This window comes from Salvelinus namaycush, chromosome 2 (genome assembly GCF_016432855.1).
Source record: "Salvelinus namaycush isolate Seneca chromosome 2, SaNama_1.0, whole genome shotgun sequence".
NCBI lineage: Eukaryota > Metazoa > Chordata > Actinopteri > Salmoniformes > Salmonidae > Salvelinus > Salvelinus namaycush.
Window position 1 is genome coordinate 9,305,368 of NC_052308.1, and position 144,179 is coordinate 9,449,546.

The window sequence follows — 144,179 nt, forward strand, 5'->3', positions numbered from 1 at the left end:
CTCTCTCTCTCTCTCTAGCATAATACCATATTAACAACAGTGATCTCTCTCTCTCTAGCATAATACCATATTAACAACGGTGATCTCTCTCTCTCTCTAGCATAATACCATATTAACAACGGTGATCTCTCTCTCTAGCATAATACCATAGTAACAACGGTTCTCTCTCTCTCTCTCTCTCTCTCTCTCTCTCTCTCTCTCTCTCTCTCTCTCTCTCTCTCTCTCTCTCTCTAGCATAATACCATAATAACAACGGTGATCTCTCTTTCTCTCTCTAGCATAATACCATAGTAACAACGGTGATCGCTCTCTCTCTCTCTCTCTCTCTCTCTCTATCTCTCTCTCTCTCTAGCATAATACCATATTAACAACGGTGATCTCTCTCTCTCTCTCTCTAGCATAATACCATAGTAACAACGGTGATCTCTCTCTCTCTCTCTCTCTAGCATAATACCATAGTAACAACGGTGATCTCTCTCTCTCTCTCTAGCATAATACCATAATAACAACGGTGATCTCTCTCTCTCTCTCTAGCATAATACCATATTAACAACGGTGATCTCTCTCTCTAGCATAATACCATATTAACAACGGTGATCTCTCTCTCTAGCATAATACCATATTAACAACGGTGATCTCTCTCTCTAGCATAATACCATATTAACAACGGTGATCTCTCTCTCTAGCATAATACCATATTAACAACGGTGATCTCTCTCTCTAGCATAATACCATAATAACAACGGTGATCTCTATCTCTCTCTCTAGCATAATACCATATTAACAACGGTGATCTCTCTCTCTCTCTCTCTAGCATAATACCATATTAACAACGGTGATCTCTCTCTCTCTCTAGCATAATACCATAGTAACAACGGTGATCTCTCTCTCTCTCTCTAGCATAATACCATAATAACAACGGTGATCTCTCTCTTTCTCTCTCTAGCATAATACCATATTAACAATGGTGATCTCTCTCTCTCTCTCTCTCTCTAGCATAATACCATATTAACAATGGTGATCTCTCTCTCTCTCTCTCTCTCTAGCATAATACCATAATAACAACGGTGATCTCTCTCTCTCTCTCTCTCTCTAGCATAATACCATAATAACAACTGTGATCTCTCTAACATAATAACAATGGTGATTTCTCTTTATTATAATACCATAATAACAATGGTGTGAAATCAAGCTGGCTAATAAAAGGAGACAGCGGGTTGAAGGCAGCAGCCTCTCTCTTTCTCCCTAAAGTACACTGATGTTTTAGGAGACAGCGGGTTGAAGGCAGAAACCTGTCTCTCCCTAAAGTACACTGATGTTTTAGGAGACAGCGGGTTGAAGGCAGAAACCTCTCTCTCCCTAAAGTACACTGATGTTTTAGGAGACAGCGGGTTGAAGGCAGAAACCTCTCTCTCCCTAAAGTACACTGATGTTTTAGGAGACAGCGGGTTGAAGGCAGAAACCTCTCTCTCCCTAAAGTACACTGATGTTTTAGGAGACAGCGGGTTGAAGGCAGAAACCTCTCTCTCCCTAAAGTACACTGATGTTTTAGGAGACAGCGGGTTGAAGGCAGAAACCTCTCTCTCCCTAAAGTACACTGATGTTTTAGGAGACAGTGGGTTGAAGGCAGAAACCACTCTTTCCCTAAAGTACACTGATGTTTCAGATAATTAATTCATACATCCTGCCCATTTCCTTGCTTTTGGAGTTGGAGTCGGAGCTACTTCCTTCTCTCACATCCACCTGGGAAAGCCCAGCGAGGCAGATACAAAAACCAAGATGATAATAGTATTTAGATGGAATCAGGTCCTACAGCAGAAGCTCTGGAGCTCCCTCTCCCAGTTCCATTTCTGAATTCTGGTCCAAGTGTCTCTGTCTGCAATACAAGAGGCATGTCACTTGTGCACGAGCGGAAGACTTATGAATGGAGTGCAGATCAGGTTCAACCCCTTCCTTCCTCCACTGTTAGTATTGTATCCGGGTCAGGGATCACACAACAAAGGACTGTCACTCAGGTGCTTCCTTGCTGTGAGGGTGACAATGTTCTGCCCTCCTGAGATAACCTATGCACTGCTCCTATTAGCAGTCTGCTCCTCAACACTTCCTCTGAGTAAAACCTTTTTGCAGATGTTTATAGTCTATGTCAGGGATGGGCAACTTTGATGGGGGTGGCGGCCACAAAAAATGAGGGGCCGCAGTGTCTCATGGGTCTGCTTAGCCACATGTGGAACTGATCATGTGAATTATGCTTGTAGCACCAATGTCATGCATAACACAACTCACTTTCAACCAATTATCATCTGTGTGTCAAACACGGGGCCTTACATTCCATTTCAATTACATTTAAATCATTTCAAATGAACAGGTTGTCTTCACACCAGTGAAATTGCTACTGTAGTTCATTCAAATGTGTATTTTATCTAGTCTAAAACCCTGTCAACATATAGACCTACCATATTTTTTCAACTAAATGTAGATTGATTGATTTCAATACCACAAGGACATAACGCATAACCTGACCTCTATTGCAAATACTTGCCTTTTTAATTACGGCTCCAACAGCGTCAGCACTGTGCGATAGAAAAAATCCCGACCTCTTTTGATGATCAACCGAAGCGCTTCTCATGAATGAGAACAAATATAGGTTGCACACTGTAAGCAAGGCATGGGATGACACGTCAGAGATATCGACAGGCAGCTGTGCAAACCTAAACCATGCTTTGGATTTAACAATAATTTTTGGAGTAGGCTTAAATATACACAGAGTGACAGATTTTAGAGTTCATGCCTGTGGAAGCCACATGACAAGACGCGCGCATTCCAGAACAAGATCAGCGTCTTTGCAGCGTTCCATCGTCAGGACGATAGTCGTCTCTTTATCAAAGTTATTTTTTTTTCTGTGCACAATTTAATGGCCTATACTACGTGAGTGGCATTTGTTAGAGACATGCTTGAAAGAACGAGCAAGTATTTTAATTTAAAAAGCTTACATCTCCAAAAATAGAAGGACAGCTTCCCAAGTCAGAGCAAAAAAATATGGATACTTGCTTAAGACGTCTGAAGCAGGAGCTGGTATGTTGTCTTATTTGAGTTTTCTGCATGTTATATAGTATACAATGTACGTTTTTTTGTTTTTTACTGTAAATACGGTTCTGATATACAATTTAAGTATATACATTCAGATTTTGCATTCAGATTTTTGCAAGTTAAAATGCAACTGGGTCACAAAAGAGTAAACAGCAGCTAAGATATACATTATAATATTTCGTTATTGTTATACAGCTAACCCACTAGGCACAGACATTTCAACGTTTCGTTTTTTGGTTGAATTGTCAACTAACGTGAAATCAACAACAAATGTCACTATGTCATTGGATTTAGGTTAAAAGTTGTGTCAAAAAAAAATGACTGACGTTGATGACTTTTTGCAAATCCAATCACTTTTCCACGTTAATTCAACGTCATCACATTTAATTATTTTGTTGAAATGACGTGGAAATAACGTTGTTTCAACCAGATTTTGCACGGTGGGGAGATTGCATAATAAGGCACGGTGCAATTGACTCCGTTTATAAATGATTTAGTCAAGCAAATCAAAAAGCTCAGTGCGAACATCATATCATGTACTTTTTGCAGACCGTTGTGCATGCGTCTGGGCGCCATGAACGGGAAGAAATGGTACAGTATAATGAATGGTCAAGCTTCCTGCTGTCTTTTCTTTTCATATTCAACTGCTGCTTCTTTTCATATTCTTATATTCATATTCCTAACCACTGAGGCATGTATAGGCTATACACTCTCTTCAAACTCTTTTTAAACTGTGAAGGATGTTCATTTAAACTTAACCCACATGGCCAGGATAAGGCATGCAAGGTCTGCAACATTACTCTTCTGTGTCTTCTGGGTTGTCTGCACTGAATTCGCTTGTGTTGCCCATGCCAATGTTGACACATGTCTGTCTGTGTCTGCCCATTCCTGGTTCCCCTGAACACCCATGGCACAGAGTTACGCTCTACCATTATGCCAGTGAAGGGAAAAAGCAAGGGTGTGTATAAGGGCAACAAAATAGAGTGGAAGAGAATAGAATAAGGGCAGTAGATTAGCCTTATGATCCAAGTCTACAGTCATCTTATTGTACATGTGGATGTTATGTCTCATGTTATGGACTGTTTTATTATCTGGGGTCTCTGTAATGTCAAGAAAAAAAATGACCAACATCTGCAACAGACCTTGACTTGACCCTCTGATCCACCCGCCATAGCTGGTAGGTAGTGCAGCACTATGTGTGGGAAAGTGTGGTGTCAAGAGGTCAAGCTGAACAGTGGACTTTGAAAAGGGACAAGGATCTGCCACGCTGATCCTTAACACTGGGGCTCCTCAGGGGTGTGTACTTAGTCCCCTACTGTATTCCCTGTTCACCCATGACTGCGTGGCCAAACACGACTCCAACACCATCATTAAGTTTGCTGATGACACAACAGTAGTAGGCCTGATCACCGACAACGATGAGACGGCCTATAGGGAGGAGGTCAGAGAACTGTCAGTGTGGTGCCAGGACAACAACCTCTCCCTCAATGTGAGCAAGACAAAGGAGCTGATTGTGGACTACAGGAAAAGGCGGGCCGAACAGGCCCCCATTAACATCGACGGGGCTGTAGTGGAGCAGATCGAGAGTTTCAAGTTCCTTGGTGTCACCAACGGTGTCCTTGGTGTCACATCACCAACGAACTATCATGGTCCTAACATACCAAGACAGTCGTGGAGAGGGCACGACAAAACCTTTTCCCCCTTAGGAGACTGAAAAGATTTAGCATGGGTCCCCAAATCCTCAAAAGGTTCTACAGCTGCACCATCGAGAACATCCTGACTGGTTGCATCACCGCCTGGTATGGCAACTGCTCTGCATCTGACCGTGAGGTGCTACAGAGGGTAGTGCGTGTGGCCCAGTACATCCCTGGGACCAAGCTTCCTGCCATCCAGGACCTATATAATAGGCGGTGTCAGAGGAAAGCCCATAAAATTTTCAGAGACCCCAGTCACCCAAGTTATAGACTTTTTTCTCTGCTACCGCACAGCAAGCGGTACCAGAGCACCAAGTCTAGGACCAAAAGGCTCCTCAACAGCTTCTACCCCCAAGCCATTAGACTGCTGAACAATTCATAAAAATCACCACCGGACAATTTACATTGACCCTCCCCCCTCTTGTACACTGCTGCTACTCGCTGTTTGTTTGTTACTTATGCATAGTTACTTCGCCCCCACCTACATGTACAGAGTACCTCAACTAGCCTGTACCCCTGCACACTGACTCAGTACCGGTGCCCCCTGTATATAGCCTCCTTATTGTTATTCTTATTGTGTTACTTTTTATTATTACTTTTTATTTTAGTCTACTTGGTAAATATTTGATCTTCTTCTTGAGCTGCGCTGTTGGTTAAGGGCTTGTAAGTAAGAATTTCACGGTAAAGTCTACACTTGTTGTATTCGGCGCATGTGACAAACAAAGTTTGATTTAATTTGATACCTAGTCAATTGCACAACTGAATGCATTTAACCCAACCCCTCTGAATCAGAGAGGTGCAGGGGGATGCCTTCATCGACATCATTGGCGCAGTTGTTGAGAGGGTTAACTGCCTTGCTCAAGGGCAGAACAGCAGATTCTTCCAACCTGCCAGCTCAGGGTTGCTGTCCCAACGCTCTAACAGCCTAGCTTCCAGCCGCCCGTATATCTGGGACTATTTAAACCTGTGCTGACTACTGGAAACATACCAGAGCCCGATAGATATCCTAACCTTGACTCTTTACTTACATTTCCTTTCATATGGAAGTCCTACATGGCAAAACAAATTCTTCAGTTCATAACAATACAATGTTGCTAAGTGACGATGATTCATCAGGAGTCACACAAAGACTCAGTCCTTTTCCATGTTCCCCTGAGTATCTTCTAAATGGCAGTTGAACACTTGCATGGTGCTGTTATCGCTGAGACTAAAGGATATCAAAGCTTTTGATATCGATACTAACACACATTTTTTATTTCATGATTCTTCTATAGCTGTTATTCGCTTCACAACATTTAAACTAACTGGCTGTCATTTTGGAATTCTATTCAAAGGAGGGTGTGAGTGAGCCGTAAAGGTCATGGAACTTCTGAGAGAAAAACTCTGCCAATGTGGTTATGTCCTGAGGTGGTTAGCCAAGCTACTGTGCTCACGGAGTTTGTTTATTCTTTGTTACCTCGAGGGCGTTGGGCTGGTAGTGGTATGGCTCTGAGTCGGAGTAGTGGTCTCTTGTTCGTTTGTTTGGAGCCTCTCCTGTGGTTCCATTCTCCAGCCAGCCCTTCCTTCCCCTCTGCTAAAATTGGCCGAGGTCACATTGGCAGCTGCATGATGTGATCATTGTGTTTCAGAGATCGCTGATAACCTCCCACAAGGACTAATGTATTTATGCCACTCCAATCTGCACAGAGATCTGATGAACGTGATTCACAGTGAAAGTAAATTCTTCAACAGAAAACATAAGCAAGTTGCTCAAGACCTAATTAATTTCATGGTTATTGGGGCAGCAGGTAGCCTAGTGGTTAGAGCGTTGGGCCAGTACCCGAAAGGTTGCTAGATTGAATCCCCGAGCTGACAAGTTAAAAATGTGTCGTTCTGCCCCTGAATAAGGCAGTTAACCCACTGTTCCCGGTCGGCCGTCATTGGAAATAAAATAGAAATCTTAACTGACTTGCCTAGTTAAATAAAGGTTAAACAAAATAGATAAAGTAATTACAATTATCTCGAGCGTTTGCAGTACAATGATGCAGTAACATTTGATATTGTTATTGTTATGCATTTTGTTTGGATAGTAAACTAATGCTCACTTGAACAGCACACAGCATGTACAGACTTTCTGTTCTGCTGTTGGTCATTGTGAGCCAAGGCTCCAGATTGGATCACCAACCGTCTCCAAAACGGTTCTTCCAAAGAAGTAGCTTGGTAATCTCTGCAGCTTCACTCAGGCCAGGAAACTGCCCATTAGACCACCTCCCAGTGGTAGATGCCCCAGGAGGCCTGGTCTGGCTCACCCCACCTCTGGTCCCTGCTCTATGGTCAGCGCAGTGCAGCGGCTCACCCCACAACAGGGCTCTGCTCTATAACACGGCTACAACAATCAAACTAGTAGTAGTTTAAAGGGTAATAAAAAAAACTGTGATGCACGTTCATGTTATAAACTATTTATCGTTATTGCGTCAATTGTATTTTTGTCCATATTGACCATCTCTAGTACAGAGGCATGGCCTATATGCCCCCAACACAGATCCTATTACTGCTCCTGACCAACACAGCCTACCATTCATACTCAATGAGAGGTGTGTGGGGGGTTGTGGGGATGTTTGTGTGTGTGCATGTGCGTGTGCGTGTGTGTATGGGATAATGCCCTCTCAAATAGCCCAGGGTTTGATAAGCTGGCATTGGCCTCCCATTTCCCCTGCCTCTGGTCTCTCTTTACGTTCATGACATTAAATAAGGGTGTTTAGTTGACTGTCCCTTATTACAATGAACTGCCACTTAAAGACGTGTTTTTGTGTGTGGGTTTGTTTCACTGAATCCAGTTTAACCGTGTCAATGAGGGTTCTGCGAACAACCACACATACAGGGAGCCGGATTTAACCATTCCAAATGTGTCAGGTTTGCTCCCATTTATTTTCCCCTTAACTGAATGAGAAAACACATAAGAGCACAGACCCTAATCTCAACTGAGCGCAATATAGTGTTTGTTTATTTATGCTGGGTTGGATTTAATTCACATTCATGCATATTCAATGACTAGTGTGTCTTAACTGAACACTCCTTTCCTGCTTTTAGCGAACAGTTTATATGAATTTGAAGAAAGAAGCACTGACATCATCACCTTCTTAACTTTTAAAGGCCCAATGCAGCAGTTTTATATCAATATCAAATCATTTCTGGGTAACAATTAAGTACCTTACTGTAATCGATTTGGGCAAAATTGTCACACCCTAACCTTAGTTATCTATGTTTTTTTTATTATTTTGGTTAGGTCAGGGTGTGACGAGGGTGGGTATGCTTGTGTTGTATTGTCTAGGGGGTTTTGTATGTCTAGGGGTTTTGGTAAGTCTAGGTCTATGTTGGCCTGAATTGGTTCCCAATCAGAGGCAGCTGTTTATCGTTGTCTCTGATTGGGGATCATATTTAGGTTGCCATTTTCCCTTTTGGTTTTGTGGGTTCTTGATCTATGTTTAGTTGCCTGTCTGCACTATCCATATTAGCTTCACGGTTCGTTTTGTTATTTTGTTCGTTTCGTTCAGTGTTCGTTCTTTAAATAAAGAAGAATGTACGCTTACGACGCTGCGCCTTGGTCCCCTCCTTACGACGGCCGTGACAAAAATAGGTTTTTGGAAAAAAAACTATTTCTCAAGCAAAAATTTCGTTCGGACTGTCTGGGAGTGGTCTGAGTGGGATGGGAAAACTGAAAACCAGCTATTATTGGCAGAGAGGTTTGGAACTCTCTTTGTTATTGGTCTATTAACCAATTTACCGAAACTCCCACACATGCAAACCTGCTGAGTAGAAGGTCCTGTGTAGATTGTATTTTCAACCAGCCAGGCTGGTCTCACTAGACGTAACATAGTAAACAAAAATCCAGGACACTTAAATAAATATTATTATGTTACGTTTGGTTACATAAGACAGAAGGTTACTGAAGGCAAAAACGAAAGGAAAAAACACGAACGTATAGCAATCCAAAGTTTGCGTGTTTGAATCTCATCACTGACAAATGTAGCTAATTAGCAACTTTGCAACTACTTACTGCTTTTTAGCCACTTTGCAACTACTTAGCATGTTAGCTAGACCTAACACTAACCCTTAACCATTTAACCTAACTCCTAACCTTAACCCCTAGCTCACCTAGCTAACATTAGCCACAATAAATTGGAATTTGTAACATATCATCCGTATTTCAAATTCTTAACATATTGTATTATACGATTTGTAATTTGTAAAATATAATACGAATTGTAATTCGTAACATATCATACGAAGTGGATGATGGACATCCACAAATTGATACATACCATACCAAACCTAACATATCATACCCATTTGAGTGTTCATTATGTGACGTCTACCCCTGAGTCCAGGTTGAACCAGCAACTATCAGCAAATAACAGTGATAGAATTTTTTCACACATTTACAGTGTTAGTTTCATAAGCTGTTATATGATATAAAACACAGGAAAAACATAAATTGTACTGCACTGGGCCTTTAATGGCTAATCATCCAACATTAATTCAAGACCGGCAGCGATTACTCCCAGAGTTTGAGAGCATTGAGTTCTTCATTGACAATTAGCTTTAATTTGTGTGTGAGGATGGCTGGATTGCCTTTAACCTGCACTCTTACTTCTCAATACATTCTCAGTCATTCCCCAAACCCTTACAGCTGACAGTTACAGGTAGACAGTAACATATCACACTGCTGAAGTAATGCTAACACACTAACGTTACTGAAAGCTGCTGACTTAGCTTCAGTATTTGAGACATTGCTTAAGTTAATGGTACCACACAGTGTTCCATGCCCAGAAGCTCCTGATTCACAGTTTTCCTCCCCATTTGCTGAGATTTAGACCTGGAGGATGTGGAGCAGCGCCTGTCTGTTCCAGTTATTATGAGAGGGAGGCGAATAGCAGCAGTATTCTATGAGCCACTGACTCAAGCCATCTCCGCAACACATTACAGTAAACATCTGGGGTGGTACAGTACACTGCCCTGGGGGGCAGGGGGGGGTGAGCAGTCACTCAGTCAGTCTCATCCAGCAAAAATCTGATGCCAGCTATAGGATATGATTTGGGGTGGCAAGTAGCCTAGTGGTTAGAGTGTTGGACTAGTAACCGAAAGGTTGCAAGATCGAATCCCTGAGCTGACAAGGTAAAAATCTGTCATTCTGCCCCTGAACAAGGCAGTTAACCCACTGTTCCAAGGCCGTCATTGAAATTAAGAATTTGTTCTTAACTTCTTGAGCCTATGGGGGCGCCATTTCGACTTTGTAAAAATGAGTTCCCAAATTAAACTGCCTCGTACTCAATTCTTGCTCGTACAATATGCATATTATTATTACTATTGGATAGAAAACACTCTCTAGTTTCTAAAACCGTTTGAATTATTTCTCTGAGTGAAACAGAACTCATTCTGCAGCACATTTCCTGTCAGGGAGTGAGATTTCAGAAATCGAGGTCCCTGTTCTGAGGTCAGTTTATAAGTCCCCATGTAAGCTATCGGGCTACATGCACTGCATACGTCTTCCTCTAGATGTCAGTAAGCGGGGAGAATTTGAATGGAGTGGATTGCGCAATCTGGGACCCTATATAAGACCGTGGAACGGAAGTACCGTCCTTTTCAACGGTGCGCCTGGCGCAAGAAGACATCACAATGGCGTCCTGCAAACGCTTTCGTTTTAGTAGTTCTATATCTCCGGTCATGTTTTTATTCGTTATAGGTGTTAAAGACATCATAAGGTAGTTAATTTAAACCGACTTATAGCAGTTTATAGCAGTTTATTGCGATTTTCTGGGATTTCTTTGTCATGCGCTTTCACGAGGTGGACACCTCTCCAGTGGGTGGCTATCGTTAGCTGCTATTTCGACAAGAGAAGAGGACATCTTTCAACCCAAAGACGATTGTTCTGGAGAAAGGACACCTTGCCCAAGATTCTGATGGAAGCTCAGCTAATAGTAAGCAGTCTTTATGCTGTTAATTCGTACTTATGTTGACAAATGTCAAATAATAATTCCGCCATGAATTTCGGTGCGTCTCGCTTTAGCGCACGCTGTATGCTTGAAGTAACGTTAATTTTAAAAATGTAACCCAGCGATTGCATTAAGAACTAATTTGTCTTTCAATTGCTGTCCAACCTGTATTTTTTTAGTCAAGTTTATGAATAGTTTTCGATTAGAATAGGTGCCTCTCCAAGATGGCGCCGGACAGATTGCTTGACGTTTTGGCCACTATTCTCATTGTATAAGCACGATTTGTGCCGCTAAATATGCACATTTTCGAACAAACTCTATATGCATTGTGTAATATGATGTTATAGGACTGTCATCTGAAGAATTCTGAGAAGGTTAGTGAAGAAATTAATATATTTTGGTGGTTTATACGTTATCGCTATTTTTGCCTTGAATCAATGCTGTTGTGATGTTTGCTATTGTGGTAAGCTAATATAACGCTATATTGTGTTTTCGCTGTAAAACACTTAGAAAATCTGAAATATTGGCTGGATTCACAAGATCTGTGTCTTTCATCTGCTGTACGCTGTGTATTTTTAAGAAATGTTTTATGATGAGTAATTAGGTAATACACGATGGTCTCTGTAGTTATTCTAGTCGCTTTGGTGAGAGTTGTGATGGTGGCTGCAATGGTAAACTATGATTTATACCTGAAATATGCACATTTTTCTAACAAAACATATGCTATACAATAAATATGTTATCAGACTGTCATCTGATGAAGTTGTTTCTTGGTTAGTGGCTATTTATATCTTTATTTGGTCGAATTTGTGATAGCTACTGATGGAGTAAAAAAATGGTGGAGTAAAAAAGTGGTGTCTTTTGCTAACGTGGTTAGCTAATAGATTTACATATTGTGTCTTCCCTGTAAAACATTTTAAAAATCAGAAATGATGGCTGGATTCACAAGATGTGTATCTTTCATTTGGTGTCTTGGACTTGTGATTTCATGAACATTTTATTATATGATATCCCTGTGGCTTTAAGCTAGGCTATGCTAGTCAGCTTTTTTGATGGGGGGATCCTGGATCCGGGTTTGGGAGGTGTTAGAGGTTTTAACTGACTTGCCAAGTTAAAAATCTGGAAATGTTTGACATATTTGGGTTAAAAGTTTTGTGTTGGCAGAGCAAGTGCCTTAGATGGCACAGTGAGGCCAACAATAGGACTGCTCCACAGGGCACATTATGAATCATTTAACAGAGCCAGAGAGACAAGATGGAGTAAACCACGTGTGCTTTTTGAGAACTGGAGGGAATGCGTGTATTTGGGGACACGGAGAAGGGTTGCATGTGAGCAGCAAGCAAGGCATTAAAACATGGCATGCATGAACAAGTTAGCAGCTAGATTCCATGAGAACAGGATGAATAGTAGCATCTCCAAACAGGGGTTGTAGTGAAGCTGTAGAAGGCTAACTTCTATACCTTGTGACGTAGTCTTTTGAATCATTCTGGTGTAATGTTTTTGAAAAAGCCACGTTGTTTAATGGAGATGTCAGTAATTGGGAAAGTGTGCATCATGTGGTAATGCTGGTTGAACTTTGATGTGGTTTGAAGTAAACCGTAATTATATACAGTCTGTTCCCCAGCTTCTAAAGACTCCAGCTAATTATACCTAATGAAGTCAACCATAGGTGTTAGCGCCTAGAACCGCAGAGAACCGCAGGAGAACACAGAGATGACCTCATTGTTCCAATTACCTTCTCCTTCTATAATGGCTACTCAGGATCAAAGACTCCTTGGTCTCCAGCATATGCATAGATAGACATATTATATGACCTTTGCCAATGTTATACATACCCTAAATTATTCCACTATCTATCCATATGCTTCAGAGTAGGCCTACTGATGTTACTTTTCATTTTCGGTGGAAATGTCAGCTGAGCTGCGTATGGATTAAAATGACATCTTCTATGAGACCTTTTCAAGTGCTTCTTCATGCGTAATGATTTTTGTTTGAATATGCGGGACTGAAAGGCTAGTTTAGGGTTTGTCAGTGCAGTGGCTCTTGCCTCAGACAAATTACAAAATTCAACAGATTATTTTTCATGCAGATTATCTTGAGTTACTCTTTCAATATGAAAAAGTATTTTCAATATGATTCATGAGGGCTCTTTACATATGAAGCATTATAACATGTTATTAACATGTTGTTACATTTGACTCGCTGCTACATGTAACATGTGGTTACATAGTCGTTACATACAACAGTCATACATTCGGACAAACTTTCAGATGATTATATTCACCTCTCAATCACTGCTGGTGATACTCTCCTGTCTGTCATATGCTACTGTGTTAGTTACTGTTCCCACTAGGCACTAATGGTACCCAGATACAGTACCACTGACCTTGTGACTTATGACACCCACCCACGTCCCGTTCTTCAATCATTTAGACCGCTGCACCACGTCTAGATGGAATAAGGCACTGCATCTCAGTGCTAGAGGCATCAATACAGACCCTGGTTCGATCCCGGGCTGAATCACAACCGGCCGTGATCGGGAGTGCCATAGGGCGGCGCACAATTGGCCCAGCGTCGTCCGGGTTAGGGGAGGGTTTGGCCAAGGTAAATAAGAATTTGTTTTCAACTGACTTGCCTAGTTAAATAAAGGTAAAAAAAAAAAAAACATATGGCAAGGCCCCCATAACGACCCTCACACCCGAACTTACCCTGCTGTTACCCCAAAAACCACTTCCACTGCTGCTGACTCTCACCCGGTCTTTGTCAATCAATGTGTGCTTGAGTGAACCCACCCCCACAGTTAGGGATTAACGTCTAGACACACAGCTGATTGGCTACCAGGACAGGCACTGGCCCTGATTGGCAGGGGCTTCATATAGGGGCTGACAGGAAGGGCTGTTTGAAAGGTGAGAGAGAGGGGAGCAGAGACGGACTGACAGAGCAGCCAACAGAGAGGAGAAAAGAGAAAGGGAAAGACTTCTGGGAAAGTTATAACAAAGTAAGTTGATTTATTAGGATCTTAGACTCATGGATAGATTGATGATCTAGGACGTATGGAGGGAGATATGCTGGGCAATGTAAACATATGTTTTCCATGCCAGTAAAGCCCCTTAAATTGAAATATTTCATTGATATAAAGTTGAATGTTGATGTGTCTGCCCTGTAAAAGTTTCAAGAACATTGACAGACCAGAGGTTTTCTATATGTCATTGTATTGAACAGCACTTTATCTAGCTTGTTTCGATGTTTGCATTCTAATGTGAGTTGGAGCAATCTCGTAAGTGCACACATATAATGTTACATTGTTGGTATGGTGGACAAATTGTATTACCCAAATGGAGGAGTTGTAGGGTGAAAGCTGTCTATATTCAGAGAGATCTGTGTTCAGTGAAAACCCATAGTTGATTAGACTACTGAAATGTTATCCATTATTTTATCCATTATACCAATGCGTTATTCAAATGTTCGAATACAACATGGTATTCTCAAAAGGATATCCGCAAATCTTTTTATATTTCTGTAAAGCTACATTTGACAGCTTTGCTTTTAATAGGTTGCATTCGTCTCTGTGTATTCTTAATTCCAAAGACATAACAGTCATATCAAAGTGAGTCAGGGTGCATGGCTTCATTTTTAACAAGTCAAGACATGAGGTCAGGTTGTTGCCTCAGGGATTAGTTGGTTGCAGGGGAAACAGTTACAACATGGTCACATGACGTAAGCTCAGTCCCACAGGATGCTGGCACAGAGATAGAGAGAGAGAGAGAGAGAGAGAGAGAGAGAGAGAGAGAGAGAGCTGCAGCCAGTGCTACTCCTCCCTACAGCTGCCGGGCGACAGGGTCCTCTCACATATTCAGGGCAGATGGGGGCCCTATCATTCAAAACGGGTCACGTGACTGAACAAACCATGTGTGGCCTCAAAACACAAAAGGGCAACAGTGCAGAGAGCGATTAACTGTAGCAACACTAAAGGAAGAATTAATTCATATGTTAGTACCATGTGTACATTTTGGTTTGTCCTTGAGTGCATTTATTTGTCCTAAGAGGTGCTGTGATCTAACATAAATTCAACCGTACAAGGGCAATGAAAACAATGGTCGATGTTTGACAGAGGGTTATGGGTCAAGTGCTTGAATGGATGAGTTTTGCGGGTCCTTTTGTGAAGCTAACTAGCCATTTCCCTGTTGTGCTTTCTCCCTCTCCCTCCCTACAGGTGTCTATGAAGGAGGCAGGAGATGGCCTCCATGCTCAGATGAACTCCATGATGGGGGCTCTTCAGGAACTCAAGCTTCTACAGGTGCAGACAGCGCTAGAGCAGCTAGACATCTCAGGGAGGTCTGTCCAAAGGGCGGCCCCACCACCAGCAGAGGACACATGCCCTGGCCCTATCCCCAGCCCCAATGCTACCATTGGCTTTGGCCACAATGAGACCCTGAGGCCCCCCCTGGTCAGGACATCCAGCCAGGAGCAGCAGCAGAGCCGGGGGGGGCACCAGAGCAGCCTGGGCACCTCGCCCTCTTCCTCCAGCCTGGAGCCAGTAGAGACTGAGAGCCAGCCTCTCCCTCTCCCCCGCAGAGTGTCTGGATACACCGCCCCACAGGGGGAGTACTGCGGCCCACGTCTTAGCCAAGTGTTTCCAGAGCATCATAAGCCGGCTCACCCAGGCCAGGTAGTGGATCTCCCTGGCATTCTCTACAGCCTGTCCAGGGAAGGCCCCTCGCTGGACAGCGACTACTCCCAGGACAGCATGGACGACTCCAGAGACTGGACCTCCTCGCTCATGAGCCACAGCCGCAACCGGCAGCCGCTGGTGCTGGGGGACAACGTTTTCGCCGACCTGGTGGGCAACTGGCTGGACCTGCCTGAGCTGGAGAAGGAGGAGATGATTGGCTGGACCGACAGGCCCGACTCCCCGGCCCACCCTCTCCGTCTCAGCCGCTCCCAGGAGATCTGCAGGAAGGTCTCTCTGACCACCAATATCTTCAAGAAGTTCCTGCGCAGTGTGAGGCCCGACAGGGACAAGCTACTTAAGGAGAGGCCAGGCTGGATGGTCCCTGAGAACCAGAAGGCCGAGCTCTTTAAGAGGCCCAAGAAAGTGTCTAAGCAGCAGACCAAGGGGAGCTTGTACCTCCCATTCTGGGCAGGTGTAGGGCAGCAGGGTAAGGGACGGCAATGTCCCCAACTGGCTGAGGAGAGACATCCCACGAGCCAGGGCCAGTTCTCTGGGCTTTACATAAACAGGAGACAGGAGGCCAGAATGGAGAAAATGCTGCCCTTGTTTGACTACAACACGGCTGTGTGGGTCTAATGCTGACGCTGCTCTAGGATGCTGCGGTGGTGGCAGGTGTTGGGGATTTGGCTGGGAGCTCTTGGGTGGAAACAAGGAGGTTTGTGTGTCTGTCTGTCTCCTTCTCCCAGAGAACAGGCAGACTGAGGGATGAATATCCAGACTATTTCCCAATAGAGAGATTATCAGGGCAACTGTTTGTCTGACAATCCTAAGACCTTTTTGTCTGTGACTGTGAGAGCAAGCAGGACTTTCTCTCATAGATGGGTTCACCAAAGTAAATAAGATTCTAATGAGTGCATAAGTGCCCTGGACTATCCAATATACGGTACTTCAATATGGACATAATAATGCTCTGAATTTCTCTCCTTGTTACAGCGTCATCATGGTTTCAAACCTCAACCCTGTTTCATATGTTTGAATTTGACTGTATACCCAAGTGTATCCCCACCCTCATCTCGTACTTCTATCAGTTGTGACACATCCTGCATGGGCACTACTAAATGTTTCATCTATGACATTGTGAAACAGTCACTGAGCTGCCACTAAACACAACCACAGGTGCTTCTCTGCCTCGCTGCCCAGAGTCAGACGGCTGGATGAATACACACAGAGTGTAATATTGTTCCATTAGCCTCACTCAGGGATCGGGATGTGGACTGTGTGACCGACTGGGTTCAAACCTGGATCTCCTGTACACCACAAGACTGTTAGCCCGCTTAGGTAAAGCCTAGGTATTAGCTTGGGGAGCTAACACAGGTCTTCAGGTCTCAGGCAAGGTTACTCATCACATGGTTCCTTGGTTCCGAACCACCTCTGTTACATCTTCACCATCCACCTACACACACAGGATAGGGTTTAAGGCCCAGTGCAGTCAAAAACTAGATTTACCTGTGTTTTATATATATATCCACACTATGAGGTTGTGAAAATGATTATAATGCCCTTTTAGTGTAAGAGCTGTTTAAAAAGACATGCAGACATGATGGCACATCGTGACTCTTCAGCCAATCCTCCTGGATAGTGTATTATACATAGCAGAGAGAGGGAGAGAGAGAGAGAGAAAGAGCTGTGTACCATCTGGTTGCCTACAGTTACATAAGGACAAGCTAGCAGCACAGACAAGAGGTGCTGTCATTCAGCGTAGGCTGTCGAATGTTTTGAAACCAACCCTAAGCTGTGATGCTGAAGTTACATGTATATGTCCTATGTACGTCATGCCAGACAGGGCCTGGAGAGTTCATGTAGAAATCAGAGGACTGAGGAGGAGGAGAATGTTTACAGTGAATCATTCCATATGTACATGCAGTACTAAATGTCATGATGTCAACAAAGTCGATTAGCCGTTGTGTTCAGTTATTTTAAAAAGGGACTTAAAGAGATGGAGGTTGAACCCGGTAGATATGTGGTTAGACCAAGCACTCTTTATGAAACTGTATGAAGGAGGTGTTGTGAAGAGATTTGAGAGAGCAGCGTGAACATTAGAATGGATTAGCAACATTTGCCATAATTTCCCAGAGCTGAGCTCCACATATACAAAAAAGTACAAAAAAATGTATGTATGTACTTGTAAGTCGCTCTGGATAAGAGCGTCTGCTAAATGACTTAAAATGTAAATGTAAATATAATTTCCTCAGGGAAATCACTGTAATTACGAAAACTATTTATCTTCTTTAGAAAACACACGGTATGCAAGTACAATCCTCAGCCCTCACTAGTAATAAGAGTGGCCTGAGAAGTGAAACATCACCCCATCCATTAATTCAACAGACATGATTATGAATGTTCCAATGCAGCCATTTTTGTCTCAATATCAAATAATTTCTGGGAAATAATTAAGTAACTTACTGTAATTGTTTTCAATAAAATTGTCAAAAAGAAACAAAAATACCTTCTTAGCATGAGCAATTTCTCAAGCAAAAATGTTGCTAGGACTGAGTGTGTCCCACCAAAACAGGCTGACATCTCAGGCGGTCTATTCAAACAACTCTTACACTAAAAGGGCTTTATCATAATTTTCACAATTTCACAGCATTATTCCAACCTCATAGTGTGGAAATATATATAAAACACAGGCAAATCATGTTTTTGACTGTACTGGGCCTTTAAATATCTCTTCATATACTGAAAACACATGGTTTTTTTTCAATATTCAGGTCGAATTATATTCAGTAAATCACACTACAATCCCTCTACAAAAACTGTTATGCCATAAGAGCCTCTCTGAGCCTCTCTCTGCCTGTCGTCTTATTCATATTTACAGCTATAATTGTCATTTTAGCACTGTTGTTAAAACTGCGGTTCTGCGAACCTCAAAGTGTTACTGAGTGTAAATTTGCACTGTAAAACTTCCACTGGCTCTTTGTAAATTAAACTTTTTTCTGAAGAGACTGGTTTCTTGACTGAAAATTGAATTGATATATTCTGAACATAAATGTACTCTTTGACCGGTGACCAATTTTTATTGGGTGATTCTAATGTTGACCCAACATACTTCTAAACAATTAGTCTGTCTTGCTACGTTTAGATTTGAATTAGTTACTGTTTTTTGTGGGGATATGTTTTATATATCAACGATAATCAAGTTTTCTCTTTACTGAAAAATTCTGAGTAGGATTTGACTCTGCCCTGCTCGACTCTACTCTACTTTGACCTGCTCTACTCTGCCCTGCTCTGCTCTACTCTGACCTGCTCAACTCTGCCCTGCTCTACTCTGCCCTGCTCTGCTCTACTCTGCCCTGCTCTGCTCTACTCTGACCTGCTCAACTCTGCCCTGCTCTACTCTGCCCTGCTCTACTCTGCCCTGCTCTATGCCCTGCTCTGCTCTACTCTGACCTGCTCAACTCTGCCCTGCTCTACTCTGCCCTGCTCTACTCTGCCCTGCTCTACTCTGCCCTGCTCTATGCCCTGCTCTGCTCTACTCTGACCTGCTCTACTCTGCCCTGCTCTGCTCTACTCTGCTCTACTCTGACCTGCTCTACTCTGCCCTGCTCTATGCCCTGCTCTGCTCTACTCTGACCTGCTCTACTCTGCCCTGCTCTACTCTGACCTGCTCTACTCTGCCCTGCTCTGCTCTACTCTGACCTGCTCTACTCTGCCCTGCTCTACTCTACTCTGCCATACTCTGCTCTACTCTGCCCTGCTCTACTCTACTCTGCCCTGCTCTACTCTACTCTGCCCTGCTCTACTCTACTCTTCCCTGCTCTACTCTGCCCTGCTCTACTCTGCTCTGCTCTATGCCCTGCTCTGCTCTACTCTGCCCTGCTCTACTCTGCTCTGCTCTATGCCCTGCTCTGCTCTACTCTGCCCTGCTCTACTCTGCCCTGCTCTACTCTACTCTGCCCTGCTCTACTCTACTCTGCCATACTCTGCTCTACTCTGCCCTGCTCTACTCTACTCTGCCCTGCTCTACTCTACTCTGCCCTGCTCTACTCTACTCTATGCTTCCCTGCTCTACTCTTCCCTGCTCTACTCTGCCCTGCTCTACTCTGCCATGCTCTACTCTGGCGAGTTACGTCATCTTCTGTTGGGCGCACACCGAGACGGCCCCTCCGATGGTTCCTGTACGAATCGATGGCATTGACACCAGCGCTCTGCAGGACTCCGGCAGCATGGTGACCCTGGCCCACCCGCAGTGGCTCACACGAGAGGGGAAGGAGGAACCGGGGCACACTGTGTACACGGGGACACGAAGAGGTACCCAACGGTGCCGGTGAGGATAACCACCCAAAGGGGGGAGTGCCAGATGCGCGTGGGAGCTGTTCCTAACCTACCCGTGTCCATTCTCCTCGGTCGAGACTGCCCTCTCTTTCAGGCCCTGTGGAGGAGGAACCTGGGGAGGCGAGCACGGGAGGTAGGAAGAAAATTAAAAAGGACGGTGGCCGGTGAAACCCAACCCCTGCCACGAGAGGTGTCCACTGGGCCCGAGTCGGACCCGGAGGAGGGAGACGACCTCGCTCCGGCAAGCGAGCCACCGTGCGAGGAAGACCTCAGGCTCCCCTTTATGGAGGTGGAGGCCCTAAACGGACCTCCCGACACTGGAATCCTCACGGGTCAGTTCGGGATGGCCCAGTTAGAAGTCCCCAATCTCCAGAACGCTAGGGGCCAGGTGATTGCGGTGGATGGCGTACTGTTACCTGGGGTAAGTGATTGGCACTACCCCCACTTCGCAATCAAGCATCATTTATTGTATCAGGTAGTAAAGCATAATGGGGAGACAAAAGACTTGTTACTCATACCCAGCCAGTATGTTAGGACTGTGTTGCAGCTTGCCCACACCCACCTGCTTGGGGCACACCTGGGGATGGAGAAAACCAGGGAGCAGATCGGGAACTGGTTCCACTGGCCCGGAGTCAAGCGCGCCGTGGAGGACTACTGCCATAGTTGCCCGGAGTGCCAGATCACAGCTCCAAGGGTGAATTATCGAAACCCTTTGGTTCCCTTGCCCATTAGAGGAGTGCCATTCGAGCAGGTGGCAATGGATCTGGTGGGTCCGTTGGTGAAGACCGCAAGGGGACACCAATACATCCTGGTCATTGTGGATTACGCCACCTGGTATCCTGAGGCAATCCCGCTACGCACGGCGGCAGCAAAAGGTATCGCACGGGAGCTCTTCCATTTATTTAGCCGGGTGGGTATTCCGCAGGAAATCCTGACGGACCAGGGCACCGCGTTCATGTCTCAGGTGATGAAAGATGTCTGCAATCTGTTACGAATAAAACAGGTGGGGACCAGTGTGTACCATCCACAAACGGACGGGCTGGTGGAACGCTTCAACAAGACCCTAAAACAGATGCAGAAGAAGGTCATTGAGAGAGACGGGAGGAACTGGGACCAGCTGCTGCCCCACCTGATGTTTTCAGTGCGCGAGGTACCCCAAGCATCCACGGGGTTCTCCCCCTTTGAGCTCCTGTATGGCCGTCGGCCCCGCAGGCTGCTGGACCTAGCCAAGGAGGTCTGGGAAGAACAGCCAACCCCCCTTCGCAGCGTAGTAGAACATGCGGAGGAGATGAGGGAGAGGATGACAGCGATTTGGTCAGTGGTGAGGGAGCACATGGCCCAGGCGCAACGTGCCCAGGAGCGTGTCTACAACCGGGGGGCCCAACCACGAGAGCTCCAACCAGGTGAGAAGATCTTGGTGCTGATCCCTACAACAGAGAGTAAATTCCTGGCTACGTGGCATGGACCCTACGACATCGTTGAGCGGGTAGGCGACATCAACTATAAGGTCAGCCAACCGGGACGGAGAAAACCCCTCCAGCTTTACCATGTGAATTGACTGAAGAAATGGAACGCACGCGAGGCACTGTGCGTAACGTGGACCCGGCCACAGCAGGGCCCGCCCTCGGTCGAAGTTGCAATGGGGGAAGACCTCAGCCCGACCCACCGACAAGAGCTCAGAGAGTTGGTCCGAGGTGCCGGGGCGTACGGATCTCGTGGAACATCATATCCACACCTGTCCAGGAGAAAATGTGCGTAAACGGCCATATCGGATACCAGAAGCCCGGAGGGTGGCAGTCCAGCGGGAAGTGGCAACAATGATAGAAATGGGGGTACTGGAGGAGTCACACAGTGAGTGGTCTAGCCCCATAGTGCTGGTTCCGAAGCTGGACGGAACCATCCCCTTCTGTAATGACTTCCGGGGCCTGAACGAGGTCAGTAAGTTCGATGCCTACCCCATCCCCCAGGGGGACGAACTGATCGACCGCTTGGGGATGGCGAGATATGTCAGCACCTTGGACCTGATGAAGGGGTACTGGCAGGTGCCACTGGCAGCGGCCTCCCGGGAGAAGACTGCCTTCTCCACCCCGGGGGGGGGGGGGGGCTATACCACTACCGGGTTCTGCCTTTCGGGCTCCACGGGTCACCAGCGACCTTTCAGCGACTCATGGACCGCGTCCTGCGGCCAAACAGTGAGTACGCAGCTGCTTATCTGGACGACATAATTGTGCACAGTGACAGTTAGGAGTCACATCTTTGTAGGTTACAGGCCGTGGTGGATGCGCTAAGGCATGCAGGTCTGACCACGAACCCCCACAAATACAAACTGGGCTACGCCGAGATGGAGTACCTTGGCTATCAGATCGGGAGGGGAAATGTGAAACCCCAAGAAAAAAACGCTGCCATTAGGGGATGGCCAGTTCCCGAACCAAGAGGCAGGTGACCCAGCACGGCAATGCGGACGTCCTATCACGGAGGGATGCAAACCTAGCCCTTAGCATGCCTCCCTACCAGTCAGGGCTAAGGGGGGGTATCCCAGGAGGTCTACCCCGGGGGATGGTAATAGAGGGGAGGTACGTGAGGCGACGTTGGCTCCCTCTGCTGGGAATACGTGAGCTGGGCACCCCGACACAGACAGCTCTAAGTGGAGATAATTAGAGGAAAGTGCCAACCAGGCGTGGAGGCCAAATAAAAGAGCACGGTGGCCAACCGCAAGAGAGAACGTGGAGAGACCAACACCAAGCCACAGTAGAGAAGAAGGACCGAGCCAAACCTAAGTGATTTTCTTTGTTATGTTTATTTTCTGTTTTAGTAAAGTTGTTTTTGCAGACTAAAACCTCCCTGTCTCTGTGTCAATCTCTGCATGCTCAACCCAACACCCCACGGTTTACCACAAGATGATTAATATGAGTGTGGAAGGAGAGTTTACAGTCTAGTCAGACACCTAGGTATTTGTAGGTGTCCACATATTCTAAGTCAGAACCGTCCAGAGTAGTGATGCTAGTCGGGCGGGCGGGTGCGGGCAGCGATTGGTTGAAGACCATGCATTTAGTTTTACTAGCGTTTAAGAGCAGTTGGAGGCCACGGTAGGAGTGTTGTATGGCATTGAAGCTCGTTTGAAGGTTTGTTAACCAGATGTATACAGAATGGTGTCGTCTGCGTAGAATTGGATCAAGGAATCACCTGCAGCAAGAGCCACATCATTGATATATACAGAGAAAAGAGTCGGCCCGAGAATTTAACCCTGTGGTACCCCCATAGAGACTGCCAGAGGTCCGGACGATGGTTGACCGAGTCGAAAGCCTTGGCCAGGTCAATGAAGACGGCTGCACAGTACTGTCTTTTATCAATGGCGGTTATGATATCGTTTAGTACCTTGAGCGTGTCTGAGGTGCACCCATGATTAGCTCAGAAACCGGATTGAACAGCGAAGAAGGTATGGTGGGATTTGAAATGGTCAGTGATCTGTTTGTTAACTTGGCTTTCGAAGACTTTGGAAAGGCAGGGCAGGATGGATATAGGTCTGTAAGAGTTTGGGTCTTGAGTGTCACCCCCTTTGAAGAGGGGGATGACCGCGACAGCTTTCCAATCTTTAGGAATCTCAGACAATACGAAAGAGAGGTTGAACAGACTAGTAATAGGGGTTGCAACAATGGCGGCGGATAATTTTAGAAAGAGAGGGTCCAGATTGTCTAGCCCAGCTGATTTGTACGGGTCCAGGTTTTGCAGCTTTTTAAGAACATCAGCTATCTGGATTTGGGTGAATGAGAAGCTGGGGAGGCTTGGGCAAGTAGCTGCAGGGGGTGCGGAGCTGTTGGCCGAGGTTGGGGTAGCCAGGAGGAAAGCATGGCCAGCCGTAGAGAAATGCTTATTGAAATTCTCGATTATTGTGGATTTATCAGTGGTGACAGTGTTTCCTAGCCTCAGTGCAGTGGGCAGCTGGGAGGAGGTGCTCTTATTCTCCATGGACTTTACAGTGTCCCAGAACTTTTTGGAGTTAGAGTGGCAGGATGCAAATTTCTGTTTGAAAAAGCTAGCCTTTGCTTTCCTGACTGTGTGTATTGGTTCCTGACTTCCCTGAAAAGTTGCATATCGCGGGGACTATTCGATTTTAGTGCAGTACACCACAGGATGTTTTTGTGCTGGTTGAGGGCAGTCAGGTCTGGAGTGAACCAAGGGCTATATCTGTTCTTAGTTATACATTTTTTGAAAGGGGCATGCTTATTTAAGATGGTGAGGAAAGCACATTTAAAGAACAACCAGGCATCCTCTGCTGACGGGATGAGGTCAATATCCTTCCAGGATACCCGGGCCAGGTCGATTAGAAAGGCCTGTTCGCAGAAGTGTTTTAGGGAGCGTTTGACAGTGATGAGGGGTTGTCGTTTGACCGTGGACCCATAGCGGATGCAGACAATGAGGCAGTGATTGCTGAGATCCTGATTGAAAACAGGAGAAGTATACTTGGAGGGCAAGTTGGTCAGGATAATATCTGTGAGGGTGCCCATGTTTACGGATTTGGGGTTGTACCTGGTGGGTTCCTTGACAATTTATGTGAGATTGAGGGCATCTAGCTTAGATTGTAGGACGGCCGGGGTGTTAAGCATATCCCAGTTTAGGTCACCTAGCAGAACGAACTCTGAAGATAGATTAGGGACAATCAATTCACATATGGTGTCCAGGGCACAGCTGGGAGCTGAGTGGGGTCTATAACAGGCGGCAACAGTGAGAGACTTATTTCTGGAGAGATTAATTTTTAAAATTAGAAGTTTGAACTGTTTGGGTACAGACCGGGAAAGTATGACAGAACTTTGCAGGCTATCTCTGAGGTAGATTGCAACTCCTCCCCTATGGCAGTTCAATCTTGACGGAAAATGTTGTAGTTGGGGATGGAAATCTCAGAATTTTTGGTGGCCGTCCTAAGCCAGGATTCAGACACGGCAAGGACATCAGGGTGTGCTAAAGCAGTGTGTAAAACAAATTTAGGGAAGAGGCTTCTGATGTTAACATGCATGAAACCAAGGCTTTTACAGTTACAGAAGTCAACAAATGAGAGGCCCTGGGGACACACAGGGCCTGGGTTAACTTCTACCGACTCAGAAACCCGGATCCGGGAGCACCCCCCACCTCCCCCACCAGTAAAAAAGCTGAATAGCATTGCTAGCATAGCGTCACAAGTAAATACTAGCATCTAAATATCATTCAATCACAAGTCCAAGATACCAGATGAAAGATCCACTTCTTGTGAATCCAGCAATCATTTCTGATTTGTAAAATGTTTTACAGGGAAGACACAATATGTAAATCTATTAGCTAACCACGTTAGCAAAAGACACCATTTTTCTTTGTCCACCATTTTTTCTCTCCACCAGTAGCTATCACCAATTCGGCCAAATAAAGATATTGATAGCCACTAACCAAGAAAAAACCTCATCAGATGACAGTCTGATAACATATGTATTGTATAGGATAGGTTTTGTTCGAAAAATGTGCATATTTCAGGTAGAAATCATAGTTTACAATTGCACCCACCATCACAACTCGACTAGAATAAATACAGAGAGCAACGTGTATTACCTAATTACTAATCATAAAACATTTCTTAAAAATACACAGCGCACAGCAATGGAAAGACACAGATCTTGTGAATTCAGACAATATTTCAGATTTTCTAAGTGTTTTACAGCGAAAACACAATAAATCGTTATATTAGCATACCACATGTGCAAACGTTACCCGAGCATTGATTCAAGGCAAAAAGAGCGATAGCATTATCACCACCAAAATGTATTAATTTTTTCACTAACCTTCTCAGAATTCTTCCGATGACACTCCTGTAACATCATATTACAACATACATATAGAGTTTGTTCGAAAATGTGCATATTTAGCCAAAAAAAAAACGTGGTTATACAATGAGAATAGTAGCAAAACTGGCCTGAAAATGTCGGGCGCCATATTGGACAGTGATCTAGTCTAATGAATAAATATTCATAAACTTGACTAAAAAATACAGGGTGGACAGCAATTGAAAGACAAATTAGTTCTTAATGCAATCGCTGAATTACATTTTTTAAATTATCCTTACTGTGCAATACAGGGTGCGCCAAAGCGAAGCTACCCCAAAGAAAATGGCGGAATATGCGTTTAACATTTTTCTACAGAACAACGATTTATCATCATAAATAGTTCTTACTATTAGCTGAACTCCCATCAGAATCTTGGGCAATGTATCCTTTCTCCGGTCTAATCGTCTTTTGGTCGAAAGATGTCCTCTTGTCCCGTCGAAATGGCCACTAACGTTCGGCATGTACTAGAAAAGTGCCCAGCTCTTGGAAGTGCGTCACAAAGAAATGCCAGAAAATCGCACTAAACGGATATAAATTGCTATAAAACGGTTTAAATTAACTACCTTATGATGTTTTTAACACCTATAACGAGTAAAAACATGACCGGCGATATATTACTGGCTAAACCAAAGCTTGGAAAGAGGCCAGTCCGACGTCCATCGTGCGCCAAGCGCAGGGAAGAAAAGACATGTACTTCCGCTCTTTGGTCTTTTATACAGGCCCTGATTGCGCAATCGACTCCATTCAAATTGTCACCACTTACTGACATCTAGAGGAAGGCGTAGGCAGTGTTTGTATCCCCATAGCATTCACAGGGACATTAAAACTGACCTGGGACCAGAGGCCAAGATTTCTGAAATCTCACTCCCTGTCAGGAAAAGTGCTGTAGAATGAGTTCTGTTCCACTCAGAGACATAATTCCAACGGTTATAGAAACTAGAGAGTGTTTTCTATCCAATAATAATAATAATATGCATATTGTACGAGCAAGAATTGAGTACTAGGCAGTTTAATCTGGAGACCAATTTATGCTAAGTCGAAACAGCACCCCCTATATTCGCAAGAAGTTAACCTCCACATCACCTGAGGAACAGAGGAGGAGTAGAACGAGGGTACGGCTAACGGCTATTAAATCTGGTCGTCTAGTACGTTGGGGACAGAGAATAAATAAAAGGAGCAGATTTCTGTGCATGGTAGAATAGATTCAGGGCATAATGTACAGACAGGGGTATGGTAGGGTGCGAGTACAGCGGAGGTAAACCCAGGCATTGAGTGACGACTCTGCCCTGCTCTGCTATACTCTGCCCTGCTCTACTCTGACCTTCTCTGCTCTACTCTGCTCTACTCTGCCCTTCTCTATTCTACTCTGCCCTGCTCTACTCCCTGCCTTCTCTGTAGGCTTATTAAGAAGTGCTGGACCATGACTGACACTTTTAGTGGGAAGCAAGTCAGCTCCTGTGCATCAACTTAGGCAAAAGTAAGTCTAAATCTGTATCACAATTCCATCCGTGTGTTTAATTAATAAACATACTGGTTCCAGTTTCTCTTGGAACAAAAGCGATGTATGCTGGCTGACCACCCATCCCCTGAGCCCCCCCTTCCCATCCTTTCTCCAACCCTTAGCTAGGCTGCTGTCGCTCTCTCACAGCCCTGTCTAGCCCTGGCCACAGCACCGCCTGATAAAAAAATCTGGGACACAATGCTTAACAAATATGCATCCCTATACAACCCTGCAGCCCTGTAACTCCTTACAAGAGGCAGGCAGCCTCCCTCACAGCTTATAGTAGTTGAGCTTTGACTTCCACCCCAAATGTAATGACAGAAATTAAGAGATGATCATATTAAAATGATTACTTTATGGTGAGTGAGGGGATTATCATATAACTGCAGAGCAAAATCAATGGTGTAAATTTAACTGAAAGTGAAAAATCTGCACTATTTTTATTGAACATATGATTCCCACAGTACTGGTGTTAAAGTAACATTTTTTGAAAGTATTAAAGATTTGACTCTTGCACTGTTCCCCATTTTACTCTTAAGGTGTTCAAATGAACTTGATTGTGGTGTTTGCATAGCTTTACTGTAGAGTAATATGCAACACCTCAGTGTAAAACTTGATTCAGAGTAAACTGGACCCACTCTGCTTAGTGCTGACTCTGTTACACTTTCTCAGTGTAAGAAATTCACACCTGTGGTTTCACAGTAAATCATTTTGGGGTGTTGTTTTAACACTGTATGGTGTAAAGCCTAATTTGCATATGCATTTGCCCATGACTACATGTGGCTTTCACCAAGTGAATTCCTAGGCAAATGTTATCAATAAAAATTCAATGACAATACATATACAGTATCAAAAGGTCTTAGATATTGGCCTAGCTGATGGCCTAGTTTTACCCTAACACAGTGGTGTTAGGCAACTCCTGGTTTACAGGCCACATTAGGCCTGCAAGTTACATTATGTTGGCTTGCAAAGTGATGTGTAATTCAGCCAGAGTTAGAATATCCAACAATTGGAATTTTTATTCACCCGCAACCTGCATTCAGAATGACTGTCAGGGTTAGGAAATGTGATATAAGAACACTACCTAAACCATTTAAATAGGAACAACCATTTCAGTACCGGGTGCAATACATCGAACTAACTGATTGGATTAGTTTAGAAAAATGTATGTTATTTATCTTTGTGTTGCATATGATTAATCAATAAATCAATGTACATGCAAAAACAGATACTTAAAAACAATCAAAAAAATCGACCTGCAGTAGAGCATGCTGGGAAATAGGATAATGAGGGGCGTGGTTTTGATAGGACTGTTTTACTCTCCAGTGTTAAACAATAACTCTGGTTATTAACACCAACGCTGGTGGTCTTACAGAGTGAATTTAACTCCTGAATCAACACTATAAGTGTAACACTGAAAATCAACACTAACCAATTTGCTGTGTGGGAGGGAGGGAGGGAGGGAGGGAGGGAGGGAGGGAGGGAGGGAGGGAGGGAGGGAGGGAGGGAGGGAGGGAGGGAGGGAGGGATATGGTGGTAGGGTGGATGGGGGGAAGGGGGTAGCCATACTGCCTGGAATCCATGTTGGCACAGATTCCCACCTACCATCATTGGTCTTTCAATAGCCTCCTCAGCTGTTCAGTCCCACAGCTCTGTCAACTCTCCCTGGTATGTGCTCAAATTTCACTTTTTCTCTTTGTCAGCTCAGAAAAGCTCAGAATCTGTGCTTCCCACGATACACACCCATACAGTATACCAGGAAGGCAGGCAAGCACTAGCAAACCAAAGTTAATCTGCAACAGCATGTAAACAGCCATTCTGTACTGAAAGACTGCAGACGAAGGCCATACTGTTAGAGACAGATTTGAGGTGATAAAACCAAGAGTTATATCTGGGTCGATTCTTTTAGGATTTGCCGTCTGGCCTCTTGTAGTGCATGTTCATCTAACAAGATAATTCTTTGACTCTCGATCTAGCGATGCATGTAATAGAACAGGCACAATCTCATATTACTGAAATAAACATGTTCTCACAAATCAACATGATTTGGCTGCTGCCTCTGTTACTTGTGTTTGAATAGATTGGAAAACAGCAGACCAGTGTGTGCCATGGTTTAACGTTATCCATATGACAACTTAAGCGTCACATAATGATCACGGGTCTCCAGAAGGAGAAGGGTTGGGAGGACTGACCGATGGGTGCTCTGACAAGTGAAACTCAGGAATGATTAGATGATTTAATCTGGTTCTCAGTCACAGTGTTAACAATGTAAGGAATCCCATCTGTATGGCTAAATTAACTAATGTTGATTCCTCCAACACCAGAGTATGTTGATACAAGAGTGAGAATTTTTTTTTCCTGCAAGGTTTTGCTCCCAATTTTAAATGTATTGAAGTGCAAATGAGTCTACCAACAACGTCTTTGGTGGTAATTGTTGTTGACTCCTCTTTTACATGTTCAATCCCACATCAAAAAGAAAACCCATAGACCTACTGAGCATGTTGCAATGACAAATCTGTTACTGAGCAGCCTTCTCAATTTGAAGAGATCTGTACCATTTTGCAGGATGAGTAAATTTTTATTTTGTATTAAAAAAAATTACAGCCTTTCTGCTACATATAGATACATGTTCCGTACATGCTACTTTTATATACAGCAATTACATAACAATAATACATTACCGAACATACGCTCTTTAAACCCACCCCTCAGCCACTCTCAGCTCATCCCACCTATCACCATAGACCACCCTCGTTTGGTTTCCATGTGTCATATATATTTCAATTGTACTGTGATGTTTTACATGAACTTCTAACCTTTCTAATTATACAGTATCCACAGATTGTGAGCTAAAGATGAAAACCTTTCCTATGAGTATTATTATATTATTGATTTACTGACTATGGCTTTCCAAATCACCCAACACTGCTATTTGTAAGGTTAATCTTAAGTGAATGTTGTGATTTTTTAACCATTCCTGAACCTGTGACCAGAAACAAGCTACATAGGGGCAATACCAGAATAAATTATGTAGTGATTCTGTCTCTTCGCAGCAAAATCTACAGAGCTGAGATTGTTGTATGCCCCATATACAGTGCATTTGGAAAGTATTCAGACCTCTTGACTATTTCCACATTTTGTTACGTTACAGCCTTATTCTAAAATGGATTAAATTGTTTTTTTCCCTCATCAATCTACACACAATACCCCATAATGACAAAGCAAAAACAGGCTTTTAGATATTTTTGCACATTTATTAAAAATAAAAACAGAAATATCACATTTGGCATAGGCCAGAACCATGATTTTTATTTAACTAGGCAAGTCAGTTAAGAACAAATTCTTATTTACAATAACCCAGCAACAATTGTGCACCGCCCTATGGGACTCCCAATCACAGCCAGATGTGATGCAGCCTGAAATTGAACCAGGTATTGCAGTGACACCTCTTGCACTGAGATGCAGTGTCTTACACCACTGCGCCACTCGGGAGCCCCATAATTTAATACTGCCACCGTTCACTCACACATTCAAAACCTCATAGGTCTATTGCATATCTACGAGGGAGCTTTTTAAGAGAGAACTAAGCAAATAACATGGGAAACAGTCAGAAAAATACAATAATAACAATAACAATAATAATAGATAACATTGATAGAAATAATAACAGAACAATATTATAGATTCATGCACTTAAGAAAGTCCACGCAAAGGTTATAAGCATGTCAGCCCAGCCTACTCAGTTCATTGGATCCAAAAAATGAAGCGAAAAATACCTATAAATATGGCAAGACCAGTTCTGGGTACAACAGCTTTAAACCAAGACCCGTGTGTAGCGTGAACCAAAAGGTAACCTCAGTAGACAACACCAATTGATGAGGAGTGATAGCAATCAGTAAATAATAAACAGGAACTAGTTTGCTTTATGTGTGTCCTAGCAGTCCTCAGTCTGAACCAGGATGGTGGTGAGGGCCGCCAGGCAGGAAGAAGAAAAAGAGTCCTCTCTCTCCAACCTCTCCGAGGTGAGAATGAACTACACACACACTAAAAGTGACCTCTGTGGCTTCGGCTCAGTGTTCACCATTTAAAACTCACTCTGGCAACAAAGGCCTCAATTTCCCACAAGCTCCTCCAATTCTATTAAACCCGCTGAACGCTAAATAATTGAGCCTCGTATTTAGCCAGTCTTATCTCGGTGGGGTGTCTAGCTCCTTTAAAGCGTCTGTTTGCACTCACACGTCCCATCGTCCCCCTGAGACCTGTTTCCTCTCCGAAGCTGAAATGGCCCCGGCCCAACGATAGCTCCTCAGCACCCTTCATTAATCCAGATTAAAACAGACATCATCTCCTAAATTGACTCACACTCAGCATCATTGTGGACGGTTCTTCAACAGTACACTGTGTTATTGAACAGAGGACAATGACTCTGACTCACTTTGTTTGGATGTACTGGAGAGAGCGTTTAAAGGCCTCTGAACGCCACTTTATTGTTTATTGATGCATTTTCAGGTTTGGTTTTACTACACGCTCCACTTTGTTCATCCATTAGCTCTGCTTCTCGTGCTGTGTCGTTGATCAGTGCTTTCTGAGCAGAGCGGCTCCTCCAGATTGAGCAGACAGACTGCACTTGCTGTCTACACACATTTGTCTCTCCGCTTTGCTCTTAAGGGAGGAATGTAGTGAAGGAAAGGGAGATTATCAAGCTTGATGACGTTGGTGGTGCTTGGTGTGTTTCCAGATACACGCTTCAGTAAGTGCCACAGGATGGGAGAGGAAGCATAGTGCTTCCGATGTACGTGCAGAGTTCCTTGTCTATCGATAACGTACCAGTCAATTACTGTAAATTATGTGCATTTCTTTACTGGTTAAAGTGCCATTATCGGAGTTGCATGGAGATCCCATATCTGATATTGATCCTGCACTGAGGGCCAAGCTTCCACTTCCCAAATCAATGTCTCTGCTTGTGCCTTATCTTACAGTAATCTACTATCAGGCTTTCACATTTCCCCTTAACAAGAGCATGGTAGAGTAGCGAGGATGACAGGGACCTGGGTTTTCCCTGTGTGGACTCACTGTGCAGCCCAAGGACGTCCAGTACCCCTATCTGTTTCTGAACACACCGCCATCACACAGCCTGATAGATGGGTCCATCCACATCTACACAGTGAAGAACAGACAGTTAAGACAATCTTAAATCACAAACACGGCACACCTATTTCAGATTTCACACACAACTCTATACATAACTAAGTGTAGTATATATAGCTAAACACTGTACACCCATTCTAGAAACTGCATCTTTGTTGGTTGTCTCATTATATTTCCCTGCTTATAACTAGGCTATTAACTGTGTGCATTTGCCAATGGTGACATTTGGTTGTGTAGACATATGGGCAGCCTGGAGGAACCATCCCTCCACTGTGCCCTTTAAAAGACTCTGGTTGTTCTACTGCAACCTCAGCATCAGGCCTGGAGCCTGGAGGCCACCACCATTACTAATCACAGACCCAATTCTGTCTGGTGTCACAGAACCTCCTCAGGAGGGAGTATGCGTGCGCTGGCTACACGCACGCAGAATGCTTCATGCATGCCAGAACATTGTTTCTGCTCCAGTAGGTCCTCTTGGAGAGGGAGAGGACTGGAGGAGAACACACACAGAACTGGATCAGTCTCCTAGCTAGCCGATCCCCACGAAGCAAGCAGGAGCACGAGCAGGGCTGAGAATCATCACGCCTGGTTATACAACGCAGCGAGCAGAAGATGGTAGTCATCCACCCCACTATATAACCATCAATAGACCACAGTCATTAACAACAGAGAGTACTACTGTATATGTACTGAATGTCAAAGCAGAGCTACATCTAAGGAGAGTTCAGCCTGGCCATCATAGATCATGTCGAGAGACAGACAGCCCATAGACATTGGTACAGCCTTGTAGCACCTTTGTCTCAACATGGGGAATCCTGGTAAGCCATTTGCTCTCTGCCTTGTAACTCAACCTTTACCATCAATGTGACAAAGGGCTTAATCCATTCCCAACTCCCTTAGGATCAGAGGCAGTGGCCCAGATCCTGACCTTCTAAATCCATGTGTAGTGTGTGTGCAGTCATTTAACTAAATGGTTATTTGTTGAAACGTGTGTAAATGTGAAACAAGACTGCTTGAGGCTTATTGAACGGTCCTAGCTATGGCCCACCCCTCAACTCCTGTTTGTCTTTATGATCGGAATAGGGATTACAATCACAATTGTTCAAATCAAAATAAAAGCAACAGCCTCTACAGTATATAGTCATATTGTGATTGTAATTCCTCATCTGGTCACAGAGATGAAAAAAAAGTGGGGGAGAGGGGTCTTTAACTTCTCTGCGCTACGGATCCCTTTAGCGGGATCATTTTCCTAAACAACCGCTGAATTGCAGGGCGCAAAATATTATTAAAAATATTTATAATCATGCAATCACAAGTGAAATATACCAAAACACAGCTTAGTTTATTGTTAATCCACCTATTGTGTCAGATTTTGAAAATATGCTTTGCAGCGAAAGCAATCCAAGCTTTTGTGAGTGTATCAATCAACGCTACAACAGCTAGCCCCAAATTAGCATGGTCACGAAAGTCAGAAAAGCAATAAAATTAATCGCTTACCTTTGATAATCTTCGGATGTTTGCACTCACGAGACTCCCAGTTACACAATAAATGTTATTTTTGTTCGATAAATATTACTTTTATAACAAAAAAACGCCATTTGGATTGCGCGTTATGTTCAGAAAACTACAGCCTCGTTCCGGTCCTGAAAGGCAGAAGAAAATTCCCAAACGTATCAGATTCAAAAATATTACTAAAAATATTTATAATCATGCAATCACAAGTGAAATATACCAAAACACAGCGTAGCTTGTTGTTAATCCACCTATCGTGTCAGATTTTGAAAATATGCTTTGCAGCGAAAGCAATCCAAGCTTTTGTGAGTGTATCAATCAATGCTACAACAGCTAGCCCCAAATTAGCATGGTCACGAAAGTCAGAAAAGCAATAAAATTAATCGCTTACCTTTGATAATCTTCGGATGTTTGCACTCACGAGACTCCCAGTTACACAATAAATGTTCTTTTTGTTCGATAAATATTACTTTAATAACGAAAAACCGCCATTTGGGTTGCGTGTTATGTTCAGAAAACCAAAGCCTTGTTCCGTTCGACGAAAATTCCAAAAAGTGTCCATAATGTTCGTAGAAACATGTCAAATGTTTTTTATAATCAATCCTCAGGTTGTTTTTAACAAACGTAATCGATAATATTTCAACCGGACCGTAACCTATTCAATAAGAGAGAAAAAGAAAATGGAGAGCTACCACTCTCGCGCGCAGGAACTAATCAGAGGACACCTCACCTGATTTTTCAAAATATAAGCCTGAAACTATGTCTAAAGCCTGGTCACAGCCTGAGGAAGCCATTGGAAAAGGAATCTGGTTTATACCCCTTTAAATGGAAGAAAGACGGGCCAGGAAACACAGATTTGTTTTTTTTAAATCACTTCCGGGTTAGATTTTCTCAGGTTTTTGCCTGCAGAATCAGTTTTGTTATACTCACAGACAATATTTTGACAGTTTTGGAAACTTTGGAGTGTTTTCTATCCTAATCTGTAAATTATATGCATATTCTACAATCTGGACCTGAGAAATAGTCTGTTTACCTTGGGAACGTTATTTAAAAATTAAAAAAATCTGACCCCTAGCGTCTCAAAAATAGAGACACTCCCAACCAGCCATCATGTGGGCACTACAGCCAATGATGTACAGTTGAAGTCGGAAGTTTACATACACATTTACATTACATTTAAGTCATTTAGCAGACGCTCTTATCCAGAGCGACTTACAAATTGGTGCATTCACCTTATGATATCCATACACCTTAGCCAAATACATTTAAACTCAGTTTTTCACAATTCCTGATATTTAATCCTAGTTAAAATTCCTTGTTTTAGGTCAGTTAGTATCAACACTTTATTTTAAGAATGTGAAATGTCAGAATAATAGTAGAGAGAATGATTTATTTCAGCTTTTATTTCTTTCATCACATTCCCAGTGGGTCAGAAGTTTACACACACTCAATTAGTATTTGGTAGCATTGCCTTTAAATTGTTTAACTTGAGTCAAACGTTTCGGGTAGCCTTCCACAAGCTTCCCACAAAGAGTTTTGGCCCATTCCTCCTGACAGAGCTGGTGTAGGCCTCCTTGCTCGCACACGCTTTTTCAGTTCTGCCCACACATTTTCTATAGGATTGAGGTCAGGGCTTTGTGATGGCCACTCCAATACCTTGACTTTGTTGTCCTTAAGCCATTTTGCCACAACTTTGGAAGTATGCTTGGGGTCATTGTCCATTTGGAAGACCCATTTGCGACCAAGCTGTTACTTCCGGACAGATGTCTTGAGATGTTGCTTCAATATATCCACAGAACTTTCCTACCTCATGATGCCATCTATTTTGTGATGTGCACCAGTCCCTCCTGCAGCAAAGAAACCCCACAACATGATGCTGCCACCCATGTGCTGCACGGTTGGGATGGTGTTCTTCGGCTTGCAAGCATCCCACTTTTTCCTCCAAACATTGCAATGGTCATTATGGCCAAACAGTTCTATGTTTGTTTCATCAGACCAGAGGACATTTCTCCAAAAAGTACAATATTTGTCCCCATATGCAAACCGTAGTCTGGCTTTTTTATGGCGGTTTTGGAGCAGTGGCTTCTTCCTTGCTGAGTGGCCTTTCAGGTTATGTCAATATAGGACTCGTTTTACTGTGGATATAGATACTTTTGTACCTGTTTCCTCCAGCATCTTCACAAGGTCCTTTGCTGTTGTTCTGGCATTGATTTGCACTTTTTCGCACCAAAGTACATTCATCTCTAGGAGACAGAATGCGTCTCCTTCCTGAGCGGTATGATGGCTGTGTGGTCCCATGGTGTTTATACTTGCGTACTATTGTTTGTACAGATGAATGTGGTACCTTCAGGCATTTGGAAATTGCTCCCAAGGATGAACCAGACTTGTGGAGGTCAACAATTTTGTTTCTGAGATCTTGGCTGATTTCTTTTGATTTTCCCATGATGTCATGCAAAGAGGGACTGAGTTTGAAGGTAGGCCTTGGAATACATCTACAGGTACACCTCCAATTGACTCAAATTATGTCAATTAGCCTATCAGAAGCTTCTAAAGCCATAACATAATTTTCTGGAATTTTCCAAGCTGTTTAAAGGCACAGTCAACTTAGTGTATGTAAACGTCTGACCCACTGGAATTGTGATACAGTGAAATAATCTGTCTGTAAACAATTGTTGGAAAAATGATTTGTGTCATGCACAAAGTAGACGTCCTAACCAACTTGCCAAAACTATAGTTTGTTAACAAGAAATTTGTGGAGTGGTTGAAAAGCGAGTTTTAATGACTCCAACCTAAGTGTATGTAAACTTACGACTTCAACTGTATATAAACCCTGGATTGCTGATGCTATGTTTTGGCCATTGAGAGGCTTTGACGCCACCGGTCGGCCATATTGGTACTCCCCAGTAGGAGCAGGCCTCCATAGGAATGAATGGAATTCTACAGTATTTCAATTAAATGTTTCAAGGACAAAATTACATGTATTTAAGTATGTTTTGTTATAGTGGGAACAGTAACATTAGTAATCTCCCCAAAAATGTTTTTTTTTTCATGTTTAGCTCACATAATATGATTTTAAAGTATTCATTAATAAATGCATTTCTATAGCTTCCAAAATATGTTTTACGGCGTTGTAGGAGTGCCAAGATGGAGGTGCGGTGGCGTCAACACAGCTCCCCTATCAGTCATCTAGTGTATATATAAATCGTTGACTACAGCCCATCCGGAGTAATTCCCTCATCACAACCCACATCAATGAGATGTGAGAGATAGAACCCATCTGGACTCTGCTCTCTTCGCTCATATCATCCCTCTAGTAATCTATTCGTAGTGGGCAGACCAATGTCAGTGTCCATCCTGGCCTCTGGTTCTACCCTGTCTGGTGAGGAGGAGGAGATGGAGGAGGAGGTGGAAGAGGAGGTGTAGGATGAGGTGGAAGAGGAGGAGGAGAAAAAGGAGGAGGTGGAAGAGGAGGTGTAGGATGAGGTGGAGGAGGAGGAGAAGAAGGAGGAGGAGGTGGAAGAGGAGGTGTAGGATGAGGTGGAGGAGGAGGAGGAGAAGAAGAAGGAGGAGGAGGTGGAAGAGGAGGTGTAGGATGAGGTGGAGGAGGAGGAGAAGAAGAAGGAGGAGGAGGAAGTGGAAAAGGAGGTGTAGGATGAGGTGGAGGAGGAGGAGAAGAAGGAGGAGGAGGTGGAAGAGGAGGTGGAGGATGAGGTGGAGGAGGAGGAGAAGAAGAAGAAGGAGGAGGAGGTGGAAGAGGAGGTGTAGGATGAGGTGAAGGAGGAGGAGAAGAAGAAGAAGGAGCAGGAGGTGGAAGAGGAGGTGGAGGATGAGGTGGAGGAGGAGGAGAAGAAGAAGGAGGTGGAGGAGGAGGAGGAGAAGAAGGAGGAGGAGGAGGTGGAAGAGGAGGTGTAGGATGAGGTGGAAGAGGAGGTGTAGGATGAGGTGGAGGAGGAGGTGTAGGATGAGGTGGAGGAGGAGAAGGAGAAGGAGGAGGAGGAGGAGGAGGTGGAAGAGGAGGTGGAGGATGAGGTGGAGGAGGAGGAGAAGAAGAAGGAGGAGGAGGTGGAAGGGGAGGTGTAGGATGAGGTTGAGGAGGGGGAGGTGGAGGAGGAGGTGGAGGATGAGGTGGAGGAGGAGGAGAAGAATGAGGAGGAGGTGGAAGAGGAGGTGTAGGATGAGGTGGAGGAGAAGAAGAAGGTGGAGGTGGAAGAGGAGGTGGAGGATGAGGTGGATGAGGAGGAGAAGAAGAAGACGGAGGAGGAGGTGGGAGAGGAGGTGGAGGATGAGGTGGAGGAGGAGAAGAAGGAGGAGGAGGAGGTGGAAGAGGAGGTGTAGGATGAGGTGGAGGAGGTGGAGGAGAAGAAGAAGGAGGAGGAGGTGGAAGAGGAGGTGTAGGATGAGGTGGAGGAGGAGAAGGAGGAGGTGGAAGAGGAGGTGTAGGATGAGGTGGAGGAGGAGGAGAAGAAGAAGAAGGAGGAGGTGGAAGAGGAGGTGTATGATGAGGTGGAGGAGGAGGAGGAGGTGGAGGAGGAGGTGTAGGATGAGGTGGAGGAGGAGGTGAAGAAGGAGGAGGAGGAGAAGAAGGAGGAGGAGGTGGAAGAGGAGGTGGAGGATGAGGTGGAGGAGGAGGAGAAGATGGAGGAGAAGGAGGTGTAAGAGGAGGTGTAGGATGAGGTGGAGGAGGAGGAGAAGAAGAAGGAGGAGGAGGTGGAAGAGGAGGTGTAGGATGAGGTGGAGGAGGATGAGGTGTAAGAGGAGGTGTAGGATGAGGTGGAGGAGGAGGAGGAGAAGAAGGAGGAGCAGGTGGAAGAGGAGGTGTAGGATGAGGTGGAGGAGGAGGAGAAGAAGAAGGAGGGGGAGGAGGTGGAAGAGGAGGTGTAGGATGAGGTGGAGAAGAAGAAGAAGGAGAAGGAGGTGGAAGAGGAGGTGTAGGATGAGGTGGAGGATGAGGTGGAGGATGAGGTGGAGGAGGAGGAGAAGAAGAAGGAGGAGGAGGTGGAAGAGGAGGTGTAGGATGAGGAAAAGGAGGAGGAAAAGAAGAAGCAGGAGGAGGAGGTGGAAGAGGAGGTGGAGGAGGAGGTGGAGGACGAGGAGAAGGAGGAGGAGGTGGAAGAGGAGGTGGAGGACGAGGAGGTGGAAGAGGAGGTGTAGGATGAGGTGGAGGAGGAGGAGAAGAAGAAGAAGAAGGAGGAGGAGGTGGAAGAGGAGGTGGAGGATGAGGTGGAGGAGGTGGAGGAGGATTATTTTGATTGACTTTAATAATTTGTTTATGATGCCTGTGTTAGATGTTTGTGATGTTTTAATGTAATGTATTTGTTATTCTATCTTGTTATTCTATCTTGTTATTCTTGTATCTTGTAGTTTTATATTTTGTTTTATGTCCTCAGGGCACCATTGAAAATGAGACCCTGGTCTCAATTGGGCTCCCTTGATTAAATAAAAGTGAATAATAAATAACTAGGAGGAGGAGGTTGCAGAGGAGAAGGAGGAGAGAGGTGGAGGGTAATCTGTGATTGGATGAGATGAGTCATTCACCAGCACTGGCCCTGAGGAGGGCTGGGGGGTTGGTGGGCACAGGTTATAGGGTGGACAGTGGAGGGTGAAGGGCAGTGAACGGAGGGCTGTGTATGTAATGAATGGCCATCAGTGTGCATCAGTGTCAGACAGGCCTGTTATTAAGTCCCCCGGATATATCCCAAATTATAGATGTGGGTTACAACCTTAACCCCTGTGGCTCGGGCGCTGACTGTTTGAGCCAGCCCAGCTGCTGCTGCAGTGGCTGCATGTCAATTACAGGGCACTCCAGTCTCAATGCAGCATTGCTAAAGTGAGACTAGATAAATGTATGTGGCTAGAATCTCAATAAGTAAGACCATTTACTGTTCAGCCCCCTCAACAGATTGGAATGAAATGGGTGCTCAGACACACTTAAACAACACTGTACAAATCTACACTGATAAAGCATACACTGTTTTAGCGTTATGTTAGCAATGCATCATTGGCTGAGTTCCATTTGGTCTGAATACAGGCCATACTGTAATTCTACAGCAGCTCTGATCACTACGCTCCTCTGATCACTCCACTTCTCTCTTTCGTATCGTCCGAGATTCCTAAAGATTGGAAAGCTGCCGCGGTCATCCCCTCTTCAAAGTAGGTAACACTCTAGACCCAAACTGTTACAGACCTATATCCATCCTGTCCTGCCTTTCTAAAGTCTTCGAAAGCCAAGTTAACAAACAGATCACTGACCATTTCGAATCCCACCGTACCTTCTCCGCTGTGCAATTCGGTTTCCGAGCTGGTCACTGGTGAACCTCAGCCACGCTCAAGGTCTTAAACGATATCATAACCGCCATCGATAAAAGACAGTACTGTGCAGCTGTCTTCATCGACCTGGCCAAGGCTTTCGACTCTGTCAATCACCGTATTCTTATCGGCAGACTCAACAGCCTTGGTTTCTCAAATGACTGCCTTGCCTGGTTCACCAACTACTTCTCAGATAGAGTTCAGTGTGTCAAATCAGAGGGCCTGTTGTCTGGACCTCTGACAGTTTCTATGGGGGTACCACAGGGTTCAATTCTCGGGCCGACTCTTTTCTCTGTATATATAAATGATGTCGCTCTTGCTGCTGGTGATTCATTGATCCACCTCTACGCAGACAACACCATTCTGTATACATCTGGCCCTTCTTTGGACACTGTGTTAACAAACCTCCAAACAAGCTTCAATGACATACAACTCTCCTTCTGTGGCCTCCAACTGCTTTTAAATGCTAGTAAAACTAAATGCATGCTCTTCAACTGATCGCTATCCGCACCTGCCCGCCCGACTAGCATCACTACTCTGGACGGTTCTGACTTAGAATATGTGGACAACTACAAATACCTAGGTGTCTGGCTAGACTGGAAACTCTCCTTCCAGACTCATATTAAGCATCTCCAATCCAAAATTAAATCTAGAATCGGCTTCCTATTTCGCAACGAAGCCTCCTTCACTCATGCTGCCAAACATACCCTCGTAAAACTGACTATCCTACCGATCCTCAACTTCAGCGATGTCATTTACAAAATAGCCTCCAACACTCTACTCAGCAAACTGGATGCAGTCTATCACAGTGCCATCCATTTTGTCACCAAAGCCCCATATACCACCCACCACTAAGACCTGTATGCTCTCGTCGGCTGGCCCTCGCTACATATTCGTCGCCAGACCCACTGGCTCCAGGTCATCTATAAGTATTTGCTAGGTAAAGCTCCGCCTTATTTCAGCTCACTGGTCACCATAATAACACCCACCCGTAGCACGCACTCCAGCAGGTATATCTCACTGGTCATCTATCACTACAGTGTCAATTTGCTAAATTGTAATTACTTCGCTACTATGGCCTATTTATTGCCTTACCTCCTTACTTCATTTGCACACACTGTATATAGATTTTTCTATTGTGTTATTGACTGTACTTTTGTTTATCCCATGTGTAACTCTGTGTTGTTGTTTTTTGTCGCAATACTTTGCTTTATCTTGGCCAGGTCGCAGTTGTAAATGAGAACTTGTTCTCAACTGGCCTACCTAAAGGTGAAATTTAAAAAAATAAAAGGAGAACGTTACTCTCTGGTCTCAGCTCGCCTCGCATGCGTTCGGCCAAGGTGGCTCTCATCGTCCACTCCCTGGTTTATAAAAAAGGACTGAACATCTTTGTGTGATTCAGTGATGCACACATAAGCCCTGTTTATATTGGGGAGAGGAGGCAGGCCTGCATGGGTCGTGTCGTAGGAGACCCTGGAAACATACCATGCCTCCTCCTCCTCTCCTCCCTCCATTTGCTGACTGTTACATGCGGCCACAGCAAACAGCACAAACAGCACTCTCTTCCTACTTCACTCTTGTTTGTTCCTCTAACCCACATCCCCAAAGTTCTGCTCTGGAAGGGCCATTAAACATTTAACAGTTTAATTTTACTAGTTTTTCAGTGCAACCAATTCCTTTTCCCTCTGCACATGAATATGTCACAGCACAACATGCAGAGAGAGCCAGTGCTGGTTGAATGCTAGCTCTACCGTACATCACCTTAGGTGCAGAAACTATAACACCAACCTCCAACCCATTAGACTAGGCTACAGCTTCTGATTCTTTTTCCATGCAATGGCAACAGTGATTGAAACCACAATCTATTTAAAGATGGAGATGGTTTGTCATGACCTTCTAGTCAGGGTGGAGAGACATGACTGTTAAGAAGACAGATGGACTTTTCCCTGATGTTGAGATATCAATGATTTGTTAATAGGGAAAGGGAAAGAGGATACCTAGTCAGTTGTACAACTGAATACCATCAACTGAAATGTATCTTCCGCATTTAACCCAGAGAGGTGTGGGGGGCTGCCTTAATCGAGATCCACATCTAATAGAAAGTGACAGCTCAGCTCCACATATTGATCATATAGGTTTTCGAGAGTCTAAACCATTGTCCCTTTTCCTCGTTATCCCTGGTTAATAAATCTAATAGCAACTCAGTGTATTTTTCTTGGGTTCAGACTTTCAAAAGGTTCAAATCTCTCTTCTTTATGTCCTGACGCTAAACAGTCTTTCAACTACGTAAAGAACTATAGAATCTCACATTGTATCACCACTGTGACCCGATTCAGGAAACTAGGCGTATGTCGCAAGTCACGACTTAACAGGAGAGCCGTTTGAACGTAAAAAATATTTTTTTTATCAAAATGCGCTTTTTAGCAGAAATGCCTTCTGGAACATGTGAACTTTCATGTGCCTTAATAACAAACTCGTATGCCATCTGTAAATACGAATACAATTGTTAAATGACGAGCCTTGTTGGTTAAGCCACAGAAAAAGGTAGCAACCTTCCCACTGGCCATGATTGGCTGAGGTAATGAGTGGGCTGGACATGCCGAGAGACGAGTTCAGATTGGTCTGCAATAGAAGCTCGTCAGTCGGTGTTGGTAATTCTGCCAAACGCAGCTTTTTTTTTTAAATGATTGTGTAGTGGAGCTGCATAAGTGTTCCTCTCCACTTTCTGAAGGATCAAGTTTTGAAATCAGTGGAATTGGAGTATGATAGCTAAAGAGATGTCTGTCTCCAGATTTCATCTTCAAACTAACAGCAGCTGTGGCATGGCATACCTGACAGGGAGATGCGTCCATGCACGATGATGTATACAGGTAAGACAGTCTAGGGTTAGCTAGCTAACGTTACATTACGTTTTCTAATTTTGACAGAAAGTGGTTTCATTTCAAACTAACATCAGCTGGCTGGCTCCCTAGCTCTGTTTCCCAGAGCCGTTTGCTCTTCTAGTTAGAGCCTAATGTTAGCTAGCTAACATTGAACATGGTTGGTTAGCTTCCAGCACTGTGGCATTGTTGGCACTGTTTATTGTTTAACTAGCTAGCGTTGGCTGGCTGGCTCGTTAGCTAACGTTACGTGACGTGTGTACAACACCTGTTGATTATGGCCTGTGTCAGTAAACGTCTGCAAAAAAGCATAATGAAATTGTTTCCAGCAGAGCTGGTTAGGCTGTTTTCATGTTATCCAGAGGTAAACAAATCATCAGCCAGAGCATCAAGTGTGCGCTTCGAGAGCGAAACAAGATGGGTGGGGCTAAAGCTTAGGGTGAGAACAATGCTGAGTGGGTGTAAACGAAGAAGAGCTCTTCACTAGATTGCAAAACATTCAAAGGCGATTTTCTCAAAAGTGAGTTTACAAATTAATCAACTTTCAAAGGAGAATTGCTTTCCCATTATTCCTCAAAGGCAGTGTATGATATACAATTTTATAGCTCTGAGTCTCTACTTTTATATAATGTAAAAAACACAGTTTCAAATTTTGCGACATAAGACCGAATCCAGGTGGTGAGTCACCATTGGCTGTAGCCTTTGGGTTCAGAAATAATTTAGAAAATGGCGCTGGTGGGATAGCTACCATTTTATGGGCTCCTGACCAATTGTGCTATTTTGTGTGTTTTTTTAGATGATCTTATCTTAACATAATGTTTCCGGTATCGTTTCTTATGGCAAAAAGAGCATCTGGACATCAGAACAGCGAATACTAATCTCAATTTGGATGAGGATTTCTACTTCAATGAGTCGGTGGCGAAGGACATACTGCTCCTCCCTGACGAGGCCCAAATCCCCGACACCCAAAAAAGGAAGAGTCGGAGTTCGTTATACCTGATGAGACTACGTCGGCGAATGGATAAACCGCCTCTACCCTCCATTCTATTGGTGAGCTGCGTTTGAGACGATCCTATCAACGTGATATCTGAACAACTGTAATATCCTATGTTTCTCCCAGTAGTGGCCGGTGATTTTAATGCAGGAAAACTGAAATCTGTCTTACCTCATTTCTAACAGCATGTCACCTGGCAACTAGAGGCAAAAAAAACTATAGACCACCTTTACTCCACACACAAAGACGCATACAAAGCTCTCCCTCGGACTCCATTTGGCAAATCTGACCATAACTTTATCCTCCTTATTCCTGCTTACAAGCAAGTATTCAAACAGGAAGTACCAGTGATGTGCTCAATATGTAAGTGGTCCGATGAAGCGGATGCTAAGCTACAGAACTGTTTCGCTAGCACAGACTGGAATATGTTCTGGGATTCATCCAATGGCATTGAGGAGTTTATCACAACAGTCACCGGCTTCATTAATAAGTGCATCAACGATGTTGTCCCCACAGTGCATACATAACCCAACCAGAAGCCATGGATTGCAGGCAACATCCGCACTGAGCTAAAGGCTAGAGCTGCCGCTTTCAAGGAACGGGACACTAATCCGGATTATAAGAAATCCTGCAATTCCCTACGACAAACCATCAAACAGGCAATGCATCAATACAGGACTAAGATTGAATCCTACTACACAGGCTCTGACGTTCGTCGGATGTGGCAGAGTTTGTAAACTATCACGGATTACAAAGGTAAACCCAGCCGCGAGCTGCTCAGTGACGCAAGCCTACCAGATGAGCTAAATTCCTTCTATGCTCACTTCGAGGTAAGCAACACTGAATCATGCATGACAGCACCAGCTTTTCTGGACGAATGTATTATCACGCTCTCCGTAGCCATGTGAGTAACACCTTTAAACAGGTTAGCATTCAAAAGTCTGATTACCAGGACGCGTACTCAGAGAATGCACTGACCAGCTGGCAAGTGTCTTCACTGACATTTTCAACCTCTCCCTCTAATACCTACATGTTTCAAGCAGACTACATGTTTCAAATGCCCAAAAATGCCAAGTTAACCTGTTTAAATTATTTTTGCCAGGCCTCCCGAGTGGTGCAGCTGTCCAAGACACTGCATCACAGTGCTTGAGGCGTCACTACAGACCTGTGACCGGGAGACCCATGAGGCGGCGCACAATTGGCCCAGCATCGTCTGGGTTAGGGGAGGGTTTGGCCGGCTGGGATTTCCTTGTCCCATCATGCTCTAGCGACTCCAGGTGGTGGATCGGGTGCCTGCAAGCTGACTTCGGTCACTAGCTGGACGGTGTTTCCTCTGACACATTGGTGCGGCTGGCTTCCAGGTTAAGCGAGCATTGTGTCAAAAGGCAGTGCGGCTTGGCAGGATCGTTTTTCGGAGATCGCATGGCTCTCGACCTTCGCCGCTCCCGAGTCTGTAGAGGAGTTGCAGAGATGGGACAAGACTGTAACTGCCAATTGACTATCTCAAAATTGTGGAGAAAAAAGTACAAATTAACTATTGGCCCGTAGCACACATCTGTAGCCATGAAATTCTTTAAAAGACTGGTCATGACTCACATAAACACCATCATCTCAGACACCCTGGACCCACTCCGATTGGCATACCGCCCCAACAGATCCACTGATGACACAATCTCTTTGCACTCCACACTGCCCTTTCCCACCTGGACAAAAGGAACACCTACGTGAGAATGATATTCATTGACTACAGTTCAGCATTCAACACCATTGTGCCTTTCAAGCTCATTACTAAGCTAAGGACCCTGAACACCTCCCTCTGCAACTGGATCCTGGACTTCCTGATGGGACACCCCCAAGTGTTGAGGGTAGGCAACAACACATCTACCACGCTGACCCTCAACACTGGGCCCCTCAAGGGTGCATGCTTAGTCCACTCCTGTACTCCCTGTTCACCCACGACTGGGGCTGAGATGTACCCAGTTGGGAGGGGGTATTTATGAACCTGCTAGAGGGGGCCGAGATGTGCCCAGTATGGAGGGGGTGGTAGCACATGAGAGAGAGAGACTGAAAACCCTCCCCAGTAGACAGTCCCCAAGGACAGACCCTGTTAACTGTGGGTGTGCTATTTTAGGATGAATACACACTTTGTCTTTTCTCAGTTAGTCCCAAATTAACCCACATTATGGTCTGAATGGGCCATTGACGTTGTCAATACAGATGGACTGCACCTGTTTATTACCATGTAATATAAAATCTTCTTCAAATAAAACATGTAAAGTATGGCTGCCAAACAACCACGGACTCTAATGATGCTATTCTATCATATTTCACAATAAGTCTTACATTGACTGACAAACTGGATCTCACCTCGGTGTGTATTAAACATGGTGTCATCTGATTCTAACATCGTGTGAAACATATAACTGGACAGGAGGGGTGCTGGGGGGATGCACTATGTCTGGATGAGTGCCAGAGGAAAGAAGTGTTAGCATTCTGCTGGGGATATGCTAATGTCAGAAGAGTGCTCTCGACTCCTCACCCCACCCCCACACGGCTCCTTAAACATTGTCTCTTTCTCTCTCTCTTTTTCGTTCTCCCAACGTTCTTCCCATCCATCAAGGGATTAAAGAGACCAGTCTTCCTCCTCACAGCTGCAGCTGAACAGAACTGTAACTCCAGCACAGAGGACCAAGGTCTAACCCTTCTACCCCTACTGGTTAAACCTCAATCCCCCAGTCTCTCACTCTCTCTGCTGTATTCCCCTTAGTGGGGAGACCAGAGAGGGGAGAGGAGGTCGCAGTGGCTTGTTTGTTTACACAGCTCTAGAAGAGGTCATAACCTTTAACCCCGGGGCCACTGAGAGTTAACTGAGGAGGGGGCTGTGTTGTGTTGTGTTGTGTTGGGGCTTTGTTGTTTATGAGAGGCGCTTTCATGTGACTTTACATTTGTGTTGACGAAGCAAACACGACGAGATGAGCAGGTGGGCTTGGAAGACAGGCAGGGATTTGGGTTAACGGTGACTTTTTTAACAGTTGGGGAATAATGTGTGAGTTCAGAGGCTCAGAGTGAGGTTGGTTGGTTGGTTACCCCTTGGGCGTATTGACTGTGGGCTCTGATGGCTATGCCAGATGACTCAGTCAACCATCACTGCCTCTTCTCCTCATCCAATACATCTGAAAACAAAGCACTACAAATATACACCAATTGCTTTATGTGCCTCTGACCATCTGAGACAGAAACAGGATACTGTAGAATTATATTGTGTGATGTCATCAGAATAGGGTATACCAGGTTTATAGACATCAAAGCACAGAAGGTATTCAATAAGCAGAAACTTGAGAACTGTGACTGTCTCTGGGTAATCAATTGGGGGATGCACTTTGCAACTTTGACCCTGGTAAAAGGGAGACAGACAGGAATCAGAATTAAACCATCATGCTCAAATCAAAAGACCCTTAATCTGGAGCAAAGGCTTTATGCAACCCATAGTTGCCCCCCCCCCCCCCCCCCCCACCCCCACAAAAAAAAAACGAACTTCAAAATATAACAATGAGGAATAAAATCTCCATCAGAGCAATATCCTGACAACCAATTGCCTGTCTTCAGACAGAAAACCCAGATCAAGTTATCACACATCTCTTTGTTCTATTCTGGAGTTTATTGTGTCAAACATAGCCTTGCTGTAGGCTGCTGCAAATGAGGTAGAGAGCTTTGACTGAGGGGCCATTGAAGTCTCCCACTGAAATCTCAACCTGACTTGAACGCCTGATCTTGTTTTTACACACATCTGCCTGCTATTGGCACAGATATGTCTACTGTGGGGTACATGTGTTATGCTGAGGTGGTTAACCATGAGGTACTAGACCCGGAGCTCGGAGCTCTGTGTTCTGTGTTCTGAGCTCTGTGTTTTGAGCTCTGTGTTCTGTGGTCTGTGTTCTGAGCTATGTGTTCTGTGTTCTGTGTTCTGAGCTCTGTGATCACAGCTCTGTGGTCTGTTTTTTTTAGCTCTGTGTTCTGGGTTCTGAGCTCTGTGTTCTGTGTTCTGGGTTCTGAGCTCTGTGTTCTGTGGTCTGTGTTCTGAGCTATGTGTTCTGTGTTATGTGGTCTGTGTTCTGAGCTATGTGTTCTGTGTTATGTGGTCTGTGTTCTGAGCTCTGTGCTCTGTGTTCTTCAGTCTGTAAACATGCTCTAATAAGCTGTGTGGTGAACACACACAGATGTCTTTGACGCATGGCCACACACCGTCGCAGCAGCGCCACATGGGGACAGAGCATCTCTGTGATGCAGCTACAGCTGGGTACAGAAGAGAGGTGAGGGGAGGAGAGACTGTGATCATACGCCAAATCCTCACTTGCCTCCCCTCAGAGTGACTCTGAAACACACACGACTGCCTCTCAGACAGTAGTCATCCTGTTCTTTGCTGGTTACAATGTCCACTCTGATTTATCTTCCAGTGGTGTGTCCTTTTGAGTCCTCTTTCCCATTCACACCTGAGGCTACTGACAACGAGAGTGTTTTAGGGACAAAGCTTTTTTAGAATGACACCACAAACTATGAGGGCAGTATGTGCAAAACATGTGGCTATACATGTGTAACACTATGTTTAATGTACTATAGCAGTGTACATTAAACCTCTCCTCAGGGACCCCCAGCCGTTCCAGGTATTTGATCTATTCCAGAGAGAGCACATCTGATTAAACTTGTCAACTAATCATCAAGGCCTTGAATAGGTGAATCAGGTGAGTTAGTTCAGGGCTTTTATGACATTTCTGATGCTCCCCGAGGAGAGGTTCGAAAACCACTATAGCTATATTATTGGCCATACCAAAAACATATTCACTTCATAAACAGAGAATAGTAATAATCACAAATACATTTTATAAATCACAAATACATTTTCACAGCTGGAGGCTAAAGCACAGCTCTCTTAAAAAAAAAGGAAATCAAATTTTGTTGTATTTTAACCGTGCCTCCTCTCTCCTCCTGCCGTGCCTGACCAGAGAGAAGAGAGTGACGGAGGGAGGGGGTGTGTCTGTGGGAGAGCCTAATGAACCTTCTAGAATCCCTCTTCATTATTCCCAGACAGACATCTAACTGCAACTCAGCAGAACAGGAAACCAGATGACCACAGTAGGATCCAGAGCAGAGAGACGTCTCTCCTCCGAAAGGCTTGAATGTCATGCTTCAAGCTGCATTTCCTTCGTTTCGGGAAACCTGCCCCAGCCCCATCCTGTTTTCCATTGTCTCTCCCCTGCCCCTCCCCTGTTCTAGTCTCGGCCCACAAATGCAACTCAGAATTGACGGTCACACTTAAAAAGGCATGCCTATCTAGCATCAGTGAACAAACCATTACTGAGGGATAGGGGTTCCTTCATATGGAGGATGTGTTGAGTTTTATTCTCTGTGTCTGGTGAGACCAATATTTTACAGTGCAGCTTCGTGGCCGTTGTGGAGGGTTTAAATCAAGTCTGCAGCCCTAAGTTAAGTTCAGGGAGAGGGAGAGATGGGAGGGAGCGAGGATAGAGAGAGAGAAGAGGAGGAAGAGATGGATGAAGAGAGGGAGGATGGAGAATAGTAAAGCCAATCTGCACAGCCAGCAGCCTAGCGTGTCAATCACTAGAGGACCACACACTCCAAGGATCATATCCATCCTGTCCTGCCTTTCTAAAGTCTTCGAAAGCCAAGTTAACAAACAGATCACTGACCATTTCGAATCCCACCGTACCTTCTCCGCTGTGCAATTCGGTTTCCGAGCTGGTCACTGGTGAACCTCAGCCACGCTCAAGGTCTTAAACGATATCATAACCGCCATCGATAAAAGACAGTACTGTGCAGCTGTCTTCATCGACCTGGCCAAGGCTTTCGACTCTGTCAATCACCGTATTCTTATCGGCAGACTCAACAGCCTTGGTTTCTCAAATGACTGCCTTGCCTGGTTCACCAACTACTTCTCAGATAGAGTTCAGTGTGTCAAATCAGAGGGCCTGTTGTCTGGACCTCTGACAGTTTCTATGGGGGTACCACAGGGTTCAATTCTCGGGCCGACTCTTTTCTCTGTATATATAAATGATGTCGCTCTTGCTGCTGGTGATTCATTGATCCACCTCTACGCAGACAACACCATTCTGTATACATCTGGCCCTTCTTTGGACACTGTGTTAACAAACCTCCAAACAAGCTTCAATGACATACAACTCTCCTTCTGTGGCCTCCAACTGCTTTTAAATGCTAGTAAAACTAAATGCATGCTCTTCAACTGATCGCTATCCGCACCTGCCCGCCCGACTAGCATCACTACTCTGGACGGTTCTGACTTAGAATATGTGGACAACTACAAATACCTAGGTGTCTGGCTAGACTGGAAACTCTCCTTCCAGACTCATATTAAGCATCTCCAATCCAAAATTAAATCTAGAATCGGCTTCCTATTTCGCAACGAAGCCTCCTTCACTCATGCTGCCAAACATACCCTCGTAAAACTGACTATCCTACCGATCCTCAACTTCAGCGATGTCATTTACAAAATAGCCTCCAACACTCTACTCAGCAAACTGGATGCAGTCTATCACAGTGCCATCCATTTTGTCACCAAAGCCCCATATACCACCCACCACTAAGACCTGTATGCTCTCGTCGGCTGGCCCTCGCTACATATTCGTCGCCAGACCCACTGGCTCCAGGTCATCTATAAGTATTTGCTAGGTAAAGCTCCGCCTTATTTCAGCTCACTGGTCACCATAATAACACCCACCCGTAGCACGCACTCCAGCAGGTATATCTCACTGGTCATCTATCACTACAGTGTCAATTTGCTAAATTGTAATTACTTCGCTACTATGGCCTATTTATTGCCTTACCTCCTTACTTCATTTGCACACACTGTATATAGATTTTTCTATTGTGTTATTGACTGTACTTTTGTTTATCCCATGTGTAACTCTGTGTTGTTGTTTTTTGTCGCAATACTTTGCTTTATCTTGGCCAGGTCGCAGTTGTAAATGAGAACTTGTTCTCAACTGGCCTACCTAAAGGTGAAATTTAAAAAAATAAAAGGAGAACGTTACTCTCTGGTCTCAGCTCGCCTCGCATGCGTTCGGCCAAGGTGGCTCTCATCGTCCACTCCCTGGTTTATAAAAAAGGACTGAACATCTTTGTGTGATTCAGTGATGCACACATAAGCCCTGTTTATATTGGGGAGAGGAGGCAGGCCTGCATGGGTCGTGTCGTAGGAGACCCTGGAAACATACCATGCCTCCTCCTCCTCTCCTCCCTCCATTTGCTGACTGTTACATGCGGCCACAGCAAACAGCACAAACAGCACTCTCTTCCTACTTCACTCTTGTTTGTTCCTCTAACCCACATCCCCAAAGTTCTGCTCTGGAAGGGCCATTAAACATTTAACAGTTTAATTTTACTAGTTTTTCAGTGCAACCAATTCCTTTTCCCTCTGCACATGAATATGTCACAGCACAACATGCAGAGAGAGCCAGTGCTGGTTGAATGCTAGCTCTACCGTACATCACCTTAGGTGCAGAAACTATAACACCAACCTCCAACCCATTAGACTAGGCTACAGCTTCTGATTCTTTTTCCATGCAATGGCAACAGTGATTGAAACCACAATCTATTTAAAGATGGAGATGGTTTGTCATGACCTTCTAGTCAGGGTGGAGAGACATGACTGTTAAGAAGACAGATGGACTTTTCCCTGATGTTGAGATATCAATGATTTGTTAATAGGGAAAGGGAAAGAGGATACCTAGTCAGTTGTACAACTGAATACCATCAACTGAAATGTATCTTCCGCATTTAACCCAGAGAGGTGTGGGGGGCTGCCTTAATCGAGATCCACATCTAATAGAAAGTGACAGCTCAGCTCCACATATTGATCATATAGGTTTTCGAGAGTCTAAACCATTGTCCCTTTTCCTCGTTATCCCTGGTTAATAAATCTAATAGCAACTCAGTGTATTTTTCTTGGGTTCAGACTTTCAAAAGGTTCAAATCTCTCTTCTTTATGTCCTGACGCTAAACAGTCTTTCAACTACGTAAAGAACTATAGAATCTCACATTGTATCACCACTGTGACCCGATTCAGGAAACTAGGCGTATGTCGCAAGTCACGACTTAACAGGAGAGCCGTTTGAACGTAAAAAATATTTTTTTTATCAAAATGCGCTTTTTAGCAGAAATGCCTTCTGGAACATGTGAACTTTCATGTGCCTTAATAACAAACTCGTATGCCATCTGTAAATACGAATACAATTGTTAAATGACGAGCCTTGTTGGTTAAGCCACAGAAAAAGGTAGCAACCTTCCCACTGGCCATGATTGGCTGAGGTAATGAGTGGGCTGGACATGCCGAGAGACGAGTTCAGATTGGTCTGCAATAGAAGCTCGTCAGTCGGTGTTGGTAATTCTGCCAAACGCAGCTTTTTTTTTTAAATGATTGTGTAGTGGAGCTGCATAAGTGTTCCTCTCCACTTTCTGAAGGATCAAGTTTTGAAATCAGTGGAATTGGAGTATGATAGCTAAAGAGATGTCTGTCTCCAGATTTCATCTTCAAACTAACAGCAGCTGTGGCATGGCATACCTGACAGGGAGATGCGTCCATGCACGATGATGTATACAGGTAAGACAGTCTAGGGTTAGCTAGCTAACGTTACATTACGTTTTCTAATTTTGACAGAAAGTGGTTTCATTTCAAACTAACATCAGCTGGCTGGCTCCCTAGCTCTGTTTCCCAGAGCCGTTTGCTCTTCTAGTTAGAGCCTAATGTTAGCTAGCTAACATTGAACATGGTTGGTTAGCTTCCAGCACTGTGGCATTGTTGGCACTGTTTATTGTTTAACTAGCTAGCGTTGGCTGGCTGGCTCGTTAGCTAACGTTACGTGACGTGTGTACAACACCTGTTGATTATGGCCTGTGTCAGTAAACGTCTGCAAAAAAGCATAATGAAATTGTTTCCAGCAGAGCTGGTTAGGCTGTTTTCATGTTATCCAGAGGTAAACAAATCATCAGCCAGAGCATCAAGTGTGCGCTTCGAGAGCGAAACAAGATGGGTGGGGCTAAAGCTTAGGGTGAGAACAATGCTGAGTGGGTGTAAACGAAGAAGAGCTCTTCACTAGATTGCAAAACATTCAAAGGCGATTTTCTCAAAAGTGAGTTTACAAATTAATCAACTTTCAAAGGAGAATTGCTTTCCCATTATTCCTCAAAGGCAGTGTATGATATACAATTTTATAGCTCTGAGTCTCTACTTTTATATAATGTAAAAAACACAGTTTCAAATTTTGCGACATAAGACCGAATCCAGGTGGTGAGTCACCATTGGCTGTAGCCTTTGGGTTCAGAAATAATTTAGAAAATGGCGCTGGTGGGATAGCTACCATTTTATGGGCTCCTGACCAATTGTGCTATTTTGTGTGTTTTTTTAGATGATCTTATCTTAACATAATGTTTCCGGTATCGTTTCTTATGGCAAAAAGAGCATCTGGACATCAGAACAGCGAATACTAATCTCAATTTGGATGAGGATTTCTACTTCAATGAGTCGGTGGCGAAGGACATACTGCTCCTCCCTGACGAGGCCCAAATCCCCGACACCCAAAAAAGGAAGAGTCGGAGTTCGTTATACCTGATGAGACTACGTCGGCGAATGGATAAACCGCCTCTACCCTCCATTCTATTGGTGAGCTGCGTTTGAGACGATCCTATCAACGTGATATCTGAACAACTGTAATATCCTATGTTTCTCCCAGTAGTGGCCGGTGATTTTAATGCAGGAAAACTGAAATCTGTCTTACCTCATTTCTAACAGCATGTCACCTGGCAACTAGAGGCAAAAAAAACTATAGACCACCTTTACTCCACACACAAAGACGCATACAAAGCTCTCCCTCGGACTCCATTTGGCAAATCTGACCATAACTTTATCCTCCTTATTCCTGCTTACAAGCAAGTATTCAAACAGGAAGTACCAGTGATGTGCTCAATATGTAAGTGGTCCGATGAAGCGGATGCTAAGCTACAGAACTGTTTCGCTAGCACAGACTGGAATATGTTCTGGGATTCATCCAATGGCATTGAGGAGTTTATCACAACAGTCACCGGCTTCATTAATAAGTGCATCAACGATGTTGTCCCCACAGTGCATACATAACCCAACCAGAAGCCATGGATTGCAGGCAACATCCGCACTGAGCTAAAGGCTAGAGCTGCCGCTTTCAAGGAACGGGACACTAATCCGGATTATAAGAAATCCTGCAATTCCCTACGACAAACCATCAAACAGGCAATGCATCAATACAGGACTAAGATTGAATCCTACTACACAGGCTCTGACGTTCGTCGGATGTGGCAGAGTTTGTAAACTATCACGGATTACAAAGGTAAACCCAGCCGCGAGCTGCTCAGTGACGCAAGCCTACCAGATGAGCTAAATTCCTTCTATGCTCACTTCGAGGTAAGCAACACTGAATCATGCATGACAGCACCAGCTTTTCTGGACGAATGTATTATCACGCTCTCCGTAGCCATGTGAGTAACACCTTTAAACAGGTTAGCATTCAAAAGTCTGATTACCAGGACGCGTACTCAGAGAATGCACTGACCAGCTGGCAAGTGTCTTCACTGACATTTTCAACCTCTCCCTCTAATACCTACATGTTTCAAGCAGACTACATGTTTCAAATGCCCAAAAATGCCAAGTTAACCTGTTTAAATTATTTTTGCCAGGCCTCCCGAGTGGTGCAGCTGTCCAAGACACTGCATCACAGTGCTTGAGGCGTCACTACAGACCTGTGACCGGGAGACCCATGAGGCGGCGCACAATTGGCCCAGCATCGTCTGGGTTAGGGGAGGGTTTGGCCGGCTGGGATTTCCTTGTCCCATCATGCTCTAGCGACTCCAGGTGGTGGATCGGGTGCCTGCAAGCTGACTTCGGTCACTAGCTGGACGGTGTTTCCTCTGACACATTGGTGCGGCTGGCTTCCAGGTTAAGCGAGCATTGTGTCAAAAGGCAGTGCGGCTTGGCAGGATCGTTTTTCGGAGATCGCATGGCTCTCGACCTTCGCCGCTCCCGAGTCTGTAGAGGAGTTGCAGAGATGGGACAAGACTGTAACTGCCAATTGACTATCTCAAAATTGTGGAGAAAAAAGTACAAATTAACTATTGGCCCGTAGCACACATCTGTAGCCATGAAATTCTTTAAAAGACTGGTCATGACTCACATAAACACCATCATCTCAGACACCCTGGACCCACTCCGATTGGCATACCGCCCCAACAGATCCACTGATGACACAATCTCTTTGCACTCCACACTGCCCTTTCCCACCTGGACAAAAGGAACACCTACGTGAGAATGATATTCATTGACTACAGTTCAGCATTCAACACCATTGTGCCTTTCAAGCTCATTACTAAGCTAAGGACCCTGAACACCTCCCTCTGCAACTGGATCCTGGACTTCCTGATGGGACACCCCCAAGTGTTGAGGGTAGGCAACAACACATCTACCACGCTGACCCTCAACACTGGGCCCCTCAAGGGTGCATGCTTAGTCCACTCCTGTACTCCCTGTTCACCCACGACTGGGGCTGAGATGTACCCAGTTGGGAGGGGGTATTTATGAACCTGCTAGAGGGGGCCGAGATGTGCCCAGTATGGAGGGGGTGGTAGCACATGAGAGAGAGAGACTGAAAACCCTCCCCAGTAGACAGTCCCCAAGGACAGACCCTGTTAACTGTGGGTGTGCTATTTTAGGATGAATACACACTTTGTCTTTTCTCAGTTAGTCCCAAATTAACCCACATTATGGTCTGAATGGGCCATTGACGTTGTCAATACAGATGGACTGCACCTGTTTATTACCATGTAATATAAAATCTTCTTCAAATAAAACATGTAAAGTATGGCTGCCAAACAACCACGGACTCTAATGATGCTATTCTATCATATTTCACAATAAGTCTTACATTGACTGACAAACTGGATCTCACCTCGGTGTGTATTAAACATGGTGTCATCTGATTCTAACATCGTGTGAAACATATAACTGGACAGGAGGGGTGCTGGGGGGATGCACTATGTCTGGATGAGTGCCAGAGGAAAGAAGTGTTAGCATTCTGCTGGGGATATGCTAATGTCAGAAGAGTGCTCTCGACTCCTCACCCCACCCCCACACGGCTCCTTAAACATTGTCTCTTTCTCTCTCTCTTTTTCGTTCTCCCAACGTTCTTCCCATCCATCAAGGGATTAAAGAGACCAGTCTTCCTCCTCACAGCTGCAGCTGAACAGAACTGTAACTCCAGCACAGAGGACCAAGGTCTAACCCTTCTACCCCTACTGGTTAAACCTCAATCCCCCAGTCTCTCACTCTCTCTGCTGTATTCCCCTTAGTGGGGAGACCAGAGAGGGGAGAGGAGGTCGCAGTGGCTTGTTTGTTTACACAGCTCTAGAAGAGGTCATAACCTTTAACCCCGGGGCCACTGAGAGTTAACTGAGGAGGGGGCTGTGTTGTGTTGTGTTGTGTTGGGGCTTTGTTGTTTATGAGAGGCGCTTTCATGTGACTTTACATTTGTGTTGACGAAGCAAACACGACGAGATGAGCAGGTGGGCTTGGAAGACAGGCAGGGATTTGGGTTAACGGTGACTTTTTTAACAGTTGGGGAATAATGTGTGAGTTCAGAGGCTCAGAGTGAGGTTGGTTGGTTGGTTACCCCTTGGGCGTATTGACTGTGGGCTCTGATGGCTATGCCAGATGACTCAGTCAACCATCACTGCCTCTTCTCCTCATCCAATACATCTGAAAACAAAGCACTACAAATATACACCAATTGCTTTATGTGCCTCTGACCATCTGAGACAGAAACAGGATACTGTAGAATTATATTGTGTGATGTCATCAGAATAGGGTATACCAGGTTTATAGACATCAAAGCACAGAAGGTATTCAATAAGCAGAAACTTGAGAACTGTGACTGTCTCTGGGTAATCAATTGGGGGATGCACTTTGCAACTTTGACCCTGGTAAAAGGGAGACAGACAGGAATCAGAATTAAACCATCATGCTCAAATCAAAAGACCCTTAATCTGGAGCAAAGGCTTTATGCAACCCATAGTTGCCCCCCCCCCCCCCCCCCCCACCCCCACAAAAAAAAAACGAACTTCAAAATATAACAATGAGGAATAAAATCTCCATCAGAGCAATATCCTGACAACCAATTGCCTGTCTTCAGACAGAAAACCCAGATCAAGTTATCACACATCTCTTTGTTCTATTCTGGAGTTTATTGTGTCAAACATAGCCTTGCTGTAGGCTGCTGCAAATGAGGTAGAGAGCTTTGACTGAGGGGCCATTGAAGTCTCCCACTGAAATCTCAACCTGACTTGAACGCCTGATCTTGTTTTTACACACATCTGCCTGCTATTGGCACAGATATGTCTACTGTGGGGTACATGTGTTATGCTGAGGTGGTTAACCATGAGGTACTAGACCCGGAGCTCGGAGCTCTGTGTTCTGTGTTCTGAGCTCTGTGTTTTGAGCTCTGTGTTCTGTGGTCTGTGTTCTGAGCTATGTGTTCTGTGTTCTGTGTTCTGAGCTCTGTGATCACAGCTCTGTGGTCTGTTTTTTTTAGCTCTGTGTTCTGGGTTCTGAGCTCTGTGTTCTGTGTTCTGGGTTCTGAGCTCTGTGTTCTGTGGTCTGTGTTCTGAGCTATGTGTTCTGTGTTATGTGGTCTGTGTTCTGAGCTATGTGTTCTGTGTTATGTGGTCTGTGTTCTGAGCTCTGTGCTCTGTGTTCTTCAGTCTGTAAACATGCTCTAATAAGCTGTGTGGTGAACACACACAGATGTCTTTGACGCATGGCCACACACCGTCGCAGCAGCGCCACATGGGGACAGAGCATCTCTGTGATGCAGCTACAGCTGGGTACAGAAGAGAGGTGAGGGGAGGAGAGACTGTGATCATACGCCAAATCCTCACTTGCCTCCCCTCAGAGTGACTCTGAAACACACACGACTGCCTCTCAGACAGTAGTCATCCTGTTCTTTGCTGGTTACAATGTCCACTCTGATTTATCTTCCAGTGGTGTGTCCTTTTGAGTCCTCTTTCCCATTCACACCTGAGGCTACTGACAACGAGAGTGTTTTAGGGACAAAGCTTTTTTAGAATGACACCACAAACTATGAGGGCAGTATGTGCAAAACATGTGGCTATACATGTGTAACACTATGTTTAATGTACTATAGCAGTGTACATTAAACCTCTCCTCAGGGACCCCCAGCCGTTCCAGGTATTTGATCTATTCCAGAGAGAGCACATCTGATTAAACTTGTCAACTAATCATCAAGGCCTTGAATAGGTGAATCAGGTGAGTTAGTTCAGGGCTTTTATGACATTTCTGATGCTCCCCGAGGAGAGGTTCGAAAACCACTATAGCTATATTATTGGCCATACCAAAAACATATTCACTTCATAAACAGAGAATAGTAATAATCACAAATACATTTTATAAATCACAAATACATTTTCACAGCTGGAGGCTAAAGCACAGCTCTCTTAAAAAAAAAGGAAATCAAATTTTGTTGTATTTTAACCGTGCCTCCTCTCTCCTCCTGCCGTGCCTGACCAGAGAGAAGAGAGTGACGGAGGGAGGGGGTGTGTCTGTGGGAGAGCCTAATGAACCTTCTAGAATCCCTCTTCATTATTCCCAGACAGACATCTAACTGCAACTCAGCAGAACAGGAAACCAGATGACCACAGTAGGATCCAGAGCAGAGAGACGTCTCTCCTCCGAAAGGCTTGAATGTCATGCTTCAAGCTGCATTTCCTTCGTTTCGGGAAACCTGCCCCAGCCCCATCCTGTTTTCCATTGTCTCTCCCCTGCCCCTCCCCTGTTCTAGTCTCGGCCCACAAATGCAACTCAGAATTGACGGTCACACTTAAAAAGGCATGCCTATCTAGCATCAGTGAACAAACCATTACTGAGGGATAGGGGTTCCTTCATATGGAGGATGTGTTGAGTTTTATTCTCTGTGTCTGGTGAGACCAATATTTTACAGTGCAGCTTCGTGGCCGTTGTGGAGGGTTTAAATCAAGTCTGCAGCCCTAAGTTAAGTTCAGGGAGAGGGAGAGATGGGAGGGAGCGAGGATAGAGAGAGAGAAGAGGAGGAAGAGATGGATGAAGAGAGGGAGGATGGAGAATAGTAAAGCCAATCTGCACAGCCAGCAGCCTAGCGTGTCAATCACTAGAGGACCACACACTCCAAGGATCAGCCCAGGGTCAGCTCTCCTCTCAGCCCAGGGTCAGCTCTCCTCCCAGCCCAGGGTCAGCTCTCCTCTCAGCCCAGGGTCAGCTCTCCTCTCAGCCGTGGGGGTCAGCTCTCCTCTCAGCCGTGGGGGTCAGCTCTCCTCTCAGCCGTGGGGGTCAGCTCTCCTCTCAGCCCAGGGTCAGCTCTCCTCTCAACCGTGGGGGTCAGCTCTCCTCTCAGCCCAGGGTCAGCTCTCCTCTCAGCCCAGGGTCAGCTCTCCTCTCAGCCCAGGGTCAGCTCTCCTCTCAGCCGTGGGGGTCAGCTCTCCTCTCAGCCCAGGGTCAGCTCTCCTCTCAGCCGTGGGGGTCAGCTCTCCTCTCAGCCCAGGGTCAGCTCTGCTCTCAGCCGTGGGTGTCAGCTCTCCTCTCAGCCGTGAGGGTCAGCTCTCCTCTCAGCCGTGAGGGTCAGCTCAAATCAAATCAAATTTTATTGGTCACATGCACAGCAGATGTTATTGCTTGTGCTTCTAGTTCCGACAGTGCAGCAATATCAACAAGTAATCTAACAATTCCACAACAACTACCTAATACACACAAATGTAAGTAAAGGGTTGGAATAAGAATATGTACATATAAATATATGGATGAGCGATGACCGAGCTGCATAGGCAAGATGCAATAGATGGTATAAAATACAGTATATACATATGGGATGAGTAATGCAAGGTATGTGAACATCATTATTAAAGTGGCATTAATAAAGTGACTAGTGATCCATTTGTTAGAATGGCCAATGATTTCAAGTCTGTATGTAGTCTGATGGCCTTGAGATAGAAGCTATTTTTCAGTCTCTTGGTCCCAGCTTTGATGCACCTGTACTGACCTCGCCTTCTGGATGATAGCGGGGTGAACAGGCAGTGGCTCAGGTGGTTGATGTCCTTGATGATCTTTTTGGCCTTCCTGTGACATCGGGTGCTGTAGGTGTCCTGGAGGGCAGGTAGTTTGCCCCAGGTGATGCATTGTGCAGACCGCACCACCCTCTGGAGAGCTCTGTGGTTGTGGGTGGAGCAGTTGCCGTACCAGGCGGTGATACAGCCTGACAGGATGCTCTCAATTGTACATCTGTAAAAGATTGTGAGGGTTTTAGGTGAGAAGCCAAATTTCTTCAGCCTCCTGAGGTTGAAGAGACGCTGGTGCCTCACCCTGTGTGGGTGGACCATTTCAGTTTGTCCGTGATGTGTACGGAGAGGAACTTAAAACTTTCCACCTTCTCCACTGCTGTCCCGTCAATGTGGGTAGCGGGGTGCTCCCTCTGCTGTTTCCTGAAGTACACGATCATCTCCTTTGTTTTGTTGATGTTGAATGAGAGATTGATGTCCTGACACCACAGCTCTCCTCTCAGCCGTGGGGGTCAGCTCTCAGCCGTAGGTGGTTCTTAGCTGGTGACTGTTAGCTGGTATACAGAGTGGACACCACATCACGTTCCCCTGTGAAACCTAACAGAGAAGATCTTCCATTTAGTATTTGTGAAGGCTAGAGCTGCCGCTTTCAAGGAGCGGGACACTAATCCGGACGCTTATAAGAAATCCCGCTATGCCCTCAGACGAACCATCAAGCATGCAAAGTGTCAATACAGGACTAAGATTGAATCCTACTACACCAGCTCAAATGCTCGTCGGATATGGCAGGGCATGCAAACTATTACGGACTACAAAGGGAAACCCAGCCGTGAGCTGCCCAGTGACGCGAGCCTACCAGACGAGCTAAATGCCTTTTATGCTCGCTTCGAGGCAAGCAACACTGAACCATGCATGAGAGCACCAGCTGTTTCTGGACGACTGTGTGATCACTCTCTCCATAGCCGATGTGAACAGGACCTTTAAACAGGTCAACATTCACAAGGGCATGGGGCCAGACGGATTACCAGGATGTGTACTCAGAGCATGCGTGAATCAACTGGCAAGTGTATTCACTGAAATGTTCAACCTCTCCCTGACCGAGTCTGTAAAACCTACATGTTTCAAGCAAACCACCATGGTCCCTGTGCCCAAGAAAGCGAAGGTAACCTGCCTAAATGACTACCGCCCCGTAGCACTCACGTCGGTAACCATGAAGTGCATTGATAGGCTGGTGATGACTCACATCAACATTATCATCCCAGAAACCCTAGACCCACTCCAATTCGCATACCGCCCCAACAGATCCCCAGATGAAGCAATCTCAATCGCACTCCACATTGCCCTTTCTCACCTGGACTAAAGAAACACCTATGTGAGAAGGCTGTTCATTGACTACAGCTCAGCGTTCAACACCATAGTGCCCTCAAAGCTCATCACTAAGCTAAGGACCCTGGGACTAAACACCTCCCTCTGCAACTGGATCCTGGACTTCCTGACGGGCCACCCCCGGGTGGTGAGGGTAGGCAACAACACATCTGCCACGCTGATCCTCAACACCATCATTAAGTTTGCTGACACAACAGTGGTAGGCCTGATCACCGAAAATTATGAGACAGCCTATAGGGAGGAGGTCAGAGACATGGCAGTGTGGTGCCAGAATAACAACTTCTCCCTCAACATGATCAAGACAAAGGAGCTGATCGTGGACTACAGGAAAAGAAGGGCCGAACACGCCCCCCTCGACGGGGCTGTAGTGGAGCGGATCTAGAGTTTCAAGTTCCTTGATATCCACATCACCAACAAACTATCAAGGTCCAAACACACCAAGACAGTCGTGAAGAGGGCATGACAACACCTTTTCCCCCTGAGGAGACTGAAAAGATCTGTCATGAGTCCCCAGATCCTCAAAAAGTTCCACAGCTGCACCATCGAGGGCATCCTAAGCTGTTGCACTGGCAACTGCTTGGCATCTGACCGTAAGGCGTTACAGTGGGTAGTGCGTACGGCCCAGTACATCACTGGGACTAAGCATCCTGCCATCCAGGACCTATATAATAGGCGGTGTCAGAGGGAAGCCCATAAAATTGTCAGAAACTCCAGTCACCCAAGTCATAGACTGTTCTCTCTGCTACCGCACTGCAAGCGGTACTGGAGCACCAAGTCTAGGTCCAAAAGGCTCCTTAACAGCTTCTACCCCCAAGCCATAAGACTGCTTAACAATCAAATGGCCACCAGGACTACTTACATTGACCCCACCTTAGTTTTTACACTGCTGCTACTCGCTGTTTATTATCTATGCATAGTCACTTTACCCATACCTACAGTTAAAGTCGGAAGTTTACATCGACTTAGGTTGGAGTCATTAAAACATGTTTTTCAACCACTCCACAAATTTCTTGTTAACAAACTATAGTTTTGGCAAGTCGGTTAGGACGTCTACTTTGTGCATGACACAAGTAATTTTTCCAACAATTGTTTACACACAGATTATTTCACTTATAATTCACTGTATCACACTTCCAGTGGGTCAGAAGTTTACATACACTAAGTTGACTGTGCCTTTAAACAGCTTGGAAAATTCCAGAAAATTATGTCATGGCTTTAGCAGCTTCTGATAGGCTAATTCACTACATTTGAGTCAATTGGAGGTGTACCTGTGGATGTATTTCAAGGCCTACCTTCAAACTCGGTGCCTCTTTGCTTCACATCATGGAAAAATCAAAAGAAATCAGCCAAGATCTCAGAAACAAAATTGTAGACCTCCACAAGTCTGGTTCATCCTTGGGAGCAATTTCCAAATGCCTGAAGGTACCACGTTCATCTGTACAAACAATAGTACGCAAGTATAAACACCATGGGACCACGCAGCCGTCATACCGCTCAGGAAGGAGATACATTATGTCTCCTAGAGATGAAAGTACTTTGGTGCGAAAAGTGCAAATCAATCCCAGAACAACAGCAAAGGACCTTTTGAAGATGCTGGAGGAAACAGGTACAAAAGTATCTATATCCACATTAAAACAAGTCCTACAGTGGGGCAAAAAAGTATTTAGTCAGCCACCAATTGTGCAAGTTCTCCCACTTAAAAAGATGAGAGAGGCCTGTAATTTTCATCATAGGTACACTTCAACTATGACAGACATAATGAGAAAAAAAAATCCAGAAAATCACATTGTAGGATTTTTAATGAATTTATTTGCAAATTATGGTGGAAAATAAGTATTTGGTCAATAACAAAAGTTTATCTCAATACTTTGTTATATACCCTTTGTTGGCAATGACAGAGGTCAAACGTTTTCTGTAAGTCTTCACAAGGTTTTCACACACTGTTGCTGGTATTTTGGCCCATTCCTCCATGCAGATCTCCTCTAGAGCAGTGATGTTTTGGGGCTGTTGCTGGGCAACACGGACTTTCAACTCCCTCCAAAGATTTTCTATGGGGTTGAGATCTGGAGACTGGCTAGGCCACTCCAGGACCTTGAAATGCTTCTTACGAAGCCACTCCTTCGTTGCCCGGGTGGTGTGTTTGGGATCATTGTCATGCTGAAAGACCCAGCCACGTTTCATCTTCAATGCCCTTGCTGATGGAAGGAGGTTTTCACTCAAAATCTCACGATACATGGCCCCATTCATTCTTTCCTTTACACGGATCAGTCGTCCTGGTCCCTTTGCAGAAAAACAGCCCCAAAGCATTATGTTTCCACCCCCATGCTTCACAGTAGGTATGGTGTTCTTTGGATGCAACTCAGCATTCTTCGTCCTCCAAACACGACGAGTTGAGTTTTTACCAAAAAGTTATGTTTGGAGGAAGAAGGGGGAGGCTTGCAAGCCAAAGAACACCATCCCAACCGTGAAGCACGGGGGTGGCAGCATCATGTTGTGGGGGTGATTTGCTGCAGGAGGGACTGGTGCACTTTACAAAATAGATGGCATCATGAGGTAGGAAAATTATGTGGATACATTGAAGCAACATCTCAAGACATCAGTCAGGAAGTTAAAGCTTGGTCGCAAATGGGTCTTCCAAATGGACAATGACCCCAAGCATACTTCCAAAGTTGTGGCAAAATGGCTTAAGGACAACAAAGTCAAGGTATTGGAGTGGCCATCACAAAGCCCTGACCTCAATCCTATAGAAAATTTGTAGGCCGAACTGAAAAAGCGTGTGCGAGCAAGGAGGCTTACCAACCTGACTCAATTACACCAGCTCTGTCAGGAGGAATGGGCCAAAATTCACCCAACTTTTTGTGGGAAGCATTTGAACCAAGTTAAACAATGTAAAGGCAATGCTACCAAATACTAATTGAGTGTATGTAGACTTCTGACCCACTGGGAATGTGATGAAAGAAATAAAAGCTGAAATAAATCATTCTCTCTACTATTATTCTGACATTTCACATTCTTATAATAAAGTGGTGATCCTAACTGACCTAAATTAGGGAATTTTTACTAGGATTAAATGTCAGGAATTGTTAAAAACGGAGTTTAAATGTATTTGGCTAAGGTGTATGTAAACTTCAGACTTCAACTGTACATGTACAAATTACCTCAACTAACCTGTACCCCCGCACACTGACTAGGTACCGGTCCCCCCTGTATATAGCCTCGGTATTGTTATTTAATTGTATTACTTTTCATTAAATCTTTTACTTTAGATTATTTGGTAAGTATTTTCTTGAGTCTATTTCTTGAACTGCATTGTTGTGCTTGTATGTAAGCATTTCACGGTAAGGTCTACCTGTTGTATTTGGCGCATATAGACACATACAATTTTATTTGATTAGTAATGTGTCCCTGTCGTTGCGCTACTGCTGGGATCAGTGATTAAACTGACTCTAGTATTGAATGGTCTCAGGAATGACTTGAGATGTATAGATTAAAACCGCAATAAATTCTCATACAGGCCTGAGCCATACATCACAGTGGAAAGCACAAGCTTATCCATCTATCCCTCCATCCATCTATCCCTCCATTTATCTATCCCTCCATCCATCTATCCCTCCATCCATCTATCCCTCCACCCAGCTATCCCTCCATTTATCTATCCCTCCATTTATCTATCCCTCCATCCATCTATCCCTCCATCCATCTATCCCTCCATCCATCTATCCCCCCATCCATCTATCCCTCCATCCATCTATCCCTCCATCCATCTATCCCTCCACCCAGCTATCCCTCCATTTATCTATCCCTCCATCCATCTATCCCTCCATCCATCTATCCCTCCATCCATCTATCCCTCCATCCATCTATCCCTCCATTTATCTATCCCTCCACCCAGCTATCCCTCCATTTATCTATCCCTCCATCCATCCATCTATCCCTCCATCCATCTATCCCTCCATTTATCTATCCCTCCATCCATCCATCTATCCCTCCATCCATCTATCCCTCCATTTATCTATCCCTCCATCCATCTATCCCTCCATCCATCTATCCCTCCATTTATCTATCCCTCCATCCATCTATCCCTCCACCCAGCTATCCCTCCATCCATCTATCCCTCCATCCATCTATCCCTCCATTCATCTATCCCTCCATTTATCTATCCCTCCATCCATCTATCCCTCCATCCATCTATCCCTCCATCCATCTATCCCTCCATCCATCTATCCCTCCATCCATCTATCCCTCCATCCATCTATCCCTCCACCCAGCTATCCCTCCATCCATCTATCCCTCCATCCATCTATCCCTCCATCCATCTATCCCTCCATCCATCTATCCCTCCATCCATCTATCCCTCCATTTATCTATCCCTCCATCCATCTATCCCTCCATCCATCTATCCCTCCATTTATCTATCCCTCCATCCATCTATCCCTCCATCCATCTATCCCTCCACCCAGCTATCCCTCCATCCATCTATCCCTCCATCCATCTATCCCTCCATTCATCTATCCCTCCATTTATCTATCCCTCCATCCATCTATCCCTCCATCCATCTATCCCTCCATCCATCTATCCCTCCATCCATCTATCCCTCCATCCATCTATCCCTCCATCCATCTATCCCTCCACCCAGCTATCCCTCCATCCATCTATCCCTCCATCCATCTATCCCTCCATCCATCTATCCCTCCATCCATCTATCCCTCCATCCATCTATCCCTCTATCTGTCCATTTATCTATCCCTCCATCCATCTATCCCTCCATCCATCTATCCCTCCATCCATCTATCCCTCCATTCATCTATCCCTCCATCCATCTATCCCTCCATCCAGCTATCCCTCCATTCATCTATCCCTCCATTCATCTATCCCTCCATCCATCTATCCCTCCATTTATCTATCCCTCCATCCAGCTATCCCTCCATTCATCTATCCCTCCATTCATCTATCCCTCCATTCATCTATCCCTCCATCCATCTATCCCTCCATCCATCTATCCCTCCATCCATCTATCCCTCCATTCATCTATCCCTCCATCCATCTATCCCTCCATCCATCTATCCCTCCATCCATCTATCCCTACATCCATCTATCCCTCCATTCATCTATCCCTCCATCCATCTATCCCTCCATTCATCTATCCCTACATTTATCTATCCCTACAATCATCTATCCTTACATTCATCTATCCCTCCATTCATCTATCCCTCCATCCATCTATCCCTCCATCCATCTATCCCTCCATCCATCTATCCCTACATTCATCTATCCCTACAACCATCTATCCTTACATTCATCTATCCCTCCATCCATCTATCCCTACATTCATCTATCCCTACAACCATCTATCCTTACATTCATATATCCCTCCATTCATCTATCCCTCCATTCATCTATCCCTCCATTCATCTATCCCTCCATCCACCACCTCACTAATAAACAAGGGGAGCGACTAGGGGAGGATGAGGTAATCATGGCATGGGTTTACGGGAGGCGAAGCGAGAGCTTCTCTCTTAATGAGGTATTGACATTTAGAGAAACTGGAAGAAAGAAACCTAGCCATTAAACTGAAAAATTGTCAGGTGTGCATTTGCACAATAAAAGCGTGCATAAAACACCAAAAAGACAAGAGAGGGGGAGAGACAGAGACACAGAAAGTTAGAGAGAAGAGAGGGTGAGTGACAACAAAGGAGAGAGGGAGAGAATGATAACAAGAGAGAACAAGACAGAGCGAGACAGAGAAAGAGAAAGATAATAGAGAGAGATAGAGAGACATGGGAGAGAGAGAAAGAGAATAGAGAGAGATAGAGAGACATGGGAGAGAGAGGAAGAGCAAAAGAGAATAGAGAGAGATAGAGAGACATGGGAGAGAGAGGAAGAGCAAAAGAGAATAGAGAGAGATAGAGAGACATGGGAGAGAGAGGAAGAGCAAAAGAGAAAAGGGGGATCATATTGCAAAAATTAAGAAAAAAATTGTACAAGTCAATGAATGACGTAGCCTAATGGCTGTCAAGAAAGAGGGGGCTCATCAAAATGTAACAGGACGCCTTGGACCCACATCATCAGATCAGCCATCTGTGCTGCAAGTCCGCCACATCTGGCCCAAAAACCTCTACTAAGGTGAAATGAAGTAATCAAGCACATTACACAGAGGAACTGTTTTTACAGTGATATCCATGTGAATTAATCAATCATGCTAACATCTAATAACTAATTAGTACCAATCAGGGCTAAAGGAAACGCAGTGGTGTAAAGCACTGCATCTCAGTGCTAGAGGCATCACTACAGACCATGGTTCAATTCCAGGCTGTATCACAACCAGCTGTGATTGGGAGTCCCATAGAGCGGTGCACAATTGGCCCAGCGTTGTTCGGGTTAGGGCTTGGCCGGTGTAGGCTGGCATTGTAAATAAGAATTTGTTGTTAACTGACTTGACTAGTTAAATAAAAAACATAATATAGGCTAGGCTACAGTCACTCACTGGAGGGGTAACAGAGTGACCCTCTATTAAACCATGTTCTCAGCCATTCCTTCATTCTGACTGTTTCAGGAGGCTGATTTACAGAAGGACTGTCTCAGAGTGCCTCTTGACCAGTCATAGCACTGGTGGAAGACATCATCCTGTTCAATTCATCTTTGCAGTTAATGAGTATCTCTCCTTACAGTGAGCATGGAGATTCCTAGGGTCAGCAGTGTGTCATAAGAAAATATATTCCAGTCAGTAGCCATGGAGACAACAGCATCATAATACAGACAGAGGAAGCAATGTGCTGCCACAATCCTCACCAACATGCGGTATCATGTTTCATAATTTTTTTTATTTAACCTTTATTTAACCAGGCAAGTCAGTTAAGAACAAATTCTTATTTACAATGACAGACTACCCCAGCCAAACCCGGACGACGCTGGGTCAATTGTACGCCGCCCTATGGGACTCCCGATCACGGCCAGTTGTGATACAGCCTGGAACCAGGGTCTGTAGTGATGCCTCTACCAGTGAAATGCAGTGTCTTAGGCAGCTGCACCACTCAGGAGCCCCAATGTGTGTGTGGATTGAATCATCTGGAGGAAATCTCAGAGAGCGAGAGAAAGCGAGAGAGAGAAAGAGAGAGAGAGAAAAAGAGAGCGACAGCGACAGAGAGAGAGAGAGAGAGAGAGAGAGAGAGAGAGAGAGAGAAAAAGAGAGCGACAGCGACAGAGACAGAGACAGAGAGAGAGAGAGAGAGAGAGAGAGAGAGAAAAAGAGAGAGACAGAGAGAGAGAGAGAGAGAGAGAGAGAGAGAGAGAGAGAGACAGAGACAGAGACAGAGACAGAGACAGAGAGAGAGAGAGAGAGAGAGAGAGAGAGAGAGAGAGAGAGAGAGAGAGAGAGAGAGAGAGAGAGAGAGAGCGAGAGAGAGAGAGAGAGAGAGAGAGAGAGAGAGAGAGAGAGAGAGAGAGAGAGAGAGAAAAAGAGAGAGACAGAGACAGAGAGAGAGACAGAGAGAGAAAGAGAGAAAGAGAAAGAGATAGAGAGGTTCCCTTGTGGCTCACCTAATCCTCCACTTCCTGTCAATATCCCCCTACAGTCAGGATCATATTCGCTCTCTCTTTGCAAAATGCATTAGACACACCAAACATCTCTGTCCCCACCCGGCTCCTCAATCCATCCTGCACTGTCACTAATCTGTTAATTGATCTGGCCATGGAAATGTTAGGCATTATGACTGAAGAAATATATCATCTGTTATAATGGGCTAGGGGATCTTGAGCGGGATACTTAGTTAGCACTGTAGATGTTCCTCTTTAAATGCAGAATTCATCCGGCCAACAGTTGTAATGTTGGCACTGTCTGCACAGTGTTTCCAGTCTAAAGAGAGATGACAGTGCAAACAACAAGAGGGGAATGGAATACTGCACAGTAGTTTGAGAAAACTGAATAGTGCCGTTCTGTAAAACAATATATGCATTTGTCCCTTTTCAACAAATTTGACCATTTTAAACTATCCTACAAAAGACTTAAGAATACTTGTAAGTCAGGCTTCTCTACTTCATGTGTGCTAGCTAGCGAATACATAATCCATCAATATATTTGTGATGCACTACTGATATATTCACAGACATTCAAACCCATGGTTCTGTGCACTGTATAAGGCAGGGATAATGTGCTTTGGTGCAGAAAGCTGAGATTTAACGCTCAAGCCCACCTATAGTATTATATACCCGAGGAGACTGGCGGCATACCGCAAAACTGAAGAATCTGGGAGGTATTTAAGATGACAGCTAGGTAGCTTAGAGAGGATCATACATGCAGGAGGGTTTGGTGTTACTTCTCCTCTCAGGACTAAAGGGATAAGTTGTGATCAAGGCTGCCGTTTGGGTGATAAAAGTCAAAAACAAGAGCGCTGTGATTCATACAGTAATCACATCCCAGCTGAGCCCTGCCAGATGGATTGGCTGCCTGACTCCCTCTTACTAGGAGACGTAAGACGCTTAGATCATACAGCAATTTCAAAAGCGGACTCTGACTTCAAAAAGAGCTGGATGCGTTTTGTTTTTTTGTTAATACTTCCAAAATCCAAGTAAACACAAATATTTGTATTTATCTCTCTATGAACAGCCAAGGATGAAGTTGAAAAGCGGTTTCATACGGCTGCATCCAGAGACATTAAATAATACATTAAACAGTAAGCAGTGTCAGTTTTATGTTGCATTGCTTTACCAACAACCATAGATTGAACTGCTATATTTAGCAGTTATAGTCATGCAAACAGCTAAGTGTGTCGTGAGATGTTTTTTTGCCCTCCTGCGCGTCACTTTATACACAGAAGATCTCCGCTAAACATAGAATCACATGATTTATACATGTCTCTATGACCAGTGATAACTTCAGAACAAAGTTGACTACAAATACAAAGTTTCCAATGTCTTTGCAATTGATACAAACAAGCGACATACAGTTCCTTCAGAAAGTATTCATACCCATTGACTTCTTCCACATTTTGTTGTGTTACAGCCTGAATTAAAAATGGATTAGATAACATTTTTTCTCACCCATCTACACACAATACCCCATAATGACAAAGTGAAAACATGTTTTTAGACATGTTTTGAAAATGATTTGAAAATGAAATACAGAAATATCTAATTTACATAAGTATTCACACCCCTGAGTCAATACTTTGTAGAAGCACCTTCGACATGGATTTCAGCTGTGAGTTTTTCTGTGTAAATCTCTAAGATGTACAACATTTGCCCATTATTATTTTCAAAATTCTTCAAGCTCTGTCAAATTTGTTGTTGATCATTGCTAGTCAACCATTTTCATGTCTTGCCTGAAGTAGATTTAAGTCGTAAGTCTAACTTGGCCACTCAGGAACATTCACTGTCTTCTTGGTAAGCAACAATTCAGGCTGTAACACAACAACAGTGTAGATTTGGCATTGTGTTGTAGGTTATTGTCGGAATTCATCACCCAGTGTGGTGGAAAGCAGACTGTACCAGGTTTTCCTCTAGGATTTTGCTTGTGCTTAGCTCCATTTTGTGGTGGCTTCCCCAGAACATGATGCAGCCACCACTATGCTTGAAAATATAGAGAGTGGTACAAAGTAATTGGGATTCATATTTACTGAGAAAAATTCATATTTGTCCTGAGAGTCCCGGGAAATACCAAAAATCGGAAGTGCCCTATTTAAGCATTTAAAACCAAGATATGGTCACTATGCCAGGGTTCTCCCAAAAGAAGATTGTCGCTACGCCATATTGCCAGATTGGCTGCACCACTATATTGACCTAAAGATTTCACAGCATGTGAAACTGATATTTAGTTTTTATTATTTTTATTTCACCTTTATTTAACCACGTAGGCCAGTTGAGAACAAGTTCTCATTTACAGCTGCGACCTGGCCAAGATAAAGCAAAGCAGTGCGACAAAAACAACAACACAGAGTTACACATGGGATAAACAAACGTACAGTCAATAACACAATAGAAAAATCTGTATACAGTGTGTGCAAATGAAGTAAGGAGGTAAGGCAATAAATAGGCCAATAGTGACGAAGTAATTACAATTGAGCAATTAACACTGGAGTGATATATGTGCAGATGAGGATGTGCAAGTAGAAATACTGGTGTGCAAAAGAGCAGAAAAACAAAAACAAATATGGGGATCAGGTAGGTAGTTGGTTGGATGGGCTAATGACAGATGGGCTGTGTACAGCTGCCGCGATCGGTAAGCTGCTCTGACAGCTGACGCTTAAAGTTAGTGAGGGAGATCAGTGATTCCGTGATTTTTGCAATTCGTTCCAGTCATTGGCAGCAGAGAACTGGAAGGAAAGACGGCCAAAGGAGGAGTTGGCTTTGGGGATGACCAGTGAAATATACCTGCTGGAGCGCGTGCTACGGGTGGGTGTTGTTATGGTGACCAGTGAAATATACCTGCTGGAGCGCGTGCTACGGGTGGGAGTAAAAATGATTGAGTTACTTTGATCGGCAATTACATTTTGTGAATTGCGAAACAGGCCGTTCATAAATTCAGAGCGTTATCATGTTCCTCAAGTAATTCAGAGCATTTCAGCAGTAGGCCGAGGCTATCTTGACACAGAGTGAGCTCAGGATGCACAGAGTCCACCCTAAGTAGTCTCATAGACTAGACATAACATAGTAAATTGTGGACTACAGGAAAGGCGGGCCGAACAGGCCCCCATTAACATCGACGGGGCTGTAGTAGAGCAGGTCGAGAGTTTCAAGTTCATTGGTGTCCACCAACAAACTATCATGGTCCAAACACACCAAGACAGTCATGAAGCGGGCACGACAAAACCTTTTCCCCCTGAGGAGACTGAAAAGATTTGGAATGGGTCTCCAGATCCTCAAAAGTTATTACAGCTGCATCATCGAGAGCATCCTCACCGGTTGCATCGCCGCCTGGTATGGCAACTGCTCTGCATAAGGCGCTACAGAGGGTAGTGCGTACGGCCCAGTACATCACCGAGGCCAAGATTCCTGCCATCCAGGACCTACAGTATAAATTAGGCGGTGTCAGAGGAAGGCCCTAAAAATTGTCAAAGACTCCAGTCACCCAAGTCATAGACTGTTCTCTCTGCTACCGCATGGCAAGCGGTACCGGAGTGCCAAGTCTAAGTTCAAAAGGCTCCTTAACAGTTTCTACCCCCAAGCCATAAGACTGGTGAACAATTAATCAAATGGCCACCCAGACTATTTACATTGACACCCCCCCCCCTTAGTTTTTACACTGCTGCTACTCACTGTTTATTATCTATGCATAGTCACTTTACCCCTACATACATGTACAAATTACCTCGACTAATCTGTATCCCTGGACATTGACTCGGTACCGGTAGCCCCTGTACATAGCCTCGTTATTGTTATTTTATTGTGTTACTTTTTATTAACTTTTTTACTTTAGTTTATTTAGTAAATATTTTCTTAACTCTATTTCTTGAACTGCATTGTTGGTTAAGGGCTTGTAAGCATTTCACGGTAAGGTGGTGACGAAGTAATACCTGTTGTATTTGGCGCATGTGACAAATACAATATGATTTGATTTGATATGTAAATCTAAAATTAGTATGATATGTGACGTTTGGTACGGTTACATAAGGCAGGTTAATTAATGCAAAAACAAAGGGCGGATGCTTGGTTGAGGAGGATAGGTAGGCATATAATGCGATTGTCTAGCAACCCAAAGGTTGTGTGTTTGAATCTCATCACGGACAACTTTAGAATTTGAGCTAATTAGCTACTTTTCAACTACACTGAACGAAAATATAACACAACATGTAAAGTGATTGTTCCATGTTTCATGAGCTGAAATAAAAGATCCCAGAAATGATGCATATGCACAAAAAGCTTATTTCTCAAAAATGTTGGGCACAAATGTGTTTACATCCCTGTTAGTGAGCATTACTCCTTTGCCAAGATAATCCATCCACCTGACAGGTGTGGCATATCAAGAAGCTGATTAAACAGCATGATCATTAAACAGGTGCAACTGTTGCCAGAGATGTAATGTTTATTTCTCTACCATAAGCCGTCTCCAATGTTATTTTAGAGAACTTGGAAGTACGTCAAACTGGCCTCATACCCGCAGACCTTGTGTAACCACGCCAGCCCAGGACCTCCACATCTGGCTTCTTCACCTGCGGAATCATCTGAGACCAGCCAGCTGAACAGCTGATGAAACTGTGGGTTTGCACAACCGAAGAATTTCTGCACAAACTGTCTCAGGGAAGCTCATCTGAGTGCCCTTTCTCCTCATCAGGGTCTTGACCTGACTGCAATTCGTCATCATAACTGACTTCAGTGGGCAAATGCTCACCTTCGATGGCCACTGGTACACTGGAGAAGTGTGCTCCTCACGGATTAATCCCGGTTAGAACTGTAGATGGCAGACAGCATGTATGGCGTCGTGTGGGCGAGCGGTTTGCTGATGTCAACGTTGGGAACAGAGTGCCCCATGGTGGCGATGGGGTTATTTTATGGGCAGGCATAAGATACGGACAATGAACACAATTGCATTTTATCGATGCACAGAGATACCCTGACGAGATCCTGAGGCCCATTGTTGTGCCATTCATCCGCCGCCATCACCTCATGTTTCAGCATGATAATACACGGCCCCATGTCGCAAGGACCTGTACACAATTCCTGGAAGCTGAAAATATCCCAGTTCTTCTTGGCCTGCATACTCACCAGACATGTCATCAGTTGAGCATGTTTGTGATGCTTTGGATCGACGTGTACGACAGCTTGTTCCAGTTCCCGCCAATATCCAGCAGCTTCATATAGCCATTGAAGAGGAGTGGGACAACATTCCACAGGCCACAATCAACAGCCTGATCAACTCCGTGCGAATGAGAAGCTGCATAAGGCAAATGGTGATCACACCAGATACTGACAGATTTTCTGATGCCCCTACCTTTTTTATGTTGTCTGTGACCAACAGATGCATATCTGTATTCCCAGTAAAGGCCTAATGAATGTATTTAAATTGACTTAATTCCTTATATGAACTGTAACTCATTTAAATCTTTGAAATTGTTGCATGTTCTGTGTATATTTTGTTCAGTGTATATGTACAGAGATTCAGTGAAACATTGATTGATTAGGCCTAAAAAACAACTCACAGGCTTTAGGCTACTACACGATTGAAGACTAAGCAGAGTTGTATAACATGCTAACAAAATGTTCGGATCAAATAATACATGAGCAAAATAGAATAAAGATGATCATTTGAACTAACATTTCCCCTGCTAACTGTTACCAGATATCCAAACGGAGAGTCCCCCACGCTTGTCACAAAACCGTGCTGAAATGATAATCCAGGTGACCATACACAACTATTGCTTTCAATGAGCAGTGGCGATTTTAGCATTTAAATCTTGGTGGGGCAAAAACATAATAATGTGGGATGCATGCCTGCAAAGCCACTGCACAACACTAAACAATACATTAATTGCACTATAACGGTGACAAACGGTGCCCACAAACTGTTAGGGCCTACATAAAGCTGTCCCAACACCTTACCACCGCTACACCTGGCTATCAGCGGAGTCTTGTCTGGCAGCGAAACAGTTCATTCAGCCTCATTTACTGCTTTAAAAAAAAAACATAGCTGATATGGATGACTTGCTGAAACAAATGTGGTTTCTACTGACAATTGAGATGTACAAACTATGGCATGAGGGGACGACGTTGGATAAGAGGCAATCCGTAATTTCTATTAAGACAATGAGCGAGCAAAGACAGACATAGTCAATATAACTACTTGTTCAGCACTTTTGAAATGTACAGCGTCAGAATTCAGAACATGGGCTGTTCTTACAGTGTTCTCCCTGTACACCAAGTCAGAACCGTAGGATAAATAAAGCAGACAATGAAACCTCTTACAATATTTGATTATTACATTTCTCAAAAACAGGTTATAGGCTACATGTGCACCACCAAGTCAGAACAGTAGGCGGAATTAAGAGGTGAAAATAGACTCATTTATTAGGGTGAGGCCACATGGGCTGTGGGGGGGTAGAATCATGATGACATCAGTGATCTTCATGTAGTAGCTCTAGAAAGAGGACCAAGTTCCCGATTGACAATTCTCAGTTGTCTTGAAATCACAGTTAGCCACTGATTCCTTCCAAACCACTCGTTGTTGAATTTGCGATTTCCAACTTGTTGTGTAATGTTAATGTCCAATGGCCGATGAGCACCGATGCGTTTAATCTATCATTTCTCTTCATTATTTCTCCATATGACAAGGATTAAAAAGGATTTGTCAGTAGATTGTCGACTTGAGTCATGATGATGACTGCTAGCTAAGATTTTGAAGGTATAATGTTGACATGATTAGTTCAATCAAAGCTACTGTAGATATGTGATTTGATGTCATTTTATCTGTGGCCAATGACCTTGAGCCTTAGATGGGCACATCTAATTTAACTATATGGCAGCACCCAAGGGGCTACCCTTAGACTTGGTGGTGACGTAGTGTCCCCATGAGTGACAGAACACTGAGCCAATCACGGCGCAATGCTCCATATTGTCTGCTGGCTTTCCCCACCACCACAGAAAGCACTGAGCTACAGTAGGCTGAAACACCTGCATTTTGGAGCTCCCTTACTCAAGAAAACAAAAAAGAGACCATGTTTGTATGCGGCTTTATTAACTCAATGATATATTTTTTTTTGAAAACTGATATGTGACCCGTATTAATGGCAAAATAACACGACAAAAAAAGAAAGAATGTGGGGCTCAAAACAGGTGGGTCTCTGTCCCACCTGCCCAGAATGATGGGTCGCCACTGTAAATTAGTATAACAATTGGATATAACTTTGGGAGTTTCAGTATAAGTAAGAATTTGATATTGGCCTTCAATTGCAGTAGCCTACTTTATTCCAGTATTTTCATAATTCAGTTGATCATAACTAAGGTGAGTTTTCTTCTGAGGTTTTTCTAGGCCCAATGGCTGTTTCCTCGTCTCCTGCCACTGCTGCCCGCCTCCGCCGTGTTGTTCTCAACACCAGTTTAAATCAATATAGCCTACTGTTTTCTAAAAATCTGGCTATTTTTTCGGGTTCGGGCTCATTTCATTTCTGTGATGTCATACAAGGTCTGGGCTCCGGCTTCAGCTCACCGGGCTTAGGTCGGACCAGGATAAAAATGTTCAGTTCTGATGAAAACTCTAAACTGCTTCGGGTCGTGTGCAGTCCGGCAGTCTCAATTATGCGTGTGCTTTGAATTTATGGCGATTTTGTGTGAACTAAATACGCTAGGCTAAAGGCTTCCTGTTTGGATAATGTGCTATTTAGTTTTTTGCCAATCTGCTGCTGCACATTTTGTGTATTTTGTGAAATTGCATTAGCATTGCATTGAACTTATTCAGTAAATATTAAGAGTGGTCCAGAGACAGTCCCAGATCCCGGTTACCAGTGTTAATCCGTACTCAGTAATGTGTTGTATTGGATTTGCCCCAAACATAACATTTTGTATTCAGGCCAAAAAGTTAATTGCTTTGCCACATTTTTTGCAGTATTATTTTAGTGCCTTGTTGCAAACAGGATTCATGTTTTGGAATATTTGTATTGTCTACAGGCTTCATTCTTTTCACTCAATTAGGTTAGTATTGTAGAGTAACTACAATGTTTCTCCTATCACACCTATTAAAATATGTTTCTGCTTTAAAGTCCCCATGGTCTCATGGTGAAATCCCTGAGCGGTTTCCTTCCTCTCCGGCAACTGAGTCAGGAAGGACACCTGTAACTTTGTAGTGACTGGGTGTATTGATACACCATTTTTTTTTTACCTTTATTTAACTAGTCAGTTAAGAACACATTCTTATTTACAATGACAGCCTACCCCTGCCAAACCCATCCAAAGCGTAATGAATAACTTCACGCTAAAAGGGATATTTAATGTCTGCTTTTTTATTATTTTACCCATTTACCAATAGGTGCCCTTCTTTGTGAGGCACTGGAAAACCTCCCTGGACTTTGAGATTGAATCTGGACATTAAATTCACTCCTCAAATGAGGGACCTTACAGATAATTGTATGTGTGGGGTACGAAGATGAGGTAGTCATTCAAAATTATGCTAAATGGACATTTTCTAAAATTGTTCTACATATACCTTCAACACCACCCCAACAACATGGTCAAAAGTATGTGGACACCCCTTCAAATGAGTGGATTTGGCTATTTCAGACAGATGTATAAAAATCGAGTACACAGCCATGCAATCTCCATACACAAACATTGGCAGTAGAATGGCCCGTACTGAAGACCTCAGTGACTTTCAACGTGGCATCGTCATAGGATGCCACCTTTCCAACAAGTCAGTTAGTCAAATTTCTACCCTGGTCAACTAGAAGTGCTGTTGTTGTGAAGTGGAGATCTCTAGGCGCAACAACGGCTCAGCCACAAAGTGGTAGGCCACTCAAACTCACAGAAAGGTAACGCTAAGTGCTGAAGTGCATAAAAATAGTCTGTCCTCGGGTGCAACACTCACTACCGAGTTCCAAATTGCTTGTGAAAGCAACGTCAGTACAATAACTGTTTGTCAGGAGCTTCATGAAAAGGGGTTCCATGGCCGAGCAGCCGCACACAATCCTAAGATCACCATGTGCAATGCCAAGCGTCGGCTGGAGTGGTGTAAAGCTCTCCACCATTGGACTCTGGAGCAGTGGAAATGCGGTCACTGAAGTGATGAATCCCGCTTCACCATCTGGCAGTCCAACACACAAATCTGGGTTTGGCAGATCTCAGGAGAACGCTACCTGCCCTACCTGCATAGTGGCAAGTGTAAAGTTTGGTCTAGGAGGAATAATGGTCTGGGGCTGTTTTTCATGGTTCGGACTAGGCCCCTTAGTTCCAGTGAAGGGAAATCTTAACGCTACAGCATACAATGATATTCTAGACGATTCTGTGCTTCCAACTTTGTGGCAACAGTTTGGGGAAGGCCCTTTCCTGTTTCAGCATGACAACGCCCCCGTGCACAAAGCGAGGTCCATACAGAAATGGTTGGTCGAGAAGTGTGGAAGAAGTTGACTGCATGCACAGAGCCCTGACCTCAACCCCATCAAACACCTTTGGGATGAATTAGAACGCCAACTGCGAGCCAGGCTTATCTCCCAACATCAGTGTCCGACCACACTAATGCTCGTGGCTGGATGGAAGCAAGTCCCTGCAGCAATGTTCCAACATCAACTGGAAAGCCTTCCCAGAAGAGTGGAGGCTGTTATAGCAGCAAAGGGGTACCAACTCCATATTAATGCTCATGAATTTGGAATGAGATGGTCGACGAGCAGTGTGTGTGCAAATGGTGCGTTTCAATGTTTTGTAGTAAAAACAAGAGGAAGATGTTTCCAATGACATCATCGGTGTGCATCTTATGATTTTAACCAATTATGAGTAGACATTGCCTACTAATTGTTTGACAATGTCATTGGAAAAAAACACCTCTCTCCTTTTTTACTACAAACATAGAAACACGCCATTTTCACATGATGTTGGGCTGGTGCTGAATATGAAGTTGAAAAATGTCACTTTTAAACACTATTATTGCACACAGCGTGTCCATGCAATTTGTGACTTGTTAAGCAAATGTTTAGGCTTCCCATAAGAAATGGGTTGAATACTTATTGACTCAAGACAATTCAACTTTTCATTTTTAAATAATTTGTAAACATTTCAAAAAACAATCCCAGTGACAAAAAAAATCTCAAATGTAATCCATTTTAAATTCAGGCTGTAACACTAAATGTGGAAAAAGTCAAGGGGTGTGAATACTTTTCTGAAGGCACTTATAGGCCAATATGGAGCAACCCTTTTACACCCACACAGTACCCCCTGGTGGTTGTTGCAGACACAGGATTTGCCAAGCAAATTGGGGGAGCAATTAAGTGACATATAGCTTTGTATTGAAATGCCACTGCGCAACTGTTTGCTGATCGTTGGTGGTGGAACAACATTCCACTTAGTTTGTACACATCCGATTTAACCCCATGATTATCATAGAGATGGTTTTACATGACACTGTATGATTATTAAGTCAGATGTGTTAAATCCACAAAATACAATGACCAAAATAATTAAAATGTACTAAATTTAATAATCCATAAAAGCTGGAACATCATTTGACAAAAACACAAGAAGCATTATTAAAGTTGGTTTAGTATATATTTCAGCTTCAAGAGACAGAAATTAATCCTTCCCCCCCATATTTCTTCTATAAAATACCTTTTCTCAAGCATTATTATGCAAAAAATGGCATTAGAATATATTACGGGAACTATGAAATCCCAGTGACTGAGTATAAAATTAAGTCACAGAGATATTTGCAGAAGAGAAAGTCCATGGAGTTAAGCGACACCAAAATACATATGGTCCACCATTGACACGACTGGCACGGGGAAATGGGTGTATGGCTATAAAAAAGTTGCTACTTCCACTTGAAAGTTCTTACTACACGTAATACCAGATGTGATCATGCTGTCTGCAGATATTTATACTCATACAACTAAAGTCAACTTCCATGTCTTCAAATACGATATATTGCAAAGATGTAAAATACTGAAGTCTTTTTTCCCCTTCGTTGGTAATCGTTTTTAAACTCTCAAAAAAGGAGGGGGCTCTCGGTTGGCCAGACCATTGACATTTCAGAGACTTTCAGAGAGTTTATGGTGGTTCAACATGTGGGAAATGAAGATTGTCCTTCAGGGCTCACTGATGTCAGATCAGAGAAGTCTGAGTGAGATAGACACCAGTCTTCTCTCTCCTTGTATCCTGCCTTGATATCTTGATACTAGCGAATCAGCAGGCGGCTATTTGTGTCGTCACTGTTTATGGCTGATGGGGGAGGCGGGGCTGTCAGAATGCTGGCACGGGTCCAATCTGGGCAACAGTTCTTCATTACAGCATTCTATAGGTGGAGAGAGGATTAATGGAGTACATAAAACTTTCGATTTCATTCAAGGAAATGTCCTATACTATATCACCTAGCAAGTGATATTTATCTGCCCTATATACATAGACATGGAATCACTGGTCACCTTAATAATGGAACACTAGTCACTTTAATAATGTTTAAATACTGCTTTACTCATTTCATATGTATATACTTTATTCTATTCTACTGTATTTTTGTCAATGCCACTCCGACATTGCTCGTCCTAATATTTATATATTTCTTAATTCCATTCTTTTACTTTTAGATTTGTGTGTATTGTTGTGAATTGTTAGATACTACAGTACTGTTGAAGCTAGGAACACAAGCATTTCACTACACCCGCAATAAAATCAGCTAAGAGTGTGACCAATAAAATGTGATTTGATTTGAAGTGCTGCCCTCTCCTGGCCAGTTGGTGCAGTGCATATTCCTGCTTTTCATTCAAATCTAGTTTTACATGCGCCGAACACAACAGGTGTAGACTTTACAGTGAAATGCTTAGTCACCTGCCCTTTCCCAACAATGCAGAGTTAAAAAGTATGAAAAATTTGCTAAATAAAAAAAGGAAATAACAATAACGAGGCTATATAGTCCATTAGGCGTGGAGGCAAGGCAAGCTTGGTAAAGCTGGGCTAGGTGTTTGTGAGTAGAGGGACATGGAGACAACTGCCCTAAGCGTTCAGAACTGAAGGGACCAGAGAGGAATAGGAAATATGGCAGATGTTCCCCAAGCCCATCAGAGACATTACCATATTGCTCACTCCAATTCCTTCAGACTTAAACACCTTCGGGTAGGTATGGATAACTGTAGGGGTTGTTTTCAGACCAGCCTGAGAGCTACGGGGCCTGACACCGCCCTCCCAACTCTGCTGTTCTACCCCAGCCTGGCAGCTCCTGTAGTCTGAACAGTGGGTCTGTAATCCCGTTAGTGCCAGTACAGTGCTCTTGGCGGCGTGGCCGGCCGAGGACAGAGGGGACAGACACTGCCTGGGGGCTGCTGGACTGGCTGGGCCCCTCACTGTGGGACTGAACAGATGAAACACAGTCTACAGTTACTGTAGCATAGTCCCAGACCTTTCTGCTTTGACGACTACCCTACAAACTGGATAAAGACTGAGCAATATGGACATGAGTATGTACAGTCATGTGGACACAGTCACACCAGGCTACCAGCAGATGTAGCCGTTTCCTTCCAGCTCTAATGACAGGGAGCAGTCAACTCTCCATGAATGCTCTCAGGCCATATCAACTCCATCAATGACAAGACAATGTACTGCCAGAGTTGTAGTAGCAGCCATTCAAATCAATAATAAAGCGTGTATAAACTACTGATCAAACAAATCCCAAATTGTGTGTCCGTATTGTGAGTTGAGGAGGGGTTTGTGCTCCTTCTAGTAAGGCCGGAGGCCGAGCAGCAAGGCCGGAGGTGTACCCGTCAGGGTATTAGAGGAGCGTATTAGTTACCTACCCACCTGGCTCAGAGCTGCTGCAGGGTGGAGGGGACCTTTAGAGCAGGACACAGTTTGATTTCTTTTTCGCCTTCTTCTTTTCCACAGGCGTTTTACTATTTATCTGTCTGACCAAGTCGTAGAAGATCTGCAGGGCAACACCATTGTTTAGTGCTTTGACACATTAAAAAGCCCAATCTAGCCGTATAAATCCAGTCCTTTAGCATCATCATTTGAATCATTGGTCAGCAGTTTGATTATAAGTACTCACGTCGAGGACGTTGATCTTTGACTTTGCGGAGGACTCTAAAAAGGCACAGTGGTTCCACTGTCTGGCCAGGTTCTGACCCTGCTCCTTGCCCACCACCCTCTCATCCTCCAGATCACACTTATTACCCACCAGGATCATAGGCACCTGGGAGAGGAGAGAACAGGGATGAGACAGAGACACAGAGAGAGAAGAGAACAGGGGATAACATCAAAATGTTACTGAAGCATTTCACTGGGACCAGATGAAAAACACATGGATGTGTGTGTCTGTGAGAGTCTCTTTCAGACACATCCTGACCGTTTGTTCTGGCTGTCTAGGGAGGTAGGTAAAAGCGGAAACTATGACAACGCCGCAGGATAGAAATCAGCTTCCTGCCTGCTTCTCTGTGTTTACATTTAATTCCATGCTCCAGCTGCTGCATAGAATGATACCATGGCAGGCTGTGTGTGTGTGTGTGTGTGTATGTATATAACGGTTTGGGTCTCACGGTGCATCTCGTTCAGATGGTTAAGCATTGCACCTGTACTACCACTACTGTCCCTCATTTTCACCTCGCAAAGTTGCCATTTCCTTCTCATTTAACTTCTCAAAGTGTTGCCATACAGGACTTCACTGCTGTCGCTTGCCTTTCTCTGACATTTTTCCAACTGCTAATGGACGATGTAGTAGTGGAGAGTCAATTCCAAAATAATGGATTCCTCGACTCCTTGCACGTCGACTCCCGGTGTCGACTCCCATTTGTGTGTCAAGATGACTCCTAATATTCAGTATTTTTGGAATGGATGAGACTGATTATGTTCTTTGAAGTACGGCAACTAAACACTTGCATCTTTCATAGCGAGCTAGCGAGGAACAGAGAGGGGGACAATATAGGCAGTTCGGCCACCAGGCAGGCAGGCAGACAGAAAGGCCTAGTGCACGGTTCTATCAGCAATCAAAGGCTGTACCTCGCAATTCCTTGGCTTGGAATGTCTCGCAACTTCAGTAAAGCTGGGGCTGTCATCAATGAACAGTCTAGGATACTGAGGGAGATGCAACACTTGGCTGTCACCCAGGATCTGCGCATGTGTACGGGTTCGCTTCATGCTGTTCACAGCGTGGTAGCCAGGGCACCAAAACAGTGGAGAAGTTGAGCCTCGTACTTTAACACTCTTAGTTGTTTCGGAAACTGACCCACTGTTTACTTTCTGCATCTACGTAAAGAATATAATTATAATTGGTTAGGGGTTTTTCTTAACATTAAGAATCCCAATTTTATTTAGACCTTCACACCTCCACTAGAAAGAGCAGCTCTACGTAGAAGTTGCTATATATATATATATATATATATATATATATAAGCATGTCTAGGTTCAGTTTTTCCTTCCCAGATCCTAACTTTAAGCATTAGAGCAGTTGTTGCAGGAATGCAAGAACAGCATTTGGGGGCAGCTTCACCCTACTCAGGGTGGTATAAAGTGCCCTCTCTCACAGGGCTGTAGGCCAGACGACAGGAAGCAGATGTTTGGACCAGCCCCATAGAGGTAGTGCTGAAGTTTCAAATCCAAACAAACTCTCAGACTGGGCTGTTGAGCGATGGTTTCCCTAGAGTCCGAGTGGAACCGAAGGTACGCATTTCCAGGCTAGCAAATGCCAGAGGGAGGAATGTAGCTGTAGAATGTCCCCAGTCAGCAGCATGGAGACATGCACGTTAAGCTGCCCGTGTCCAAGACTCACACATGGAGAAATCACAAGTCAGGCATTAGCCTACTACTCCAGCTGAACAGACGAGGGCTTAGACAGCAGGAGTCACAAGATCTCTTGCATAAGTAAGTTTTGTGAACAAAGGAAATACAAATGAGAGAAGTGCCTTCACTGGTCCAATCACATCAGTCACCACCTTATGAGACTGGTTTAAATGTTAGGAAATGGCCTGTGGTGTCCAGGTTCATTGTAGTGGCCAGGTTTGCACTGGTCAATTATCTACTGATTAAAACACTTGCAATTGCATTTTGATAAATCGTATGGTTACATTGTATCACATTTAGCCTTTAACAAATCCTACCAAGACTCCTCAAAGCTTATTATAGTGGGACATCTAGCACCTATTTCAGAGCGTTGCTGTGTTCTCTGTTTTGTAGCTTGTGTCTTCTCTGTGGACAAAGTGTCTGTAATCGAGTCTGGCTAGACCATGAGCCCTCAGTGTCTCCACATTCTCCAACCCTGTGGTAGTAAATGGTGTGTGGCATTCTCATCAAGCACTTGGAGCAGTACTGGACTCACTAACTCAACCAAGAATCCATCGACTCGAGAGAGAGGGAAAAAAAACAGAAAGCATTTCCGTTGGTCATGCATTCCTGCAAGTGGCAATGAAAGATTAAACAGTCTAAAAAAAGCTTTAAATGCAACTGAAAGCAATAAACTGATCTGATCGGCATTGATATTAGTCAGAAACATTTATTGCGGTTTCCCCCCCCGAAAAAAGGCAAATTGACTCACTAACTCAACCAAGAATCCATCGACTCGAGAGAGAGGGAAAAAAAACAGAAAGCATTTCCGTTGGTCATGCATTCCTGCAAGTGGCAATGAAAGATTAAACAGTCTAAAAAAAGCTTTAAATGCAACTGAAAGCAATAAACTGATCTGATCGGCATTGATATTAGTCAGAAACATTTATTGCGGTTTCCCCCCCCGAAAAAAGGCAAATTGACTAAAGTGTAAATAGGAGAATTTGTCATAAAGTCAGTCTCGTCCAAAACAGAGGTTTGTAAGTGAGAATTACTTGAGGGTTGGGTTTTGATTTCAACAATGCTCACTTTCCCACTAACACAGGATACACAACTCTATCCAATACTGCCACAGAACACACAGACAGTGAAACAGACTTGGACCCATTTTTCCGATGGAATTTAGGCTTGCAAAGGTTTTAACGATGCATCTTTCCTACAACGGCCGAAGATGTAATGTGCTTTTCCCAAAAGCTCACAGAGAACTGTCGCTAAGTGCGTTGTTGGAGCACGTGTCGATACTGATAGGATCGGGGGGGAAAAGAAAGCACTTCTCTCAGATCAGCTTTCTCAATTCAAATCTTACCTTAACTTTAGAATTATTTCACAATACTGACGATGGATATATTACCACCAATATGGCTGCAAATATTGAGGCAGCTTATTCTAAAGCTTACCCAACAAAAATGCAAGACATCACCAATTTGGCACGTCATTGCACACATGACAAATTAGACAGTAGCGAAATAGAATTTATTGAACATGAAATGTATTTCAATTAGAATAAAATGGGCCTATAGCATACTGTAAACTATTCATATTTTAATGCTGTCGTATCGGGTTTCATTTGAAGCATCTTTGTATACAGTGCCTTAAGAAAGTATTCACACCCCTTGACTTTTTCCACATTTTGTTTTGTTACAGACGGAATTTAAAAATGTATTAGAGATGTTTTTGTCACTGGAACTACACACAATACTCATTAATGTCAACACGGAACAATGTTTTTCAATTTTTACAAATTAATTAAAAATGAAAAGCTGAAATGTCTTGAGTAAATAAGTAGTCAACCCCTTTATTATGGCACGCCTAAATAAGTTCAGGAGTAGAAATGTGCTTAACAAGTAACATAATAAGTTGTATGGACTCACTGTGTGCAATAGTGTTTAACATTATTTTTTAAATGACTACCTTCTCTTCTACTCCACACATCTGTAAGGTTCCTCAGTCGAGCAGTGAATTTCAAATACAGATTCAACCACAAAGACCAGGGAAGTTTTTCCAATGCCTCACAAAGAATGGCACCTATTGGTAGATGGGTAAATAAAAAAAGCAGACATTGAATATCCCTTTGAGCATGGTGAAGTTATTAATTAAACTTTGGATGGTGTATCAATACACCCAGTCACTACAGAGATACAGGTGTCCTCCCTAAGTCAGTTGCCGGAGAGGAAGGAAACCGCACAGGTGACTTTAAAACAGTTAGAGTTTAATGACTGTGATAGGAGAAAACTGAAGATGGATCAACATTGTAGTTACTCCAAAATACTAACCTAATTGACAGATTGAAAAGCAGGAAGCCTGTACAAAATATTCCAAAACACACATCCAGTTTGCAACAAGGCACTAAAGTAATACTGCTAAAAATGTGGCTAAGCAATTCACTTTTTGTCCAGAATACAAAGTGTTGTTTGGGGCAAATCCAATATAACACATTACTGAGTACCACGCTCTATGTTTTGAAGCAAAGTGGTGGCTGCATCACGTTATGTGTATGCTTGTAATCATTAATGACTGGGGAGTTTTTCAGGATAAAAAATAAAACCGAATGCTGCTAAGCACAGGCAAAATTCTAGAGCAAAACATGGTTCCATTTGCTTTTCATCAGACACAGATTAATTCACCTTTCAGCAGGACAATAACTTGCAACACAAGGCCAAATCTACACGAATTGCTTACCAAAAAGACAGTGAATGTTCCTGAGAGGCCGAGTTACAGTTTTGACTTAACTATTTTCAGGTCTTGCTGTATTTGTCTGGCAATGATCAACAACAAATTTGACAGAACTTTAAGAATTTTCAAAAGAATAATGGGCAAATGTTGCAAAATCCAGGCGTGGAAAAGTCTTAGAGACTTACCCAGAAAAACAGCTGTAATCACTGTCAAAATGCAAAGTGCTTCTACAAAGTATTGAGTGACTCAGTTGTGAATACCTACAATACCGTTCAAAGGTTTGGGGTCACTTACAGATTCTTGTTTTTGAAAGAATCAAATGTGTCTATTAAAATGACATCAAATTGACCAGAAATACAGTGTAGACATTGTTAATGTTGTAAATGACTATTGTAGCTAGAAACGGCTCATTATCAGGCCCACTTTCAGCAACCATCACTCCTGTGTACCAATGGCATGTTGTGTTAGCTAATCCAAGTTCATCATTTTAAAAAGGCTAATTGATCATTAGAAAACATTTTTGCAATTATGTTAGCACAGTTGAAAACTGTTGTGCTAATTAAAGAAGCAATATAACTGGCCTCCTTTAGGCTAGTTGAGTATCTGGAGCATCAGCATTTGTGGGTTAGATTACGTGCTCAAAACGTCCAGAAACAAAGACCTTTCTTCTGAAACACAGTCTATTCTTGTTCTGAGAAATGAAGGCTATTCCATGTGAGAAATTGCCAAGAAACTGAAGATCCTGTACAATGCTGTGTACTACTCCCTTCACAGAACAACGCAAACTGCTCTAACCAGAATAGAAAGAGTGGGAGGCCCCGATGCACAACTGAGCAAGAGGACAAGTACATTAGAGTGTCTAGTTTGAGAAACAGACGCCTCACAATTCCTCAACTGGCAGCTTCATTAAATAGTACCCGCAAAAAACCCGTCTCAACGTCAACAGTGAAGAGGAGACTCCGGGATGCTGGCCTTCTAGGCAGAGTTGCAAAGAAAGAGACATATCTCAGACTGTCCAATAGTCAACTTCGTTCTGAAGTTATAGGAGGTTATAGAGATGGATAAACAATGATTCCATGTTTAGCAGAGAACTCCTGTGTATAAAGTGATGCAGGAGGGCAAAAACAAAGCATCTAATGACACTTCTCAAATCAAATTGTATTGGTCACATGGTTAGCAGATGTTAATGCGAGTGTAGCGAAATGCTTGTGCTTCTAGTTCCGACAGTACAGTAATATCTAACAAGTCCCCAACAACTATCTAATACACACACATCTAAAAGGGTGAATGATAATATATAAGTATATGGATGAGCGATGGCCGAGCAGCATAGGCAAGGTGCAACAGATGGTATAAAATACAGTAGTTACAGTCGGAAGTTTACATACTTAGGTTGGAGTCATTGAAACTCGTTTTTCAACCACTACACAAATTTCTTGTTAACAAACTATAGTTTAGGCAAGTTGGTTAGGACATCTACTTTGTGCATGACACAAGTAACTTTTCCAACAATTGTTTACAGACAGATTATTTCACTGTATTACACTTCCAGTGGGTCAGAAGTTTACATACACTAAGTTGACTGTGCCTTTAAACAGCTTGGAAAATTACAGAAAATGATGTCATGGCTTTAGAAGCTTCTGATAGGCTAATTGACATAATTTGAAATACGTCCACAGGGGGTACCTGTGGACGTATTTCAAGGCCTACCTTCAAACCCAGTGCCTCTTTGCTTGACATCATGGGAAAATCAAAAGAAAATCAGCCAAGACCTCAGAAAATCAATTGTAGACCTCCACAAGTCTGGTTCATCCTTGGGAGCAATTTCCAAACGCCTGAAGGTACCACGTTCATCTGTACAAACATTAGTATGCAAGTATAGACACCATGGGACCATGCAGCCGTCATACCGCTCAGGAAGGAGACGCATTCTGGCTCCTAGAGATGAACGTACTTTGGTGCGGAAAGTGCAAATCAATCCCAGAAGAGCAGCAAAGGAGCTTGTGAAGATGCTGGAGGAAACAGGTACAAAAGTATATATATCCACAGTAAAACGAGTCCTATATCGACATAACCTGAAAGGCCGCTCAGCAAGGAAGAAGTCACTGCTCCAAATCCACCATAAAAAAAGCCAGACTACAGTTTGCAACTGCACATGGGGACAAAGATTGTACTTTTTGGAGAAATGTCCTCTGGTCTAATGAAACAAAAATAGAACTGTTTGGCCATAATGACCATTGTTATCTTTGGAGGAAAAATGGGGAGGCTTGCAAGCCGAAGAACACCATCCCAACCGTGAAGCACGGGGTTGGCAGCATCATGTTGTGGGGGTGATTTGCTGCAGGAGGGACTGGTGCACTTCACAAAATAGATGGCATCATGAGGTAGGAAGCAACAGCTCAAAACATCAGTCAGGAAGTTAAAGCTCGGTCGCAATGGGTCTTCCAAATGGACAATGACCCCAAGCATACTTACAAAGTTGTGGCAAAATGGCTTAAGGACAACAAAGTCAAGGTATTGGAGTGGCCATCACAAAGCCCTGACCTCAATCCTATAGAAAATGTGTGGGCAGAACTGAAAAAGCGAGTGCTAGCAAGGAGGCTTACAAACCTGACTCAGTTACACCAGCACTGTCAGGAGGAATGGGCCAAAATTCACCCAGCTTATTGTGTGAAGCTTGTGGAAGGCTACCCGAAACGTTTGCCCCAAGTTAAACAATTTAAAGGCAATGCTACCAAATACTAATTGAGTGTGTGTAAACTTCTGACCCACTGGGAACTTGATGAAAGAAATAAAAGCTGAAATAAATCATTCTCTCTACTATTATTCTGACATTTCACATTCTTAAAATAAAGTGGTGATGCTAACTGACCTAAGACAGCGAATTTTTACTAGGATTAAATGTCAGGAACTGAGTTTTTCACAAACTTCCGACTTCAACTGTACATGTGATATGAGTAATGTAAGTTATGTAAACATTATTAAAGAGGCATTATTTAGAGTGCATTGTATAAAGTGACTAGTTATCCATTTATTAAAGTGGCCAGTGATTGGCTCAATGTAGGCAGCAGCCTCTCTGAGTTAGTGATTGCTGTCTGATGGTCTTGAGATAGAAGCTGTTTTTCAGTCTCTGTCCCAGCTTTGATGCACCTGTACTGACCTCGCCTTCTGGATGGTAGCGGTGTGAACAGGCAGTGGCTCGGGTGGTTGATGTCCTTGATGATCTTTTTGGCCTTCCTGTGACATCAGGTGCTGTAGGTGTCATGGAGGGCAGGTAGTTTGCCCCCGGTGATGCGTTGTGCAGACCACACCACCCTCTGGAGAGCCTTGCGGTTGAGGGCGGTGCAGTTGCCCTACCAGGCTGTGATACAGCCCGACAGGATGCTCTCGATTGTGCATCTGTAAATGTTTGTCAGGGTTTTGGGTGACAAGCAACATTTCTTCAGCCTCCTGAGGTTGAAGAGGTGCTTTTGCGCCTTTTTCACCACACTGTCTGTGTTAGTGGACCATTTTAGTTTGTCTGTGATGTGTAAACGAGGAACTTAAAACTTTCTCCACTGCTGTCCCTTCGATGTGGATAGGGGGGTGCTCCCTCTGCTGTTTCCTGAAATCCACGATCATCTCCTTTGTTTTGTTGACGTTGAGTGAGAGGTTATTTTCTGACACCACACTCCAAATGTCCTCACCTCCTCCCTGTCGGCTGTCTCGTCGTTGTTGGTAATCAAGCCTACCACTGTTGTGTCGTCTACAAACTTGATGATTGAGTTGGAGGCGTGCATGGCCACGCAGTCATAGGTGAACAAGGAGTACAGGAGGGGGCTGAGCATGCACCCTTGTGGGGCCCCAGTGTTGAGGGTCAGCGAAGTGAAGATGTTTTCTACCTTCACCACCTGAGAGCGGCCCGTCAGGAAGTCCAAGACCCAATTGCACAGGGCAGGGTTGAGGCCCAGGGCCTCCAGCTTGATGATGAGCTTGGAGGGTACTATGGTGTTGAATGCTGAGCTGTAGACAATGAACAGCATTCTTACATAGGTATTCCTCTTGTCCAGATGGGATAGGGCAGTGTGATGGCAATTGCGTCAGGTCGTCTTTGAGGACACGGCTAGGGATGCCATCTGGGCCAGCAGCCTTGCGAGTGTTAACACGTTTAAAATGTTTTACTCCTGTCAGCCATGGAGAAGGAGGGGGGGGATCCTTGTTAGTGGGCCACAACAGTGGCACAGTATTATCCTCAAAGCGGGCAAAGAAGGTGTTTAGTTTGTCTGGAAGCGTGACGTCGGTGTCCGTGACGTGGTTGGATTTCTTTTTGTAGTCCGTCATTTCCAGTAGACCCTGCCACATGCGTCTCGTAGAACGTTCTACGAGTGGTCTGAAGCAGGTGTTAGATTACGAGCGTTTTCAAGTGCAACGTTAAAGAGCGACTGCCTTTAAAAACACAAATCCCTATGTGGCATCGATACAAGTCAGAAACAGCTATTTGTGTAAATGTTGACTACAAAATGTAAATAGGACAATTGGTCATAAAGCCAGACTCATCTAAAACGGAGTTTGGAACATCCATGCGTCACAACGGGTAAATGAAGTTTGGATTTTGATTTGACAATGTCCATTTGTCCACTAACATGGGGCGAACAGCTGCTGTGAGAGCTCTCAATTCAGTAGCATAGACAGTGAGACAGACCTGTCCAGCAGCTCCGACTGTTTACATAAGACAACATGTCGGCCATTTTTTTACTTGAGAAACACAGCACCAAACACCTCAGATATGAAATTGCACAACTAAAACAGTAAACTTCCTTGTCAAAATTACAGATTTCTTGAGTATTCTTAGATTCATTCTGGGGATTTTGAGGAAGTGAATTAGGCTTCCGCGTCTACAGTGTCATATGGAGGACAATCCAAATGGGAATCGATCAGCAAACACACCAAGACTGAAATCATTTTTTCCCTAATGAGCAACAGAAAAACAGACGTGCCAATCGGCGTGTTCAGTGGCTCTTTAATAATGCTGTTTCCCAAAACGATCTCGGAGATTCTAGCGATGAACTTAGTCTTAAGACGTTTTAGAGAAACCGGGCCCTGCCCAGCGGATTGGAATTTGTTTTTTTACTTGATAAATATTGCACTAAACACCTTAGGTAGATGTAAATTTGTGTGAACAAAACCTTGTCAAAAACGTCAATTTATTACAAATTACTTTAGTTATGTTGGATTCATTCTGACTAGTTTGAGGAAGTGATACTGGCTTTGTTCCTATGGTCTCATGGGGGACAAACATCAGTAACTGCCACATCGAACCACACCCCCAAGGCCAGACCACACAGAACAGCAAGCCAGTTGGGAACAAAGCCTCGGGCCAGACCCCATGGAACAGCAAGCCAGGGGGGAACAAAGCCTCGGGCCAGACCCCACGGAACAGCAAGCCAGGGGGGAACAAAGCCTCGGGCCAGACCACACAGAACAGCAAGCCAGGGGGGAACAAAGCCTCGGGCCAGACCCCACGGAACAGCAAGCCAGGGGGGAACAAAGCCTCGGGCCAGACCCCACGGAACAGCAAGCCAGGGGGGAACAAAGCCTCGGGCCAGACCCCACGGAACAGCAAGCCAGGGGGGAACAAAGCCTCGGGCCAGACCACACAGAACAGCAAGCCAGGGGGGAACAAAGCCTCGGGCCAGACCCCACGGAACAGCAAGCCAGTTGGGAACAAAGCCTCGGGACAGACCCCACGGAACAGCAAGCCAGTTGGGAACAAAGCCTCGGGCCAGACCCCACAGAACAGCAAGCCAGTTGGGAACAAAGCCTCGGGCCAGACCCCACGGAACAGCAAGCCAGTTGGGAACAAAGCCTCGGGGCAGACCCCACGGAACAGCAAGCCAGGGGGGAACAAAGCCTCGGGCCAGACCACACGGAACAGCAAGCCAGTTGGGAACAAAGCCTCGGACCAGACCCCACGGAACAGCAAGCCAGTTGGGAACAAAGCCTCGGGCCAGACCCCACGGAACAGCAAGCCAGGGGGGAACAAAGCCTCGGGCCAGACCACACGGAACAGCAAGCCAGTTGGGAACAAAGCCTCGGGCCAGACCCCACGGAACAGCAAGCCAGGGGGGAACAAAGCCTCGGGCCAGACCCCACGGAACAGCAAGCCAGTTGGGAACAAAGCCTCGGGCCAGACCACACAGAACAGCAAGCCAGGGGGGAACAAAGCCTCGGGCCAGACCCCACGGAACAGCAAGCCAGGGGGAAACAAAGCCTCGGGCCAGACCCCACGGAACAGCAAGCCAGGGGGGAACAAAGCCTCGGGCCAGACCACACAGAACAGCAAGCCAGGGGGGAACAAAGCCTCGGGCCAGACCCCACGGAACAGCAAGCCAGGGGGAAACAAAGCCTCGGGCCAGACCCCACGGAACAGCAAGCCAGTTGGGAACAAAGAGCAAAAGGCGATGAAAAGAGTCAATCACAACAAAGTCCAGGGGCCCTATTGGCACACAAAGAAAGTTTAGTCCCGCCCCCAGAGAGAGAGAGAGAGAGAGAGAGAGAGAGAGGGGGAACAGGAAAGCGAGAGGAAAAGAGAGCTAGAGAGGAAAGGGATTCTACAGATCACCAAAAAAGGGCATCCTCCTCCTGAGAGAGTATCTGTTGAGGCCAGTTCTCTCACTATGCTACTCCAAACACAAGGAATACCAAGACATGGGACTGTGGTTAATGTGGAGGGGTTGCAATAATAATTGTATTATATTTCCTTTTCTCATTCTTGCTGTATGAGCTCAGTTGTGATTACACCGCAAAGACTAGTTCATGGGAAAATGTTATATCGTGCTGTGGCAACTATACTGGTTGGTTTTAACTAGCGACAGGAGTTTTTACTGATCATGTGGCCTGATTAGGAATAAAGCTGGGTCCTAGTTATAAACCAAGGGGGACACTGGGTGATATGCTACATCATCTCCTGAAGATACTCACATCTTCGGTGTCCTTGACTCTCAAGATCTGTTCCCTCAGGTCCTGCAGGTCATTGAACGTGGACTGTGCTGTGATGGAGTACACCAGGGCAAAGCCCTGACCGTTCTTCATGTACAGATCTCTCATGGCAGTGAACTGCTCCTGTAGGACGGACAGACACACCATAAGCTCCGCTCTGTCAATATAGTTCAACACGTCTCTATCCTTCTTCATTTAGCCTCTTCATTTCACCATAAGTGATCCCTTTCTATAAATTCATTTAGCAGCTGCTGATCATTTTATCTAGTCTTGGTAGTGCTGAGAAATTATTAATAAAAACAGACTGAGAAACATTCACTTACTGTGCCGGCTGTGTCGAGGATTTCAAGCATGCACTGCTGTCCATCTACCTCCACTTGCTGCAGAGTAGAAGAAAACACAATATTAGAGGAGGTACAGAGGAGAAAACACAATATTAGAGGAGGTACAGAGGAGAAGAAAACACAATATTAGAGGAGGTACAGAGGAGAAGAAAACACAATATTAGAGGAGGTACAGAGGAGAAGAAAACACAATATTAGAGGAGGTACAGAGGAGAAGAAAACACAATATTAGAGGAGGTACAGAGGAGAAGAAAACACAATATTAGAGGAGGTACAGAGGAAGAGAAAACACAATATTAGAGGAGGTACAGAGGAGAAAACACAATATTAGAGGAGGTACAGAGGAGAAAACAGAATATTAGAGGAGGTACAGAGGAAGAGAAAGCACAACACAACATGTTTTTGACGCACAGACCAGCTGCTAGCAATCAGCTTATTCCTGGCCCTTCCTCCCTTACGGGACACATACCTTTCTGTAGGAGTCTTCTATTGTTGGGTCGTACTTTTCCACAAAGATTCCCTGCACAAACTGGACTGTCTGTAAGAGAGGACACAACAAGTCAGATCAACAAATCACAACCCATCATTAACGCAGGAATATACAATCATGATGCTGTGGACCTTCAGGCCTAGATTTGAATTACCCTGGCTTGTTTAACCCTTTATTTAACCAGGCAAGTCAGTGAAGAACAAATTCTTATTTACAATGACGGCCTGACCCCGGCCAAACCCGGGCGACGCTGGGCCAATTGTGCGCCGCCCTATGGGACTCCCAATCACGGCCGGATGTGGTACAGCCTGGATTCGAACCAAGGACTGTAGTGACACCTCTTGCACTGAGATGCAGTGCCTTAGACCTCTGCGCCACTCGGGAGCTAGTTGTGCTAGTTGGTACACAGATAAAAGACGGACAGCTGGACTGAGCACTAAGCAGACAGCTTTATGCTGTCACCCAGACTCACATCTGTTTAGCTATAGCACACAGTGGGTTTTCAAAGGACCAGAGAGTTTAGTCTGCTTTATGCTTTCTTTTTTACCAAGGAAAATCTGGTATCGTCGTATCGCGGCAACAGTAGCAGGAACAGAGTGGTCGGGGCCAGAGTAAAATACTCACCAGAGCGGACTTGCCCACGCCTCCCGAGCCTAGCACCACTAGCTTGTATTCACGCATGGCGGGATCTCTTCACGGGACAGCCCAACAGTCTGCACAGACAAGAGAAAGAGACAGAAAAGTATTGTAAAACAGAGTTTTCCTAGTAAGATCGTAGTAATTCCCAAATTTAGCATGGTTGGGACAAGTAGCAACATAACAATGGGAACCCACATTAGTGGAGCTCCAGGGCAGAGGTGGTGAGGAGTATATGACCCCAGATGACCCCACCCTTTAGCTAACACAAACCATCTGTGGGTGTGAATGGAGAGGCTTGGATTTTAGGCCGCCTGCTCCTATGACACAACCATCTGGCCGTTATGCATGCAGGCAGCACACCCTGTAAGATTCAGTTTATGAATACAGTAACTGAAATCCATTGCCGTACGTCACATGGGCTTGACAACTGGGTCTATATGCAGGCCTATCTTTCTGCTAAAGTAAAGCGAAGAGGCTAGCTGGCAAAATCTGTTGGCAGATAGCCTTGCGGTTAGAGCGTTGGGCCAGTAACTGAAAGGTTGCTAGTTCGAATCCCGAGCCGACAAGGTGAAAAATCTTTAGTTCTGTCCTTTAGCAAGGCAGTTGACCGCTCACAACAGCAGCTCCCTGGGCATCCAACGTGACAGTCCCTGCACCTCTCCAATTCAGAGGGGTTGGGTTAAAAGAGAAAGTAAAGTTTTGGTTGGGCCTTGTGTGCGCACAAGATGATAATAATAAATGTATACTTATTTATTGTCAATGTAGAACCACAACACCGCCCATCTGGGATGCTCCTCGTGTCCTTCTTTTGACAGCACAAGCCCTCTAGGGCTAAACACTGAGGGGAGGGAAGCTCCTTGACCTTCAGCTCCCGACACCAGACAGTCTCATTGGATATGAGACCAATCAATCATTTAAGGAGAGACTAATCCTCCTCACCATACAGGAGGTACGTTTTTTGGGGGGGAGGGGCGAGAGCAAGCGAAAGCACACACACACACCTACGCACTTCTGAGAAGAAACAGTCTACCCGTCAGTGGAGTTTCTGTTCCACACATCGTAGTCCTCATGAGCCATGCGAAAACTGTCATCTTTTTAAAAGCAGAGGAGGACAGAGACTTAGCTATTAGGATTATTATCCCTGAGGCATGCTGAAGATGTGGATTTAAAGTCACTGGTAGCGTAATAAACTCTTCAGTTCAAATGATGGTGAAAAACTGTCAACTACAACTACGCCTACTTTCAAATAGATGTGACCAAATCTAATAAAATGTAATTCCTCACATGCGCCGAATACAACAGGTGTAGTAGACCTTAACGTGAACTGCTTACATGCCCTTAACCAACAATGCAGTTAAGAAAATTTACTAAATAAATTACAGTAATATATATATACTGGGGGTACTGGTACAGAGTCAATGTGTGGGGGTAAAGGTTAATCGAGGTAATATGTACATGTAGGTAGGGGTAAAGTCACTATGCATAGATAATCATAAGAAAGTCTGCTCCAGTACTGATGTTTCCTGACTGCACTCCCAGCATTCATACTGGGACGACCTACTGAAGTCCCTCAACTGCACACACGTGCACTGCAGGCCATGTAAGGACATCTATTTAACAACCTCAATCTCTCTCTCCCTCCCGCTCTACTCATCCTCAATATTTCTCTCATCACAAAACAAATAGCCTAAAGAGCACAGGAGGTTGGTGGCACCTTAATTGGGGAGGACTGGCTGGTGGTAATGACTGGAGTGGAATAGGTGGAATGGTAACAAATACATCAATCACATGGTTTCCATGCCATTCACGCTGTTCCAGACATTATGAGCCGTCCTCCCCTCAGCAGCCTCCACTGCTAAACAGTCTTTCCCCTCATAGTAATGAAGAAATAATGAGTGAGCCACGCACCACAAACATGCTGAAACCATGACATCACCAACATATAACTCAATCTATGGACAGAGGTATGTCTCCATGTAAGGCTTAAACTGGGAAGACGAGTTGCACAGACAGAGACAATGACTTAGCCATGTCACAAATGAGTCAAAACAGTATACAGATTATTGGTGGACAGAATTCAAATTTCGTTAATAGCCACACTGTAGTAGTAGATAGGTACTCTGACATTTAGCCTAGACTTCAGCAGGCTATTTAGAGTGGGGGGGGTTTCCTATGATGTTGCTGGTAATCCAGTGACAATGATAGTGAAGCTGTCACTGCGCCTGACACTGACTGGCAGGTTCCTCTATCTCTCCAGACCAGTAGAAACCACACTCCTATAATTTGAGGCACCACTTTGCACTTACATAGCAAGTATCTGTTCATTACACACCCCTCCTACCCTCTGCTTGCAAAGCTAGCACTGAATACGGTTGGAGTCAGAAGAATTATGGTCAACCACTTGTGGTTCAGGAATTAATGGTGCTAAAGAATGGCCAAAATCTACACAAACTGATATTATTCAAATTGCCACGATAAGGTCACATCTTCTATTATTACTCATTCAAACAACTCCACCCTGAAATCCCCCTACTAAGATGTCAGGAAATTACAGAAAAATACCCCACACAGTCAGCATCAGCCAGAGACAAAATCACAAGGTTAGATGAGCAGAGAATCTCTCCTATTATGAGCTAGTTTTTATTTGCACAATTCCATACTGGCCCTTTGTTTTTGACAAGAGAAGAGTCCCATGGTAATCCTGTGAAAAACAGGATTAGCATAAATTAACATTGAAACATTTGTCTGAAGCGTTAGCCCAGATGTCCTTCTCTGTCGTCTCGGCTACATTCTAATGTGGTGACTATCTTCTGGGCTCACGGCAGGCCTAGAGGTTTTAGTGTTGATGATGATGCTGAGGGCAACCTCCACTCTAAACTCTGGGCAAGTCATTAATTGAATTTAAACCAAAGCTGCAACAACTTTTGGTAGTAACCGTCGTGAGTTGAGTCAGAGAGGGTCTAAGCAAACTGCTGATGTAATCACTGACTGAGTGAAACTGCCAGTTGAAACTACCACAACTCAAAAACCACATGGAAAATGGAGATATTTGTACATCACCAGTTAGAGGACAACCTGCAGAACACAGTCAGCTACATTTAGATACAGGGATCCTCAAAACAGAGAGAGAAATGCAACACTGTTTTGTCATTCACTCATCGATTGCCAAGTTGAAATCAATTGTTTGAGAGGGGGAGATGAGGTTGCATGTCCTGTTAAAACTATCACAGCTCTGGCCTCCCGAGTGGCGCAGCGTTCTAAGGAATTGCATCGCAGTGCTTGAGGCGTCACTACAGACCCAGGATCGATCCCAGGCTGTGTCACAACCGGCCGTGACCGGGAGTCCCATAGGGCTGCGCACAATTGGCCCAGGGTCGTCCGGGTTAGCGGTGGGCTTTACTTGGCTCATCATGTGCTAACGACTCCTTGCGACGGGCCGGGCGCCTGCAGGCTGAATTTGTCAGTTGAACGTTGTTTACTCCGACACATTGGTGCGGCTGGCTTCCGGGTTAAGCGGGCGGGTGTTAAGAAGTGAGGTTTGGCGGGTCATGTTTCGGAGGATGCGCGCCACTCGACCTTCGCCTCTCCCGAGTCCGTACAGGAGTTGCACCGATGAGACAAGATCGCAACTGGGGAGAAAAAGGGGGTAGAAAATAAATAAACACAGCTCAAAAAAAATGCAGGGAAAGGGGGATACGTAGTCAGTTGTACAACTGAATGTATTCAACTGAAATGTGTCTTCTGCATTTAACCCAAACCCTCTGAATCAGAGCGGTGTGGGGGGGGCTGCCTTAATTGACATCCACGGCTCCTAGGGATCAGTGGGTTAACTGACTTGCTGAGGGCCAGAACGACAGAATTTTACCATGTCGGCTCAGGGATTTGATCCAGCAACCTTTCGGTTACAGGCCCAAAGCTAGGAGGCTGGATTAATGTGTTCGTCACTGGTTAGAGGACAATTTGTATAAGACTGCATTTTGATTCAAATGGGTCACCAACGCAGTAAGTGTAATGGAAAACTTTTTATGTTAATCACTTCCATTGATATCATGCTGAACAGGGTATATCATGCTGAACAGGGTATATCATGCTGAACAGGGTATATCATGCTGAACAGGGTATATCATGCTGAACAGGGTATATCATGCTGAACAGGGTATATCATGCTGAACAGGGTATATCATGCTGAACAGGGTATATCATGCTGAACAGGGTATATCATGCTGAACAGGGTATATCATGCTGAACAGGGTAAACATTTGGGGCTGGAGCGCTAAACCTTCAGACCTCATAGCGGCAGTCGACAGCCTTTCTAGAAATTAATTAGTACAGGCTAGCGCGTCAGCGGTGGAGCTCGAATGATTACCCTCTGTCTCATGGAAATAGTCGCAGTGATTAGCTGTATATAGTCAGGTAACTAGTTGGTCGTTTTGTCTTGTTTCTACCAATGTAATTCATATTCATAGCTAGTCTGTCAGGCAAGAAAAGTTGTGTGTAGAGTTAAATTTGGGCTGCCTCAGCTGTCACTTTCACTAGCTAGCCACAAAGACAACTAGCTAACCAGCCACCGAAATGAAGGCTAAAGTAATTTGTGTTTATCTGTTGGGCTTAGGTTATGGTTTGTCATGTTTGCTTGGTGGATATATTCATAGCTTATACATTGGCTTGTTTTGATATTACTTGACAGCTTAGCTGTCGTGTTAGGGTAGTAGATGCCCACGCAGTATGATGAATTAGATATTTGTTTACATAGCCATCAAACAAGTTGCTTGTTTTGTCCTGTTTCTACCAATGCAATTAATTTGGAAACTGTCCCAGCGTCGTAACTAATCAGCTAACATTGCCTAACTCTGTAGTTAGTCTGTCAGGGCAAGAAAGCAAGAGTTGATTGGAGGAGTGTGTGTGTGTGTGTGTGTGTGTGTGTGTGTGTGTGTGTGTGTAATGGGAGGCGTGTAACAGTATCATGAAACCCCTTATTAGGAGGAAAGTATGTGTATGGTTGAGAAAAAGAAAGGAAGGAAGAGAGCGTGAGATGTTCCTGATTACAATTGTATCCTATTTGTTGCTCCTCTCTCTCTATTATCTTAAATTCTCAGTATTCAACAGCAGCAACCTAGAATTATATTGGGGTCTAAAGGGTTAAACTAACACTATTGAAAGGCCACAATAACCTATATATGATTGGTTAGATGAGGACTTGTAGAAAGCTTATATCTATATTTTGGAATGGTGGATGTTGATTTCAGGAGTCTGCCAAATGTTTTTCCTGTTAACTAAAACGAATCACAATGGCTGCTATTTAAGCGATAGTTTGATTGTCAAATCAGTGTACTGGTGTGTGGCCAGCGACTTAGAGAGACAGCCCCAAATGATCAGTGCCGTGAGAAAGAAAATAATAGCTGAGTTCTAAGATCTGCGACCCCCAACGCGTTTGACAAAATCAACAGTACAAAACCAAATATATTGATCTGTTTTAAACTATTTATATTGTGTCATTGTGTTGACTATAAATTGTTATTCTAACATCACCAATCTGAGGTAAAAGGGATATGTGATTCCCCCCAATTCGATGTGGTCAAAACGCCAGTTTGCGTAATGTAGTTAAACATACTGCCCACATCATGGAAAGTAGCATATACTATACATTTAATTATTTTCTAATATCTAATTAATCTTTATTTAACATGATAGTAAATCAAGTAAACGTACAGATTTGTTCAATAATGACACATTTCTCCTCAGTTTAACCATTTAGAGATGTTGAAATAATGCGCTCTAGAAAGAGTTTTCCAAAGGGACCGTGCAGCAACCCATTCATTTGACTTCCCTACTGTAATCCCTGCCAGTGACACCCTCCTAGCTGTTTTACAGCAGCGAGTATCTTGGCTACAACAGGAGAACCAACAGACATCCACATGTCAACCTAAACAAAATTGTTATGATGCTATGATCTGGCCTCTTGCACCGTGGTCAGTTAACATCCCATGAGCGGACAAACAGCTAACTAACAAGTCAAGTACTACAGACCAACAATCAACACCTAACAAGGTAATTTCTCTAGCTAGCGAACAGTTGACGCAAGTCAAACTAACGGTAGCTAACTATTTAGAATAAACTTGATTAACTCAAATTAATACATAACGAACGTTAGATACACATACGGTAACTAGAAAGTACACTTGTGTCGTAGCCTTCAAGTAGGTCTAAAACAAATTCAAAATACAAATGCCAGCTAATGTTACCTAACTAGCTTAATAGCTTGCTAGTAGTTTGCTGTTAGCGACTGATGATTGGTCGACGCTTCACGAGTTAACGTAGCTAACTGTAGCTCCGTGCATTCATGTGCCTCTGTACACAATACAAAATATAAACTATAGTACACATCTTTGGATAAAGTTATATTTTAAATACATTCCACGTTTGTTAGCCATCTTATCTAGTAACATATGTTTTCCACAACCCTATAGTTAGCTAGCTACTGACTTAGCTACCTGCCCTTCCGCCTGGCCTTGACTAAAATGGGAGTGCACTGCATACAGCTTCTAGTGGGTGTTTAAATTCCTCATCTCAGTAGCTAAATGCAGCATATTCACTGACAATGTGTCATGTTTTTATTTCTAACTTACATAAAATTGTTGCGCCGACATTTTGTTACGCGGGTGGCTTTTTGACGGCCAAATAAAGTAAGCCTTTTTACTCTCACCGTTTCTCGCTCCACTCCGCCAGTCTGTGTATATCCAAAGACGTTGGATAAATGAAGATGGCTCACTCAGGCCATTTACCATAGGAAAAAATGTGTCAGTTCCTGTCTACTTAAAGGGGTGTCTCTTCCATAGAAACCAACGTTTACTTGGGTCATTGACTTCCATTGAAACAATAAATGAGAAAGTGGGATGTCTCGCTTCCTTTTGCGTCTCTGATATCCCCGGTCCGGCCCCCGTGCGCAGGAGACGTCATTCCTAACTATTTCTCGGTTTTCTTATAATGAAAATGTGAAATGTTGCGCGTGTTCCGTTTGTGGTAGCAGTGGATGTGCCATATAAAGAACAAAAACGGATCTTTTTTTTAATCATCAACATGGCCCCTTGGCCCATGACAGTCCCTGGCAAACCCAATCAGTAAACTCGGCAAAAAGCATTTAAGCAAATATGTCAACCTTATTATCTAACCATCTCTGTTAGTTTGACCCTCCTTTGACTTCCTCCTCACAGACTGGGTCACGGCACCTATGTAACCGACTGTGTGAACCAAGCTCGTTTTGAACATTGACAATAGAGTCAAATTGGTGCAAGAGTTAGAGGCACACCCACACATTGTGTGCAGATGCATGTTAAAGTTTTTGAGAGAATGGAGATGGCATGTGACAGCGGTGACTGACAACTTTCTATCATGCTCCTCCAAGAACAGAAACATTTTTTCCCAACTGTTATTGGGCTGCATTGCCTTTCCCGAACCCCATTTCAGATTTCCTGTAGCTGAGGACAGGTTTGTGTTTTGTGTAAATGAAGGAAGAAAAATGCTCACATGAGTTAGTCTCCAACAACCCCTGTCAGTCAATGTTCACTGAAAAGAAAACTGTGAGACATGGACAACTCTTTCAGGATATCTAGTGTATACTGCCCTCTAGAGGGTGACATGTTTTAGGTTTTATGGCTTTATGCCTTGAGAGTTCTCCAGGCTGAGATAGTGGTCTCTTGAATAACAACATAAGCAACACAACACCAAAGCAAATGGTGTAAAAAAATACATACTGAGGTTACATAAGATCAAGTGGTATGGTGAGGGTGGCCACCACCTGGTATTGAACACTTAGATGAAAAGCTACTGAGGATGATAGCGGACTATATTGCCACTCCTATTTGTCATATCTTTAATCTGAGTCCTGGAGGGAAGCAAAAGTCATTCTGCTACCTAAGAATGGTAAAGCACCCTTTACCTTTGTTTGACCAGATACAATGCCATTTCACTGTAAACAAATTAACAACAGACTTTCAGCATGCTAATAAAGAAAGGGCACTCAACATGTACTGCACTGACACAAATGGCTGATGATTGGTTGAAAGAAATTGATAACAAGAAGATTGTGGGAGCTGTATTGTTAGATTTCAGTACAGCCTTTGATATTATTGACCATAACCTGTTATTGAAAAAACGTACAGTATGTGTTATTGCTTTTCAACCTCTGCCATATCATGGATTCAGAGTTATCTATCTAATAGAACAGAGTTTTATTTAATGGAAGCTTCTCTAATGTTAAACATGTAAAGTGTGGTGTACTGCAGGGGAGCTCTCTTGGCCATCTAATGTTCTCTATTTTTACTAATGACCTACCACTAGCCTTAAGTAAAGCCTGTATGTCTATGGATGCTGATGATTCAATATTGTACACGTCAGTAACCACGGCTAGTGAAATCACTGCAACCCTAAACAAAGAGTTGCAGTCAGTTTTAGACTGGGTGGCCAGTAATACACTGGTCCTGGACATCTCTAAAACACTGTATTTGGTACAAAACATTCCCTAAGTTCTAGACATCATCTGAATCTCATAATGAATAATGTGACTGTTGAGCAAGTTGAGGAGACTAAATTACTTGGTGTTACCTTGGAATGTAAACTGTCATGGTCAAAACATATTGATTCAATGGTTGTAAAGATGGAGAGAAGTCTGTCCTTGATAAAGAGATGCTTTGCTTTTTTGACACCACACACCACAAATCAAGTTTTGAAGGCTCTAGTTTGATCTTATCTTGATTATTGCCTAGTCATATGGTCAGGTGCTGCAAAGAAAGACCTAGCAAACTGTTGCTGGCCCAGAACAGAGCAGCATGTCTTGGTCTTCATTGTAATCAGAAGGCCAATATCCATACTATGCATGCCAATCTCTCTTGGTTAAAAGTAGAGGCTGACTGCGTCGCTTCTTGTTTTTCTAAGAAACAATGTGTTGAAAATTCCAAATAGTTTGCAGTCAACTTACAACACTGACACACACCTACCCCACAAGACATGCCACCAGGGTTCTTTACACAGTCCACAAATCTCGAACTAATTCAAGGAAACGCACAGTATTATATAGCCATGATTGCATGGAACTCCCATCTCAGATTGCTCAAGTGAACAGCAAACCTGGCTTTCAAAAACAGATAAAGCAACAACTCACAGCACAACGCAATCCCCTATTTGACCTAAATATTTTGTGTATATGTGTGTATTGACATATATACTGAGTGTACAAAACATTAAGTACACCTTCCTAGTATTGCCCTCAGAACAGACTCAATTCATGAAGGCATGGACTCTACAAGGTGTCGAAAGCATTCCACAGGGATGCTGGCCCATGTTGACTCCAATGCTTCCCACAATTGTGTCAAGTCAGCTGGATGTCCTTTGGGTGGTGGACCATTCTTGATACACAAGGGAAACTGTTGAGCGTGAAAAACCCAGCAGCGTTGCAGTTCTTGACACAAACCAGTGCGCCTGGCACTTACTACCATACCCGTCGAAAGGCACTTAAATCGATTGTCGATCACCCTCAATGGCACACGTACACAATCCATGTCTTAATTGTCGAGGATTAAAAATCCTTCTTTAACCCGTCTCCTCCCCTTCATCTACACTGATTGACATGGATTTAACAAGTGACATCAATAAGGGATCATAGCTTTCACCTGGTCAGTCTCATAGAGTAGATGTCTGTAATCTTTTGTACACTCAGTGTATACTGTATGTAACTGAGCCTAGACACCACTGAATATAAATGACAGCCTAGAATAATAGGTCTTTAGTTCTATTTTTTGTTTTTATGTCATGTTTCATGATTTGTATGGACCCCAGGAAGAGTTGCCGCACAATCCACACGATGAGCATACTCATGAAGTTGCACTCCGTGATAATTAAGGTAAAATAAAAGCCACAAAATAATTGTATTTGACCAATTTTATTCTTGTTTAATTCAATCTGTCATACAGATACGTTGTATCAACCCCTTGCATGAGGACCATAAGTCACTATAAAACCTAAGATTTCAGGGACAGCAAAATGAATTGTTTGCCTTTTATACCATTCAATAAAAGCAATTCATAAAATGCCCACTTACATTTTAAATTTACAAAATGGCGAGCACAAGCACAGGATATGATGAACAAGGCAAATAAGCAAAACATATCAAATGCATGCAGGAAAGCCTATATATACACACATATGAAAAACATTATACAAGTTTAGAAGGGTCCATCTTTGAGTTGATATTGACATAGCCATGGCAGTGCCCATGGCTCAACATCAGCTCCAGTGTATCTGGCACACTTGCAGGGTAGGGTATTACATGCATGTATGATTGTACAAACTACAAACTTTTCCCTCGTCTCCAGTTCAGATATTTTAACCAATGTAGGGTGAACTACGCACAACTGACAAGGCTGAAGATGGTAAAAGGCAATTGCAATTGCGTATTGTGTAGTATTTGTCCTCCATTTCCCCAGTGTAACTTCAGCAAGGAATTCAAAAAGGCCTAGAGACTGAGAGGGACCTCTCACTGGTACTGTCTGTAGTCTCCTCCAAAGGAAGGGGCAGGCATGGGGGCTGGCTCCTCAGCAAACTGGGGACCTGTATAAAGAGGAGAAGAGGTGAGATCAGGGATAATCTATTGAAAAGACAACTGGGAAGTCATTTGCATTCTCTATAAGCCTTCATTGAAGCCCTGAGAATCATCTATAGCATAGCTCAGTGACACTCACCAGTTGGGAACTGTGATGAAGCAAATCTAGTGAGCAGGATCCCAGCACCCTCTATCAACGCCAGCAGTATACCTCCCATTGCTGCAGAGCCCACCATGGCCACAGGTCCATCTGAAGAGAACAGTAGAGAAATCAGAAAAACAGACTAGCCTTGACAGTAAACCAAAACACAACATTTACAGTGCACTGTGAAAGTAAATCAGACCCTGTTCCCTTTTTCCTCATTTTATTACAGTACAGCCTGATTATAAAATTGATTAAATATTTTTCTTCCTCTTATCAATCTACACATAATACCCCATAATGACAAAGCGAATGTTTGCAAATGTATTAAAAACTAAAAACAGAAGTATTCAGACCATTTGCTATAAGACTTGAAATAGAGCTCCGGTGCATCCCATTTCCATTGATGATCCTTGAGATGTTGCTACAACTTGATTGGAGTTCAGCGGTGGTACATTTAATTGATTGGACATGATTTGGGAAGGCACACACCGGTCTATATAAGATCCCATAGTTGACAGTGAGGTCGAAGGAATTGTCCGCAGAGCCCCGAGACAGGATTGTGTCGAGGCACAGATCTGGGGAAGGGTACCAAAAAATGTCTGCAGCATTGAAGGATCCCAAGAACACAGTGGCCTCCATCATTCTTAAACGGAAGAAGTTTGGAACAACCAAGACTCTTCCTAGAGCTGGCCGCCCACCCAAAGTGAGCAATTGGGGGAGAAGGGCCTTGGTCAGGGAGGTGACCAAGAACCCGATGGTCAATGACAGAGCTCCAGAGTTCCTCTGTGGAGATGGGAGAACCTTCCAGAAGGACAACCATCTCTGCAGCACTCCACCAATCAGGCCTTTATGGTAGTGTCCAGACAGTAGCCACTCCTCAGTAAAAGGCACGACAGCCCGTTTGGAGTTTGCCAAAAGGCACCTAAAGGACTCAGTCTCTCGGTCCCTGCTTTGATGCACCTGTACTAACCTCGCCTTCTGGATGATAGCTGGGTGAACAGGCAGTGGCTCGGGTGGTTGTTGTCCTTGATGATCTTTATGGCCTTCCTGTGACATCGGGTGGTGTAGGTGTCCTGGAGGGCAGGTAGTTTGCCCCCGGTGATGTGAGGTCTGCACAACGCATCCCCGGGGGCAAACTACCTGCCCTCCAGGACACCTTCTACGTCTGTAGAAAACCTGGCACCATCCCTACGTTGAAGCATGGTGGTGGTGGCAGCATCATGCTGTGGGGATGTTTTTCAGCGGCAGGGACTGGGAGACTAGTCAGGATCGAGGGAAAGATGAAAGGAGCAAAGTAAAGAGATCCTTGATGAAAACCTGTTCCAAAGCATTCAGGACGTGACTGAGGTGAAGGTTCTCCTTCCAACAGGACAAAGACCCTAAGCACACAGCCAAGACAATGCAGGAGTGGCTTCAGAACAATTCTCTGAATGTCCTTGAATGGCCCAGCCAGAACTCAGACTTGACCCCGATTGAACATCTCTGGAGACCTGAAAATAGCTGTGCAACGACGCTCCCCATCCAACCTGACAGAACTTGAGAGGATCTGCAGAGAACAATGGGAGAAACTTCCCAAATACAGGTGTGCCAAGCTTGTAGCGTCATTCCCAAGAAGACTCGAGTCTGTAATCGCTGCCAAAGGTGCTTCAAAGAACTGAGTAAAAGGTCTGAATACTTATGTAAATGTCATAGTTTTTATTTTTTTAATAAATTAGCATAATTTTCTAAAAACCTGTTTTTGCTTCGTCGTTATAGGGTATTGAGTGTAGATTGATGAGAAAAAAAGTGTTAATACATTTTAGAATAAGGCTGTAAGGTAACAAAATGTGGAAAAAGTCAAGGTGCCCAAATACGTTCTGAATGCACATTGAGTGAAAAAACACTATGCCTACACAAATGTTCAGAATTGAAATGCACATATTGTGGGTATATTTGAGAGGGGAATAAGCATGGAAAAATACATAGCTGTGTTAAACAAGGTACAAACGGTGCAAATGTTCTTATAAGATACCGTACGAGGGCGTTTTGTTGCGAGTATGATGTGGGATGGAGAAAAATATGAAGGTCCTTCACAGCAATGCTGTCGCTTGTAGACTTGAAATGAGAATTACTAACCAAATGAGTCCCACCATTACGCCGGCGTAAGTCTGTGTGATTAACGGCGGCTGAGCTAGAGCAGTGTTTGTGAGACAAGGGCCGATCCCGGGTCCTTTTTAGAAACATTTCTGTAGAGTCTGAATGGTTTGAGCCACAAACTATTACAATCTATCTATGAAAAGAAGAGACATGCTTTGCTCTATGACGCTCACACGCTACACAAGAGTCATTAGAAGGGGTTCATCTACATAAAAGATCATATTAGTGTCTATAATAAACTCACAGTTGCCGTCACAAACTCCTACAATTTGTCACTGACTAGTTGGATATTCATTTCCCAGTGAGCAAACAATTTCTGTACTTACAGCCTTCATATAAATTCATTTTTATCAGGTTTTTGCTTTGAATGACCTTGTTTTTTTTATTGACACTTGTTAATAAAACTCATGAATGCAATTATTTATGTGAAATTGTTTTGTGTTCTACTTGTAGCCCTGGTTGTCCTGTAAAGAACATGATAAAACACTTCATTGTGAGTCTAAATATAAGGGTTGGACATGCAGATATATGAAAGTCAGATAAAAGTGATTTCTGCTGGGGTCTTGGGACTGATAGGGTTAAATTATCACTCACTTCTTGCTGCGAGGATGGCTCCAGTCATGGCCCCGCTTGTGATGGAGTTCCAGGGGTCCTCTTTCTCCCGTACCTTTACCAACCCACAGTCAATCATGGAGAAGAGGCCTCCCCATACTGCAAAGCTACCTACAATAAAAACAGAATCCACAGAAAGCAACAATGCATTACACTCAGAGAATAAAATAAGGACCAAATATGGCAAATACGTTTCAATTTGAATGTGCACTCACCCCCCAACTGTGGGGCTCTGGTTTTGATGGCAGTCATGCTACCTTTCAATCGGTGGCTCATCCCCTGAGAACAGAAGGAAGATGCATCAAAACTCCTCATTCGTCACACCTCACTTAACCCCTTTTCATGACTCCAATTTCATTCCATTGAACCATTAGAGGTCTCCATTAGCCATGTGTGGCAAATGACAGAAGGCTGCACAAATGCTCTGTTTAAAACACAAATAGAACTAACGTGCAATACTGTTTAGGAAAAATGTAGAACTTAACTCATATAAGCGAGAAACAAAATAGGAAAAATGTAGAACTTAACTCATATAAGCGAGAAACAAAATGTCAAATACAAAAGGCACACTTACTGTAAGCAGTTCAGGAACGTTGCACCCGGCTGTATTTTAAGAAACACAGAAAAGTGGAATGGAACAATGGAAATGTGAGCGCAAGGTGAGAGGATGTGTCGTAGTGTAACAGTCGGGTGCAACTTCGCTAAACTGCGCAAAGTATGTATATCTTTTGTATTTGAAACATTCTTTCTCGCTTATATGAAAGTTCCAAAGATTACCAAACCGTAACTTTAGCAAGGATTAACAATGTTTCTAAATGTTAAAACAAAGCGTTGGGATTGTAGTTCACATGAAGCCAGCTGTCCTCCAAACCATCCATTACCTGAAAACCCAAGACGGGGAAGGACTGTATACCACCTTGGGTTCTCCAGAGCCACACCTCACTATGCCCAACTCATTCAGCAAAGTGCTAAATTCTTTGTCAAACAAGGGCTGTAATTGACAGGCATTTTCATAAGTTAAAATGTAACTGTTCCTTCAAGTTACAAAGGCCGTATCAAACATAGCTGTCAACTTAATTTTGCACATGGGTGAATTTATTTACATGGCTTTACATACTGAAGGTGAATTTCTGAAGCCCTTGACTGCCTGGAAGATCCCTCCTCCAATGGCCCCCATGGTGAAAGCACCTCCACAGTCGTCCACAATTCTCCACGGACTGCAAAAACACAGTGTGTTCAATAAACACAGATAACCACACCACAGGTATCTAACAGTTTTTCTTCAGGGTCATGGGTGCATTTAACTTTGATGCAACCAATATAGTTTTTACACTGTGCTGGAATGTAAAAACAAAACAAAAAAAACTCTTGGATCAAGGCTAGAGTGCATTTAAAATGCATGAAAAATGTTTTGATTCCCACACTGAGTAGATACCGGTAGGCTAACCATAGTAACATACTGCTTTACTCATCTCATATGTATATACTGTATTCTATTTAGTCAATACCACTCCGACATTGCTCGTCCTAATATTTAAATATTTCTTAATTCCACTTTTACTTTTTAGATATGTGTATTGTTAGATATGGTTGGAGCTAGGAACACAAGCATTTTGCTACACCCGCAATAACATCTGCTAAATATGTGTATGTGACCAATACATTTGATTTGGCTAATGTAGTTGCTTGAAACGTAGCTAAGCTGTGCTAGCAGCACATACCTTACAAACTACTAATAGCTAGCTAGCCCTTACAATTGCTAGCTAGCATATCACTTTATTTTCAGCTTTAACTAGGCAAGTCAGTTAAGAACAAATTCTTGTTTACAATGACGGCCTACCGGGTAACAGTGGGTTAACTGCCTTGTTCAGCGGTAGAACGACATATTTGTACCTTGGCAGCTCGGGGATTTGATCCAGCAACCTTTCAGTTACTGGCCCAACGCTTTAACCACTAGGGTACCTTAACGAGTAGATGAACGTTAGTGAGATAGCTAGTTAGTTACTATTATACTTAATATGATATATTAATGTATTAGGTAGCTATGCTTTCTCATGTGGATGGAGCATGCAGACATTACATCACACACTATGAAATGATTGAGCAACCACAATCCATAGTTAGCAGGCTAGTAAAGTAGCAGGGCTAGCTAGTTACTTGTGAACCGTGAACGTGGGAAATATCTAATCCGACTAATTTGTGGTGAATAGTGTGGATCACACAACGTATGCGTGAAATTATACGATTTTAACGTCGTTACCACCACCAACGTTTAAACGCTCAACAAGGTCATTGAAGAGTGCTTCCCAACAACGAACATGGCTTGCTTGCTTGCTAGCTAGCTGCGTTAGCTAGATAACTAATTTAATTAGCTAGCATCGTTAGCTTAGCTGAATATCTTCGGATTTGGGGGTTTAAATATTCGTTTTGATGAACGATATATTGATTGTATATTTTAACAGGTTATATATGATGTTAGGACACCATAATAACAAGACCGGTAAAGCTGTCTTGCACTTTAGTTAGCTAGCTAGCTACCAAGACTCACCATGGCTCCCGTGCGTATTCCTCCATTTTGTTATTTCAATGGTCCTCCAGTCGTCACTAGTTACCACAGCCACAAAGTCATAAACCCCGCCCATTTCTACCATTTCTCTTCATAAAATGGGATTTTAACCCTAACCTTAACCACACTACTAACCTTATGCCTAACCCTAACCTTAAATTAAAACCAAAAATAAATGTTTTACTATATAGCCACTTTTGACTTTGTGTCTGTGCTTGTTCCCCCTGATGTAACTGCCAACAACAACCGGAGAAACGACTACGTCATCACTAAATAAATAATGTAGCTATTGCAATATTACATTTTAATTGAATATTTTATCACAGAGTTTATAAACCCAGAAGCGCAACATCGCAAAACTTCCAGGAACGCTTACGAAGCAGACTAAGCAGACCCGGCAGGGGTTTGAGAAGTCACTGGCCTGTTCCGAGATGGATAGCGTCAAACCCGTGATGTATCATGAGTAAATTGTGACTGACTGATCTACAAATAATAATGAGTCGTTATTTATGATGCAAGGTCATTTGTAGACCAGTCAGTCGGCAGTCACCTGCACTGTCAAACAAGGCGAATCAGAGAAGTGAAAAATTATTCCCAGTTGTTAATTTTCTCAATCTAAATGCACAACTTAGATTTGAGACAATGTAGTTGTAGTTTAACATATTATTACTCCAATAACGCTCAACACCACAGTGCCCACGAAGCTCATCACTAAACTAAATTCTTCTTGAACTGCACTGTTGGTTAAGGGCTTGTAAGTAAGCATTTCACGGTAAGGTCTACACTTGTTGTATTTGGCGCACGTGACAAATAAAGTTTGATTTGATTTGATTTCGTGAACATGACAAACTGGCAGGTTTAAATTTTTCATAAAAAACTACTATATATCGAAGGAGTGCCTTTGATTTGACAACTTGCAGTTCGGCGCGGAACAACCATTAGACCCTTTTTATAGGGCTTGTTCGATATTGCAGCCGACAGTGCAGGCGGATGCCGGCTGCCTGATCTGCAAATCACCTTGCGTCATAAATAACTAGTCATTAATATTTGTAGATCATTCAGTCAGACACAATTTACCCGTGATACATTACAGCTTTTATGCTCTCGAACACGGCCACAGTCTATGGTTAGACCCGATTACATATTTCTGCGCATGAGCTTAGCTAGCCAACGTGACGTCGCCATGAAATCGCGATCAGGGATTTCAATTGGAGAAGCAGTTTCTAGCTTCATACTGTACTGTCTGTAGTTTTATCTTCGTCTATACCTCTTCACTAAAATAGAAAGTCAAGACAAACTCTGGGCCCTATTATGGTCAGAAAAAACTCCTGGCCCTTTAAGAATTTAATTGATTTTCTGAAAACTAGTTTGTCATCTAGCTGTCCAAAGACTATTTTTGGTTAAAGACTCCCCAAAGACCAAACTCTTTCTTTATAATCTAATTTGAATTATTAGTGCCCCAAGTTTTTCCTGAGCACTGACCTGACCAGGAAAAAACGGTCAAATCACATCAAAGACTCTAGGCCTACACTTCAGATGTTCCATCCAATCTGGGGCGGCAGGTAGCCTAGTGGTTAAGAGCAGTAAACAAAAGGTTGCTGGTTCAAATCCCTGGGACGACTAGGTGAACAATCTGTCAACATGCCCTTGAGCAACACTCTATTCACTCTGGATAAGAGCATCTGCTAAAATGTCAATCTTGTCAGATCATATGGAAAAACTCATGGCCCAAGTTATAAAGTGTAATTACACAAGCTGATCTTTTCAGGAATAGCCCACTGTTTGGGCTATTACACAAGCTGATAATTTTCAGATTCCTTCCTACCCCACTCCCCATCAGACCAGCGTTCATGGGGAGAGCCAGACAGACCGCTGGCCCACTTCCCATTATTAGGAACGAGAAAGGAATGAATCACAGTGCAACTCCTCATTGAGAAATGACCAAATATAGGCATTTCATGGATGCAGAGGTTTAGGCCAGGCAGTCGAGATGTAAACTGACCTGTTGCTATCCCTCTCAACCCCAAGTGCACTGGCCGGTAGAGAGCAATGCTTTTCCACTGCCTTGAACATGATATCCTTAAAGGAGCCATCTCACAACTTCTCAAATGTTGTCAGAACTAGTAGCAGTGCTTGACTTGGAGTGAAATAGGTGCCGGGACTCCTTTGGGATGCCGCTACTGTTTATATTTAGGCACTTTTGAGCTAATATTCTATAAGAGGCGCAGGAGCTCTAGCAGTAGAAACATTGAGGTGCCGGTACTCCGCTCGAGTGAGCTCCCACCCAAGTCAAGCACTGGTAGTAGACAGTCCCCTCTCTTTTGTTGGTTGTGTGAAGGACATGATCTTGTGGGAGAGAACTTGTAGAGTATACTGTACTGTACTCTCCAACTAAAGTTCACATTCCATTTAGTCTTGTCTGCCAGCCATGTGTACAGAAATGGAAATCAGATTGACATTACAGTATACACACAACAGTGCATCAGATCATTAGCTTTCTGTTCCCAAGGAACACTTCAGTGCTCTCTGTGTGTGTACACAAACATTTTATTTGGATCCATTTGACATTGTATACTCGGCATGGCACACAGAATGGTCCATTCGGTCACAAAGCTTCGATATCATTGCAGGTTACAGGGCTCTACCAAGACAACATATCTTATATAGATGCTGGAAATGATTCCTGATTCTGTCAACCAAGCAATAGACAGACATAGCCTACTGAATACTTCTCAAGCAGAAGAAATTGTATTAAGATTAAAAATGGGAATGTCCCCCTGAAAGGAAAATATTTATTAATAGATGTTTAACATTTAAACAAAATACAGTAAATGTATCCCTAGCATTTTCTTTGTATCAGTACTGTACTATCAAATAATGGATAGATATTACCTCATCCTGTATCTTATTATTAGACTAAGTATGTTTACCTTTATTCTTGTTGTACTTCATTGCAAAGTTGTTAAAATATAGTTTATTATATTACACTTTCAATTGCAAACATATCAGTACTTTTTATTAAAGGTATACAAGCTCTGTAAGTAAAGTTAGTGAAGTCCAATATGACAGAGAAACCACATTATGCATACAAATAGTCAATAGTCACTTTTAGAGCAGCGAGACACTCTGTACAACATCACATCCAATTTTAAAGTTTTTTCAAATGTATTATTATTTTGTATTTTATTTAACTAGGCAAGTCAGTTAAGAACACATTCTTATTTACAATGAATGACGGCCTATCCCGGCCAAACCGGGACTGACGACGCTGGGCCAATTGTGCGCCGCCCTATATGGGACTCCCAATCACGGCTGGTTGTGATACAGCCCGGGATTGAACCAGGGTCTGTGGTGACACCTCTAGCACTGAGATGCAGTGCCTTAGACCGCTGCACCACTCGGGAGCTAGTATTGCATTGCTCAACAAGGCTGCTCTGACATGTTAATAAAATAAACTGTTTTGACATCCTTAGTAGTAAGACATCCAGCCTAGAATATATTTGCATTGTTGTTGCTCTAAATAGTATTCTATGATTTGTTCTCTTTGCTTTTGACAGTGTCGTTTTTTTTCTTCTGTTAGAATTATTATTTTTTGCACTTTAAGCAAAATGTATGAAAATAGCTTTATACATAACGTTGTTATTACTAAAAGGGCGACCATATAAAACTGAACTTCCTTACTGAATCGTTCAAAGAAGACTGGGATTATAGGTTGCTTTTTATGTGAAAACTTTGCCTGAGATGTCAGTCTTGAGATTTGGCAATGACACACATTACAAACCACCTTCTCTCCTCCCCCTGTGAATTATTGAAGTCTAACCCCATTTTAATTCCCTGATAATATACCATGGAGAATCAGCAGTTTTGGCAAAATTCTATGTCACAAGCCACGAGGTGATTCCCTCCACAAATAAATAAACTGTCAAATTACAGTCCAATTTTTCAATGAATGTTAAAGTAGATTTGTATAGAATTGACAGAAAACTGTTTGACCTGCTTGTCAGTTACCACGCCCCCACATTATACTGTATACATCATGCTACATATGCTTGTCAACATACCATATGAATGGCTTCATAATCTAGTGCAAATAACAGGCAAAGTATCAACACAGACAAAGGCAGACAAATAGGACCTCAGGGCACATCCTGCTGAAAAACTCCCTCCACAGGGTCCCTGCGGTCCAGCGTATAGCTTAAGGAGAGAACTCACGGCACAGTGGAAGCCGTGCATCCAATAGAAATCATCTGTTCATTCTCTGCTTGCCTGCCTTATCAACCTCGCAGCACAGTGGTCAGACTGTGTGTCTGTCTATGCATGGGATGTGTAGGAGTTTTGATCCACGCTCAAGACCACCTGTGAGATCTATGTCCTTCCTATTTCTTGGGTTATGGTCTCGATTCCAGAGGATTACTGCAACAGCTTTGGTACCGCAACCTGTAGGAAGAGAGGGGATGGTGTATGGATATGCATATAAATGTATTACAACTCATTCTATGTCTATCAGCTATTGATCCTTGCCCCATCTTACCTTCTTCAGTTTCTTCATATTGGCACTCCTAATGGAGTCCAGCAGTTGGTCCCTGGAGTTAACACCGGCTTTGTTGGCCTTATCATCCATCTTCCTCTGTGATGCAGGCGTCAGGGAGTTGCGTAGGGAGTCTATGTCCAGCATGGGGGGTGGAGGTGGGGGTGGTCCTCCAGGAGGAGGGGGTGGAGGAGGTCCCCCTCCTGGTCCTCTTTTAGGAGTCAACTTCGGCGAGGGCATTGGTGAGGGATGTGGGGAGGGTTTAGGGGAAGCCTTGGGGGAACCCCGGAGGAATCCTCCAGCAGTTTTGGGGACCTCCAGCGCCCCTTTCTTCTCACCATTGGCCTGGGCCAGCTTCTGCTCCTGTAGGCGCCGCTGTCGCTGCTTGTCCATGTTGCGGCTCAGGATGTTGGTCATGGTCATGCGTGGGCCGGCAAGCTCAAAGCCATAGCCCAGCTTCAGGAGGGTGGTGTTGTCTTTCAATATCTTGGTCATTTCCATTTCTGTCTTGCCCCCACAGATGTGCCTCTGGTTGTGGAAGCGCAGCTCGGTGAGTGTAGTGTTTTTCTGCAAGGCCTGGATCAGGGCCATTATACCCTTGGGGGTGAGAAGGTTCGAGTCCAGGTTGATGCTTGTGATGGACGTGTTGCTGCGCAAGGTGCCAGCGATGGCGTAGGCCACATGGTCGTCAGCACGGCAGTTGGCCAAGGCGAATGTCTTAATGTGGGTGTTTTTATTCAAGGCCTCTGTGAACTGGATGAGTGTTTTAGCCTTGATGACCTCAGAGTTGTTGACGTTGAGCTCGGTCATGGTGGGGTCGTTGCTGCGAACCTGCTCCATGAGGTCATCGAACATGCTGGAGTCCTCGTCTTCTTCCTCCTCTACTTTGGGCTTGTTAGGTGTGCTCTTGTTCGCCACACAGTTCCCACATTGTTCATCACCCTTGATGGATTTTAGTCCTTCATTCAAATATTTTCCCTTTTTCTCTTCTGTTTCCTTATCTGTGATACTCCTGTCTTTCGCTTTCATACTGTCCTTACGTTTTAACACCATGTCTTTCTCATTATCCTTACCATCTTCTTTCACTTTCTCCTTAGGATCTTCCTTCTCCTCTTGCTTCTCACTTCCGCTCTCCTCCTCTTTTGGCGACTTTTGACGCTCAAGTTTCAAGTCAAATTTGTCCTTCTCTTCCACTCTGGATTTCTTATCTTCTGGTTTACTCTCTTCAACGTGACTTTGCTTTTCCACCAACTTTGACACAAGTCCCCTTGTCTTGTTTTCACCTCTTTTCCTACTCTCCTCCTTTCTTTCTTTCTCCTTGATCTCCTCTTTTTCCTTTTTCTCCTGTAACTTGGAGATCATTTCTTTTGTCTTATTACTGGTGCTCAATCTATTGTCTCTTTTCTCCTTAAGCTTGCTATCCTCATTTTTCTCTCTTTCTTTGGCATCCTCTTTCTCTACAATGTCCCTACTCTCCCCTCTCCCGAATCTGTCTCTAGTTGTATCTTTCACGTCAGTGTCGCTACTCTCAACTCTTTTGAAGCTTTCTCTAGGCGTCTCTTTCACATCTTTTTCTTTGCTCTCCTCTCTCCTGTATCTACTGGACAGGCTGGCTCTGTCCTCTTTAGTACAGTCCGGGTCTTTGTTATTTCTCTCCACCATCTTGTTCTCTCGTTCAGTGGAGATACTTGATTGCCTCCTGATCCCTCCTCCTTCCTTCCCCTCCTGACTCAGGCCCATCTTCCTCAGGTACTCTTGTTTCCGGCTCTCCTTCTTGGGTTCTCCCTGCAGGAGAAGAAACATTACATAGGGATGTTTCCACAGTGAAGTGAATCTGAATAGTATACTGTACACATTGACGAGACTTTTAAGAATCCACACAACATTCCAAACAGTAATATACTGAACAAAAATGTAAACGCATCATTAAAGTGTTGGTCCCATGTTTCATGAGCAGAAATAAAATATCCCAAAAATGTTCCATACGCACAAAAAGTGTATTTCTCTAACACTTGGAGAACAAATTTGTTTACATCCCTGTTAGTGAGCATTTCTTCTTTGCCAAGATAATCCATCACCGGACAGGTGTGGCATATCAAGAAGCTGATTAAATAGCATGATCATTACACAGGTGCACCTTCTGCTGGGGCCAATAAAAGGCCACTAAAAATGTGTAGTTTTGTCACACAACACAATGCCACAGATGTCTCAAGTTGAGGGAGAGTGCAATTGGCATGTTGACTGCAGGAATGTCCACCAGAGCTGTTGCCAAATAATTTTATGTTAATTTCTCTACCATAAGCCGCCTCCAACGTCGTTTTAGTGGAATTGGCAGTACATCCAACTGACCTCATAACCGCAGACCACGTGTATGGCGTCGTGTGGGCGAGTGGTTTGCTGATGTCAACCTTGTGAACAGAGTGCCCCATGGTGGCGGTGGGTTATGGTATTGGTAGGCATAAGCTACGGACAATGAATACAATTACATTTTATCAATGGTCTTGAGGCACTGCCCCATGTCGCAAGGATCTGTACACAATTCCTGGAAGCTGAAAATGTCCCAGTTCTTCCATGGCCTGCATACTCACCAGACATGTCACCCATTGAGCATGTTTGGGATGCTCTGGATTGACATGTACGACAGCGGGTTCCTGTTCCTGGCAATATCCAACAACTTTGCACAGCCATTGAAGAGGAATGTGACAACATTCTACAGGCCACAATCAACAGCCTGATCTATGCGAAGGAGATGTCGCATTGCATGAGGCAAATGGTGGTCACTGGTGGACACTGACTGGTTTTTTGATCAACGCCCCTACCTTCACAAGGTATCTGTGACCAACAGATGCATATCTGTATACCCAGTCATGTGAAATCCATAGATTAGGGTCTAATGATTTTATTTCAATTGACCTATTTCCTGCTATGAACTATAACTCAGTACATTTCATAATTGTTGCATGTTGCATTTATATTTTTGTTCAGTAGTTTTCTACAGTATCATTCAATTTTAATCAAGATATTGTGTTTCATGTGTGTTTAATTTGTCAATGTGCCTTGCCTGTTATGGTCATCCCTGCATGGCCACCATTCTATGATGTCAACTAGCAACAGCCCTATTACGATGATTAATCACAGGCCTGTCCTCCAGCTCCAAATCAGTCTGTATCCTTGATTATGTAACCCTGTAACCCTTTGTTTACCAATGATTACACAAAAACATGCATTTGCTCATTCATGTTCTCTAGAAATATTAATATTAAATATTAAAACGAGTTTTGGTAATACCAGTCTAGTTTTATTTCAAGGATATTTATGAAGAATAACATATTGGCTCCCTGAGAGCACAGTATGACATAAACTATGATATAATCCCACAGCATGTAATGTAAACTTGACATTATATACCATGATTTTACAGTGTGCATGGGGGAGCCTTTTTATAGTGCAGAAATACATTTGCAGAGCAGACAAGTGTTTGATTTGTGAGCCTTGCTCCATCTGTTTTGCTGTGCAAGGCTGTGGCCCTGGCAGATGTGTCCTTAAAAGGCGGTAAGGAACAATCAACCAAGGAATTCCATCAGGCCGGGTTTAAGAAGCTCCACAGGGCCCAGGCTCGATCATCTGAAGTGCCCTTTTTTATACACTTCCAACGGCTACCTCATGGCTCGGTTTCCCCCTACCTGGTGGGCCCTATGTCAAAAAGCTGCCAGCTACAAAAACAAAATATATTTGACCTATAAACTAGAAAGCTACTACAATCTGACATCTCTGTATCTTTAAGCATTTCCTCTGTTTACCACAGGAGACTTGAGAGAAAAATGTGAAAGCCTCTGAGGGGTATAGAATAATGTTTTTTCTGGCATTAGAACTAGCAGCAGTGGATCATGATTTATGTGGAGCATGAGCTGCTGGAATCTTTTGCAAGGTCCCGTTGGCAGGGGAATAAATATCAGAAGTATCATCAAAATACCTGTTCAAGAAACACTAACCTAAATTAACTATTAGACATTTGTGAATTGTAATTTGTTTCTCTGGCTTCCAACAGCCAGTCCTATTAACCAAAATGTGTTTTATTATAGTATAACAGTTACGTGAAACGGGTGGAGCTGATGTGAGGGGGTTGAAAGTAGTCTCGATATGAAAGGATGTGATCAACTTCCACCACTAAAGGTTTTGTCAACATCGCTGAGATTAAACAGATTTATCAGTTAAGGGATAAATCACGTAGATTAACATAGGATAAACACCTAAAGTGACAGATCGTGTCAGTAAAGCATCTCAGAAGGCAGACTTTAGACCATCTCAGTCTCACACATAATAAACATGAACTGTGGGGGTTCCACTGACTTGATGTTCAGTTATCATACCTCAATAGACTGTTCCCTTTGGCTGAGCTTCCCTGGACGCTCTCGGCTGTCCAGCTTAGCATCCCGGTCCCGAACAGCGTTAGTGGCAGGCTGTTCTATGACTATTCCCTCGTTGGGATCCAGGTCCGGTATCACCAACACCTCCTTCTCCAGCTCCTCCATCTCCTCAGGGGACAGGTTGGACAGCAGGTTGTCCAGATCAGGGTCCTCGCTCACCTGCCGCCCCGTTCGTGTCAGTCCCCTAACCTTCCTCCTGGACATGGTTACCTCTGGCTGGAGAACACTCAAAGAAAATACCCTCGGAGCAGAACAGATGTAAAGGGTTTGTAGCCTACGAGTTGTATGGTATCTCCTTTAGAATATTGTTCTTTCCTAGTGTAGGAGCCTGCAGAATATTGGCCATGGGCCGAAGGTGGTGTCTCTCTCACTGAGACGCCACCAGAGGCATCAATTTTGGTGCTAAGAGGGAGGACTAGAGACTCGGCTTGCAGTCAGGTACCAGTATGGAGTGTTAGCCTATCATGAAAGTTGGTGTGTGAGGCTGGGACATTCTTTGAAATCCTGTGAAACTGCATGTCCATATTTAGTGTAGGGTACATAGTCCTTTAAAGGCAAAGGGAAGGGCTGAGTTTACCAGAAATGCCAAAGCATAGTATAACACAGAGCTACTTCCTCTTTCATGATTACAGCATTACTTCAAGAGGGTTCGGTGTTCAATCAACACAGACTTCATAAAAACAAACCTGTAAAGTTGAATTTGTATTATAAGATGTGTCCATGCTATTGAGGTGTTTTATTACATAGTTTCACGAGATAACTAATAACGAGCTAATGACTCTACAAAAACACATGAAACATTGTTCCAACACGAAAAGTCTAACACTGTGCTGAAATACTGTACATTCAAAAATCACATTATGAACTAAAAGAAGAGGGATATTTCACTTGGTGGAAAAGTAACAAATTGAGGACATCTACTGGTCAAAATAGTAAACCTCCATCATTATCCTGACCCCCTTCATACATTCAGTGATAGATTGACTTAACATTAGTGGCAACCCGTAATTCAGGGCAGGGGCTGCCCCACCTTTTTATCTTAAAGAAAAACAAATGAAATTGGTTGCCTGTTTGGCATGTTATTTTGGCATTAATACGTGTCACATATCAGTATGCAAACAGTGTAAAAAGATAATAAATAATCATTGACTTAATAAAGCTGCATACAAACATGGTCTCTTTTTTGCTTTCTTGAGTAAGGCAGCTCCAAAATGTCGGTGTTTCAGCCTAGCTGTGCTTTCTATGGTTGTGGGGCAACCATCGGAAAATATGGAGTGTAAGGGTTGGTAATGTTCTCTAGTTGCGCCGTGATTGGCTCAGTGTTCTGTCACTCATGGGGATACTACGTCACCGCCAAATCTAAGGGTAGAGCTCGAAAATTCAAAATTCAAGCCCCTTGGATGCTGCCATAGAGTAAAATTAGAAAGTGCCCATCCAAGAAGGCTCAAGGTCATTGGCCACAGATACAATGACGTAAAATCACGTTATATCTATAGTAGCTTTGATTGAACTGATCATGTCAACATTATACTTTCAAAATCTTAGCTAGCAGTCATCATCATGAATCAAGTGGACAATCTACTGGCAAATCATTTTTAATCCTTGTCATATGAAGAGAAATAACTAACAGAAAATATACATAAAACATATTGGTGCTCATCGGCCATTGGATATTAACATTACACAACAAGTTGGAAATCACAAATTCAACAATGAGTTTGGAAGGAATCAGTGGCTAACTGCAAGCATTGCAAAGCAATCACTAGCCTGCTATTCAGTGGAGTGGGTATGTGGTCTCAAGTCTGGGTTTAAGGGTCTCTTTTCCAAGCTTAAAAGGATAAACATGCAACATTGGCCATGCTGTCAATCCAGCATGACTTCTGCCGCGCTCTAAACAACTGGAAACTCGGAACTAGGAATTCAGAGTTCCAGACAACTGGGAACTCTGGAGAAAAAACGAGATCCGACTGGGAAAATACATTTTGAGCGGTCATCCAACTAGGAATTGTAAGTCGGGAACTCAGATCTCTTTCTAGAGCTCCGACCTGAAGATCACTGAATTCATCATGATTCGACCTTGATTTTTTCCCAAGTTACCAGTTGTCTTGAAAGCACCATAAATCCAGAGAATGCCAGACTTTGATGATAAAATTTGCTCACGAAGGACCGCCGCGCTACCTTCCTGTTCAAGTGAGCACAGCACAAGGTGAGTCCAAAAATGTATTGTATGCTGCTGATGATGTAATATGCCAAATGATGTAATATGCAATATGCCAAGGAGATAGTATTACTTTCTTAGCTACAGTATACTTAAGTTTATGTTGTGTAGTAAGATGTTAGTAGCCCATGTGCCTCACCCTAATAATTTGGTCCCTTTTCCCCCCTCTTAATTTCGCCTACTGTTCTGACTTGGTGGTGCACATGTAGCCTATAGTCTGTTTTAGAGAAATGCAATCATATAATATTTTAAGAGCTTTCAGTGCCTGCTTATATGCCCCCTTTATTTATCCTGCGGTTCTGACTTGGTGTACAGGGAGAATACTGTAAGAACGGCCCATGTTCTGAATTCTGTCGCTGTACATTTCAAAAGTGCTGAACAAATAGTTATATTGACTACGTTCGTCCTAGCTCGCTCATTAATGTCTTAATCAAAATTACAGATTGCCTCTTATCCATCGTCATCCCCTTATGTCATAGTTTGTACATCTCAATTGTCAGACCACATTTGTTTAAGCAAGTCAGCCATGTTTTTTTTTTTTTTACGCAGTAAATGAGGCTGAATGAAGCGTTTCACTGCCAGACAAGATTCAGCTGATACCAATGCTATACCTGGCTAAGGTATCCGGACTGTTGTTGGGACAGCTTTATGGGCTCCTGAGTGGCACAGCGATCTAAGGCACTGCATCTCAGTGCAAGAGGCGACCCTACAGTCACTGGTTCGAATCCAGGCGGAATCACATCCGTGATTAGGAGTCCCATAGGGAGGTGCACAATTGGCCCAGCGTCGTCTGGGTTTGGCTGGGGTAGGGTGTCATTGTAAATAAGAATTTGTTCTTAACTAACTTGCTTAGTTAAATAAAAGGTAAAAAAATATATATATCTTTTTTATTTTTTTAAATGTAGGCCCTAACAGTTTGTGGTCACCGTTATAGTGCAATTAATGTATTGTTGAGCGTTGCCCTACCAGGATTTATATTCTCGCCCCTGCTTTAACATACTTACTTTTCTGCCTTCCAACCAGATTCAGAAACCACCTTGAGGTCCTCATCAACAAAACCTCCTAATAAACTCAAGCTTCACACAATCAAGGTGATGATATCATTGATTCCAGGGCAACATCAAAAAGGTTATTTTTTAACTATGGGTATTTGAAATGCAATTAAAGACAGCTATTACAGCATTTTACATTCTAAAGTTATAATTTATGTTATTAGAAAAAACAGCACTTACAACATCCATTAAACAACCAACAAGTAATATCTGGTAACTGTTCTAGTAGTAACAGATTTGATTTACACGCTGGTAAAAATGTTAAATGTACACAATAAAATAAGTGCATTCATTAAGCAAACCCATCAGCAAACCCAGTAGAAAGAAGTATGTACTGTGCTGTGCATATTACTTTACATGTTGACAATAAATACCAAAGTAATCAAGTAATTCAAATTGTGACATAGTTACAATAGTGTTTATAAATAATAGTATGTCATTGTTATACATTGACACATAAACAGTAGCTGAATAGGGAAAATCACTAGATATTTTGCATAATTGTTCCAACTTTTTCATGCCAAGATTCTCAGTGTGCTTTCAAACAGCTCATGTTTTCAATGTAAAAATGTATCAAGAATCTCAGTGATGGTAAAATAGAATGTCAGAATGTCCAACACATTTGACCTGGATGAGCCATTCACTGGCTGGTAATAGTAAACTGTACAACACATTCCCTACACGTCATGTCCTACTGTGCAGCTCTAACATCACACAAGGGGCACAACTATGTCTCAGAAAGAAATAACCAGAAATATAACCTGTAAAACAAATGCTCAAACCATGTAATGGTACAATGTTTTTAAAAGTTGCGAAAGTATGTTAAAACGATAATTATTTGTTAATATGTAAACCTTCAAACATAAAATATATTTTACAAAATACGTATTGAAATTGTTTATCTTGAATTCACGATGACATAAGGCTCAGATTTGTTATTTAAGTTATTAAATATACATTGACCTGATATATTACAGGAAAAGCATTTACACAGATGCCACTAATAAATAAACTTTCTGACAACTGATTACGAAGACACATTGGGACGTGGCAGAACCTGTATAACTGACTCTCTAATATGAATAGAGTTAATGATATTCTATTTGGAAAAACAAGCTACGCGTGAGAGGGCAAAGAAATCCCCACAGAATATGAACCTGCAGTAAGAGCTGGCTAAAGGGATCCGATAGAGCGAGAGGAGCAATCAACTCTGAGCATTCTGACTTTTATACCACATATGAATCTACTCAGCTCCCACACACAGTGTCATCTGCAGGCAGGTATGACCTCAGTCTGTCCACTACCAGATTAAAGACAAGCCAACATGTGAAAATAGATGTTGACCATTGCTCAAGTCAAACATCTTAAACAGAGAATTAATGTCAAACAAATGTTAGTGTGTGACTTCATAGAATGGGTTACCCTAATTGTGATGGATGGATGTGAGACTGAGTGCATGGATGCAGGATGGTTACCTCACATGGTGTGACATTTTCCAGACTGTCAGTAGGAATCAAGTTCAGTGTCAGGACTGACAGTAAAACCCAACTCAACACATGCTCTGTTCCATTGAAGGATGTAGTAAATAAAGGAAAGTGCCTCTGGTTATCTTTCACTGGACAACCACTAGGAGAGCCGAGTTGTCTCGTGGTCGCCTTCTCTTTCTGACGCAGTCTTTCCTTTGTCTTTCTCCTTTCATATCCCACCATGTACATGTTATCATCCCATCAGTGACTGGGGTGGGGGGTGTACTGGGGTGGGGAGTAAGGAGGGGGTGCTGTAACACACAACAGTAAAAAGGTCAATTATTATTTATAAACTGGGTGGTTCGAGCCCTGAATGCTGATTGGCTGATAGCCGTGGTATATCAGACCATATACCACAAGTATGACAAAACATGTATTTTTACTGCTCTGACTACGTTGGTAAACAGTTTATAATAGCAATAAGGCACCTCAGGGGTTTGTGGTATATGGCCAATAAACCACGGCTAAGGGCTATGTCCTTAGCTGTGGTTGTGTCGTGCCTAAGAAGAGCCCTTAGCCATGGTATATTGGCCATATACCACACCCCCTCAGACCTTATTGGTTAAATAAAATATCTGGCTCTAGATCTTTATGAATACAACCCATATTAATATTAGCCTCATGATTTTGCTTAAACTTCAGACATTGATATTGCATTAGTCTAAAAATCAATCAACCAATCAAACATCATGTCAGTCAGTATTAATAACAAAGTGTGGTTGTCCTCTTACCTCCCTGAGGGTAGCCAGAGTCTGCCATGGGGTACGGGGGGAACGGGCCGGGGTGCATCATGGGGTACGGCTGTGGCATGCCAGGGTACTGATGTGCTATTGGGTAACCAGAGTGTGGATAATCAGGATGTCCCATCACCAGCGGCTTGCCGTAAGCGTCATACATGGGCTCCACGGGGTAGGTGGCCATAGGGATGTGCTGGGCTGAGGTTGAAGCATAAAGGTTGTAGTGAGTTTCCTTATCAGTGAGTCAATATGGAAATACAGTACACTGGGATCTCACTAATTCAATGAATCCCCACCCACATTTTCACTTTTTCTCAAATCCTTTTCACATAACTACGCCTGACATTAGAACTACACACCCCCAACTGCAACTCCACACCCACCTGCAACTCCACTACAACTCCACACCTACCTGCAACTCCACACACACCTGCAACTCCACACCCAACTGCAACTCCACTACAACTCCACACCCAACTGCAACTCCACTGCAACTCCACACCCACCTGCAACTCCACTACAACTCCACACCCACCTGCAACTCCACTACAACTCCACACCCAACTGCAACTCCACTACAACTCCACACACACACCCAACTGCAATTTTAAAATAGACATTTGCCAAAACAGTATACTATATACAGTACTTCATCACATCAACACATTGTGCTAATATCAACCCAACATGTTACCATCATAGTGTGTCCTGTCACGCTGCTGTCGCTGCTGGTAGAGGTAACAGCAGGAGCACATGAAGCAGCTCACCATAGTAGCAATGATAGCCACGAAGAGCAGGATGGACGAAGCCATGCCGGCGATGGTGGTAGGGCTAGGAGAGGGAGGGATGGGAAGACATTTGATTCTTTCTAAAAACACTGAGTTTTAGCAAAAAATGATTTACCTCATTCTAACATTAAGTAGATAAGTGTCAGTGTTCCAACTACCAACTGTCTTCTTCCAGAGTAACTCTGTGAGCCCAAAGTTTCAGGGTTTATGAACAGCTTTCAAGTCCCATCTCTGCCTCAGCTCAGCTATTCACACATCTTCTCAGAGTATCGGATTTGCCTTTTAGATCATAATAAATGAAGGTATATGGACAGTGGGTACCTTATCCTAGTTTCTATGCATTTCTATGGGTTGCTGTGAGTTTATATGGGTTGCTATGAGTTTATATGGGTTGAGGGGAGTAATGTAGAGTTATATTTTGCTAATATAACTAACACGCAACAGCTAAAAAAAAATAACATCTGAACGGAGTGAGTGAGTGAGTGAGTCACACACACACACACACCTGAACTGGAAGAGCATGCAGCGCTTCTGCTCCCTCTCAGTGATCCTTTTGAGGCCATCCAAGCAACAGTAGCGCTTGTGGCAGTTCCCACAACAGAAGGTCATGAGGGGACAGGGGACCCCGTTGTTCCAAGTGCCATTCTTATCCACGTACCACAAGCAGTCATCAATGGCACCCACTGCAGAGACAGACAGACACACTTAGAAGGGTGGGCTTACAGAGGCAATAGAAAGCTGATTACACTCGTCCTGAGACCACTCAGGGGTCTTAATAGATTTACACCAAACAGCCCATTGCTACATCTCACCGAATAACTACTGTGTAATTACACTTGAAAGAAGAGGTTGGAGAATGACACAGTAAAAATGTTCAGAGGTTACAGGCAGCAGGCCACCTGCATAGAGGGCCACCTGCATAGAGGTCCCTCCAAACCCATATTAATAAGTTCCTCCTTCATTAATATAATTTCCTTCTGGCCCAAGGGACTACAGATTCATCTCTTTGAGCCCATGTCATATTAAACCATGTGAATTGAATTAAGTCAATCCACATTTAGTGCAATATACTGTATATATAATGTAATTTATTAAACAGTTAATTGATTGATCAGTTGATTTCATCCAATCAAATTAAAATTAGATGTGTTCCCCTGATCATTTCTGCCAATTATGTGTTGTTGACACCAATGGGTTCTAATATTGTTTGATTTACAGCTTATTTTGTGATTATTGAAAATGAATTATGTGAATTTTATTAAACAGGTAAGTCTACACATAACGTTAGGCCTTTAACAGAATAACAATTGTCTACGTAGGCTAGGGAATATTTGGCTATCGCGCGTTTCATATTTGAGACCACCATATCTTAATAGCAATTCTTAAATACAAAAATCCACATTCATTTAATTAAAAAATCAAAAGGTCGATAATAAATATTAGTAAAACAGGCAGAAAACAAAAAATGCATTAATACTGTCTGGACCATAGAAATAGAATGAATGTATATTATTTCTATGGTTGGACACCCCTTGGAACGTTCAGACATCATCTGGATCCATTTTAGCCCTCGGTGTCGAGTGGATTCGACCGCTACAAATGTATGGATGGATACATTCTTGCAACATGTGTAAAATGTATCAAGAAATATAGCCTAGTGCGGCCTGTTAGAAAAAACCAAGCAGCATTGTCAATACTTACCCTGCCAGGCGGAGAGAAGGACGGTGATCACCGGCAGAGCCATTGCGATAAGGGACATCTTGCCCACTGTAAACATACTATGCAAAATGGTTCAACTGCTGATTTCTCCGGAAATCAATGGCAGATTTAACAGCTATTTCGCTCCATACGCCGCTGTAAATAATAATCTCTATAATAATGCTCTAGTTACGGAATTATATGACAGTCGGGAATGAGGTTAATGATCAACAAAATCTGGGAAGAATAACATCGCATGTGACGCTGTTCACCCAGTGAGACCCAATGGGATTATTCCTTAGCGCCACCCTGGTCTCCGGTGGAAGGAATACATTGCACATTATTCCATTTTACAGTTTTTAAAGATAACAGACAGAATAACATCCTACAGTACACAGGATGAGAAGCTTCCTGTTGCGTTTAGTGACAGCTGAGCTGACTGTTATTTTCAGTCTGTACCCTGTATAAAAATGCGTAAATTACCCCAATCCAGTAGTTTACAAAACAGCATGTGTATTTCCAATACAATGGTTGTTCTACATTTCCTATTAATTTATATAATTACTCGTGTATTTTTCAAGTGATTCAGTTTTTGCATTTTTCTACTTTTCAAAATATGAATAGAAGTTGCAATCATAAAAAAAAAAAAAAGGAAATAAAAGTCCTGCATTTGCCATTCTCTTGCACAAAAACCCAATTTACAAGCAGGGTAATCTAAGAACCGCTAAACATTTGACTTATGTAATGCATGGCAGCTTTATGTACTTTTAATTTACATTTGAGAAGAGGCACTGTGTGACTGCCAACACTTATGAAAGCACATCAATGAGTGTTTCTTGTAAAAGAAACACTCACCAAATTCTTCCTGAAAGAGATTGCAATGAAGTGTCAAATGAGTCAAGGCCCTAAAGGACATGTCAACCAAACTAACATAAATCCAGTGGTGTCAAGTACTTAAGTAGTACTTTAAAGTAGTTTTACTTAAGTAGTTTTTTGGGGGTATCTGTACTTTACTATTTATATTTTTTGACCATTTTTACTCCACAACATTCCTAAAGAAAAGAGCGTAATTTTTACTCCATACATTTTACCTGACACCCAAAAGTACTTAGCAGGACAGGAAAATTGTCCAATTCACGCACTTATCAAGACAATACATCGTCATCCCTTTTGCCTATGGTCTGGCGGACTCACTAAACACAAATGCATCTTTTGTAAATGATGTCTGAGAGTTGGAGTAAACTCAGCAAAAAAAGAAAAGTTCCTGTTTCAGGACCCTGTCTTTCAAAGATCATTTGTGAAAATCCAAATAACTTCACAGATCTTCATTGTAAAGTTTTTAAACACTGTTTCCCATGCTGGTTCAATGAACCATAAACAATTAATGAACATGCACAAGGGTAACGGTTGTTAAGACACTAATAGCTTACAGACGGTAGGCAATTAAGGTCACAGTTATGAAAACTTAGGACACTAAAGAGGCCTTTCTAGGGCAATAAATTGCAATGTCCGTACTGTGAGACGCCTAAGACAGCACTACAGGGAGACAGGACGGACAGCTGATCGTCCTCGCAGTGGCAGACCACATGTAACAACATCTGCACAGGATCGGTACATCCGAACATCACACCTGCGGGACAGGTACAGGATGGCAACAACTGCCCGAGTTACACCAGGAATGCACAATCCCTCCATCAGTGCTCAGAATGTTCGCAATAGGCTGAGAGAGGCTGGACTGAGGGCTTGTAGGCCTGTTGTAAGGCAGGTCCTCACCAGACATCACCGGCAACAATGGGCCGGTGATGGGCACAAACCCACCGTGGGCACAAACCCACCGTCGCTGGACCAGACAGGACTGGCAAAAAGTGCTCTTCACTGACGAGTCACGGTTTTGTCTCACCAGGGGTGATGGTCGGATTTGCGTGTATTGTCGAAGGAATGAACTTTACACCGAGGCCTGTACTCCGGAGCGGGATCAATTTGGAGGTGGAGGGTCCGTCGTGGTCCGGGACGGTGTGTCACAGCATCATCGGGCTGAGCTTGTTGTCATTGCAGGAAATCTCAATGCTGTGCGTTACAGGGAAGACATCCTCCTCCCTCATGTGGTACTCTTCCTGCAGGCTCATCCTGACATGACTCTCCAGCATGACAATGCCACCAGCCATACTGCTCATTCTGTGCATGATTTCCTGCAAGACAGGAATGTCAGTGTTCTGCCATGACCAGCGAAGAGCCCGGATCTCAATCCCATTGAGCACGCCTGGAACCTGTTGGATCGGAGGGTGAGGGCTAGGGCCATTCCCCCCAGAAAAGTCTGGGAACTTGCAGGTGCCTTGGTGGAAGAGTGGGGTAACATCTCACAGCAATAACTGGCAAATCTGGCGCAGTCCATGAGGAGGAGATGCACTGCAGTACTTAATGCAGCTGGTGGCCACACCAGATACTGACTGTTACTTTTGAGTTTGACCCCCCCCCCCCTCTTTGTTCAGGGACACATTATTCCATTTATGTTAGTCACATGTCTGTGGAACTTGTTCATTTTATGTCTCAGTTGTTGAATCTTATGTTCATACAAATATTTACATGTTAAGTTTGCTGAATATAAACACAGTTGACAGTGAGAGGACGTTTCCTTTTTTGCTAGTTTAGAAGGAATTCAATTATTTATACTTTTACTTCTGAAAGTTAAGTATATTTAGAACCAAATACTTTTAGACTTTTACTCAAGTAGTATTTTACTGGGTGACTTAATTTTACTTGAGTAACTTTTTATTAAGATATCTATACCTTTACTCAAGTATGACAATTGAGTACTTTTTCCACCACTGAAGAAATCACAACATATGGTATGGGCAGCCATAAACTACAGACAACAAACACAAACCTGGATTTGGTAAGATACATACTATAGGTCTTCGGCTACGTTGGTGAGTAAAATGGTGAGTAGGGGTGTTTACATATAGTCTTCTTGAATGAAAACAAAGGAAAATAACTCAGTTGTCTTTGTATTCAAACTGCCCTTGCCTTTGAATGTGCAACTCTTCTGCCAGTTCACTTCACCTATTTTGTGGTCTGAGTCCTCTTTGCATTCACATTGCTTGGTTTAGAAAGGAAACAAGATCTTTTTCAGACTTTAACTCAATGCACTCTGGGCTTTAAAAAAAATTGCAGGACAAGCCATTCCATCAGAATGTGTTCTCTGACAGCTAGATATACCTACTTATATATACAGTTGAAGTCAGAAGTTTACATACACCTTAGCCAAATACATTTAAACTCAGTTTTTCACAATTCCTGATATTTAATCAGAGTAAAAATTCCCTGTCTTAGGTCAGTTAGGATCACCACTTTATTTTAAAAATGTGAAATGTCAGAATAATAGTAGAGAATGATTTATTTCAGCCTTTATTTATTTCATCTCATTCCCAGTGGGTCAGAAGTTTACATACACTCAATTAGTATTTGGTAGCATTGCCTTTAAATTGTTTAACTTGGGTCAAACGTTTCGGGTAGCCTTCCACAAGCTTCCCACAATAAGCTGGGTGAATTTTCCTGACAGAGCTGGTGTAACTGAGCCAGGTTTGTAGGCCTCCTTGCTCGAACACGCTTTTTCAGTTCTGCTCACAAATTTTCTATAGGATTGAGGTCAGGGCTTGTGATGGCCACTCCAATACCTTGACTTTGTTATCCTTAAGCCATTTTGCCACAACTTTGGAAGTATGCTTGGGGTCATTGTCCGCTTGGAAGACCCATTTGCGACCAAGCTTTAACTTCCTGACTGATGTCTTGAGATGTTGCTTCAATATATCCACATAATTCCCCTACCTCATGATGCCATCTATTTCATGAGGTGCACCATTCCCTCCTGCAGCAAAGCATCCCCACAACATGATGCTGCCACCCCCGTGCTTCACGTTTGGGATGGTGTTCTTCAGCTTGCAAGTCTCCCCCTTTTTCCTCCAGACATAACAATGGTCATTATGGCCAAACAGTTCTGTTTTTGTTTCATCAGACCAGAGGACATTTCTCCAAAAAGTGCTCTCTTTGTCCCCATGTACAGTTGCAAACCGTAGTCTAGATTTTTAATGGCGGTTTTAGAGCAGAGCAGCGGCCTTTCAGGTTATGTCGATATAGGACTCGTTTTACTGTGGATATAGATACTTTTGTACCTGTTTCCTCCAGCATCTACACAAGGTCCTTTGCTGTTGTTCTGGGATTGATTTGCACTTCTTGCTCCACAGTACGTTAATCTCTGGGAGACAGAACGCGTCTCCTTCCTGAGCGGTATGATGGCTGCGTGGTCCCATGGTGTTTATACTTGCGTACTATTGCTTGTACAGATGAACGTGGTACCTTCAGGCGTTTGGAAATTGCTCCAAAAGATGAACCAGACTTGTGGAGGTCTACAATTTTTTTTCTGAGGTCATTGCTAATTTTCCCATGATGTCAAGCAAAGAGGCACTGAGTTTGAAGGTAGGCCTTGAAATACATCCACAGGTACACCTCCAATTGACTCAAATGATGTCAATTAGCCTAGCAGAAGCTTCTAAAGCCATGACATCATTTTCAGCAATTTTCCATGCTGTTTAAAGGCACAGTCAACTTAGTGTATGTAAACTTCTGACCCACTGGAATTGTGATACAGTTAAATAATCTGTCGTAAGCAATTGTTGGAAAAATTACTTGTGTCATGCACAAAGTAGATGTCCTAGCCAATTTGCCAAAACTATAGTTTGTTAACAAGAAACTTGTGGAGTGGTTGAAAAACTAGTTTTAATGACTCCAACCTAAGTGTATGTAAACTTCCGACTTTAAGTATATATAAATAAAGCTAATAGATTATAATTGTCATCTTTTAACTAAATACAATCTAAATCTAATCAAGTAAATATTATTGGTAACAGAATAAATAGCAGATTAAATAATGCTGTACTTGAAAATTTCACTCAATGTAGGCTACTGCCCCTTTAAAAGCTAGCGTTGATTTTGTGGTTAGTGCTAATTCTTCACACTATTCAAACCCTACAATCAAATAAACAGTTTATGAAGCTTCCTTAGTCTATAAATAACACTTTGGAAACAAATAATCTGAACATTGTGTCAGCACCAAACTCCACACATATATTTGGGCATTTCTGTATGTCCTTGACAATTGCTAAAGAATATCCAAAAACAGCACACATTATTTCCACGAACCTACACATCATCTTCTCTCTTTGTGCCACAAATGTGAGTGGTTATGGCAGGGGAAACTGTGTTGCAGTAGTCTAGTGTGTGGTGCAGGAATAATGACCATAATACTTTGGGAGCTTTGTGTTCACATTGCCCTAAAATAGGGAACCGGACCACGGGATTAAAGCAAACCGAATACAGACGTCTCCATTCGGTTCGCTTCAAATGCTCTTTTGAGTGGTCCAAGTTTCTTTGGAGTGTTCACACTGCACAAAAAAAGTATGTGAACCGCACTGAGTACAGAAAAATTGTCTGAAAGGGACCAAGTGTGAAAACTTGTCCTACCATTCTTCACTATCTGGGAAAGTGACCAAATAACAATGGAAACAAAAATGGTGTCCTATTGGGAGTTTTATTGAGAAATTTCATCCCAACTAGTGGGTAAAGGGAAATGAAAAGGCGGCGAGTCACCATGGCAAAGGTGTGAATCCCCCATAACCACCCAGGCCCCAGTCGCAACCAGAAGTCCTCAAGGTTTTCATCCCAATCAGAAAAGTCAATGGTTTCTGAAAACAAGGCCACCAAAGTTTCTTACTCAGTCTCAAAGATATGTTTCTCTTTGTCTGTTCGTCGTCATGAAGTCTCTTTTGCCTCTTGGAAGTTTTTTTTTTTTTTTACAGAAGCACAAAAATAAGTGGGTCGAGTTACAAATGGGACACAGTAAAGACTCCGTTCATATATCACAGCTGCCCTGCCTGCCTGTCCCATTGCAAAACATCAACCCCTCCGTCACATTCCAAAGTCCTCCCACAAGTACAACAGGGCAGAGGAGCGAGGAGCCACTAAGGAGGTGTCTCCCACAACTGTCTCCCAGCCCTCCCTGGGAACAAACCAGGGTGTCCCTCACAACCCTCTCTCGAACTTCTTCCGTCACATCCCTCCACAAGTCCGCAGTCTTTTCCTGGTCATCCTTTAAGTCAGAATAGAGAGAGAGGATGTTATGGGTAAGTCATGTCTGTCTCTTCTCTCCCGCTTTACCTCCCAATGTTCTTCTGTTGGAGATGTAGGTAAAGCATCCACAACTGCTTGGCCAATCAGAGCCTCTCCCACACTCAGGGGTTGGTGATTGGTTGGTGAGAGTGAGGGATTGGGCAAGAGTGTTCTAGTAGGGTTGACATAGGGAAGTGGATGGGAGCAGGTTTAGATGCCGATAGTCTGCAGGACTCTCCTCTCAGCGTCATTGAGATGGCCAGAGAACATGCTGTAGCACGGCGACTGGGCAAACTGGGTCAGGAAATCTGTCAGGTAGGCCTGGAACACAGTACAACAAACTTTATTTAAAGTGTATTTAAGACATTAAAATACAACCGAAAGGACAAACCGTTGAAATCTGTTCAATACAACTTGATCAATTTCCTTAAGGTCAATTAAGAGGGCATAGTTGGAGCACAACCACGTCAGCCCTAAGTAGTCATGTTTTTGTGAACTAAATCTGAATGACAGATCAGTAGATTAGCGAGGCATTACCTGAAGGTCTATCTGATATATGGGGTCCTTCAAGGCATCTGGATCCTCCTCATCATCATCCTCATAGTAGTCTTCATCTGAGAGATTCAAAATACATTTTGATACCTGTGAAACATGGCAGATAGAGCCCCAAAACCAAGATGGCTGCCTACTACACTGATGGAGGAGCCAGACCTCTAGAAGAGGCTGAGAGAGGGAAGTTATTTTGTCACCATTAATTATTTTGTAGCTGCAACGCATCGGTGCATTTTTCATTCTTATTAAAGCATAATCCATAAATAATAAGGGCTTTTAAATTATTCCACTACATGAGTGCCTTGATTACTTCTGTTAGTTTTTTTGTGCAAAGTCTTTTTCGGCATTGTTTACTATCCAGCATCAACTTATTTTGGTCTATTCTCACCATATTTGTTGGAAGCGATGAGGTCAGATAGCAGCTGCCCGGCCAGCCCTTCATCCTCCTCATCATCATCGTCCTCCTCCTCCTCTTCTGCCTCCTGGTCCTCCCACATTCCACCTGAATCTGCAGTGACACAACCAAACAGCTTGGGATTAGATTCAACAGGGCCTACTTGCCTTCACAATACTAAACACACACATATGAAGGCCGTTTGTGGTTCTCTGTAGCTCCTTTGGTAGAGCATGGCGCTTGCAATGCTAGTCGGAAAATTCCCAGGACCACCCATTTGTAAAATGCATGCACGCATGTCTAAGTCACTTTGGATAAAAGCGTCTGCTATAGGGCATATATTATATTACATACAGTGCATACGGAAGGAATTCAGACCCCTTCACTTTTCCCACATTTTGTTACCTTAGACTTATTCTAAAATAGATTAAATTAAAAATAAAGTCCTCAATCTACATACAATACCCCATAATGACAAAGCGAAAACAGGTTTAGAATTTTTTGCAAATGTATAAAAAATGTTATAAAATCCCTTATTCACAAGTATTCAGACCCTTTGCTATGATACTCGAAATTGAGCTTTGGTGCATCCTGTTCCCATTGAATTGATTGGGCATTATTTGTAAAGGCACACACACGTCTATATAAGTTCCCACAGTTGACAGTGCATGTCAGAGCAAAAACCAAGCCATGAGGTCGAAATTGTCTGTAGAGCTCCGAAACAAGAATGTGTCGAGGCACAGATCTGGGGAAGGGTACCAAAAAATATCTGCAGCATTGAAGCTCCCCAAGAACACAGTGGCCTCCATCATTCTTAAATGGAAGAAGTTTGGAACTACCAAGACTTTTCCTAGAGCTGGCCGCCCACCCAAACTGAGCAGTCGGGGGAGAAGGGCCTTGGTCAGGCAGGTGACCAAGAACCTGATGGTCACGGACAGAGCTCTAGAGTTCCTCTGTAGTGGTGATACCATCATGCTGTGGGGATGTTTTTCAGCAGCAGGGACTGCGAGACTAGTCAGGATCGAGGCAAAGATGAACGGAGCAAAGTACAGAGAGATCCTTGATGAAAACCTGCTCCAGACCTCAGACTGGGGTGAAGATGCACCTTCAAACAGGACAATGACCCAAAGGACACAGCCAAGACAACACAAGGATGGCTTTGGGGCAAGTCTCAATGTCCTTGAGTGGCCCAGCCAGAGCCCGGACTTGAACCCGATCAAACATCTCTGAAGCACAGAGCTTGAGAGGATCTGCAGAGAAGAATGGGAGAAACTCACCAAATACAGGTGTGCCAAGTTTGTAGCATCATACCCAAGAAGACTCAAGGCTGTAATCACTGACAAATGTGCTTCAACAAAGTATGAGTAAAGGGTCTGAATACTTATGTAAATGTGATATCTGTTTTTAATTTAATACATTTGGATGGGCTTAACCCAATTCAATTTGTACCGTAGTACGGTTTGCTGCAAGTGAGAACGTAGTCCGGAACAAAAACAGGGAAAGGGGATACCTAGTCAGTTGTACAACGCGTCTACTGCATTTAACCCAACCCCTCTGAATCAGAGCGGTGTGGAGGGCTGCCTTAAATCGACATCCACGTCTTCGGCACCCGGGGAACAGTGGGTTAACTGCTTTTCTCAGGGGCAGAACAATAGATTTTTACCTTGTCAGCTCGGGGATTCGATCCAGCAACATTTCGGTTACCTGCCCAACGCTCTAACCATGGGGAACATTTTTAGTAGCCTGGGGTCTGGAAAAATGTGTCCTTTTATAAAAGCATTTCATGCATTTCTAAGTCCTCTTTACGTGACGGGAGACAGGCAGAATCTATTTTAATACTGTACAAATGATCTACAGTGGCAAGAAAAAGTATGTGAACCCTTTGGAATTACCTGGATTTCTGCATAAATTGGTCATAAAATTTGATCTGATCTTCATCTAAGTCACAACCATAGACAAATGCCGTATGCTTAAACTAATAACACAAATTATTGTATTTTTCTTGTCTATATTGGATACATCATTTAAACATTCACAGTGTAGGTTGGAAAAAGTATGTGAACCCCTAGGCTAATGACTTCTCCAAAAGCTAATTGGAATCAGGAGTCAGCTAACTTGGAGTCCAATCAATGAGACGAGATTGGAGATGTTGGTTAGAGCTGCCCTGCCCTATAAAAAACACTCACAAAATTTGAGTTTGCTATTCACAAGAAGCATTGCCTGATGTGACCCATGCCTTGAACAAAAGAGATCTCAAAAGACCTACGATTAAGAATTGTTGACTTGCATAAAGCTGGAAAGGGTTACAAAAGTATCTCTAAAAGCCTTGATGTTCACGGTAAGACAAATTGTCTATAAAATGGAGAAAATTCAGCACTGTTGTTACTCTCCCTAGGAGTGGCCGTCCCGCAAAGATGACTGCAAGAGCACAGCGCAGAATGCTCAATGAGGTTAAGAAGAATACTAGAGTGTCAGCTGAAGATTTACAGAAATCTCTGGAACATGCTAACATCTCTCTTGACAAGTCTACGATACGTAAAACACTAAACAAGAATGGTGTTCATGGGAGGACACCACGGAAGAAGCCACTGCTGTCCAAAAAAAACATTGCTGCAGGTCTGAAGTTCGAAAAATAACACCTGAATGTTCCACAGCGCTACTGGTAAAATATTCTGTGGACAGATGAAACTACAGTTGAGTTGTTTGGAAGGAACACACAACACTATGTGTGGTGAAAAAAAGGCACAGCACACCAACATCAAAACCTCATCCCCACTGTAAAGTATGGTGGCGGTAGTATCACGGTTTGGGGTTTGGGTTTGGGGCTGCTTTGCTGCCTCTGGACAGCATGCTATCATCTACGGAAAATTTAAGTTCCCAAGTTTATCAAGACATTTTGCAGGGGCTATCTGTCCGCCAATTGAATCTTAACAGAAGTTGGGTGATGCAACAGGACAACGATCCAAAACACAGAAGTAAATCAACAACAGAATGGCTTCAACAGAAGAAAATACGCCTTCTGGAGTGGCCCAGTCAGAGTCCTGACCTCAACCCGATTGAGATGCTGTGGCATGAGCTCAAGAGAGCGGTTCACACCAGACATCCCAAGAATATTGCTGAACTGATATAGTTTTGTATAGAGGAATGGTTCAACATTCCTCCTGACCGTTGTACAGGTCTGATCCACAAGTACAGAAAATGTTTGGTTGAGGTTATTGCTGCAAAAAGGAGGGTCAACCAGTTATGAAATTCAAGGGTTCACATAGTTTTCATACCCTGCATTGTGAATGTTTCCACGGTGTGTTCAGTAAAGTTCATGAAGACGTATAATTGTTTGTGTGTAACTAGTTTAAGCAGACTGTGTTTGTCTATTGTTGTGGATTAGATGAAGATCAGATCAAATTTTATGACAAATATATGCAGAAATCCAGAGGGTTCACATAGTTTGTTAGTGTCAAAGTAGCCTGACATCAATAAAAACGACCTTGTCTTGAATCCATCAATAGTCTAGGCCTAGATGTGTGGAGATACATATTGTATGCTATAATATGAGAAAATTATAGTCCTAAAAAAGCTTTCCAGTTTCACTGACTCACCCAATGATGTGCAGATCACTCGCTGGTGTTCGTGCCAAACGCCCATCTCTAGTTTTACGTAGTAAAACCATATTTGGAAGTTGATCAAATATTTTGATAGCCTACAGCATAGTCTTTTCAGCAGGAGCCATTTGCTTTCCAACCTATTACTCTTCGATTGTATTTGAAATCTTGCGAAAGGCCTGTTTTGTCTGCATGCTGTTCACTGACAGATGTGATGCGTGTTCTCAGCTGTATGCTATGCCTTATTGGGCTACACACAATACACAGCTAGGCATTTAAAAAAAGAAGAAGCTACTGATCCTCTGAGGCTAAATTATAGGCCTTCTCATGGTGTACTAGACGATTATTAATTACTTAATATCTTTCTGAACAGACAGCAGTAATTCTATAACTTTGGAAAATGTATTTCAATTCAACAGAGTTTTGACTAGCCACTATACAATACAAGTGGATCCCAGGTTTCTAGTCCTGCTATATTTATTGCTCAATTAAAAGAAATTAAGCCCATTAATCCGCTTTACAAACGGTGTAGCCTACCTGGCATATTAAAAAAAGTATCTGCACGTAACCTCCATTTGCTATTTGAGTGCAGACTATGGATGACTTTTTTGTGGGCCATTCTAAATAAAAAATTATTCCACACATACACACAAAAGTATGTGGACACCCCTTCAAATTAGTGGACGCGGCTATTTCAGCCACACCCATTGCTGACAGGTGTATAAAATTGAGCACAGCCATGCAATCTCCATAGACAAACACTGGCAGTAGAATGGCCTTACTGAAGAGCTGTGACTTTGAACGTGACACTATCATGAGATGCCACCTTTCCAACAAGTTAAGACACATTTCTGCCCTGCTAGAGCTGCCCCTATCAACTGTAAGTTCTGTTATAGTGAAGTGGAAACGTCTAGGAGCAACAACGGCTCAGCTGCGAAGTGGAAGGCCACACAAACTCACAGAACAGGATCGCTGAGTGATGAAGCACGTAAAAATCTTTGTCCTCAGTTGCAACACTCACTACCGAGCTCCAAACTGCCTGGAAGCAACATCAGCACAAGAACTGTTCGTCTGGAGCTTCATGAAATGGGTTTCCATGGCCGAGCAGCTGCACACAAGCCTAAGATCACCATGTGCAATGCCAAGCGTCAGCTGGAGTTGCATAAAGCTCGCTGCCATTGGACTCTGGAGCAGTGGAAACGCCGTCTCTGGAGTGATGAATCACACTTCAACATCTGGCAGTCCGACAAACGAATCTGGGTTTGGCAGATGCCAGGAGAACGCTACCTGCCCGAATGCATAGTACCAACTGTAAAGTTTGGTGTAGGAATAGTCCATGGTTTGGGCTAGGCCCCTTAGTTCCAGTGAAGGGAAATTTTAACGCTACAGCATACAATGACATTCTAGATGATTCTGTACTTCCAACTTTGTGGCAACAGTTTGGGGAAGGCCCTTTCCTGATTCAGCATGATAATGCCCCCGTGCACAAAGCGAGGTCCATACAGAAATGGTTTGTCGAGATCGGTGTGGAAGAACTTCACTGGCCTGCACAGAGCCCTGACCTCAACCCTATCGAACACCTTTGGGATTAATTGGAAAGCCGACTGCAAGCCAAGCATAATCTCCCAACATCTGTGCCCGACCTCACTAATGCTTGTGGCTGAATGGAAGCAAGTCCTTGCAGCAATGTTCCAACATCTAACGGAAAGCCTTCCCAGAAGAGTTGACGCTGTAATAGCAGCAAAGGGGGACCAACTCCATATTAATGCCCATGATTTTGGAATGAGATGTTTGACAAGCAGGTGTCCACATACTTTTGGTCATGTAGTGTAGGCTATATGTGAAGAGAATAGAAAATACTGCGTGAGCATATAATCAAGTCCTTTTGAAATTGTGAATGAGACTGATGTGCAGTGCAGGCTGCACAAGACACAGAGCGCTTCACTTTCACGCCACTTTTTTCAAATCAGAATTCGTCACATCATGCAGCCTTAGGCTATATGTTCTGATTTCTAATACATTCTAACGCTTGTATCACAACTAAAGTAGCATAAATAACTCTAAATTAGAAACACATAGGAGGACCTGTTGCTTTGTTAATTGCGCAACACAGAACAGCTGCATGTGTACACTCCCTCAAATTGTTTGGGGAAAAATATCCTTTCTATTTTATTCAGCTATGTTCAATTGTATTCTTCATAATATAAAATAAATGCCACAGGAATTATAAACTAATCTTGCCTGCTAAAGGAACTTGTGTAGCCCACAGTCGTATGACCTAGCCAAATCAGGACCTGACATAAGGATGACTCAGAATATGCTATTCTGTTCTTCTGAAATATGATCTAAAGAAAAGCCTGTTTCTTTAGATCTGCCTAAAATAAATAGATTCATTGTGAAGGTGTAGGCTATATTAAAATGGATTTATTAGAGTTTTTAAAATGTATCTGTTTCAAAGGTCTGCATCAGTGGGTTGTAGGCTGAGTGTGGAAGCCAGAGCTGCTGAAGGTGTTTATATTCATTAACTGTCAATTACCGTGAGACCGGCAGTTATTTGAATGACAATCACCGGCTGACAAAATGTAATGACCGTCACAGCCCTGACCTTGACTCCAGTCTGCTGCGGCAGCTCTGGTTGTGTTGGCCTCCACCACTGAAGACAGCTCATTGACAATCAGCTTAAAGACCTTCACTAGCAATGGAATGTTGGTCCACTTCTCTGGATCTGGGGAGAGACAGACAGACCGAAGATGTGCATACCATCAAAGAGTTGGGCCACCAACAGAAGAATATAGCCAATGCACCCCTTGTCATACATTAGACAAGATAATGGGGGAGGATATTTTGTGTGTCCCAAATGCTAAATTAGAGAAGTGAGCTGTGGGTCGTACTCTTGGCAGACTTGGAGCGTGTGCGGATGCCCTCGTCAGGGCCAAAGATCTCCTCTCCCTTGACCACGATGTCCTGGAGACGCTTGTCATTGGTGTTGAGGCCGTGCTGCAGCAGCTTACACAGGGCTACCGTACTGCACAGGGACAACACAAGAGACGGAGAAACACAAACATTACAAAAAGGGAAAAAAATAAAATTGGGATCGATTCCAGGTCATAAAAAGGTGGAAAGAGGAGTACAGAGAGGAACACACCTTTTCTTCACCAAGTTGAAAATATTCTACTCTACCATCTATCTTGAGGAGTGTGGATGCACTCACCTGACTTTACCCTCGTACTGTCCGTAAAAGAGGTGCTGTCGGCTCATCCACTCAGCCATGACAAACTCCAGGGCTGGTTTCCCCGTTGGACCCGGCAGACTGCACAGGAACTCCAACAGAGGCTCCAGTTGAGAGTGGACCAGGTGGGCAAATACCATGATCAGAGACTGGGGGAGAGGAGAGAGAGATGATCAGAGACTGGGGGAGAGATGTTCAGAGACTGGGGGAGAGATGATCAGAGACTGGGGGAGAGATGATCAGAGACTGGGGGAGAGATGATCAGAGACTGGGGGAGAGATGATCAGAGAGAGATGATCAGAGACTGGGGGAGAGGAGGAGAGGAGTCGAATGTAAACAGGGTCTATATGGGTGGCAATAAAGTAATTGCTGGACAACATTGATGCAAGGCTCTAGATTAGTATAAATTGAATACCGACAGCTTGGCGTGTTGAAACCTCAACATCACAGAGAACACTGATAGATTTAAAGAGGAAAGTTCCAGAGAGGGACAAACAGAATTGTTGCTTCCTACCTGCATGACGCTGAGGGTCTCGGCCTGCTGCATCTTGCTGAGGATGGCTCTGAGGATTTGGTCTAACTGCTCTCCAAGCTCGGTGCCGGCGCGGGCGATCAGCGTGGACACCAGGCGGCCCACGAAGGCAGCGGTGAACTCTGATGTCCTGGGGTCAAGTAGTTGACTGACCACCTGCATCACGTACCACAGACCACTGTGGCCCTCCGTGTCCCTCCACTGGCCCACTTGCTCCAGGGCCACTGACACATACGCCCGCAGACACTCACCCCCGTTCTGGAAGAGAATGGGGTTAGAGTTCATTTCATTTCCATGAATTTATATATACAGGGAGAAAAATATATAATTACAAAGTGTACTGGTGTAAGAGCAGTTGGTATTAACATCTTTGAGTCCTTCTCAGTGTGTGTGTACCTGTATTGTGGTGTTGTCGTCTGTGCGTAGGGTACACTGGGCCACCACAGGGAAGGCCTGGCAGACCAGCATCTCAGAGAGCGGGGGTTTGGTGTGTCGGACCACCGTGGTCAAGATGTCTATGGCGGTCTGTCAGGGAGAACACAGGAGACGACTGTCAATATATGACTGACTAGAACCCTAAACGTTGATGGTAAACAAGGAGGCCAGACCACCATCCATGGTCCTGGAGAGTGCAGGCTTTTTATTCCAGCCCAGCACTAACACACCAGATATAACTAAGTCAAGACAATGACTACTTGATTAGTACCTGGCTGGACTAAAAGCCTTCACACCCCTGTAGCCTAGGCCCTGGGTTGGTGACTACTACCAATGGAGTTGAGACCAACTCTGTTAGGCCCCGACACACAGTGCTGCTGTAAATTAACCACTTCCATAGTAGCTAGCGGCACCAGGCCAGTGGTGACTTACTGCACACAGACCGGAGGGGATCTTGTCAGACGGGGCCTGCATGATGCTGACCAGGGTGGGGATGAGGCGCATCTGCATGGGGCCCTGGCACGCCTCGATCTGGGCCAGTTCCTTAAAGATGTCCTGGGCCAGAGACGCCACCACCGGGTCTGGGGAGAGGGAAAGTAAGATAGAGGCACATGGGTTGATCTGTAAGGAATGGATAGTCATAGCGGCAGGTAGCCTAGTGGTTAGAGCGTTGAGCCAGTAACCAAAAGGTTGCTAAATCGAATTGCCGAACTGACAAGGTAAAAATCTATCGTTCTGCCCCTGAACAAGGCAGTTAACCCACTGTTCCTAGGCCGTCATTGAAAATAACAATTTGTTCTTAACTGACTTGTCTAGTTAAATAAAGGTAAAAAAAAATATTTAAAAAAAAAATATATATATATATATATATGGTAATACCTAAATTATCTATGGGACTCAATGATACGCTAATAATAAAATACAAGAGCACCAACTGCCAAGGTTACTATAGTTACCTACCGTTACTATACTTGAGAAAGATGGCGATGGTGAGGGGGCAGATCTTGTTCTCTGCGCTGGTGGTGAAGGCTGGGTCCACAGTGCAGACGATACACAGTGTCTCCATTACTAGGGTGAGAACCTCGGAGCTGAACTGGGCTGCCAGCTGCACCAGCCCGTCCAGAACAGCAGGCAGGAACGGCTGCAGGACATGGGTACTCTCGGACAGCTTCAACTGGTCACAGTACCTGAGGAGAGCACACACAGAATTATC

General features: G+C 43.7%; 6 protein-coding genes across 10 annotated transcripts in view; 1 reads left to right on the forward strand and 5 right to left on the reverse strand.

Moving 5' to 3' along the window:
- The first annotated feature begins 2,712 nt into the window (after positions 1-2,712).
- On the forward strand, positions 2,713-18,395 carry LOC120024354 (PAK4-inhibitor INKA2-like). The gene is made up of 2 exons (XM_038968580.1): positions 2,713-3,072; positions 14,967-18,395. Exons 1-2 carry the CDS (start codon positions 3,037-3,039, stop codon positions 16,059-16,061), a joined length of 1,131 nt encoding a protein of 376 aa, XP_038824508.1. The 5' UTR covers positions 2,713-3,036; the 3' UTR covers positions 16,062-18,395.
- A 42,141-nt stretch (positions 18,396-60,536) lies between these two features.
- On the reverse strand, positions 60,537-101,860 carry LOC120058606 (ras-related protein Rap-1A-like). Of its 5 annotated transcripts, XR_005478052.1 has the most exons (9): positions 101,740-101,860; positions 95,022-95,110; positions 94,377-94,445; positions 93,887-93,943; positions 93,546-93,686; positions 82,147-82,290; positions 81,900-82,023; positions 81,177-81,453; positions 79,568-80,400 (listed from the first exon to the last, which is right to left on the reverse strand). XR_005478052.1 is itself a non-coding variant. In XM_039007392.1 (8 exons), the coding sequence occupies exons 2-7, from the start codon at positions 95,076-95,078 to the stop codon at positions 81,934-81,936; spliced, it is 558 nt and encodes a 185-aa protein (XP_038863320.1). In that variant the 5' UTR covers positions 95,079-95,110; positions 101,740-101,860; the 3' UTR covers positions 60,537-60,695; positions 81,900-81,933. The 5 variants fall into 5 exon arrangements, 4 of the variants coding, with proteins under 4 accessions (XP_038863320.1, XP_038863304.1, XP_038863313.1 ...); XM_039007392.1 differs by lacking the exons at positions 79,568-80,400; positions 81,177-81,453 and adding an exon at positions 60,537-60,695; XM_039007376.1 differs by lacking the exon at positions 81,177-81,453.
- Positions 101,861-104,954: 3,094 nt separating this feature from the next.
- LOC120058644 (mitochondrial import inner membrane translocase subunit Tim17-A-like) lies at positions 104,955-111,138 on the reverse strand. Its single transcript, XM_039007402.1, has 6 exons — positions 111,072-111,138; positions 109,641-109,740; positions 108,739-108,802; positions 108,506-108,634; positions 105,770-105,880; positions 104,955-105,638 (listed from the first exon to the last, which is right to left on the reverse strand). The coding sequence occupies exons 1-6, from the start codon at positions 111,095-111,097 to the stop codon at positions 105,565-105,567; spliced, it is 504 nt and encodes a 167-aa protein (XP_038863330.1). The 5' UTR covers positions 111,098-111,138; the 3' UTR covers positions 104,955-105,564.
- A 3,256-nt stretch (positions 111,139-114,394) lies between these two features.
- lmod1b (leiomodin 1b (smooth muscle)) lies at positions 114,395-120,539 on the reverse strand. Its single transcript, XM_039007408.1, has 3 exons — positions 119,988-120,539; positions 115,621-117,402; positions 114,395-115,526 (listed from the first exon to the last, which is right to left on the reverse strand). The coding sequence occupies exons 1-3, from the start codon at positions 120,246-120,248 to the stop codon at positions 115,500-115,502; spliced, it is 2,070 nt and encodes a 689-aa protein (XP_038863336.1). The 5' UTR covers positions 120,249-120,539; the 3' UTR covers positions 114,395-115,499.
- Positions 120,540-123,309: 2,770 nt separating this feature from the next.
- On the reverse strand, positions 123,310-128,333 carry LOC120024363 (protein shisa-4-like). The gene is made up of 5 exons (XM_038968591.1): positions 128,067-128,333; positions 126,871-127,048; positions 126,272-126,408; positions 125,572-125,775; positions 123,310-125,091 (listed from the first exon to the last, which is right to left on the reverse strand). Exons 1-5 carry the CDS (start codon positions 128,140-128,142, stop codon positions 125,042-125,044), a joined length of 645 nt encoding a protein of 214 aa, XP_038824519.1. The 5' UTR covers positions 128,143-128,333; the 3' UTR covers positions 123,310-125,041.
- Positions 128,334-133,628: 5,295 nt separating this feature from the next.
- Positions 133,629-144,179, reverse strand: part of LOC120058666 (importin-9) — a 22,095-nt gene continuing 11,544 nt past the window's right edge. Inside the window, exons 13-22 of the mRNA XM_039007417.1 lie at positions 143,927-144,153; positions 143,399-143,547; positions 142,928-143,056; positions 142,514-142,789; positions 141,982-142,148; positions 141,662-141,795; positions 141,376-141,495; positions 135,166-135,285; positions 134,763-134,839; positions 133,629-134,546 (exon numbers count right to left, since the gene is read on the reverse strand). Coding sequence (XP_038863345.1) covers positions 134,436-134,546; positions 134,763-134,839; positions 135,166-135,285; positions 141,376-141,495; positions 141,662-141,795; positions 141,982-142,148; positions 142,514-142,789; positions 142,928-143,056; positions 143,399-143,547; positions 143,927-144,153 — 1,510 coding nt within the window. The 3' untranslated portion in view covers positions 133,629-134,435. The remainder of the gene's footprint in view (positions 134,547-134,762; positions 134,840-135,165; positions 135,286-141,375; positions 141,496-141,661; positions 141,796-141,981; positions 142,149-142,513; positions 142,790-142,927; positions 143,057-143,398; positions 143,548-143,926; positions 144,154-144,179) is intronic.

Excerpts from the sequence above, each read along its gene's own strand:
- LOC120024354 (XM_038968580.1), top strand. The coding sequence starts at position 3,037 with ATGGATACTTGCTTAAGACGTCTGAAGCAGGAGCTG. Across the intron at positions 3,073-14,966 it reads GACGTCTGAAGCAGGAGCTG|GTGTCTATGAAGGAGGCAGG; the intron begins GTATGTTGTCTT and ends CCCTCCCTACAG.
- LOC120058606 (XM_039007392.1), bottom strand. The coding sequence starts at position 95,078 with ATGCGTGAATACAAGCTAGTGGTGCTAGGCTCGGGAGGCGTGGGCAAG. Across the intron at positions 93,687-93,886 it reads TCCTCGACACAGCCGGCACA|GAGCAGTTCACTGCCATGAG; the intron begins GTAAGTGAATGT and ends TCCGTCCTACAG. Across the intron at positions 82,291-93,545 it reads GAGTCAAGGACACCGAAGAT|GTGCCTATGATCCTGGTGGG; the intron begins GTGAGTATCTTC and ends CTCCTCTCCCAG.
- LOC120058644 (XM_039007402.1), bottom strand. The coding sequence starts at position 111,097 with ATGGAGGAATACGCACGGGAGCCATG. Across the intron at positions 108,635-108,738 it reads CAGAGCCCCACAGTTGGGGG|GTAGCTTTGCAGTATGGGGA; the intron begins GTGAGTGCACAT and ends TTTTTATTGTAG. Across the intron at positions 105,639-105,769 it reads TTCATCACAGTTCCCAACTG|GTCCCCAGTTTGCTGAGGAG; the intron begins GTGAGTGTCACT and ends CTCTTTATACAG.
- lmod1b (XM_039007408.1), bottom strand. The coding sequence starts at position 120,248 with ATGTCCAGGAGGAAGGTTAGGGGACTGACACGAACGGGGCGGCAGGTG. Across the intron at positions 117,403-119,987 it reads AAAGGGAACAGTCTATTGAG|GGAGAACCCAAGAAGGAGAG; the intron begins GTATGATAACTG and ends CTTCTCCTGCAG. Across the intron at positions 115,527-115,620 it reads ATATGAAGAAACTGAAGAAG|GTTGCGGTACCAAAGCTGTT; the intron begins GTAAGATGGGGC and ends CTCTTCCTACAG.
- LOC120024363 (XM_038968591.1), bottom strand. The coding sequence starts at position 128,142 with ATGTTTACAGTGGGCAAGATGTCCCTTATCGCAATGGCTCTGCCGGTG. Across the intron at positions 127,049-128,066 it reads CCTTCTCTCCGCCTGGCAGG|TGGGTGCCATTGATGACTGC; the intron begins GTAAGTATTGAC and ends CTGTCTCTGCAG. Across the intron at positions 125,092-125,571 it reads CTCTGGCTACCCTCAGGGAG|CACCCCCTCCTTACTCCCCA; the intron begins GTAAGAGGACAA and ends TGTGTGTTACAG.